This window comes from Coturnix japonica, chromosome 5, assembly GCF_001577835.2.
Source record: "Coturnix japonica isolate 7356 chromosome 5, Coturnix japonica 2.1, whole genome shotgun sequence".
NCBI classification, from domain to species: Eukaryota; Metazoa; Chordata; class Aves; order Galliformes; family Phasianidae; genus Coturnix; species Coturnix japonica.
In genome coordinates, this window is record NC_029520.1 from 25,233,027 (window position 1) to 25,375,734 (window position 142,708).

Genomic DNA, 142,708 nt, shown 5'->3' on the forward strand with positions numbered 1-142,708 from the left:
GAACTCTGCTCTGAAGAGGGGTGAGAGGAGAGAGCCATGTTTCACCTCTCCCAGCTGGGGCAGAACATACTGCAGCTAACAGTTTTCAGGGAATGACCTGAGATTAAGCAAGCCCTTCTGATGCTTGCAAGAGAAACCTGTTTCTTCTTCTTAGAGGATATCAATAGCAGTGTTTGTCAGAAAGGAGACATAGAAAAATATGGAGAAAAAAAATGAAAGATGGATATTTCCAATGAACGGGAAAGGAGATCTGTTCTGCATCTCAGAAACTCACAGCTGCTTTCTAAGGATCTGAGCTTTCAGAAAAGAGCCTTGTGACACTCTGCAGGACCAGTATTCCCTATGGGAGCTATATGAAGGAGCAACGAAGCATTTCTAATATTGATAGTGCTTGCTTAGGGTCTCCATAACAGGCAAGCCATGGGGAGCAGGAGCAAAAGGCTGAATCATGAAGACAGTGGTGACCGCAAAGAGGAGGAGCTCAGCCCCAAGGACTGCCCTCCTGCTCCTTGGTTCCTGAGGCAGGTGGCCCACTCTGGTGTGGTAGCACTCCAGCACGTGGGTCCTCTGTGGGTTCCTGTGTCTGAGGTGCATAATTGCATCCAGCCAAGAGCCCGTGGCAGGGATGTAGATTTAATGTCTTTTATTCCCTGTTTTCAGAAAATAAACACATTTACTCACTGCAAGTTTTCACTGCTGACAGAAAGAGGAGCTTGTTGATACACAAGCAACATTGCTTTAATATATTGACAGCATTAAAGCAGTACAACTCCCTCAGGATGGACACAGCTGCTTGATCTGAGGTGTTTATAGCACTGCAGTGCCAGGGGAATGAGCTATAACCACATGGCAGTCTCTGTACCACCCTCCCCCCCCCCAACAGCATCAAATCACATTCTGGTTAGATAAGCAAACAAAAAGTCTACCAAAAAATCCACCCCTAATCAAAATAATAATTAGCAGCATGTAAACAAGACCTAAGCATGGTTTCAGCAGAGGCAATAAGGACCCTGGACTCCTTCTGTGTCCCCTTTGTGTCATTTCCTCAGGGCAGCAAGGCCAACGCACACACAGAGGGAGAGTTTCTATTCCTCTACTACGCACTGTAACTGGGCATTGAGATTACATCTCTCTGGCATCATTCCCCATCACCTTTGGATGCTATCATCACCACAGTTCACCAGCAAACATAGGAAGAAGGACAGAGAAGCAAGCTGGAGCAGAACAGTGGGATTCTGTACTAAAGATCAACATGGGTTGCTCCTGTAACTCTGAAGATGCATTCACATCCTTTTGCTAAAACCATTCATCTCAGATCTGCCAAGTTTGGCTACGTTTCTCAGTGACAGGAGACTTGCTATAAAGCACACCTCTCCCCAGCAGTGGGATTTTTGGGAGCTGTGTTTGTTTTTCAAAGAACTCATTTGGCTCAGTGGTCTTTTTTCTTTATTTTATTTTAATGTTTTGGAGCATCTGTCTGGAGGAACAAAGCTTGGTGTTAAAACACAGGGTGACGAGTGAAGGGGAAGAGTGCATGCCAAGGTCACATCTGCAGCAGCAGCGGCAGCAGCTGCACAACAGCAATATTAAACCTCCCTCTGGTGTAGGATACACACACAGACACTTAAAGGCAAGAAAAATCCACATTAATTAGAGCAGCTCCCAGAGGAGATCTGCACGGCTGGCCTGGCTGTGGGTGACTGAAGGGCACACAGTGAGGATGGGAACAGGGTGCCCATCTGCAGCAGTGACATTCTCAGTTTTATCACCCCTAATTTTGGCAGACGGTTTGCAACTGGGGAGCCACTCAGCTCATTGCTTGGGAGGAAGCCTTGTGACCTGTGCCAATAAGCAGTGAGCACCAGGACTAAAGGTGGCTATTTCAAGTGAGTGAAATGAAGATTATTTGCTTCTGTTGCTGTTTTTAAAGCACAGTAGGAGCTTTCCCACATCAGCTCTCCCATCTCTCTACTGGTACTCACTGTGCCTCCCAGCTTCTCTGTCCAAAGTGACTGCAGCACTCACATGCTGCTGGGGGCAAGGGTACCTTCAGCTACTCATTGCGAGCTGGAAACCTTAAAAGAAGCAGAGCAGAACTGGAATGCAAGAAGATGATGGAGCTAGAGCTCATTCACAATGCAGAGAGCAAAACTGCTCAGGTGTTTATGAGGGTCTAATGCTCAGCACCATCTAGTGGTCATCACTTGTGGCTGTCACACACACAACGCCACAAACGGGGCCTGTTAGATTTATGGCTCTTTTCTTCCCCATAACTAATTTGTCAAGAGATGTGCAGCCCAGTCTGACGTTTTCCAGGGCTCTGTATGGATTGCTCAAGTTCTAATCTCATTGCTTGGGCTGACTTTCCTCCTCGCTAGGAGAAGATGTTTTTCTTAAGGGAAAATATCTGTAAAATAGAGGTAGTCTCTCAAGATATCAGCAGAGTGATTTGAGATAGGCAGCTGAACAACATCCAGTATTGCTGCCATTTATCACAGAGGAGCCGGAGGGGGAAAAAGAGAGTGTAATGCTGTAAAACATATGGAAAACATTATCCAAATAGCACAAATACAACATAAAGCCACACGCACAAACAGAGCTCAGATTTGGGCTCCCCATAGCCCTTTCTAGACAAGTCAGGATAATGGGTTTTTATTCACAATGCATTTAAAGGAGATCCCACTCTCATTTTCTCAGCCTGCTGTCAGCAGAGTCCCTCTGCTTTTATTTACAGCTGAACATCCTGGATGGAACCGGAGAACAGAGGAAAAAAGGAGAGAAACTAACAGATGTCCACTGATGCAAAGTACCGTTCAGCATTTCCCAAAGGGGGATCCATCAGAAAGGACATACTGTTAATCAGTATGAAACACATACATGTCAGATCTCCAAGAGCACACCACAATGCAGAACAGCTTCTTAGAGAATTGCTTCCTGGGGAGGGAACCTGCACATGCAGCTCTTCCCTTAAGCCTACAGGTCCTCCTCAGCCTCTCTCATATGTCCTCCTCAGCCTTTCTCTCATACTTGCCCCATTGGTGTTGAGATGCATAAATATCTTCTCTCTTTTGCTCCCAAATCACCACACAAAGGAAGGAGGAGATCCAGGAGCAGCAGTGGAACCAGACCCGCTGGTTCAGACCAGAGGTGCCATTACACCAGCACACTGCTGAGGGCAGTGGTGGCTCCTTATCCTCCACTTGTGCAAAGTCCCAGTCCCCACATTTAGGCCCAGGACCTGAGCAACAAGGTACCTTCTCAAGGGTTACCATATTGCCTTTAAATGGGAGGAAAAAAAACAACTGTAAAATCTGTAAAATGAAATAAAACCTGTTATAGAGAGTGCAGAGTTCAGATCCTCTCCAGGGAGTCAGAGCAATAGAAATGCAAGAGGAAGACAGCTTCCATCCCCAGCATTAATGAGTAACAAACAGAGGAAACTCAAGGAGCCCACAGGGATATGCTGCCTTATCCCTGTCAGTCACAGAGGGTGACAGCTGAGACCTTTAAAAGCTGTCACAGGGAATCAATGCCCTCCAAATGCCAAGCCTGTCAGCAGCATAATTAACACGTCGTGTACGGTCTGCCTGCAAGTGCAGCACTTACTGCAACTCCAGCTCCAGCCTGTGGAAAACTCTGCTTGCCTGGCACCTCCTGCCCCATGGAATTATGTCGAAGTCACTGCACAGCCAAGAAAAGGCAAACTGTGGTGTTTGGGAAGGCAGGAATAAGTTTGCATCCTGTATAAGAAGGCAATCCAACACACCAAAGGTGCTGTTGCTTCTGCAGCTCCAGAGGAGCACCTCTGGAAACAGAAACCAGTGACGAGCTCATAAAAGTGCTGAGTAAGCCATAAGTGCCAGAGCAGCAAGAAAAACCTCATGGTTTCCTAGCAGTATTATAAACATTGAAGTTCTGTCATTATCCCATGGACTGGCAAAATCTCTGGGATAAGCCCATTGAATTGTAAAAACAAAAGGAAGAAGGCAAGTCTGGTAAAAGAGCAGATTTATACCAAATGTAACAATCAGCAATCAAGACGCATACAGAGTTTTAAGCTGTAGACTGCCTTTGTCTGATCATCGTACATTCCATGGTCCAATCAACTGTACAAGGAGGAAACAGATGTTTGTGTATTCTGATTCTCCCAGTAGGTCCCCTGCTAGTTCATAAACCAACAAAGCCCAGCAAGTGCCCGTGGTAACCATACGCAAAACCTACTGAATAGTAAAAGCAAACATTCTATTAAAAGGCAGAAAATTTTAAAGCACAATCATCTACAAAAATAATCTATTTCTACACAATAAATATACCATTTCTCTCTTCTTTCAAGTTGATTTAAAATCACTCAAGGATATCTTACAAACAGCAATGAGGAATTTTAGTTTATATTGTGCGGGAAAGCTTTCCTTGCAAACTCCTATTTCTGAATTAATTTGAAAAGGAAAAGGTCTTCTGAGATACTGCATTACTCAACATCAAGGGACCTCTAGTCCAATTCCTATCTCAAAATAATTTTCTTTACTCAGTAAACAGAAATGACAACAGCCCTGGCCACAGGTCTTAGGTCCCTGTAAGGAATGACAGCTTTATCAGCTGTTCATGCATCAGAACCAAGGGAGAAAAATGAAACGGCTAAGAAGTGAGATGGACATTTGGTACTCCTGACTGCTGAAAGGGGTTTTCTGAGCCACACAATGAGCTCTCGCTGCCTGAAGTCAGCAGAGAGAGGAAATAGCATTACCTGAGCACATGCTCAAAATGCTTTGAAGAAATACAGTTCTACCCAGGCTGCCACTGTAGACAAAAGGGTCTCGCTGAGATTACCATCAGCTATGCGAATGAGCACAGAGATAGGACACATCTGGACAGATCTATTTTTGTTAAGACCTGCCAAGGGCAAAGGAAAGGCATAAAATTTCCCTTATAATGAGAATGGTCTGATTTGTAGTTCTGCATTAAGAATTATTTATCGTGAATCTTTGACTCCTTTCACCTGCTGCAGCTCCTCCCGGATAGCATAAACACACCATTTCTGCACGGCTCCTCTTTATCTCAAGCAGGCTCTGCTACAGGGCTGGTTTTCACTCTGAAATTTCTTGAACTGTCTGATAGTGGAGACTTTCCACCCTAAACACAGCAAGTCCAGGATACCGTCCAAAAGTTATTAAGAAATATATAACATAGAGTGAAATATGGCAAGGGTCACATTGAAACTTCTTTACAGAGGTTTACAGAAGATGAGCACAGTCTCATTCAGAAATACAGTTCACCTCATGCAGTCAAAATCATCAAAACTGACTTTAAAGAAAGGGGTATTTATTTTTATAGTCGTATTTTAACTAAGGTCTAACCCCACAGATATGCAAGGAAGTCAAGACAGTAACACATTTTTAATAACAACAGTAATAGTTAGCACGCACTGCCTTAAGGCTTCAAAGAATTTTACAAAACCTTGACTAATGAATCCTCACAACACCCTTGTGAGATAGGTAAGTACTATTAGTCTCATTTTAGAGACAGGGAAACAGGTATGGAGAGTACGATCTGATCATCACCACAAATCAAATCCAAGAAGAAAACACCTGATTTTCTAGTTTCCTGCCACACATGATCTGACTTCTTAAAAAACAAAAAAAAAGCTGGTCTTTAAATAAAGTTTGTTTCTTATTCCTTTTAAGACACTTGGTTGAGTTTCACTCTAATGTGAAATGTTACCTGCCAAGAGCTACTCACAATAAACAAGCAGAATTAGGGAAAAAACATTGCTTTCTTTTTCTTAAACAGACTCTGTGCTGCTGGAAATTGTTTTAAAAAGTCTCGACATAGATGCTTCCACGCTGCCAGAATCCAACAGTATCACTTCTTCTCAGGCAACAGGAAACTCACTGAGGCCTGTTGCAGTGCTGCAAAAACTTTGCAGAATCTGAAACAAACAAAAAGTAAGATTTCTTTGCTACTTCCAAACAAGGAAACTCTCTCTAGCGGGGCATCTTCTCCAGGAAGAACTCATGTGGGCACAACTGCACTGAAAGCAAAGAAAGATTTATTATCAGGAGATGCTGGTGGTGCAGCCAAGGTGCACATCTATCTCTTGAAAACCTGGAAATGTTCATACATCGTGTTCTATGTTAAAAGAGATGGTCTGGAGGTACCAGACATCCCAAGGATAGAAAATAACTCCCAATAATCAAGTGGAGCAGAAAAATTCCTTTAGCATATCACTCCTGCACTGAACTATCCAGTGACAGTCTAGGATTAAAAATTCCAAACCAACTGATAAAATTCAAGTCAGCGGATTAACTCTTGGTAAAATGTCAACTCTGGCAGACCCACTGCTGCCTGCACACAAAGCCAGGCTCCGATGTTAGTGGAGAAACAGAAATAAAAGTAGTCTTTCCACGTTCAGTTACATACGTCCATTAGTCACTATCTTAAGTCCAGGAAGTTAGTTTCACGACAGCTCGATCTGAAGATCCTCCCCATACTTTCGGATCAGCTTTGTGTGGTTGTGGTCCACCGACCACTGCTCTGGGAGGTGTTTGGGCTGCATGCTGTCCAAGAAATGCTGCCGCCAGCGTCTCTCCAACTGCATAAGGGAGCGCAGGCCTCCTCTAGCACAACACTGTACCACCTTCAGTCCATGTGGCACGTAGCTCTCATTGCAGATCCTGCCAGGACAAAAGCAGAGTTTATTTTCACACAAGCCCACTGTCAGACTCCAGACTCATCTAAAAGGAACAGCAAGATGCTGAAGATGCCTTAAGCTGCAGGGTTTAATTACAGCCACATGGTAAGCTAACAAGGAGGGGACCCAGGAGGGAGAATTAAACTTTGCTTCAGTGCCAGACTGCTTTCTGGAACACAGCTACAGTGGGAAGCCAGGTTCTTTGAAATGAGAAAGTGTTATTCTTTTATAGCAATACTAAATAAAGCTCTCAAGGCCCATCACATGCTTCTCAGGAGACAGACTGCAAATTTCCAAAGCAAGAACAATATGCTGCTCCAGAGCCTCAATCCTGCCCATTGGACTCCCTGCCTGGATATGTACTGAGATGTAACATTGGCACATTCCAAACAACAGTGAGCTTAACAAGGAGAAAATATCTTCATGCAGTGAGACCAGATACTGGTTAAAAGATATTTGGGAAGGCTGAGAGAAAGAAGAGGAGGGGTGACTGAAAGACAAATCATACCAGAAGTCTCCCACTTTGACATGCCCTTCAAAATGAGCAGAAAATAGTGGAAGGTATGAGGGGTGAGCAAGAACAAATGGAGATCTCTGGAAAATAAATGGAAAGAGGGAAAAAAAGTCCAAGGGCTGCAGCCTACATACCACTGCCAGGGTGGGGGCAAAGACAGTAAAACAAGAACACAGGAAGAAATCCAGGGTTTATCTGTCTACTTAGAGACTCACAGTACAGCACAGACAGTTGTCTTCTTTCACTCCTTGATTTCCAGTTAAGTTTATCAGAGTACTATAAATCCAGACTCTGCAGGTTTACACAAGCAATAAAGTTGCCTTTTCAGAGGATTATTTTTCCTGTGCAGAAGACTCCCTAGTCTCAAATTCAGAAATCCCTTAATTTGACATTATTGTATGGAAGATACTTCATATGTCAAGAAGACCTGTAATGGGTGTCGTCATTTTTTTCATTTAAGGGCTTAGAAGGAAAATGTCAGCATGTATGAACCTCAGCTCTGCAAATACTGCTGGATTTTGATTTACTTTGCTTCATTCATATTTACCCAAGGCTCTTTGTGTAGACTTCCTTTCCCTGAATTCACATGCTAACATGAATTACTAAAATGTTACGTCTACAGCTGGGTTTGTTATACCTGGTTTCCAGACCAGCTGCTTCCTGCAGCATCTCTGGGGTCACAGCTTCCACGTTAAAGAAGTCCTTGATGCCTTGCAGGAGTTCTGCCTTTCGAGGGTCTGGCAGGCTGTCTGCATTCAGCAGAGCTCGGGCCCCGGAGCGCACCTGTCGGCGCAGAGGGTCCTCCAGCAGACGGACTCCTTCCTCAGAGCCAATGGGAGCACCAAACTCCTCAGCCAGCTGCTGCTTGAGATGGTTGTCATAGTAATTGGAGACGGCATGGCAGGAGGTGCAGAGCAGGAGCACGTCATGGGAGTTGTGGTCCTTCATCTGAATGGGGAAGTGCCTTCGGTACTCATGAGGAACAATGTTCTTCCTGGAGAAGAAGCAGATGGTTCAACTAAATTTGTCTGGAGCTGCTACTGTCCAGTTCCTCCTCTAGCCCACAAAAGTACAACTAACAATACTGTAGTTGTACTAAAGTACAACTAATACTATAGGTCCAGGAAAACAAAGAACACAAGGGTCAAGACCCTCAATGCACTAAGAGGATCTGCAGCTCTTTCCTTGTATTTCTCTCAGCAAGTTCTCTGTGCATTTCCATTTTTCCTTGTTGTGACCTCAGACTTCAGGTCACCTAAACCTTTCAAAAATATAAGGACCAAGTACTAGAAGAAAGAGTATATTTATTTTCAGAAGACGAGCCATGGGAACAGCATGTGTTTGCATACCGCTGCCTCCTGTAATTAAAACTGCAAGACATACATGTTCTCTCCACAGGCCAGCTCCTTCCTCAGTAAGAAGAGGGAAGGTTGGCCTATGCAGTGCCAAACCTACCCAGATGCAATTGATCACAGAGCATTCAAACAGCAATAGACCATCCAGGATTTGAACAAGCACAGTGTTTCATGCAACTAACTTCTGGATGCCAAACTAGATGCAGACTTCAGTCCTGTTTTATGTGTTTTTCTCTTATCCCACTGAACAACTCACCGGATATAGGACTCCCGTTTGCCACATACAACACACAGGTTTTCTTTAACCATCAGATAATAATCAACTTCAGACTCAGGACGTCCTGAAGGCTCAAACCGTAGCTTCACAACAAATGGGTCTGTGCTAACTAGATCTGAAAGAGTAAAGGCAAAGAGAATATTCAAGACAAATTTGTATTCCAGTCTACGATAAAGATGTTAGAACAAAGGAGACATTCAGAAAAGCATTTCCAGTAAAAAGGGCACCAAAAATTCAGGCCCTGTGAATGAACACAGTATAAAAGTGCTGTATTTCTAACACCAACTAGAAAAATTGCATGCTCACCTCCAATCCCCTTGTCCAGATACCACTGAGCTTTCTTGCGATCACAAGTGCACAAGGGCTGTCCATCTGGTGCATGCAGGAAGCAATTGTCATACAGTGGAGATTTTCTGTAAACAAGGACAGCATTGCAGAAACTATAATAGCACAACAGATAAAATGATATGCAATCTAGCTAAAGGATTTCTGCTCATGTCCATGAGGGTGGGTGGAAAAAAAAACACACAAAAAACAATAGTGTTATGGGAGGAATCTTTCCACTGCACATCAACAGTTCAGCTCAAACAACATTGTAAATGAGAGTATATTCAAACTAAACTTACTTACAGAAGGGAAGAAAAGAAGATGACTTTTGAAATCAAAACCAATCTTACTACAGAACCAGTGTGCTGGAGATACTATAAAGAAAGAGTCTACACGTCTCTCAGCAAACCAAGCGTGGCTAAAAACAATAAATAAATAAACAAGCAAACACAGTGAGATCTCATTCTAGCTTGGAATGCAATTTTGTTTAAATTTTAATCCTCCCGTGAGATGCAATCTTCCTGTTTTCTCCAACACGGGTTCTAAGTTTAAAAAAATCTGAAGGGACTTACTGTATACAACAAAATATTTTGTTAATGACTGATAATAAAATCAGTATTATCGACTACATTACAACATCTCCATTGCCAGTCCAATAAACTTGAAAAGGAGAAAACAAATACTGTAACAAATGTTTTTTCTTCCCAAATACAGGCAGTTGCAAAAGATTTCAGTTCCTACATCCAAGTGATTCATTTTCTTAGAGTGCATCTAAACAACACCAAAAATGCTGGCTCTCCATGTCTCCTACTGCACTAAGAGACCTCAAAGAGAGCTCTCCTACCTGTTTCATTTAAAAGAACCAAACTTGCAATAGCAAAAGACCATAGGAATTTAGGATTTGCCCTACAAAACAGCCTGCTGGTTGGAGATCCTAAATACAGCAACAGCTGCCTCTGCAATGACAGAGTAGAACCGTCCTCTCCTCCCTCCACAACCCACACAGAAGTGCAGCGCTTTGACACTGTTACAGATGGTCCTTCCTGCACTGCCTGGCACCTTGCACCTTCTTTCAGGTCTGCTCAGTCTCTTGACACCTCTGAACTGAAGCAGCTCATGAGGCAGACCCTGTTCACAAGATCTGCTCTACCCAGTTTTACACCTTTACCCTGAAGGAGGCAAGGCACAGCTGTTGGGCAGTCAATACCACCTGAGCAGCCAGCTCCCTCCTGCTGAGACTTCGTTACTGAGTTAATGTCTTAATATTACAAGGAAAGGTAAAAACCAAAGGTATCCTCTCGATCTTTTCACAACCTACTACAGACCTGAGTGCTCCTGCCAACTTTCAGTAGAGGAAAGCTGGGAAAATAGAAATAGGATCTGGTTCTTGTGAATGCTGAGACCTGTTTCCCTCCCTAGCTTGGATTATCCACTTTATTTAACAAGTAGAGCAGGAAGTCCCAATCAGTTTTCAGCTGTGATTCAAGGAATAAAATTTACTTAGATACTTACCTTGCAGAATATCCCACACCCAGAGGCTTTCGCTTCTGCCTCCGAGGATCTCTCATTTGCTGACTGCCAGAAGAATGGACATTCACCAAAGATTTCCGATTCTTTCCTTTCTGAGGAGAACGTGCCTCTCCACTCTTGTCCTCTCCTGTGCTGCCACTTTTTCTCCCTTTAAATGGGATATCCACCAAGCCTTGGCATTTACTCAATACTTTTTCCCAAACAGAAACAGAATTTTCACCTTTGGACGTAGCAGGGAGACAGGCAAATCCCAGCAAATGGAGGAATAGAGCCACTGACACCTGGGCATCCCTAGCAGCATAGAGAACCTGCAGAAAAGCATAGACATTGACATACTGGCAAATGGCAAACACTCTCAAGCACCACCAGCCTTTAATACTAGATCCAGCAAAGCCAGGAGCTGGATTTATTTCCCTTCAAAACTCACACAAGGCTCTGGCAGTTGATTGATGCTTTCATACCACTGCATACACTACATTTTAGGGTCAGTCAAACCTGAAATGCTCACAGGTGCTCTCACACACTACCGACTAACATTCACCATGATTATTTGTCTTGTCACTCCCTCTACTGGTCACTAATTTTGTACACATCCACAGCAAGACTGAAGAACACGAGCAATTAGGGAAACCACAATAGATGATGAACACGGGTTTGGTTTTCAGCATGTCTCTAATATTGCACTGACTGCTATGTATTGGAGGGGAAAAAAAAGTGAGGATTTGGGTGCACAAATACTCCTAGGGATCTTGCCTCAGAGATCTTCAAGAATTAAAGAAAGCAAAAGTCAAGAATCCACTGAGAATTATAGAAATTCACCTTCACAGAAAAGGAGGGAAACTCCGGCACAGAGTTCATAACTGACTTCACATCACAGATACACAGAAGCTATTGAGGCAGAACTCAAAGAAGGCACAGATCTCCATATTACAGTGCCTCTCCCCTCAAAAAAAAGGTTCCTTTTCCTCCCAAAATACTAAGTTAAAGTGGAAGACACACCTGATCTTGTGTCAGTTCTTCTGCCTCCCAGTTGCTGCAACGCGTATGAGGAGACTTGTCAAGTGGGCAGTTCAGGACTTTTTCAGCTAAAGACTTAAGGCTAAGGCAGTTGTGAAGTAGATCCTTCCTTCAGTTTTAACAAAGAAAGTGAAACAAACATATTAAAAACAAAACTAAACACTCACACAAATTCGGATGGCCTCATACAGCCTGATTCTGTCAGAACACAGTGCACTTGATGCACAGCTCCCACTCAAGCAGCACATAGCAGCTGCCTGTCAGCTTTACAGGCCCTCTCCCTCCCCCTCCACTAAAATGCCCATCTTAGATCTGGCAATCATCTAGTGTCTGCAATATGCAAAACAGGCAAGGCTGGGAGCTGATAACATTTAGGGCTGAAATATTCTGCTCTGAACTACCTGCTTACCAAAGAGAGAGATCTATCGTTGAGTGGTGAATTGTCTGCCCCAGGCTGTTAAGCAAACAGTCAGGCCTGGAGACATTTTATGAGCAGTAGGAGAACCAGGAATGGCTCAAGAGGAATCCTGGCCTCTAGGGACAAGAAGCCCATCCTCCTCAATAGAAAGGCACCACCAGGTCAGCAAAACCATGCCCCACATCACTAACACCACACATATACCAAACATAAAGAACATTCAAAGTAAAGCATTTTATTTTAGGAGAGACGAGGAATGAAACCACAACTGTAACCCATAAATGGAAGCATTGTCACTATAAAAGAATATTAAAACTAATTTTTGTCACTTTTCAAGAAATCCTGTCATTCAGCAGTTCCACTGATGTGCCACTAGCATATTTACCCCATACCAGTGAGCAGTATACTCAACATCTGTATACATGCTGATCACTCTACCTGCATTATATCACCATTCTTGGCCTTCATACAGGCTTAAGCATTATACTCAGAAAAGCCTTTACAAGTGTTACAGGAGAAGACTGACATGCTTAACACTCATGAAGGTCTCCTTTCCTTTCAGTCCACAGAATATGGGCATGATGTGTTCTTGGGATGCTGCTGTCAACGCTCATGCTCTCCATGAGAGCATCCACCCCAAGAACTCCAGACCTACCTACCTGGCATCATCCAACACATAGAAACTACCTTTTAAACATTTAAACAATACAAACGATGCACTCGACACATCTGCCTCTGTCTTCAGATACTCACCGCTGCCTCATGGCTAAGTATCGGAGATCCACGCTCCCTTTGACTGGAAGACTATAATCCTGAAGTAACTTGCAAGCGTCTTCCCAGCATCCTACTCCCACTTTCAACACAGCATCATCTGCCATGATGTCCAGCAGGGTCTTTGGGACAGGCTGTCCATTGGCAACAAGCCTGGGCAGCCGAATGAGAACACAAAGGCCACTGGAAGAAGCAATCTGTAGGAGGGATACGGGATTAGCTTTTCCTTCCACAGACACCTGAAAGAAAGATAAAAATCACAGGCTGAGTTTCAGCATTACTGGCAATATTGCAGCCGGAACAAATTACAGAAGAAGACACCAAAACCAGGAAATACTTGTCAGAATATGTAGTCAAGAGTTGTTATATGTGTCTAATTGGATTTTTGCCCTGAGCATTACGTGATCTGTCCTGCAGCTACTTCTTGCCACACTCACAGAAATTTCCCTCCTGTAATCCTTACCCCCCATAGCAGAGCTGGCAGAAGAGAGCACACACATTCCTTAATCCTAGTCAGCACAAAGCCACCCACTATGTAAGTGCTTATGGCAAATACATTGTTTAACTGCACTTATACTAATGAACGTGGTGTGAATAAACTTCCAGACAGAAACATGGCAAAGTCGAGCTTCATAAATGACTCCAAGTCTGCACTGAGAGTTCACATAAGCAAACACACAAGTGGAATCAGAGCCTTGCTCCCTGGGACAGCCAGTGAGCTCTAGCTACTGTCAGCAGATAAGAAAGATACCCTCTTCTGCTTTATTTAATGAATACTTTCCTCAGTACATAGCTGGACTTCAGACAGCATAAACCCAAGTCACTTTTATAAAATGAAAACATTGTCCAGAACACAGAGTGCTTTCGAGCTATCGCCCCACGTTTAGAACCACATCTACAATGTCACAGTAAACAGATACAAGTAGCGAATTACAACCTACCATCAGCAGACTTAGATGCGCGAACAGTCACCGTTAGCGGGTACTCCGCTGGTGCCATCAGGAGTCCCGATGGCCCAGTTGTATCCATGTGAGCCCTTCCCCGGAGGATTCCCTGTGGCAATTTGCAATAGAAGGGAGATGCGCTCGGCTCACTCACCCACTCGCAGTCCATCCCAAGCACCGGCCACTTCTCCAGCTCCTTCTTCAGCAAAGGCTCCACCCGTTCCCACTCCTGCCGCTCCGACACGATCGCTATATCGGCGACGAGGCTCCTCTCCACGCAGGAAAGGCCGGGGGATGCGAACAGGGGCAGCTCTTCCCTGCCCGCCGCCTCGCTCTCTTTCCCATCCCGCCGCTCCCCCGCCGCCCCGTCCCGCAGTGTCCCGCTGGGCGCTGTGCCCCTCCGGCGCTGGGCGGCCTTCCACAGAACCAGCCCGCCCGCGGCGATGCCCAGCAGGGCCGCCAGAGCCACGGGCACTGCCGCCTGCCTGGGCATTTCGTAACGCTGCGCTTCAGCCTCTCCAAGCGGCGCGGTGGGGTTTTATCATGGCCTGCAAACGGAAACAGCAGAGGGGGGGAGTTAGACACGACGCAGCCACGCGCGTTCCGAGCTCCGAGACAACCATGTCGGCAGCGGCACGGAGCGAGCTCGGGGCACGGAGCGCATCCCGGCAGCCGCCGCTCAGCTCGGCCGGGCCGCAGCCGCCGCTGTCCCGGGTAACCCCGCAGCGCCCCGCTGCAATGCGCTCCGTTCGGCCGCTCGGGGCTCCTCCGTGGACGCGTACCGCTCCCCTTCGCTCCCGGCCGGGGGCCGCCGCCCTTCCCCAGGCTCCCCGCCGGGCCGACCACTACCTGCGCCTCCTTGGAACGGCCGCCGGCTGCAGGAACCCCTGGCGGGGCGGCCGCGGCGCGCACCGGGACGCTTAAAGAGGCGGACGCTTCCTCTTCCCCGGAGCTGCGGGCGGCCCGCGGGCGCCGCCATGTTGTACGGCAGTCGGCAGCGGGGTGGGGGCGGCCTCCGGACACGGGATGCTGCCGCCGCTCCGGGACTGCGGGCGTAGCACGTGGGGGGTGGCGGCACCCGGCGGGGAGAAGGGAGTAACAAAGCAGGACGGGAAATGGAAACGGGAGAGCCGCCTGCTTAGCGGCCAGTGAGAGACAGGCGGAGAGCTGGGGAAACAAAAGGGGAAATCACGGGGAGGGGATAAGGGTTAGGAGAGGGTGCGCTGCTGTCAGAGCTCCGGAGAAGCCCCAGTCTCGTGGGAGCTCACGGGCGCCGGAGCAGCTCGTTCCTTCGCAGCTCCCCTCGTTTCCAAGTGTCTGTGCTGACGGACTCCCAGCTATTTGCATCTGCTATAGATGAAATATAGAAGTACTGCTTACAGAGGCTCTGTCTCTGTGGCAGTTAGATGGGAACATTCTCCTGTCTTCTCTCCTCTCCCCCCTCTCTTCATTCTCCTGCTTTCCCCAGAGCACATAGTGCTTTGTTTTACAGGGCCATCACCACCTAGCACAGACCCGGAGCACCACTCGGATGTTACCATGATTCCTGTTCAACCTGACTGACCACTTCCTGCTCCCTTGCTCCAGCACCAGCATTCCTTAATGACAGCAGCACAGGTTCAGGGAACTCAGCTGGAGCTGTATAGTCCAGAGGAAAAAAGCAAACATCTGGATTTACAACACACTTACTTCAGAGACCGTGTAATCAAGAGCAAGGGATGGGAAGAAGGCCCAGAACCCCTCCGTGACTGCACTGCAGAGCCCAGCTGCCCTGTTAGGGGGTGACAGGGTATCTGTAATAAGTCGATCAGAGACTCAAGAACTTAAAAATCTGAACAAATCTGCAACGTTTATTACAAATGTGCTGTTACAGATAAACTGACATCCACCTAGAAATCTGAAATAGACCAGGATTTCCTTTTACAAAGTGTTTGTTTTAGTTTCTAAGGTAATAGGAATTCTGTGTAAAATCATAAAGGAGGGGGAAATAAAATGCCCTAGCATTTATCACACAGTGAAAGTCTTGCAGAGATACGTAATACCCAAGCATAGCTTTTGAACAATAATGGGACTGTGTCCTTGGCTGCATCTGAAACCTGTATTCTTCATGGTATCACTGACATCAGCAGAGCCCTGTAAGCCACAAGTCTCTTTAACAGCTTGTCTTACTACCTACATACTTGATGAATTCAAGTATAAATGTTAAAGTAAAAATAAATGAAAGTAACTGATGCATCAGTGTGATCTGGAAGGGAAAAAGAATAAAAGAAAAAGAAGTCCCCAAAGCCTGATGGGGACATTGCAGAAGAAAAGAAGGTAACCAAGCGAGACCAACTAATGGTATAACCTTACTTATGGGAAATCAGCTGCAGCTGGTAACTGAAGCTTTTACATGGTAAACAGCTGGATTTACTTTTCCCTCTCTTTCTCTCTGGTACCTTATCTGAGATCTTTACAGAGACAGCAGTTAGAAGATTCATTTTTAGCCTGATTTCCTAAGGAAGACTGCTGGTTCTTCTGCCTATGGATCCCCTTTCTTCCTCCCTTTCCTTGCCAAAAAAGCATGTCTCAGCCATTGCCCAATTCCATCTAGATTTGTACAAAGAGATAGAACTTTTAATGATGACTGCTGTGAAATGCAAAGCGGAGTCAATTAGAGCATAATACAATTGCCACTGATAAAATGGCAAGAATGCTCAGACGCTGCTTAATATACATCAGAGAATCCACACAGCAGTGCCACATCAGGACAAGTCCATAGGAAACCAGGCTTCGCTTGTTCTGCTGCTCACAGGAAAAAAACTAATATATATATGTATTTTTATAATCCCATTAGCTCATCCTTTAACAGAGAGAAGAGTACAGTAAATGACTCAGTGTTCAAAGGAAAATCAATGATAGTGGAATATCAAAGGAAAGAGGCTCCAGTCAAGACTTAAATTGCTGTTAGCAGACAATGAGCAGAGAGCTGCGTGTAGTCCCCACTAGCTCATTAATAACACTCCATTTGGGGCCCCATCCCAAGCTACATAAGAAAGGCAAACTCACATTTCAACTCCTAATGTCATTTATCTTCATCGTGTGGATGCTTGTAACCCCATGACTACATATTCAAATAAGTAATTCTGAGCGGGGTCTGTTTTAATAAGGCTGATATCAGGGAAGTAGTAGGACCACTTCTTTTGTCAGAAGTCAGAGTGAGATCAGTTTAAAATCAACCATCAAACCACATCCTAAAGGCTCAGTTGCACAATGGAACGAGGTGGATGGAAGGTTTAGCCCCTGGTTGAAAAAACAATTCTGCTTCCCTCTTCTGCCTGTAACCTTCCTTTTGCTGCCTCGCTTCTACAAACATGGGTGCCAGTTTGGTTCAAGGAATTTAGTGGACAGAAAGTTAATAGCGAAAAAATAGAGTTTTCTTGTGGTTTAACTCCTTGGACTGCTCACCATAGAGCCAGATCTCAGTGAAACTACATCCTAAGCCAATAGATGAATCAGCTGCAACTCAGTCAGTGCAGGAATCTGCCAGAGTTTGCATGTTTTGTTAAAGAATCTGATCTGCTCTCAGAGGTGCGAGCTGCCAGATTGATCCCATGAGGATGAGTTATATTAACATGAATCATCATCAACATATTTCTTCATTAATTGCCAACTCTTTCACTGCATATGTAGGAATTGAGAGGAATTTCACAATTCTGTTTCTTGAAGAGCTGATCAACTTACCTCAGTGGCTGAGTTCCAGAAGATAAAGTAAGTTGGCCCCAGCTCATGGTTGCTGAGAAAGTGACATCCCCTAGATCTCCTCAATCTTTGCTCCCTGCTACGCGCTCCTGACTGGCTTGTGCTGATTTTGGCACTCAACAGGAAACTCAACGGGAGCCAAACGAACTCTGCAAAGTGGCAGACAAACAGGTCCAATGAGTAGCAGCACCAGTACAAAGAAAGTGACAGAAGACACAGCCAAGTAAAAGTAAATCCTTACAGAAGCTACAAGTCATTAAGTAGGTTTGGCTACATGTTAAAGCTACATCTTAAGCTTAAGACCTCTCACCACCCAAAATAAATAAATAAATAAATAAATAAATAAATGAAACCAAGGCTGTTCTCAATAAGTGAAAGCCTTTACCCTGCCCCATCTCCCTCTCTGCCACATTTGTAGACTGACTGCACAGACATTGAGCTACCTGTAACTTCTCCGTTTCCACTATGGATTAACCAAAGCCATTCAGAAGCTCAGTAGAACACAGAAAATGTATTTGAACCTCACCGTCTTTGACCTGACACAATGAAGCATGCTTCACTTTAAATCTTGTTCTACCTATTTAGCCTTCCTTCCAAGTGTTCTTAGACAGATTCTCCTCATGCTGCGTCACAGAGCTTTATCCTTGGTCTTCTGCTTTTATCCTCCCACGTTTTTTTCAGAGTTATCTCATCTGAAATACAAGTACCAACTCTTTGCAGATGATTTACAGCTCTTCTCCTTTCCCCAAAGCTATCTATCCAAACTCAAATAATAGCCATTCTCTCTTTGTGGATGACTAGCAGGAAGCTATAGCTCAGCAAAGCTAGAACCTGGTTCTTTCTCTTCCTTGGATGTCCTCTTCTTTGTGTATATCTGTGGATAACGCCACCAGTCTAACATCCATTTCAAGCTTCTGTGCCAACTTTAAGCTCTGGCTGAGACCTCTGTAGATCCTAGCATCCAGGCTATGCCTACATTTAGACTTGTGCTACAAGGCACCTGTAAAACAAGGTCCTTTGATCCATCCACACAACTAAGTCTTTTGTTTAGGTCTTTTTCTTCCATAACTGAATTGCTCCAAACACCTTTCCCTCCAGCATTAACCAGCACAGCTCATAACACAACAGCCTTTAACAGCTGTAAATGCCATGATTTGACAATACAGTAAAGCTGACTATAGTCCTCCCGTTAATGATCAAATACACCACGGCCATCAAATGGAAACCACTAATGCAATTTTAACTCATTCTGCCAATTTAAATTTCATCAGTAGAAATGTTGATGGGATAATTTTGTACCAGAAGACATTCAAACAACATCAGGTATTGTCAGCCCCTGCAGAGGCAAAGGAAAAACTGTAGAATGGGCACAAACTGATGTGAGAACAATGTGACAGCATGGCCATACCTGGTCTGGACTATTTTAGCAGTGCTGGGAGATCTGGCTGTACACAGGCCTAGAATTAGCAACCTTAAAACCACAGCCTAAGATTATTTATGTAGATAATTACTCTGACCACATCACTTCTCTGTTGGAAGCATTCTGGTAGTTCCTTGTTCTGTATTGCATCAAGCATTATTTACTCATCTACATTTCCAAGAGCCTCTACAGAAAGTCACTCCCTGTTCATTATCTCCCATTTCCTTTTCAGTTGGCTCCTCCTTTGTATTGTCCCCTAGTTAAAGTTACAACCAAAACATTTTTATGCTTTATTTCATGCTGCTTTTGAGGCACGGAGGAGACTACACACATCCTACAAAATTCAGCTGTTTATGCAGTGAGTACAAACAAACCCTGAACTCTCCTGCCAAATCTGCACTGGCCTAACCTGGGCTAGTTTGACCCATGGTATTCAAATGGTCCCAGTACTTTTCCCTACAAGAAAACATGTCCCACAAAATAGTAATCTGTGGAAGTTGAGTTGGTTTTACTAAGTACCATCCACACCTCTGTAACATCCCAAGCTGCAGAAGTTTTCTCAGTGAGCTAGAAAAAGGCACTTCATTGATGGCACTCCAGCATGATTCAGATCCATTGTGCATGTGTTCTTATGAGATTACAGCATTCAGGCACTAACACAGCAACACGGTATTTTCAGAGAAAAATACTGCCACAGTATTTTAAGTTATTTTAAGTGTTACATATTTTCAAAATTAATTCAGAGAAGGGAATCAGAACGCAGTGCAAAAGAAACACTTAAAAGCACTGCTTTAATCTGTGTGGGTCTTGAAACAATATTGCATGTAGCAAAAAAGGCAGGCAGGCTGCTATTGGTTTTCTTGCAGATTCTGGCAACATGATAACTTCTTTCTGATTGCTTAAAGATGTGATTGAAAAGCCTCAGTGAAATCTTTCCTGAAAATCCTGGATTTTTAGGAAGTAATTTAATTTATTTACATCTGACCATGCGAGTACACAGCCTTCCTAGAGACTACGTTCAGTACATGAAGGAAAACCTCTGGAGATCTGACTATGCCATATCAAATGAAAAGTTCTTACATCTGCTTATTTCAGTATAGAAACAAATAGCCAATACTTCAGGAAAGAAGAGAAAATAAACCACATGTGACAGAAGTGACAGCCACATTACGTAATGTATTTCTGGAAGGCTCTTGGATCATACAGTGATGCAAGCTGCATGGGAAGCACAGAGGAGAGAATGGAATAGAAACTGCTGCGGTCAGTTCAGAGTCTATAGGAAGAAAAATACATTATCACTAAACTGTGCTGGGAATTTAGAAATAAACAACAGTTTCTGGTGTAATTGTAACGCTGTCGAATTTCATAGCATGCAAGCAAAAGAGCAGCTAAGTAGGATTTATACCAGTACAATTCACCTGAGCCTGCAGCTAGAGTAATAAACACAAATCATGACAGACAGGGCCCTCGCCTCCTTGCACCAAGGCTTGCTACACACCTTACCCTGCAATAGCTGCCTCTCCACAGCTGGAACCAAGCAGCTCAGTTGCAGGAAAGATTAAGCATTCTTGGTTTCTACTTCCATATTTACACTGCTAACCATCACCCCGAAAGAAATCATTTAACAGACAGTGTCAAGATATTCCCCTTATACAATTACTGTATCTTTCATTAACCTTCAAGTTCTGATCTTTAGACCCACGGATATCACATGTGGATAAGTTGAAATATAAGGGGTGTTCAGCGATTTTGAAAATTCCATTAGAAGCCAGAAGTTTGTTACTATGTTAAAAGCAAGGCAATAGTGATGCCAACCACACAGCATGGCTTACAGGTGTGGCTTTTATCTGTAGTCCTAACAACGGAGAATCCTAAGCACTCGACTTTCTCTAGTGAAATTGCTTAAGCTCCTGCTGAGAAGCTGCCCCTGAACGTGGCACCAAGTGCTGCTGCCATACCAGTTTGTGTCAGGAAGGGGCTTGGTTTGTTTGTTTTCAAGTTTGGGGACCCCCGGATCTCAGTGGGCACAGTGCCGTGCAGGGCAGGCCATGACTGCCAGGCCATTTCCTCATCTCCCCAAACCACAGTTTCTCTGGGTGCTACTTCTCAGACACCTGTGGGAACATCCAGACCTGACAGCTTCATGCTGCAGCTGTGAGACTGCATACCTCATGTGCGTGGGACTGCAGCCACTTGCCAGGTGATGCTCCCGTTGCCCTCACACAGCATCAGATGTTAAACATGGAGTACACCGTGCTGTGAAGGAGGAGAATTAACATGTTTTTTCCTCACAAAAACACAGGTGAGGGTGCCATGAACCCATGAAGTGCAGCACAGCTCAGTTCCATCTGTTTAACTGGCTGTCTTTTAGGGTTCTGCTGCTGCTAATTAGAATGAGATTCACCCACGTTTCCCCTGGAGCGGAGTCCTGAGAGCACAAGGGGCACCACCATTTGGTCGGTGGTGAGGGTGGGCAGGGCAAGCAGCACACCTCACATTGCCACACAGAAACTTAAAATCAACAAGTTCCTGCAGACACACCGCAGGAAATCCCACAGAAGCTGTTCAACGTTAGGGGAGAGGATAAATCCCAGCTCCAGGAGCACGCACAGAGGCACGCTCCCCTCACACCCTTCCATCTCCTACTCGGTCGTGCCTCGGTTTCCCCCCGAGGCCGGCAGCTCCTCGCAGCCTCCGGCCGGGCCGGCTTCTAGAAGGAACGCGCTGGGGAGTGAGACTTAAAACGAGGAGAGGGGAGGGGAGGGGAGCGCCGCGATGAGCGACCCGGCACCGCGTCCGCCTGCGGAGGCACCTGCCCGTTGTCGCCGCAGAGCGGCCGCGGGGCCGGGGAGCTGCGAGTTTCTCGGCGCCCCCCGCGCCGCTACGGAGTTAAAAACGGCGGCGCGACGTTAGAGCCGGGCCGGCGGCGGGGAGGCGCGGGCTGCAGCTGAGGATCAGCTGCTGAGGGGAGTGGGGAGGAGCCAGCGGGATCAGGAAGCGGCGGAGTGTCTAACACCTCTCTGCCATGGCTGGCTAAAGAAAAATCATCATAACCATAACAAGGGGGGAAGCGGGGGAGGGGAGGCGGCGGCGGCGGCGGGGGAAGGGGCGGCGGGGAAGGAGCGGCGGGGAGCGGCGCGGCGGCAGCATGAAGAGGCGCGGCCGGGGGGGCAGCATGCGCTCCGTGGTGGGGTTCCTGTCCCAGCGGGGCTTGGAGGGGGACCCCCTGCTCACCCACGACTTCCAGCGGCGACGCCTGCGGGGCTGCAGGAACCTCTACAAGAAGGACCTCCTGGGCCACTTCGGCTGTGTCAATGCCATTGAATTCTCCAACAATGGAGGCCAGTGGCTGGTCTCAGGTAAAGCGGGCGCTTCCCGGCCCTCGCCCCCCTTCCCACCGCCCCCTCCCTCGCTTAAGCATCCTCCTCCCCGGCCGCTCCCCTCGGCCCGGGGGGAGCCGCGGTGCCCGCAGCCGTGCCCGGAGTCGGCCCGCAACGGTGCTCCCCATGTGGGGACCTAAAATGGTTGACAGGTTTTAAATTCTGCTGTTATCGCTGGGGAGGGGGGTGAGGAGGGCAGCCCTGGACAAAGTTTTTATGCGAGTGTTTCCAGGACGCTGGTGGGGGGTAGGCTGAGGGGTGCCCTTTTATTTGCTGGATCCTTTGGGTTTACCCCCATTTATACATTTTTATATATATACATATATATATATATATGTATGTGTATATATATATTTGGGGAGAGGGCACGAAAGTATGAGGGGAACCGAGCGACGTTGGTCAGTGCCTGCCAGGAGTGGAGCCAGCAATGGTGGCCAGGGGGTGCAGCGGGGTTTGGGGACTGACACCCTGAACCCCGAACCCTCCCCATCTTTTGGGGAAGGAGAGGAGCATCTGTTTTGTTCTTCCTGCCCCTTTCCTCCCGTTCGGGCTGCTGGGGCCAAGGGGATTATTTCGTGGTGATGCTTTCTTTTTGGGGAGGGGGTTAGGGCTCCGCTGCCGCCCGCGGGGCTGGGGGAGGCGGGATGCTGTCAGGTGAGGGCGGCGAGGGGCTCGGCATCAGCTGCGGCATGGAGGAGGGAAGGCTCTGGGGCTTCGCACCCCGTTCCCCGCCGGGGAGGGGCTGCGGGGCTCGGCAGCCGCCCGCCCGCCTCCCCCAACCCTGGCAGCGCACGGCGCAGGTGCTCCTTCCTCCTTCTCCGCCTTCGGGCCCGTGGGGGTGACGGCGGAAAGCGGGCAACTTCAGGCCGGGGCCTGGCCGGGCGCTGCAGGCCGCGCTCTCCTCGGGCGGCTCGCAGTGACAGGCCGGGGAATCGAGGGCCTATTCCGGCCTCGAGGGGCGACGGTGCTCCCCTGGGGAACTCGGCATCGACCGACACGGAGCCCCTCGGGGCTGCCGACCCGGCTGAGGCCGCTGCCGGCGTGGTGTCCGTTGCAGGCCGCGGTGGAGCCCGTCGCCCTCGGGGGAAGGGGGCGGAGGAAGACCCCCTTCCCTCCCCCCCGTGCCCGGGGCCTGCCCGCCCTCCCGCGGCCTAAACCCGCTGCTCGCTGCCGTGCGGGAGGACGGGCTCGGGGAGTCTCCCGGCTCCTGGGCACGAGGCCTCGGCAGCTTTGTTGGGAGCGGTCTCTTCTGGGTGACGGCCTCGGGGAGCAGCCCAGGCGTCTCGGTGTTGCTCAGAGTCCCGTGGGTGGGCTGTGAGCAGCGGCAGGGCTGGGCGAGTGGGTCAGGGCACGGCTGAGGGCTGTGCGCTGCCTCATCTGTGTCTGCTGGGCAGGGCGGCATCTGGCACACAAAGGTGGCAGGGATAGCTCCGGGAGGAACATCGGGATTAGTGAAAAGTTAGCGTGGCTGTTATCAGCACAGATGAAATAAAAACAGCAAAGCGTACCCCTGTGGAGTCAATCTGATGTACTAAGACCTTCCTCAGTTTAACTTTTTTTAACTGTAAAAACTTTGAAGTGCAAGTCCAGTGACTTCAAGAATAAGCATTACTCAGGGAGTCTTGTATCCCTGTGCATTCACAACTTTTAAAGCGTGCATCCATTTGTCATGTGAATGTATGTATGCACGCTTTTGCACTGGGGGAGTACTGATTCATCTAAAACTCTCAGATGTGCTAGATCTGGAATACTGGTTTGTACCGGTCCTTTTCCAGCAGCAGGAGAGCTATGCATTTTTGTTCTAAAGCACTATGGAGAGCACACGTCTTGTTCCTTTCTATTTTACATGATAAGTGATAGAAAGGCCATCCGAGTTTTCAGTTCTTGTTGAAGAAAGCCTCAGGAGGCACTTCAAGTCTTGTCGTGTATCAGTGATGTGCTTAGCTATGTTGACATCTATCCTTTAGGTAGAAGCAAACAGTTGAGGGCTGGAAGGGGCTTCAAGAATTAGTTTTGTCCAACTGCCTGAGTCAGAGTAATTGCAGCAAGAAAATGGAGGTGGTTTTCCCATCAGGTGGATAAGTAAAGAAGCAGTGATAAAAGGAAGACTTTCAAACCATGCCTACTTCTCAATTTCTCAACTTCTTTTACTGTTCATATTTGTAGACATTTCCCTCAGCATATAGGAGATGGTACCCTTCTAAATTTGTAAGATGATTAAGTAGTAAAAAAATAAAAGGGGAGAGGAGGAGAGGATGCTTAAGTTACTTGTGTTAGCAGTGCGTGTATTTGGGGTAATTAAGAGCAGACTACCTTAAACCTTACCTTACGCTGGTGTGCTGAGAAAATGAAAGGTTCTAATTACAGTAACTGCTTCTGACAAAGTTTTGCCTTATTTGTGACCGCAAGATCTAGAATGTTTTATGTGACATAGCAAAAACAGGCAGGTGCTTTGTTCACCATTAAAGGAAAAAAAAAGTTAAAAGGCAAAAGATTTATGAATGCTCTTAAATGTTGTGCTGTTATAAGTACAGGCTTTGTTTATATTGCACTCAAAACACTACTTTTTTGGGTCACACTTAATTGTGAAATGCTGAGAAATGGCAAAAAACAATGAGAAGGGGTGCTCAGAAGGAAGATAAAGAAGGGGTATAAACTGCCTGTAATCTGATGATTTTGTGGATGTGTTGCTTCAAAAGACTTCCAAATGCAGATAAAGCCTTAGAATAGATGGCATGTGGGTCTGTCCTCCCCCAAAATAGTCAGCGTGCTGAGGTAAGGATGAGATATTAGATACTTCCATCTGCGTTTGTAGCAGCTAAGAGAGTTAACAGGGATATTGAAGTGTGTGAAAAGGAAGAGTGCAAGCAGTCTTTTCCACTCATCAGTTTTAAGTAATATGTATATCCTCAACATATCTGTCTCAGCTAATTGACTTGTTAACAGCTTAAACCTCATTGGAGCTGTTTTAATAAAGCACAGTGTGTTAATACTGGCTCTACTGATTGCATTTAAATACTAGCCTGCATCCAAGTTAATGCTGTTCTCATCTGTATTGTCTGGAATGCTTTTCTTGAGTATGTGTCCCACTTTTCTTTTCTTTTTGGACATATCTCCCAGAAGCAAGGCTGCAAGGCTAATGATTACTGTTTCAGTAAACATTTCAAGCTGCTTAAACAGGGTTTACATTACAGATAGTTTTCCTGTTAGGATTTTGAAGTGAACTTCAGCGCGGACAAGCTTCAGCAAGCCTTTTGGAATCACGTTTAGAAGTTCTTGGTATCCTCACCTCATTAAATCTTGTATTAGTGATTTCACATTTAATAGTAACTAATTTTGTTCCTGACTGTGGTTTTGAATAGCACTGTATTTGATGTTCTGGTTAAGAAATTCCTGTGTTCTGGATGCATTTGGCTGTTTTGAACACTATTAAAAAAAAAAAGTTTAGGTCAGCAAATACGATGGGATCTTCTGGCCTGTAGGCTTTTGCTCTGCCTGCATGGAACTTACCAGTCTCGCATTAGAGAGGGAGGGAAACACTAATGTTCTAGGGCAGGAGTGCTGTAAGAAGGGAGAGGCAGAAGGAAATGAATTGAAGAGAAATGAAAAGAGGAAGTGGATACTAAAGAGACAATGTAACAAGTAGAGAAGACCTACCTGTAGAATGGCACAAGAGAAGAGGAAAGCTCTACCTAAAAGAAATGTGTAGCTGGGGCTGGAATTGTTAAAACCAGCTGTTGGATGGAGTTGAAAGATTTAACTGGACACAGTGTCTCATTGCAACTTTTTATATACTACATGGTGGGTTTTTTTTGCTAACAGTTTGAGAAACACATGACTGTCAGTGCATGGAAATTAAATTCACTATGCAACGATAAGCAGCTGACTTCTTCCCTCAGATATGCCAAGCATCTCCTTCTGCAATTTAACTTTAAAAAATAATCTTTATTTAGTCAGTTTAATAAGCTTGCTTTCCCTCATCCTCAAGTTTGGTGGATGAGGCTTTCTATTTGTTTATCTGTCATTTTTCATGTGTGCTATCTCCTAGAAACATAAGTATCTTTATCAGAACCTCCTTCCCCTCCCCCCTCACCCAAAGTGTGCTTTCAAGATAACCCCTTGGAAATGCTGTAATCTGAGGCTCATTTAATCCATGCATATGTTCTTTTTCTCCTTCTCTCCACGTTTTTTTTGGTTTTTTTTTTCCTCTGGCCAGATAATGAAGTTAATAGCTTCTCCATGATCGTAACTCTGTAGGGTTGTAAGCAAGTGCTGGTAGTTCATCTGTCGTTTGGTTGCCAGGTAAATCCAAAAGAACACAAGCCTAGCACAGCAGACTAATAACTAATGCTAGATACAATCAAGCAAGTGAAGTGATGGTTCTGCGCTGTTTGGCCCTGGTGAGGTCTGAGTGCTCCATTTTGGGCACTAAATTTTGGGAAGGATGTTGTCTAATTTGAGAATATTCATAGGAGAGCAAGGAGGTTATGAATAGTGATCAGAAGTATAAAAAAATGGAAGCTTGGAAGCAGGGATTTTGTTCAGTCTGCAGAAAGAAAAGCTGGCTGGAGAGGCAAGACTTAAAACATAAAAGTGCTTTAATTGTTGTGGAATAAAGTTGTAGGCTTCTCTCTCTCCACTGGGAATAGGACAAAAACTCTGTCATGAGTTATGGCAAGGAAGAATTTAGGGTGTGGTTTGATCTTAATGTGCTGTAACTCATGTCTACATCCAACAGGGGTGGCCTTTTATTCCCTCTTCCCTTCATCCTGTAGTTCATTCACTTTTCTTCTCCTCTCCCTTGTTTGCAGTGTGGCACTTGTATGGCTTAAAGTCATAAACGAGTGCGACTGAAGTATCTGGATAGGAGGAGGAATAGAGAGAGGTTGTTTTGTCTGAGGGTTGGCTTTCCATCAGATCAACCTGAAGGTGGTATTCACTTGCTGGCTGCGTCACTGCTGTTTTTGAGGGAGGGAAAACAGTATGGCACACATGGCAAGGGGAGTGGGATTATGTGTCATGTCAAACTGCACCCTTGGGCTAGCTATTAGGATAATCTGCCTTATGGCAAGGATAACAAAGCACTGAAATAGGCTGCCTAAGGAGGGAGGTGAAGTCTACCTCAGCGGAGTTGGTTGTGTTTGTTTTTTTTTTGGTATTTTGTTTTTTTTAAGAGTAAACTATGCACGCAACTACTGGGAGTAATTCAGACAATCTGCTATTTTGCCTGTGATCAACTTCTTGAAAGGCTTTCTATGCTTTCTGTAACTCTTGCAGCTTCTTGAGCAGATACAAGCAAGAAACATAATCTTATGTTCCTATTCAGATCTGTTGCCCACTTGCCATGTAGGTTCTTCAGTGACAGGGCCTGAAGAGGCATACAAGAGAAAGAGCTGTAATGGTCTTAAGCTTTGTCTGCAACTGATAAGGTTATAAAACCCTAGTGGTATGACTTTTTTAAATACTTGTCTCTGCATGTGACAGTTCAAGTGTGTTTCATGCACTACGCAGGTCCTGTTAAGGTTAGATTGGCTTTCAGCAAGAGTATGTGCTGGCTTCCTTCAACCTTTTGGGGAGAATTGTACTAAATCAATTCAGGTGGACCACTGTGGTCTCTCTTCCAAAGTCTGGTCTGAAACTGTGGTAACTTTTCCAGTTAATTGTGTGTGTATTTACAGATTGTCTGCTCTGAAGGTAACCAGTTCAGGGAATGTTTTAGGGAAGAACTAGCCCAAAAGTGGGACAAAATTGGAATGCTTTGATTTTTGGATCTGTGAAGTTAGTCTAATGTTTGTTCTTAAATATATGCCATGATAACTCAGTATCAATTTGGTTATTTAAGTAGACATATCCTACCTATGTTGCATCTATGCTACTTAGAAACAAGTAATAGCCACCAGTGGTGTGTTTTTTTGAGTGCCGTTCTTACTTTTATTCTCCCAAACTCTGGGTGTATGCAGTAAGCACAAACCATTCTGAAGTGGGCACACAGTGAAGGGGCTCTTAATTATTCCCTGAGGTCCTCTTTGGGTTGACAGGAGTCAGATAATTTGTCCAGGTTGAACACAATGTTTACTTACTTAGAAGTCTATTTCAGGATATCTGTCCCAAGATTTGAAACGAAAGCTTTATTTTTAGCCATGTTGTGCATCTTCTGTCCCACCTGTGTCTCATCAAGGCAGAAAACACGAAACAAAGTATTCCAGTGATTTGGGGTAGGAGAAGAAATGTGTATTTGTGTATTCATGTATTCTTGTTATTTATTTATTTTTAAAGTAATAATTGAAATACTCTTCTTTACATTGAGAATAATGTGGAAAAAATTAAGAAGGCATGGATAAGTGGGACTTAATTTCTGGAAAATCCCCAAGAAGAGCCTGGTGCTAAGGTGCTTTCCAGGCATACCATATATCTCAGTTTTTTTGGGCTGTGTAGTAAACCTGTTGCTACTGATATATGCTCACTGTCATGTAGTTACTCACGGCTAATCTCATTTGGAGTGTGTTGCAGAGTTGTCACAATTGTGCACAGTGGTTCCAGTGCTTTCGGAAAGCACTGAGTGGCTTGTGCTTTGCATGTTGCCCAACTGGTATGTGTGCGCAAGTCCACTGTGAATTGAAATTATCTTAATTAATCTCCATTCACTGATCAGCTGTACAGAGCAAATGCTATAAGCATGAAGTTTCCTGTAATTCTCAGGCTTGTAACTTATGTTCCATAATGTGTGTGCACTTTGTGTCAAATGAATGATAGTTCCTTTCTACAGAGCCATCTCCTTCCATGTCTTAACATTTTCTTTGCTGTCTCCTCGCATACCTGTCCTTGTGTGCCTCCTTCCTTCCCCTTCTCATTTTCTAACAGATTGTTGTTTCTGGTGGAACTGGCCTGCAATCAGAAGTACTTCTGGAATAGCTGAACTGGAGGCAGAAGGCAATGAGCTTTCAACACTGTTAACATTAGCATTTTATTAAGCTTTTCTGTTGTACTGAGTATGAGGGACTAAAACTGAGTCATGAAACAAGTGTGTGCAAGATGATGTGTGAGTGGAGAAGGGGCAGTGTTGCATGAGTGTGAAGGGCTTTCAAGCTCCTAAGCTGTGGAACATGTACCACTAGAAGGGCCAGCATAATTCTCAGACCTCTGTAGTAGTGAGGCCCTCTGCCTGGTGGAACTCTAGGTGTTTGGGAGCAGAGATTCGTTAGGGAGAGCTGCTTCTTATCTGGAGCTGTAGGCAACAAGCACTGAAGAATAGGAACTTTTAGTTTTTTAAAGTTATGATAGCATTGATCAAGGCCAAAGAGTTTTCTGCACAGGCTGCGATTTCTCCCTCCTTTTGTTCTGTGTGTTTGTTGCAAACTATAGCAATGGTTGTTCTTATTGGTGACCTTCATTGTTTTTGTTTATATCTGGACTAGGTAAGTAGCAAAAGGGAATAAGAATTTGCTGCTGAAGTGGGGGTTCCTAAGTTGCTGTGCTACCGGGTAGGAGGATGTGTAGACTTAAAGCAGCGGTTTAGCAAATTGCCTTGCTATGGTGACAATAAAACTGTTATTATGTTTTGCTGTTAAACATCTTTTGCAAAAGTCTTGAAAGACAATAGATGCAGTCTGATAGAAGCAGTAGCCTTAGATGTTGCTTATGTTATTTGTCAGATGGTGTTAACATTAAGACTTGGATGCTGGCAGCTTCAGAAAGTGACCACTGTCAATATGACAATCACTCCTTTATTTTAGTGTGACTGAAGTGGCCATGTATTTCTCCAGTCATCTGTTCTGTCTTCTTATTAGCTCATCTGCAATCACTGGAGTTATAAGTACACACTTTCTTTCCCATTTCTAGGCAGAAAAGAATCTAAATTCATATCAATTTAGATTAGCATAAATTATGAGTTTTTCTGGAGCCGTCACATTTGACTCTTGTTCTCATTAGTTATAAAATTCATTACAAATCTTTTTATGATGTATAACTTGTTTGCATTCTGAAGTACCAACTCAGGGGGGAAGAACACACAATATTAATTTCATGGAGCATGGATAAATGTAACATGCAGCTGTACTGTCTATCAAAGTGATTGTCATAAAATCTCTTGGGAGACTTAAAGGCTGAGAGACTGTTAACTTAAGGGATATTTGATATAACTCAGTTCTGTGGAAAAAGATCCTAATAGAATCAAAGGGTGTGAAACTTTTAAAGAAATCTGACTAACAGTAGTGATGAGTTCTGTTTATGCATTTACTTCTTTGTTCTAAAACAGAACAATTTTGGTTTCCTTTTGTCTCAGTTTTTTCCTTCAGGTTGAGAACTCAGAAGGCACTGCAGCTATGCTTTTAATTGTGAACAAAGCAGTAAAATGTTTCAAGAGAAATAAGCAAGTTTCTAGTGGTGCTTTTAACTTGCGATGCCTTTCTTTCGTTTGTTATTAGAAGGAAGATAAGAATATTTTGATTCGAAGCTTAAGTATCTGTATTTGAATTTTATGAGGCATCCAAAATTGATGTCTAGCACTATCAAATAAATAAAATCTTCAAGTTTTTACTCCCTAATAAGCTGTTCCTTGATGCAATTAAAGCACAAACATTATCTAATACCTCTTTTGTTTCTATTTACCAGATAGAGAAGGAGGCACTGTAATGTATTTCTGTGTGAAGTTCTGAACTGAGAACTTGTTTTTCACAGTCAGGGTGGTGAGGCACTGGCACAGGTTGCCCAACAAGGTGCTGGGTGCCCTGTCCCTAGAGACATTCAGTGCCAGGCTGGACCAGGCTCTGAGCACCCTGATCTAGCTGTGGGTATCCATATTCATTGCAGGGGAGTTGGACTGGACGAACTTTAAAAGTTCCTTCCAACTCTAAGGATTCTATTATTTAACTGCAACTATGCAAACTATTAGAAAAAACAGGAAGATGTGAAGCAAGAGAGATTTGGACTTCTTTGTCTGTCCTCTTTTTCATGAGTTCACCTCAGAAGTGTTGGTCTTAACCATTACAGATCTGGAAGTATGACATAACTTGATATGCTTAAGATTCCTGAATGCTTTAATGAGATCTTTTTATGGCCTTATGTCAGTTCCATAACTATCTTATGTGATGGGAACTTCTTAAAAACTGATAGTGGAGATACAGTTGTTGGTTAGAGAGGGGGGAAAAAAAAGCCTGTTTCACAAATCACTTAAGCAATGCTGACAATAAGAAGTTGGTGTGGAAGCATTCTGCCAACATGCATATGTTAATTTGGCATGTAACTTATCTACAGCTTGCTGCAGAATTTTACATGCCAGTAAAATACTGAGTCTGCAGGTTGCTATGGCTTGTCAGTATATATTGGTAGAATAGCAACTTTTTATTCCAAACTTCCTGCTGATTTTTCTGCTATCATTAATATTATTAGAATACCTGACTGCATAGTGTCTTTATATAAATGCTTATGTATTCAAACCATTACAAAGCATGACAAATTTTTTAATGCTAATTAGGGTTTCTTCTATGAGTAAGCTAACTGTAGAATTAAATCACTTGTCTGTCATCAATTCACACGTGACTTCAGCAGTAATGTGTTTTCTACCTCTCCTTAGGAGGTGATGACCGCCGGGTCTTACTTTGGCATATGGAAGAAGCCATCCACTCAAGAGTCAAACCAGTTCAGCTGAAAGGGGAGCATCACTCCAATATCTTCTGCCTAGCTTTCAACAGTGGCAATACAAAAGTGTTCTCTGGAGGTAAGAAGGAGCACCCTGATTTCACCAGAGTCTGTGTTGTGGTTGTCTTAGAGTAGAAGTCAAAAGTGAGATACTTGCCCCATAGGAAAGGTCTTTTCCATAATCCCCTAGAATTCTGGAAGATGGCATTAAGCATCAGGTTTAAGTTCTTTGGGATCAGGGAAGTCTTTAGCTAGCACAGTATTCTCAACGTTATCATGTTTCTCTTTTTTTTCCCCCAAATCCTGTTGTAAGGATGTTGTGTCACAAACTCATGAGAATCTTGGGTCTTGTCTTATACCTACTTGTGCTGCAGGTTGTGAAACATCATTTTTCTCACTCCTTAACTGTGCTTAGAGCAGGTCCTTCCTCCTGTATGACACTCCAGCTTGATACTTGACTGGTAGCAGCAGAGGTTTTTTTCTTAATAACGTACCCTCAGCTGGCTGTTGCCATCTGTCGGTGGGTCACTTTTACTCAGATCTCATTTCAGTCCCTACTGGGTAAGTGTCTGCCCTTGAGATTTGCTGGAGTGTTAGAGCCTAAGTGACCTTGATATTATTCATCATTTTTGAATGCAAGTCCACGTTTAGCAGGAAGTTGAATTAAATCTTTGAGGAAGTGGATGTATACTTATTCTAGGGCATTAGTCCCTAGAATTTAGGTTTATTTAATCCTCGTTGCTTGGGTGTGTTGTTTGTTTTTTGTTTTTTTTTTTTTTGTTGTTGTTTTTTAAATGTTTGGGTAGAAGAGTTGAAATGACAGGAAGAGAGGTGTTTAAATACTTACTGTCAAAGTGCAGTCAGCATCTTTTTCTACTGTACTTCACTTCTCTGACATGATTATCTGAAGGAATAGAGTTTTTTATCTTCTATCAGTGTCTGTTAAAGGTACAGTTAGACAGTTTCAGATATTATCAGACCAGAGCATTTCACTGCCTCTTTGTTACCAAGATTTTTGAATTGCATATCAGTGCCTTAAATTGGTTTTAAGGATGTGTAAATGGTGGGAACTTTGCATCCTTTTATGATGTGTTAAAACCATAGCGCCCCTTAGAGGGAAAAGGAAAGAGTGAGGGGAAGAGGACATAACTAAGCTTAAGATAGTGTTACATTTCAGGGATGAAATGATTCAGATATATTGAAAGTTGAGGTAGAGAGGACCCCAGTAAAGTTGAATGCTGACATCTGTCTTCTGATTTTTGAGACTGCTGTTTATTGTGAGAAACAGCAGTCAGCGCCATCCTCAAATGTTTGTTTGAGGCCTGCAGTTATTCCAATGATATATTGCTAGAGGCTGTTTTACTTTAGTTTGAATTTAGATAAACAATCTTATGTGAATATTCAAGAGATTAACTGACAGATGAACTGTGATAGATCTTGCTGGAGCAACTGTGACGATACTTTCCCATTTCTAACTCTGTCCACTGGTCCAAGCTGTCAGATGCCATTACCATTGTGGTTAACACCTGTAGTTATAGATTTGTATAACTGATTACGGTATATTGTTCCTAAGATGCCAAATTAGATGAGCTGTGACAGCTAAGGCACAGACAAACTGGCTGTTCTTGTCTCTTTCTGCTTCTCCACATACACATGCTCTACCTCTGCCAGAAATTATTTCCATTGGAGGAGTTGGGAACTCTTTTAACTGTTCCATCAAGATTCACAGAGCTCATCTGCCAGGGCTGCGATTCTGACTTTTGGATCCTCTGTAAAGAGTTTCTTTGCATGGCCTACATGTACCATCTGTTATCTCTCTGTCAGTAAAATGGGGCAAACTCTATTTATTCACTCAAAAATGTTGATTTTTAAAAAGCCTGAAAGAAGTACAGATCCCAAAATCTGTTGATTCTTCCCTCTTCCATAAGTTACTGAAGTTGGAGCTGTATTCCAACTTCCAGGATTTGAATACTACTGGAAAAAAAAACCCTCTTGTCAATGAAGGAAAAAATATTTTCTACTTCAGTATAAATTGAATTCCATCCAAGGAATTTCAAACATCCTTCCTTTGAAGGAGAGGCTGTGTAGTAGGCACCATGTTAAACTGCTTCAAAAATGGAAGGCTGGAACTGGGTGTAGTTTCATGTAATCTGAGGAGAAAAGGATACCAAGGAAATTCCTGTCTCTTCTTGATCTATGAACACTGGGAGCAGAGAAACATGAGTAGTGGAAGATCTCCTCTTTTTAAACTACTTGGAATTTTATTTTAATTTTATTTTAATCCTAAGTATGTGCAAAATTGAAATTACAGGGAAATGAATTCTTCTCTACAGGCCTATTATGACAGCTTAGGACACCTTAACTGTGCTCCTCTATATGTAGTCTGCACTATTTCATCCTGATAAATACGATTGAAAGGAATGGCAGATATTTTCTGTTGTTTCAATCACTTTAACTACTGTTATCAAAAGCAGAGATAATATATGGCACAGTCATATATAAAATTACAAGGAAACTTCTTAGTGGGAGGAACTAGCCTATGTTTTTTATTGATAAAAACCTTGACATTAGTGTAGTTTTACTGGGTATAAACTTTGCCTATAACATATAATGGACAGTTTCCATTGCAGTTAATGGTTTAAGGACACTTACCTATAAGTGACTTGGTTTTTGTGCCATAGAAAAGATGAGCTACTGCATTAATCCATGGCTGATACAATTTAACCAGGGCCTGTACAGAGAGCAAGTAGGTATAGAAAAGTCTGATGCCTCATTAGTCAGATAGAAGAAATACCAGAAAGTTTCTACTGGGATGAATGAATTGAAAGGTTTATTTGATGAATGGAAATTGTGTCATATGAACACTTAAACTGTAATAGATAAGGCCTTGCTCCTGAACTTCTGGCTTTAATGTACACTGGAAAAGCTTCATAACTTGGTATTGCAACTACGAAGATATTCTGAGCATAAAAACCTGACTGTTTTTTGTTGTTGTTTGTTTGGTTTTGTTTTTATGCTTCTGAACAAAATGTGTCTTTCCTTAAATATTTTTAAACAGGTGGTGCCAAATTAGGTAAAGTAATATTCAATGCAGAAACTGGGGGAGAAAAAAGTATTTTGCTGTCCCTTGAAAAGCACAACAGAAGCCAGTGGAATTACTTTGTAGCTGTGATCTTATTCTGCATGCATGTGATTAGTTTCCATTGTATTCAGTGGATGCAGTCAAAGAAAAACGACATGATTGTCTGCATACTTGGCTTGGTTTTTGTTAATACAAAAGAAATTACAATTCACGCTGTCACATTTGTGCCTTCTCAAAGGTTGCCAAACTGAAGGCTGGCAGCATGAGCTGGCAGCAGTTGACATGTGAGCCCAATGCATTTTGTTTATGGCACCTTTTTGCACCCTCCATTACTTTCTTAAGAAGCATTCTCCAAGCAGTGAGAAATGTGCATTCAGATGTGAGAGCTAAAGGTGTTCTGCTGCTTTGTAGTCTATTCTTCTCTTTACTGCAGATGTCCTACTCAAGCTCAAACTGAATGAAGGATAATCAGTAGCCCACTTCAATGGAAGTATTTGTTAAGCAGTAGAAAATGGAATGTGCCTGTGCACTTGATTGGGACTGGAAATGTCACATGGAGCTTCTCATGAAATGGAGCACAGGGCTGACCACTTGGCAGCAGCAGTTTTTTCACTGCTTTGGTTTTGATTTCAAAATAGAAAAAATAAATTAAAATTCCCATTTTTAAAGCAAAACATTTTTCTCACCCTGATGTTTTTTAACCACTGAAATGTGATGTTAACTATTTGTATTTCTCTTTATAGGCAATGATGAGCAAGTTATACTGCACGATGTTGAAAGGTAAACACGGTTCTTGCTTTTACTGCTTCATAAGGTTCATGCTGGAGGAATTTATTTGGTTGTTGTTTTAATTTAATGGTCTCAGGGAAGAGCATAGTTTTGATTTGATCCTGAAACATGCTTTTTATTTAGATAAATTCATATCTAGAATAAAGTATTCCTATTAATTTAAGTGCTTGGTTTCTGCATCATTATGACCTTGGGAAGGAGAATGATTTTTAAATACATATGCCCTCCTATGGGCACCATAGCAGGTTTTATGTAGATTCAGAGCCAGATTATTCTGGCACATATACAAATATTCTGCCACACAGTGTTTTGGTTTTTTTTGGTGCTGAGTTTTTTGTTTCTTTTGTCCTTCCCCTTCCTCCCTCCCAAAACAAAACAAAATCCAGAAAAACAGTTGGAAATTAAGCCTAGCCTTGACTAATACAGGCTCATTTTGAAGTAGAAAATCTGTATGTTAAAACTTTTATCAGTACTCATAATTTCTGTAGATTTAAGGATGACCATTGAAATATATGAACTCCTGAAAATCAACTATAAAGAAAAAGAATAGGAAGAGAGAAGCGGAAGAGCAGAGAAATATGGAACTTTAAACTTTTTAAACTTTCTGAAATCCTGGTTAATGTAATCTGGATGTATTTCTTGTTAGGTTGGTCCAATTTCTTTGTACGTCTGCTTTCCTTCATATATAGCATCTACTTCTCTTGTAAATATTGGGTGAAAGTTGGACAAAAGTAAATTTGCCTTGCTCTTCTAATGCTCTCTAATAATGCTGTTTTGTCTACTTGTCTGTAGGCGGCTGTGTTTGTTTTAATTAAATCTAGAAATGTCAAAATTTTAGGCGCTGATGTTTGTTGTGACTTTTCAAGCTTCTACAGGAACTACATTAGTGACAATTTTCCATATATAAAATACTTGTTCTGCTCTTGCTCAGATGTTAAAACAAGTCTTTTTTACTTTATTTTTAATGTATTTTTAATGTGCTTTTGTTATCAATTTGTTGTCATTATTTTATTTGTTCTTTTTTTCCTGTAACTGTGCTAAGTCTAGTTCTGTCCTTATACAGAATTCTTCCTGTTTGCACGATCTTCTGAATAGAAGGGACCTTTATTAGTCTGTTGCTAATTCTAATTGAATTTTCCAGAACGCTACTCTGTAGTCTTGCTTTATAACAGTGTATATCCTTAATTCATCAACTGCTTTTTCATTCTTTTAAATGGCTGTTACTGTTTCTCTGGGCTTTTTGTTAATTGCCCATGAAATGAAATTAGATCTTTCACCAAGAAGAGCAATTTACCATATTGGCAAAACGCTGATTTATTATTATTTTTTTTTAATTATTATTTAAAAAAAATTTTTTTTTGTATGGCATCATTTTGGTGGAGTATCCAACAGATGTAGAGATTCTATGCAAAGTCTATTCCCTAAAGAATATTCCCCCGTGCCACGGCTGAAACTTAGACTCTTGGGTGACTTGTTTTTTGTATTTGCTTCTGCTTTTTCTATATGAGATAAAAACATGGGTCTGATTTATCTTGGAGAGCCAAGTAAACCCATCTGAAGGGCCAGCTGGAAAGTTGCTCTTTTGTGAACTTAGGCTGAGCTTTTTGGTGATACAGAAGTCTGCATTAATGAATCTACTTCTGTATTATTTTTCTCACCAATCTAAGTACTATAACTTGGTCCACAGGTCCTCAGACCTCTTTCCCTCACGAGAATAATTGTTGCACGACCTCTTAGTCACTCTGCATAGCTTTTTTGGTTTTTGTTTGGCTTACTCCGATTAAATACAAAGACCTTTATATATAAAGATAAATGTACCTTATCACTATTACTGCATAGAAAAAAGTGTGTCTTTCTTTCAGCACCGAGACCCTGGATGTGTTTGCCCATGAAGATGCAGTGTATGGCCTTTCAGTGAGCCCAGTTAATGATAACATCTTTGCCAGTTCATCAGATGATGGCCGTGTTCTTATCTGGGATATCCGGGAGTCTTCTCATGGAGGTGAGATATTTGGAAAAAAGGATCATTGGTGTGGAAGGTATTTGGGAGATATGGGCAAGGCAGGGAAAGAAAAAGCTATTTTTATCTGGATTAGCGAAGCAGGGAATGTTAGAGAAGGGTGAAAATAATGCATAATTCTTGTGACCAGTTTTAGGCAAGCTGGTTGTTTTTTTTTTTACTGTCCAGTGTTACTGTCCTAAAGGACTTCATAAAGTAGCTGCATATAGCAAAGTGTAGCATAGAGCTTGGCATGGAATACGTTTTAACTTGAGTTAATGAAGCAGTGTTTCTTCAGTAAAAAACATCTTGTGAAACTAGAAACCAATTAGGAATGTGGGTCAGGTGTTTGTTTTAGAACAATGTTTTTGTATATAGCCTGGGATAAAATGTTTTGGAAGTTTAGGAAGCCATTATTTTCAAATGAAAAACTTTCTAAAGCTAATAATAGATTTCCCCATTACACCAGTAATTGTTTTTTGTGAGTTTTCTGGTTCTCTTGTGATGTGTTGGCAAAAAGTGACAGAGTAAGATCAGTTTATCTGGGGAAAAAAATTAATTGCATTTATATGGAAACTTAGAACCCTTATATGACATAACAACTACGAAGCTTCATTTTTACTTCAACCTTAATTTTCTAAAACAAAACTGAGTACTGTTGGTTTATATTGCAAACCTGCAGCTTCTCAAAGCTCTTAACAATCTGGATGTTAGTGGTTTGCTGGGGTTTTTTTTTGTCTGTTTTAGTTTTTCTCCTGAAGAATCTCAATTTAGGTCTGTATTTACATAATTCTGGAAAGGAATCCTTCAGTAATTGATTACTTCAGGGTATGAATATGTCAGTAGATTAAGTTATATATGTACCCCTTCCTAAAGAACACAAAGCTGATAATTTAAAACAGCAGTCTGCAGGCCCTTCCATCATAGCTAACATGGCATTTTTTCTGTAAGATGACTAAATGCAATTGCCTTAGTTTGTAGATTCTGTTAGTCCTGCAGGAAAGTTGTTTGTGGCAATTTGTATAGATTTCTTACTGAGTCAGACTTGCTCTTTAGCTGAACTAGCTTTTGTTTGTTTGTTTTTCCAGAGCTAGTGAGTTTGCTAACATATAGAGATTGTAATTCTTCTCCTTTTTGCCTAGGAAGTGAGAGCTGAAACAATATGCTTTCTAGTCTCATATCAGTCTTGTAGCCCTTTTGACATGACTAGCTCTATAATGACCAAGCACAAGCAGAACTAGGTCTTCCTTGATAAGCCTCACTGGAATACTCACAATAGATTGCTTATTGATGCTCTCCCTATGCTAGATATATTGCCTTTGTATGAATAAAAATTAAACGCATTGCATCTAATTTTCTGAGTCTTACTGTGCATTCTGATTCTGTTGTGCAGTTGCGATACCCTTTTATCTCTGTCCCACCTGATAATTCTGTTAATAATTCCTGAAAAACAGCATGCACACTCAAGTATAGGGCATTTAATAAGGGTGTCCACAATGTTTCTTCTCTGGATCGTTCTCTGAAACTTATTAGTAAATTTCCGCTTGCTCAGAAATCCTTCACTATTGCAATGAAGAGTTGTAAGCATCAACCAGTTGCTTACCCACCACAGAACTCCTTTTGCCAGTCCCAACTACCTCTAGCTAAACTTACTGTTTACCACATGAGAAATGTAGTCCTGATTAGAACTGCCATATTTTCCCAAAGTAAAAGGTCACTTACTTTTTCAAAAGAAGAGCTTAATTAGTCTGATGTGGCTGTTCTAACTTTGAGAAATTCAGGTCTCTCATATCATCCTTATTTTTCTCTTTTCATAATATCCAAGTGATTCAAACAGGCACTTAATGTGGCTTCCAAATTAGAAATAGCAAAATGTTACTTATTGCATTCTCCTGAGCTCTGCTCTATAAAATATGTTAGAAGAGCTGCCTATTGTTGACAGTTGGTGGAAGTGGACACTGCTTGAATTCATCTGTATAAAACTTCAGTATTATAAGCTAATGCCTTAACTCATCTAACTTTTTGAAATTGTATGGGACAATGTGAGTAAAGAAAATGATATGCCTTTGGAGGTGCTCATAGGGGCTAAAGGTGCCTGCCCACAGTGACCTAAATAAGGGCAGTTACAGTCTCCTAAGCACATGAGCAACATGGTGATTGCATCAAACAGTGAAATGGCAAAGACTGGCATAGCCTTGTTTCTTAGTTGAGTGAAGGAATGGCAGCATGCCACAGAACAAGTACACAACAGAGCCTTAAGTTATGCCTAAAGCTATAAAGCTAGCAGAAGGATACAGAGAAGAATGACAGTCAAGGCTTTTTCCCCACTCTCTGTAGAGGCAGCATTTGGATGGAATGAATATGGTAGAGTAACAAGCCAAGCACATTCTTGTTACCCTAATCAAGCTGAGAGGAAGAGTCTGGATAAGTGTCTTTTTAACTCTATATGTGAACAGCAATCCCAACTATTAATGTTTTTATGTTAGAGGAGCTCTCTCTCTTCTTGCATACTAATACAATTGCTGAATAGCACTTTGAAGAGGCCTTTCCCCAGGAATGGCAACTTGCTTTTAGAGAGTAGTTCCATACAATTTAGCTCACTTTTTGTGGTATTATTCTCCAATGTAAGCAATTGCTACTATATTTATAGTTTTGGTGATCATCAATGGCTGCAGAGGCTTCCAGACATACAGAGTCTTTGCTAGGAAACTTTCAGAAGATCCCCATGTGATCCTTCTTAGGTGGCCACATGGTCATGAACCTTAAAAAGACTCAAAAGCTTTATCTTTGTATGTGGCTGTTTTTTAACTCAATTTCATAAGCAAAATGGTGCTTTGAAATCTAGTACAGGCCTTTCCATATTTGTACAGAGTTAATGTACATGTGGGTGGATTTTAAAACCTCAGTTTTTATATTGCTTTGGATTTGTCAGCTTTAGAAATTGTTTGAACATGTCTCTGTGTCTTCAGATCCTGTTATGCTGTTTCCATGTTGAGCTGCCAAACTCATTGCATCAAACAGTTGTCTGCTTTGTTTGTTCTTATGTCTGAAATCACGACTTTTTCAACAGAGCCCTTCTGCTTGGCACACTATCCATCAGCCTTTCACAGCGTGATGTTTAATCCAGTAGAACCCAGATTACTGGCTACTGCCAACTCGAAGGAAGGTGTGGGGCTCTGGGATATTCGTAGGCCTCAGAGGTAAGTTTTGGCTGTCGTGCTTTTAGGCCATGTCATCTTTTTCTCTTAAGAAGTGGTGCCACTGTTTTTTAAGTTGGAGCATATGACAGTAAGAAAAAGATGCAGAATGTGTTTAATAGCAGTGTTAGTAATGCTGAATTAAATTATTATACTGTCTGCTATGGATTCCAAGTTGGTCTGGATCTTCAGCGTTAAGTGATGTTTTGGAAAACTACCTGGCCTTATCATTGCAGGATTAACTCAGGCTGTTGTCAAGTTCTTGTCGTTATGTATAGCATTGGCTTGCTAGGAATAGGAGCAACCATGTTGGGGCACTACATGGCTTACAGTTTGTTTGTTTGTTTGTTTTTCTACCCAGCAATATTTACAGTGGCTAGAACTAGAGACTGTGGATAAGTCAGCTTTTTGCACAGCCTCTAGGATGTTTATGTGACTTCCTAAACACCTAGAGACAGTAGTTTATATTTCTTCAGGTTTAGCATGTGTACAAAAGACTTGTTAACCTCTGATAAATCTGAATTCTAGTCTTTTCTTTGAATGATGAAGGGGGTAGTGGAAGTTTACCTGAAGTTATAACCTCAGGCTGAAGGCTTTGAGTAAACTAAATGGGTGGCAGTTTATGGGCATATGTCTGATGGACAAGAACTACTTTCTTCTGGGTCTTAATCTGATCAAAGTAAGTCCTTCCAATTAAAAATCTAAGTATTGGTAGTGAAACATACCTTGTAAGAGCTGTGCCGAAGTTCCTAGGTGGGTAGGTCATGCTGCTTTTTCCATGTTTAGGGGAATGTTTGCAACACCTCACTTTACAGGTGGACATACGTGACATATAGCATGCAGCTGATCCTTAAGCACTGAATTGACAGCATTTGTACTTGCTAAGTACGTGTAATCTCTTGTGTCTAATAGACTTGATGCTTTCAGCCTAGTTCCTTCAATAGGGCTGGGAAAATGCAAAAAGAATAGCAAGTGGCAACCTGCCTGTCCTTCATTTAGTGATATTTGGAGCCTCGGACTGAGCAAGCTGTAACTTAAAGCAAGTGGAAACAGCTGCCATCTTCTGGGATGGGCATCAGCTTTTCTCCTTTGAGTGACCACAGAGATGCTCAGAACAGAAAGGGTATCTTCGGTGGTAAAAAAGAAAATGGCCTATGGTGCTCTGCTGTCATTGCAATTTGATTCCAAGAAACTCTCAGGAAGGAGAAATGTTTGGAGTGGTCTGTCCATGTTATGCTGGTTTGCTGCCAAAGCCAAGTCCTCAGATTCAGCTAAATTGAACTATCTGCAGATACAGTTTTTTAATCATGGAACTTTGATTTGTAACATATTTGGAGCCAATTCACTTCGTCTTATAAGGAAACAATTTTATAATGTATAGATCACTTAAGGCATAATCCTTATTCCAACATAATGACAAATGGAAGAATGGAAGCCAAAATTCAGATTTTTGTTGGCAGCTCTTAATTTATTACCATCTCTTCTAGAAAAAAATACACTGTGAACTTAATTATATTTAGAAATAAATAAAATGCTATCAAGAATGAAGTAACACACATGGCGCTGTAAGTACTTGAGATAAACTTTACATAGAACTGAAGTTGCTATGTGAGTCAATTTTCGTCTATTTTCTCTATATGTGGTAATACTAAAAGATGCAAAGTGGAATTTCAGGTAAGTTAAGTTCCAAAAGCCTTTTGATGGATAAGAAATTTTATAGGGATAAGGGGCTACCCTTAAGGAACAACCCTGAAGTTCTCCACAACCTCAGAATAAACAGGAAGCTGCTTGTGTAAGTGCATGCCAGAATACTAGCACAGCAAGAAGGGTTACTACATCAGCTCCTTTTCTTGCTGTCAAGAGTCTCCTAATGGTAGAAATTCTCTACTTTTCTTTGTTGCTGCTTTATAAAAGTATCTAAGAAAATGTAATGCTGTGTGATGTGTGGGAAGGAAGAGAGGAATACAAACTGCTGATGTGTGATGTAGAAGTACTAACTTGCTGGGGTTGTTGTGGAGTAATACGTAATTATAGTTATAAGATTGCTAGATAGATCTTTGCCTTCCCATGCCTGTCTTTTTTTCTGATTTCCATTTCTGTGCATGAAGGGTATTTGTAAGAACTATTTTATGCTCTAAGCAGTTAAGGGAACTTCTCTTGTTGCTGTTGTTGATATGGTGTGAATTTTTCAGACCTGTCATTCCACCTGTGGTTATAGCAGAAAAGACTTGGTCAGATAAACTTAACATGTTTTGGCATAATGTGTAGTAGTGGGGTTATGGTCTGAGGCTGAAGATAGAAAGAGGAAGTAGTGTGTGTGCTTGTAGAGACTTGCTGTGCATTGCCAAAATGGTAATTTCCAGTGGGTTATGCATTCCAGAGGGTACAGCATTCCGCTACAGGAAAAGTGAAACCACTGTAAGTAGTTAATAATTTTGTGCTAGTAAAGCAGCCTGTGTAAACTGATGATGCAGTTCTGGTTTCCCAAAACTATTGTTCCATTTTCTGTCAAATATCAATTTAACTCTGCTTCCATCTGATATGTTCAATGAAAACCATCTCTACCTGGTTTTCTTCCTAACTGGAAGCTGTTCTGGGGAATCCTGCTGTTTCTACCCTGCGAGATCCAGAAAGGATCTGAGTACCTTGCAATACTCTTCACCTAACATGTGCTACAGCTGACAGCAGCAGTGCAGTAATACTATTTGCAGATACAGGTGGGGTTTGATAATCCCATGGTATTCAGCTGCCTTTGCTCATTTGAATAGGATCAGGCTTAATATGGAGCTCCTGTTTTTAGTCAGCAGAGGTCCTCAAGTGAGGTTTAGTCTAACTTTGTTTGATATGCACTGTCAAAAAAAAAAAAAAAGAAAAGTGTTTTGCTGTTATCTTTATAACTTAACGTGGTTGTTGGCTCCAGCATGATTTTGAGTTGACTGATTCTTCAAATACTGTTTTTCCTTTTTTTTTTATATAGTGTGCTAGTATTGCTGTTTATTCACATGCACGTTAAACTGCAACCAGCTGTATTGTTTCATCTTTTAAAATCAAGCTGAGCTTGAAGATGTTAATTAGTGAAGCTGTTGTAAGGCACTCGAACCACTAGATGGCGTCTAGAAGCTGTGCAATAAAGCCACTTCTGTGTATCATAAAAAAACACATCGTGGATGTAGTGTTACAGAATTGCTGAGGTCAACTCAGCAAATCAGTTTACATATATATTTCAAGCAGTAATGTTACTCAATATATTTCTTTGTTACTCCCGTGTCCTTCTCCTCCCCCCCCCCCCCTTCACACACACACACACAGCTCCATGAGCTTTTGTCTTTGCTTTTCTGGAGTCAAAGCTGTGTGGGTTTTTTGGATCCCTTCTCTGGCAGGGCCCAGTGATTAGAAGAGGTGATGGGAAAGAGTGTTCTTTCTTTTGTGATGACAGGAATTTGTGGTGGTTTAGGGTTTTTCTTTGACCATTTTGCATTTTGACCCTGCATATAAAGGAAGCCTGTGATGCTACTGACAAATTGTAATCCCAATGCATGTGCACTGCCAGAGCTCCTGTGGATGGAGTCCTCCTCTCCCTATCACTGAATCTCCAGCTATCTGTTTAAATTATTTTAGTGCAGCAGTGACAGCTTGTTGCAGTTTTGAGACCTCTGCCAGTCCTGTTCTGAGCAGAGCACTATAGTAATGAGTGGAGGAAAAATGTGTGTTTCTTGGCAACCATTTTTCCTTGTCAAGCTTAACTGTTAATTTCTTTCCCTTCTCAGTTGAAACATTTTTTTTTTTTAATTTTTTTATTTTTAACAAATTTTGGTTCATTTTGTACCACCTAAAGTAACTAATATAGCTAGATCAGAACATCAGTTTTAAATTCTCTTTAGGCACTTACCAGTATAGATTAACCATATCACCTCCAATAGTTAAATAGTTATTTATCCTTTCTCACAGTTCAGGAAATAGAACTCACCTGTATTTGTAGAATCCTGGTCTAATTTGCTTCTGAGCTGCTCAACTGATGCAGTTACTGCTGCAGCTCAACGGATTTTTGTGTCTCAGCCTGGAATTTGAAGGTCTCCTGACCAGTTCCAATTTAGTGCCTTTGCCCCCAAATGACACAGAAAGTAAACTTAGATTTCCCCCCATCCCTCCCTCCATTTGTTTTCTGTTGTTCCTTTAAGATTTTACTGTGTTATAGAAAGTGAATTTATCACTCAAGTTTGTGAAGAATCATTCTTTTATGGAACTCTTTGGAATGTGTTGAAGGAACTGTTGAATGGTAATGGAGGGGGAGGGGTATTTTAGCGGGATGCTTTTTGGATTTGTTTTCCTCATTGCAACTGGTTGCCACAGATTTTAGGTAAAAATCAGATGATACATTCCCCTTTCTAGGGTGGGGGGGCAGTGAAGGAAAAAGGGAGGACTTTTGAATAAACCTTCATGACTTGTGCAAAGAGAAATGGTTACAATTATTAAAGCTATCTACAAGTGATATCTCTGCTGAGCAGATGACTTTCCTGCACTTGCACTCTTCGTGATTGCCACTTTGAGCCAGTAGAGCTCTGACTACCATTTAATGTCCCCGGATGATTTGTTGATCAAATTGAGTTCTGGAGTACTGATGTTCAATTTTATTTATTTATTTTTTTAAGAGTAATTGGTGGTAGTTCAGCTTTAAATTCTTTGCTGTTGTTCTCAGACAGTTTCTCACACAATCTATACTCAGTTCTGCAAGGTGCTATTTCTGGCCAGCGTGAGTAATAGTCTGTACAATTCAGAGACCAGAAAGAGAGAATAATTATGAGATGATTTCAATGGTTTGCTTGTGATATTAGACAGTTGATTTTTTTTTTTGTATTGTTTTCTTTTTTGTTTTATTTTGTATTATTATCTTGTTTTTAATCTTTTTTCTTTTCTTGCAAAACGATATCACTACGAGATCTCATGTATTACTTGAATTCTCTATGTGTTACTATAATTTAAGTGAAATGAGAATAGGGCAGTTTTGTGCCCGCTGACTCAGATCTGCAGTGAGGGCAAGGGTAGGCTGGTGAGAATGTTTGCGAACAGGTCTGTAATAAGACTAAAACACTAAGGAGAGCTGTAGGAGGATGGGAAAGACTTAAACAAACAGGTTGTTGTTGTCATATCCTAATGAATGCTTAATTGCTATAATAGCCTTAAGCCCTGAAAGGATAAAAGTAATACAGCTGAGGGAGGGAGCACACTTTATGCCTGTACTGTCATCATATTGAAAATAATGAAATTCTGCAGGTTGTGGGGGATTGTTTGTTTGCTTTTATGAATGAAGGTAGAATAAAGGAAAACAATACTTTCTGGAGAATTGCTTAAGACCACTGTTGAAGCAATGTCAATGTTCAGCTGCTCAGCTATATAATAAGGGCTGAACCACGCAAGCATCTGCTGTTAAAAGGTCTGGCTGCTCTGAATATGTGAATGTGTTGATGTCTGACGTTCGTAAAGTTCCAGATTCCGAAGTCGATTATCAGATAGGAATCTCCCTTATTTAAATAATAATAATTATTGCCCTCTTGGCTTGAAGGGAAATATGAAGCTTCGTTTCACTTTAGAGTTTGCCAAGCACAAAAGTTTATTAATATTGGATGTTCTTTTTTTTTTTTCATATATACATATTAATTTACATGTTCCTGAGCATAACAGTAAGGATTAGAATGAATGACGTGTTCTTGAACATACAGGATCTTCACCTTCAATTCTCTACTCTTCTAGTCTTAGTGGATGCATATAATTTTACTCGTGTAAACTCCTTGGAGATAAGCTCCTCCTTTGTCCACCATGTGGTCAGTCTGCTGTACATGACCATCAGATAGGTCGGGCATGATCTGCACCTGGTGAACCTGTGCCGGTTGCCTTGGATTGGGCTCTTCCTAAGTGTTTGCCCCAGATTAAGTAAGAATTGTGTGGATTTCTATACATGCACAGAATTTCTTTCTTCCAAATAGAAGCCTAAACCTTTCTGCATTTTTCCAACACTCAGTCTGCTAAGATTTATGATTCTTTGTTTTTTTGTTTTTTTAAGTTCTTCAATGTAGTGGTTACAGAAATGCTGACAAACACAGTTGTATGCAATCATATGTATTAGTTACAAGCATTCAGCACATTTTTTTCCTTTTAAGGTCATTCTTTCATTAAGTTTGCTTTACACACTGTTGTTTATGATAACAACGCTTTCTCTCTTCCTTCTTTCTTCCTCTAAAATGACTTTTATTTCCCATGAAATGATTAAGCAATTCTTATTTTATTTTTTTAAGATGTGATAGGGGAGAGGAGGAGAGGGAAACTCTTGTTTCAGGTCTTTCAGGTCAGTCTTCCTGCAGAGGAGATGTTTAAGCACTGCAGATTCTGACTGCGGTGAGACTGCGCTGCTTCCCTTGCCCCACAAAGCTGCCAGTAGAAATGGATTTATTCATACTATTAGTGCTACTCTTGGATTGAAAGCCTTCCACTGTTTGGCTGAGCTGGTGTTTAGTTAACACTTGAGTGCTGCCTGCATGCAGCATAATCCAGCTGTGGAAATGGGCAGTTGTATGCAACATGGTCGTTCTCTCCCTCCTCAGCTTCCCTCCAGCACCAACACATTTGGATTGTAATGTTCCATCTGTGGACTAAACATTTCTTTTAATCACACAAGATGACTTTTTAAAAATTCATAAGTGTGTTTATTTCTTTCCATGTTGCTTCCTGAGCTGGTAGGCAAACATTGACATTCCACAGCTACCTGGGCAAGGCAAATTTGAAAGCAGTCTAATGCCAGGAGAGGCCTGGGAGTGGTGCATGAAGGTAATACCTGTGGCACGGAGTGTGTGCTGCCCATCTTGCTTAGACATGTCCTTTTAGGATTGCCCTCAGACTTCTTAGCAGCTGTCTCGGTCTGAGTCTTTAGGATGAGTGTATTGCTTTTAGTCTGACATATCAGATATGCTTTTTGCAACTGCAAGAAGGTGTTAATTTCTTTGTTGGAACATGAAATAAAGAGCAGGCAGAAGTGGTGGTTCTAACATGAACAATGTATACAAGCATGACTACAGTGGCCCACCTAGTTCTGACTTGAAAAAAAAATCCTGAAGTAACACCAACTAAAGGTATGAAGCAGCATCGTGGTGCCATCTGAAAAGTGCAGGTAGTCATTTTACCACTGAACATGCTAAAGTGCAGCTTTTTCCTCCTCTCCCTACTGATGCCCCCACAAAGAGCTGCCTTGGTTCTGGTTTTGATTTACTGCAGATTGTAGAGAATCTTGGCTGAGGCATCCTATTGAGTATTAATAAGTATTAGTAACAGTTTTAATACTGTAAAAATAACATAACTTTCTCCAGCTTCTTTGTTGGAGATTTTTTCTTTCTTTGTCATGCAGTTCTGACAGAGACAAAATATGCAAGAAGATGTCTTGGGATTTTTTTTTTAATTTATTTTTTTCTGAAGGTGATATGATTGTTCTGTAATCAACAAAATTTATAGTGGAAGATCATTAGGACTTCCATTCTAGATACTTAACGTGTGCCACCTGGAGTAAAATACAAAGTCAGAGAGATTTCATGCATCTTTTGACCTGAATTTGTGAGCTGGGCTCCTAGCTCTTCCACCAGAAGGACCCATGAGTTATTTTCTCCATCATGCTTCTAACCACATCGCTCAGACATTCTCTCTTAAAATTAGAGATTGAGCTCAGCATGTCACTCTTGTATGTCAGTGGTCAATGCCTATTTTAGCATTTCTTTATCAGCCATACTTTGAAATCTTTTTTTAATCTGTGTTTTTTACTTATTTTTTTCCTTGAGACATACTGTGGTCAAGGACAGCGCAAATGATTTCCTTTGCAAATGTGTTTGAATTGTGTGAAGCAGGCAAAGCTATCGGCTTTTTGAGGGGTCTTAACTATGTAGCTTCGTAATACTAGACTTCTCATGTTTGTACATGATCCTAAGTTCTAAAGTTCTGTTCTTTCTTACTTCATTTAATCTCAAAAGTATCATGTTCTTTTAGAGCTTTGTTTCACAGAAGTTACTGAAACAGGATACAAAATTCTACTTCAAGAAGTGTTTTATTTGATAGCTTTGGCTGCTGTAGGAGCCTAATAAAAACATCTATATGCAGAATGGAAGCTAGTTTAATATTACACTACTATTACTATAAAATGTAATCTCAAAATATTTCAGACCAGAAATAATAATAGTAACCATGGCAACTTTGCTTAGAGGTTTGGAAGGGTGGGGTATGTGGTAGTTTTGCTCATCTACGTGAGCTGTGATTAGGGCTGAGGAAGAGAACTGGTGATGAGGGAAAGGGCTTGGGTTTGGTCTTAAGATGGACATCAGTGCTGCACCAGCTCTGGCTAATGCTCACAGGCTATTTCTGCCCCAGTGGGCACAGGTGTGCTTAACTCAGATCTGAATGGGGCACACTTTCCCTGGTGTGACTGCCATGTGTAATAGGCCTACTTACTCTCATCTCTAGTTGTTCTGCCTTTGTAAGATTTCTGCCCTGTAGTGATATCAGCTTTTGTGTGGTCAGCAGGAAAGGGGAAATGAGTGGGATTGGAACTTAACTCTGTTAACTATGGTTGCTTTCTAGTTAAATCAGTTCCTTGGTGTGGTTTGTTCCACGCCAAGGAGGTGAAGGGTGTCATCTGCTCTATCAACAGTAGGCTGGTTTATACTTATGTGAAGTGGTGGTGAAGCTGCAAGTGAAGATAGGTGAGCTAATTGATGGGATGGGATAACTTGCTGTTACCAAGTAAGGGCTGTCTTTCCCTGCTAATGGACAACTATTTTTACCTCTTTTCATACCCACCTACTCAGGTACTCGTTAGGCTCTTTGTTGAGCTGGCACAAACCAGCTGTCCAACAGGAAAACTATGTACCTGTTTTTCCCATGTTGCTGAGTTGACTTGGCTCATGGAATTGTCCAGTGGCACAGATAAGTCATAGGAGCAAGTGACTGTGGTTAAGGCCTAAGAGGAAGGGAGTGAAATGAGCCCAAATCTATGTTCATGTCATGGTTTTGTGAAGCTAAACAATATGTCTCACAGCACAAGACAGTAAAATATGTTAAGAATTTTTGTTGCCTGGCTTTTGAAACTCTCTTATTGGCTTTGAAAAAGTGATTTCTAGTTCTTTCATCACACTGGCTTTGACTGTTGAGTTCACAAAGCGTGTATACTGGAGCAGTGTGTTTCTAGTGCCCTTATTAGGTGCAGTCCAGCCTCCTGTTTTGTTTAACTATGGCTTATTATGAACAATAGCTTTTTTTTAAACTTTGCAGTATCTCATGTAATGATGCATGCTTCAACCTGTGTGGAATGTGCCTTCTCATACAAGCAGAGTGACTCATTTTTCACAGATGTTGAGGCAGAGGGCTACATCAGAAAGCATTGTGTATTAAAACTAGTGAATGACCTTCCTTCTAGAATCTGCAGCTGATGTTCTGGCATGCCTTGTCTAATCCAGAAGGTGTGTAAAAGTTGCAGCTCCTAATATACAAGATTTGGTGGAGATTGCTCAGAACCTGTTAACAAAAAAATCCATGTTTGCGTACTTCTTAAGGAAGTTTCAGTGATCTATGAATGAAAAACAAACAAACAAACCCACAAACTGACAAGGAAACTATCTTCCTTCTTTGTCTTCTTCTCCATGCACATAATAATTTTGAGTACAAGGATTAAGTATGTCTTTGAGAAGAGAGTCTATACAATTTCAGACATGCTATGATTATTGTTAAGTTCCTGGATGAGACAAATTCCATATTCTGTTATATTTTTAAGAGAGATATTAGAAAATTATGACCCTTAGTTTTAGTCTTGTGTACGTCAGTAAGAACTGATACAGATAGTCCAGCTCTGGTCACATAGCCTTATATGGAATAAGGAAACCAGCTATTTCAACCATGTGAGATTTTTAGGTAATAGTGTCATGTGTTAGCATAATTGGCCTGCCTATTTATACATGAAGCAAGGCTGAGATTAGCTAAGTGTCTTATTTTAGCATTTTTTGTAATAATTTATTAGTAATGTGGCTTTTTTCAGCTGAAACTGATTTTATAGTTCAAACATCCTCTGATGCTCCGTAGAGATGTAAATAGAAGCGGAAGTGAGATAATAGAGAATCTGCATTTGGAGAAAATACCATCTAGTTCCCAAGTGGAGGAGAAAGGAAAAATTGACTTGGCTGGGTTAGGGCACTGTCTGAACACAAAGAGGGGCAGATGTCCTAGAAGTAAAAGAATGGCTGTTTAAGGCCTGTGGTTACTATGTGAGACTTTGCTCCCATGCAGTAAATGTATTGAGTACTATTCATGTAATTCAGCTTTATTCTTTTGGAAACTTTATGTCTTAGCATTTTGAAAGTTTGTCATTCAGGCTTTGAATTAAATTTGTTCAGGAACTGACCTCTTTTGTAGCAGAAAATACACGAGATGAGAGTTTGTGGGGCCTGTCAGAGAAAGTAAGAGAATTCTGTCTATAAGCAGCTGAGTTCATATGTGCAGCACATCTCACTCGTTTCTTCTGCTTTTTTTCCCCAGTTCATTGCTGCGCTACGGTGGAAACCTCTCTCTTCAGAGTGCCATGAGTGTCCGCTTCAACAGCAATGGAACTCAATTGCTGGCACTGCGTCGGCGGCTGCCCCCTGTCCTCTATGACATCCACTGTCGACTGCCTGTCTTCCAGTTTGATAACCAGGGCTACTTTAACTCATGTACCATGAAGAGCTGCTGCTTTGCAGGTGATCGTGATCAGGTAATAAGCAATGTTTTCTGGAGTCTACAGAGCTTATGGGAGTGTATGAAAACACCTTCATAGGGTTTGCTTGGTGGCTTTTGTTTGTTCGCTTTAAGTTGATAAAATAGGAGACGGAACATATATAGGGCTACTTCAGAACTGCTTTGCAACATAGACTCTGAATGAAGAAAAATATATATTAAAGCATGTGATAAATTTTACCTCTTGATTGGTGGAAGGTTGCATTCACAAGAGAAATACTTCCTGAGGCTTTTTAGGTCCATTGAATATGATTTTAGAACCATGACTGGACAATACAATACGCATATTCTGCAAGTGGTGATGATGAGGGGTTATGAAGGAATAGTTTGTTCCTCTACTGAGGCAGGATTCTGTCTTTACTAGTAGGTCATTCATAAAGTGACTAACAGCAGTTTACATATTTCTAGAGCTGAACATTGCCCTTGAACAGCTGTATTTAATAACTGCCAACAGTGTTTGGGGACAAAAGATTTATTTTCAAAACACAATTCTGCAAAAATAAGATCTGAGGATTTCTTTGCTGTCATCAATGAAAGTCTTGTAGTCAGAATTCAGTAATCAGTTCTATTGCTGCTGCAGGAGGCAGAGTTGAGCTTATTTTTTTCACATAACAAGTAGAAAAAGCACATTTGCGTCACTGAGCTTAACATTGTGACAAATGGGTATGGGAAGCCTTTGTGTTGCATTCTGTTTCTGAGTTTTACATGGATTTTGGCAGGAGAATCATGATTCAATACTGAAGTCATCTAGAATAAATAGAGATATTTGCTGTAAAGAATGATAAACACGTATATTGTTGAAGGGGGGGGGAGGAAGAGTTGATTTGGGTTCCATTGGTTTAGTAAACCTAAAGATGGCACAGTTTTCTTTTCTAGAAATCAGAGTTAAGCCTGTGTACACTCTGACAAATAATTCAGCTACCTGTTCATTACTGAAGGTCTAGAAAGAAGCCTTAGTGTCTGTTTCCTTTAAGCGGTTTTCTTATGGGTACAGGGTTATTTATTTTAATGGGGAAGATATGGCTGTTTTGTATCAGACTGGTGCTGTGCTTGGGAAGCATGCATTTTTGAAAACCTTGATGTTCTTTTGGTTGGATGGACCTTTAGTTTAGATAAGTGGCAGTACACAATGGTACTAATGAGTTGGAAATCAGAGCAAAAAGAGCTCCATTCCCTTACAAGTGCTATAAGAAGCTAATAGGAAAGAAGAGATTTAATATGGAATGTTCGAGAGGTGTGATCTGATATTTAGATACAGACTTGTACCTATCATCCAGTGGGAGCAAAAGAAAGATAATGAATCTGCAGGAAATACCAACATGTGGGCCAGCTGTGTATGTCTAAACCTGTCCAGTAATACTCATTCAGCTGGTTGTGTTTATCAGCACCATAGAGGGTCCTTAGATATTACTTAGAAATTAACTTAGATATCTACTTAGGTATTAATAGTTCATACATTGTCTCTAGTAATTTGAAAATGCAACTCTCCATTGTTCAGGAACTATCGTGTGTTCTCTAAAATGTTATTTCATCTGATCAAGTTGCATTTTGACTCTATTTTAACCTTAATGAGAAAAGGCATATCCTTAATTCACCATTGCTTGATAGTTGTCACAAGTAGTCAGCAGTTTGAATCAAGCTCTCCTGGCTTGTCACTCAAAAGGGCAGCCTGCATCTAACAGATTTGCAATGATTTGCATACCACCTGCATAGCACCCATGATGCAAGTAGAATTGAAACCTCTTAACAATGAATGAAATAACATTAATACTTTAAGGAACAAAAGCCGTAAAGATTCACCTGTTAATCCCAATGATTTACTTTATTTTATTATTATTTAATTCTAAAGCAACACAATCTGAAGTGCTTTAGATGGTTTTGAGTTTTACATGTATGGGGCAAGAGGTACAGCCCAAGCAAGGTAACAAAGATCTCTGAAGATGAAGAGAGGATGAACAGCTTTGCTTCTTTTTGTGTCCTTGCATGCTGTTGATTTCATCCAAAAGCATTGTTGCCCATGTCAAGTTGATTTGAAAACCAGTGAGTAATATATGCAAATGTTTTTCCTAGAAATGCCCCCGTCTTGTTTATTCCTACTACCAAAACATGAAAGGTGGTGTTTAGTTGGTGCTTTGTTTGCACCCATTTATAATTGCCTTCATTTGCTTCTCTCTGAACCCCAGCTTTTGTCTACGCTAGGAGTGCAGTGACCTCATTCACATGCCACTAATTTTTCTTCTTTTTGTAGGAGTTCAGATAAATGTGTTCAAAATTGTATGTTGTTGCTGTATCCAGGAGCTCACTTGAGTCATACAACTGTGAAAGGAAGGAAGGATAAGACAGGCTAGATGGATCATATATGACAAGCAGAGCATAATTTGACCATCATTTTGGTACAGGCATCCAGGCCCAGGTTCTTAAGCCATTTCTTATTTGTCTAAATCCCACTAATTATACCCTCAAGTTGTGTCAATAGGACTGATGGGGAACTTCTGTTCTACATATCATCATCAGAATTCAGGAAATGTTACTTAAATAGTAAGGATTTTTAGTTGATGGACAAGTATGGAAAGTGTCTTCCTGGGTCTGAGGATGCAGGAAATATTATGAAGCTTCAGGTACTCATATGTGCATTTAAGAGTAGGAGCTTTGTAATGATGAAGGAAAAAAAAAAAAACCCTCAGAAAACCCCTCCAAACAAGAATAGACTAGGAGCTTTTCTTAATAACTTCTGTTTGTGTCACAGTGATAAGTGCTATCATCTCATTGTGGTGTGTTTTTTGTTGTTGTTGTTTTGTTTCTTACCTGTGCAACTAATGTGGGACTCTGTAACAGCTGTAGCTGTAAAACTGCCTGCCTCAAAAAAGGTGGAGAGAAATAACTTATGCCCTGTGAATCAAACACAGTCTTAACTCTGGCATGCCCTCAGACATTACATCACCACTCAGCCTTTTCTTTTGACATTACGTTGGTATAGGAGAGTTTCAGGAATGCACCACTCACGGCACTGCAGGCTGCTCCAAACCCTATAAAGTTACTGCCTTCATTATGTTCAAGTCTGTGTACTAAATAGCCCTAGGTTGGGACAACAGAGTTTTGACACAGCAGAATTATTACATGAACATAACCCTTCCAAGAGTGGAATTGGCTGCATAGGTGCCAGAGGTCTTACCTAACTGTACATTGCTTTTATAAAGAAATAGAACTTTTCTTTTGCATTCCTATATCATCTCATGTAAGGACCATTTATCTTTGGAACTAATACTTACCAATGTCTAGCTTGAAAAAGGTAAATCCCTTTTTCTAAGAAGTGCATTTTGTTTCCTTTGCGTAGAAGACTTCATAGTGAAGAGTAGCTTACTGCAGTCGTTACTGCTTAATATGTATGCAAAGCAGTCAATGTGCAAATATTTTGCTATCCTTGGATAAAAAGAAAATTAGTGTATTTGTCTGAAGTTGGCTTCTTTGAAGAATTAGTGATGAGGTGATATTTTGTTTTTACTTTATCTGATTGGTAGGTTAAATCACAGGTATACGCATAAAGTAATGTACATAAAAAAATACATACACAAGTAATGCATCTGGCTATGGATTTAGTTAATTATTCCCCATTGTTTTGGGTGATTGATGTTTGGGAGGCTTTTCAGAGTCTGGGCCTTGGCAGAAGGGGCTGGGAGTTTCCTCTAGCCCTTCTGGTTCTGAGCACCTCTTCCTCTGTTCCCTGGGGCATCCTCCCAGCCCTACTTCTCCTTCTCTTCTGAGTTCCTAAAAGCCCTTGGTGGATGTAGCTGGACCTCTGGAGAGTGAGGCATGAACTCAAAGGGAACCATTCTGAAACTGAATTTTAGAGCCCTAACTAGGAAAAACTGAGGTCTGCAGGCATAGGTCCATCACAGGAGACATGCAGCTTAGTAGTATAGCTCCCAGGAACGGGGAGAGGAAAGGGAAGGAAGAGTGAACAGAATGCGTGTTTAAGTACGATGAGCAATAGGGACTACACTGACGTTTCTCACTGAGCTATGAAACAAGGCCACTTGGCCTTTTCTAGGTATTGAAAAAGTGACTGTGAATTCTGGATCATCCTGGTGAGTAGAATATTTAAAAATTCCTTTAAAAAAGGAATATAGCAGATGGCTGAGAAGAGTGAAACAGAGCAACTGGGGGACGTGCAGTTTCAGCCACCTATAAGAGGAGCCCCCTTCATATGTTTAGATAACACTTTCTTTGGAATGTAATAAGAATATTTCCCTTACCCTAAAAATCTGCAGTAAAAGTTTTGAAGGATGTTGCTTTTGTTCATTAGTAAAATCACTGTTATGGCCTTTCTGCATAGCAAAAATGTAGCTGTAACAATGTTGGTGGATTGTTCCCAGTGATGCTTCTGTAAGTGTTTAGAGCTGCCTCTGACAGAGTTGGCTGCTCCTGAAACTGAGGATTAGAGAGTGGAAATACAACATTTTGGCTTTGAACTTTGTGTACTAGAAGCAATTTGTATTTCTCCACTCTCCTGTGTCATGGCTTTTCTTTTTTTCAGTCTCAGGAGTGCTTTGCACTGAGGAACAAAGCTACTGTTGTAAAATGCTTTTGGATGTACCTGCCTGATTCTCAGGCCAAGATGGAAATCTCTTAAGCTCTTGTTTGTGCCAGTTTGAACCCTCTTGAACAACAGTACCCAGAAATGAAGGTTTCAAGCTGCTCCTCTGGCTTTTGCACAAAAGCGTATGGAGAATATGGCTGTACTCAAAGCAGATGTGTTCCAGAACTAATTGTAAGGTGAATCTTTTGTAGTGTCAGACACTGCACAAAGGATAGGATTCAGGTCCCAGGATTTAACACAAGGAAGAATATAAAAGAAACATATGATTCAGAAGATCATTCATCTACTAAAAGGGATAAGCTATCTGAAACATACTTCAGCAGTAATTTTCCCCAGTTATCTCCCTCTACTTTTAGACCTTGTCATTGAGACAGCAGCAAGAGATGAACCACCTGCACAGGTAGAGCTGTTATTTGCATCACACCACTCCCTCACCCTACCCCCTGATTACCTCTCTTGAGGGAAGGAATTTCTTAGCAGAGGACAGTGAGAATTTCTGAAACAAGAAGAGGCAGTTGCTCTTCTGGGCTGCATTGTGAGGGGACACACCAAGTAGTGTGGCATTAAAAGGGGATGTCCTGTGTGGTTCTTAGGTTCTGCTGGCCCCTGCCTAAACCCTGTGCAAGCTGACTAAAATAAAGCCCAGGGAAGCCCAACTCACACAGGCTGCTACTGTGTTATGAGAGCCACAAGGGTTGTATGTGGGAGTGTACCTATTGAGGAGGGCAGCAGATAATCATCAGAGCAGGTCTTCTAGCTGTACTCATAGGAACTCCATACTGTAAGATTCATCAGCATAAAGGAACAGCCTGACACAAAGATGAAGGCATGAAAAGAGACAGAAATATTTGGTCAACTGGCTTTTGTTTACTTCTTGCTTGCTTGAGGAAAGGAAAAATGTGGTATGTCTGCTTTGTGGGAAGTCTTTTTTTATACCTCCGGAATTGCCCACATCACACAGATTGCATTATCTTGCTGGTGTGTGTGTGTGTGTGCACACATCTTTTTGCTTTTTAAATAGAAAAAAAAAATGTTTTTCCTTCATAGAATCATTTAGTTTGGAGAAAACATTCAAGATCTTTAAGTCTGACCATCAGTCGTGTATGTGTCCTTAACTTGTTGGGTTTTTTTCCTGATCTGTGGGCACAACAACAGAAAGATGATATAAAAATAAATCTATGGGCTTTTGACTTGCAGAAAAATGCAGACTTAGCATTCAAATTGTGAACTAAATATCAATAGTTATAAGGCAGATTTAGTCTTGTTGAGATGCCTGTACCTGCTCTAGGCACCTTACTTACAAATGAAACTCTTCTGCCAAAGAAGCAGCTGTACTTGGGGGAAAAAAGAATCTTTGTCAAACATTTTTCATCAAAGTGTGCAATTTTATTTTGTGTTGAGATGTGTAATACATACACACACAGTTACGAGTTGGCCCTTTTATTTTTTTAATGTGTAGTTTGCTTCCTAATCTCCTTTGAAATAGTTTCAGGAGAAGTAGATCATAGTGATTTCATAGGCAGTTTGTTAATTTAAGGATCAGTTTGTAACCTATCCTAGGGAACCTGATTTAGTAGGAGTTAAGACTAGATGATCCCCTGAGGTCCCTTCAACTGTCTACGATTCTGTGGGTCTCCATTTGGGCTTCCTCATGCTCAGTGGAGATGTCATTATGGTAATGTCTTTTGCTCAGTGCCTGCATACAAGGCATCACCTGTGTGGCTGTCTAAAATAAATTCGTAATTCTGGGGCCCTCAGGACTTCTATCAGAATTGAAACTGGCCCCCAGTCTTTAAGGTTCTGTACTTCTTCCTTAGCATGTGAACTTTGATGTACTTAAAGGAAATAAGGAAAATCTCTCTAAATGCCTGAGGAAAAAAAAAAAAGTCTAATCTGCTATTTCATGTTGAAAATTTTCTTGGCCCTGTTGAGAAAGGGGCAGACATGCTCAGGTGAATTGACTCTTTCCGAGCTGACTTGTTGGTAAAATAGGAAGCAGTAATATGGAATTTCTGTCTCTCAGACTTCTTGCTGTCTTTAGGAGGAGGGACCCTAAGTTGGACATCTGTAGACACACAAGTTTTTTCAGCTTGGCATTTCCTGTTGGTTACTTAAAAATGTCATTGTCTTCTATGTCCTGTTACCTATGGCCACATTTATCCATGTGTAATAAAATGGAGATTACATGTTTTTCTGTTGTGCATTTTAAGGCAAGTTATTTTAAGTTCTTATTCTCTACTACCTGAGTAAGCCCAACCCAAAGAACCACTCATATTTTTGGAAATACGATCCACATCTGCTGGCCCATTGATAGGCCCAAAAGTTTAAAAATATCACTGATCTCACTCATAAACAACAGGGAATTTTATGGAAACAGGAAACATGGCTGTTGCAAATTATGGAATAAGGCTAGATATAATTTTATTGAAATACTCCATATTCAGTAGTACCTGAGTAAATGTTGCCTGTGAGATTTTGAGAGCTTTCAGAACAGCAGTAGTAAGAATAAATCCCCAGAGTGCTAGTATTGCAAAATGCAATGCTAATGCTGCTGTTAAGAGACTATAGCTGCAACAGATTAGATCTCTGCTTATTCGTATCAACTGTTCTAATCTCCTTGGGGAAAGAGAAAACGAGACGTATTGCAGTGGAATGAGTGGGAAGCACTAGTCCAGCGTGATTCTGCCAGATTCCTGATGGCGGTTCATTTTAAGCAGTTCATGCATACATGAAGCTCGGACTGAATTTGTTCTTTTTCTAGCAGCAGACTCTAACCACGCCTGAGAATTTTCTTCCTTCTAAGGCAAACTTCTGAATCAGCAGCTTGTAGTCATCTGGAAGCCTTTTCCTGTCATTGTTACTAACAGCTAGACGTGGAAGCTGATTCTTCTTCTTATAATAATAACAATAAAAAATAATTATTATCAACTGCTTTTCTCTCTAATCTTGTGTTCATGTGAATATGCTGAATGTTGTCTTTTGAAGTCCTAGTTAGATACAGCAGCAAAAATGCAGACAATGAAACAGGTGGTTTTAATATTGGTCTCTCCCCTCAGACATCTGAGCATCTGTGCTCCCAGCTCTGTGTCTGGTCTGATGCAGAATTCAGCACAACACCAGTTTTCTGGGTTACCTTCTGCTTAGAGTTTGTCTTTTGAGGGGAGAGTGGGAGAAGGGGAGTGCATTTACTGTGCATTTATTCATCTTTCTGAGTGCATATATTTCTTGCCTCTGTGATTTGATTATTTGGGCTTCTCTTCTTGAAGCAAGTCAGCGGAAGGTACTCTCCTGGAAATTACTCTTTGTACATCCCCTCAGGACCAGAAATCCTTGGACAGAATTAAAGGGGAGTCTAAGCATATGCAGCATGATGTTCTTTCATCTGCTGTACTCCAAAGCCCTTTTCTTTCCTTTCTCTTCCTTCCTTTTAAAAGGTCGACTGCCTTCCCTCAGGATTTCAGCCTTATTAACAAAGGCTTGGTGTACTTAACAGCAATTATTTCTTTGAATTCTTTGGTAGTATCAACTGACTTTAATTTCTCAACCTTTATCCTACAACTTTCAACTTGTGTGGGAAAACTGTTAACTTAGCAGTATACTAATGCTGTATATGTGAAATAAAGATTTACAGAGATGATCATGTAAATGTTAGCCCAACTGTGCCTTCCAGAAGCCTTGGGTTTCTGCTGTCTTGTGCAATACTACTCATGTACTCATGATGCCTGCTCTTGAAGCTTAAGCTGGCTATAGCTATAAAGTCATACTTCTGTCTGGCTCTTTGTCTCAAGCTGGGAAGCTACGTTATGCTTCTAGGAGTTCAGCTCTATGTTGTGAGAACATCAAGAGAACATACATCCCAGTGGTATCATTAACATGGTAGAAGAATGGAAAACCACACTTAGTGCTTCACTGATGGTAGTGGAAGATCACAAATTGTGGCCATGTTGCAGAACGTGATGTTTCTGAGGATTACTAGTCCAGCTAGTATATATGATTTATAGTTTTAAAACAGTCTGTAGTTTAAAACATTAATGTTGTATAGAACACTATATCAGTTAATTCTTTTGGTACTTACTCAGGGCTCTCTTAATTCCAGCATTAGACACAGTGACTTCTTCAGAAGCTGAGCTTTCTTCTTTGATTAGACATCAATCGTAACACTGATGCTGTATTCATTCATCCTCATTGCCTCTTAATGCACTTCAAAATACTTTAGCTGTATTTATATTGGGTTGTTGCAAACATTATTAAGCTACAAGGGCATGACTAACTGAAGTGGTGCTTTAAACAGAGATAGTTCATATCTACCTAGAGTTGGCTGCTTGAATGTGGTCCTGGGCAGCCAGATCTAAGTGAGCCTGCTCAAGCAGGGGCATTGGAAAGGATGACCTTTGGAGGTCCCTACCAGTCTCAGCCATTATTTTAAATAACTTGCCTATATATATATATATATATATATATTTAATTAAATTCTCCAAATTGTATGCGCCAGGATTTATGCGAGTCCTTGTGCTGAACTACAGCTTATGACTCTGTCTGTGTGGCAGAGGTTGTCTTCCTGTTTTCATGATGTTGTGATGTACTGAAAAATTCCAGGTAGGCATTTTCCTGACCCTGCCTCTGCAACCAAACCAAGAGAAAAACACAAAAAACACTCTCAAGGTTTTTATTTGTTAGTGTTAGAGGTTGTTGGTTTTGTTTTTTGGGTTTTTTTTTTTTGTTTGTTTTTTCATTGAATAAATTGCATCAAAAAAGAACTCAGGAAGCAACTTTTCCTAAGTTGTATATCAGGGCAGGCATTTTCAAAGTCAGATCATGTTGATCAGGGAGTTGTCTGGTTAAATTTTGTATTTGAAAGGATGGAGATTCCCCTGCATTGCTGGGGCATTTGTCACACTCCTGAACATGTTGTTCCTTAGTGCTCAGCTGGAACTTTACTTGCTGTGACTTGTAACTGTTGCTTCCTAAGCAATCACTGCACGCCCTTGAGGACAGTCATCCCTGACTGCTCTGTGTTCCTTTGGGCACTTGGAAGATCGTTGGGGTATGTCCCTTTGCTTTCACCTCTGGCTAAATAAGGCCAGTTCCTTTAGCTTTTCCTCACAGATTGTGTGTCTTCACAGTCTCAATGGCCCTTCTCTACTCCATCCAATTTATTAGTGTTGCTCTTGTGTCCTCATGGGTCCCCCTGATCCAATACTCAGATGTGGCTTCTCAAGGGACAGGTAAAGAGAATAATCACCTGCTTTGACCTCTTGATTCTATTCAAGATAATATAGTCAAATTGCCATTAGTCCCCATTGCTGGGAGACTACGCTCATCTTTTATTTTCTTTCTTCTAAAGAAACAGAGAATATCCTCAATCAGGAGTTTTCAGTGGGCAGTGAGTAGTATGCCAGATATCCTAGAAAACTACCCATTGAGTTTACAGGTCATACTGTGTTTCCATCTGCAAATCAAAGGATGCTCTGTCACTTCTGGGCCTGTCATTTTTAGACTCGTTTGATTTATTGCATAAAATGGTAAATTGTTCTCATATTAAGGAGTTAGAACTTTTTTAAAAATATGAATTATGGTTGTAAGTTCAAGATACTGAGCATTTTACAGGTTCTCATCTTAATGTTTTGTAGGCAAGCCAGTCATTGCTTAAACAGCAATGCTTTGGTAATAAATGCCAATGGTTGGCAACACTTTTCATAACTTCTAGCAAGACTTTTTTGCTGTTCTTTGAAGCATTCATTTTCTGTGTACCAAAATGTATGAGAGCTGCTTTCTTTCTGGTTGCTGGGAGGTTGCCTGTGAGAGCCTTAATTTGTGTAGATCTGGCACCGCAGCTCAGCCTGCTGTGGTCTAACGTTTACAAGCAGTCAAATGAAAGGGGAAGCATGTATTCCTGGCACTGTCAGGTCGTTTTGGCAGAGGTTAGCTGCCTAAGTGCTTGAACATGTTGACTTGCAGAAATTGCTTTTTTGGCATGGAAAGGAAGGGTCTATGAGTGATGCAGAACTAGTGCACACAAGTTTTAAATGGGACTCGTGTTTGATCAGTGCTTCTTACCTACCAGAAAAATGAGCAGAATTGCATTCATAAATGCTTACTCACATCCTAAGTCTTTAAAAATAAAAGAGAGAAGAATGGTTGGATTGTGGTAGTTGGAGACCAGAGAAGGAACTTCAGTAGCTGGTGATTGCTTTTTTTTTTTTTTTTTTTGTGGTTGGAAGCATCCAAACTCTGCAGGAATGTAATTAGCATTGCAAACAGAATATATGCAAATTTATATTAGCTTTCTCCATGTTGGTATATGTTTTTTGTTTATTTGTTTCTCAGTCCTATGTTATTCCAGGACTTGTCTTCTCACTGCTTGGTGATACTTTGCCTGATGAGTTTATGTATCCCTGGAGAATGAAAGACAGAAACCAATTATATTTGAGCCAAACAAAACAAAATTTCTTTCTTATCAAAGGTTAGAAAAAAGATGGTCTTGCTCTATTTGTTTCTTCCTTTCCTCTATTCAAATAATTACAATAAAATTTAAAAAACATCTTTTTGACTACATTGATTAAGCAGAAGTTCCAAGTCCATTGAGGATGTTAGATTGACTCTCTCTGTATGAGTATAAATAGAATTGATATCTGCCTGTGGTTCTGTTATGTGTCATCTCATCTCTAATTTGGGATTTACAGTTCACTGGAAAAGAGATATTTGAAGACATGGCACAGCTTATGGCCTCTTCTTTGAACTGAAGGGCGTAAGCTTTTTTTCCACATGAGATGTCAACTGTTAATCCAGTGCATGTTTGCAGTATGTTATGTAGGGTTATTACAGATTAAATGTTGCCTAAATGTTTAATCTGTCCATCTCTTCAGAGGAACTGTAATCAGGAAAAAAACCAAAATCAGTGTGATTCACATGTTTTGTTTTGGTCTGCTTGAGACTTGGTAAGAGTGCTCAACTTTTGTTTTGTTCAGTGTTCAAGGATACCATCATCACTGACTGACCTTTGATGGTCTGCAGTAGACTGCCTTGAGCCATGCACGTTGTGCTTATGTGTAGCGGATGTGCTGGTTCTCTCCTTAGGTACACGCTTGAAGAAGTTTTTCTTTGCAGTTTAAGAGCTGAGGGGAAAAAAGAACAAACGACTTAACATTAAAAAAAAAAAATTAAAACTTTTTTTTAAAGACAAGTGTTGCAAGCTACAAGATCCAAGTTTGATATAGTTCTGTATGCATCAAAGCCAGTCGTTGTCTATAACCTTATGTAGCAAAGAAGCCATATTCTCTGGACACTGGGTGTTGGATTTATGAAGAGTACTTTTGAACTTCTGTCCATTTACAATGATGAAGTGTTTTTCTGTTGTACCTTACCCCTACCTAAGGATAAGTTGACCAGTGCAGTGCAAAGAATAAGAAAATCATCTTGTTTTTTTTCTTTTTATGTTTTGAGAAGCCAGATCAAGAATAACTTAATTCATGTGTTACCTTGTGGTAAACTGTTTTTTATTTTTATTCTTAACAGTACATTCTTTCGGGCTCTGATGACTTCAATTTGTATATGTGGAGGATTCCTCCAGATCCAGAAGCAGGTAAGTTTTTATTATTGTTATTTCATACTAGTGAAGCTTGCAGCATAAAATGTTTATGGATTTCCAGACTGATACTTACACTTCCAGTACATTGACCTGTTTTGTACAGTGCACCTGTCTTCTCTTGTACCTTTCCTCCCACCCCAAAATCCTCGCACTGAATTCTAGTACAAAGCAGTTATTCTCTTGGACTTTCTGAGCGGAGGAGTGCTGTTGCTGGTAGAAATTATTGCTTTGGGCTATTTTTGACCATTCTGAAGGTGGGGCAGACATGCTAAGAAAGTAACTGTAGCAAAGTCTGTGTAAAAGAATTGGAGAGATGATGTTGAGTAAAGAAAAGCAACAGCCTGGGATGTAACAGTAGCATTTGATTTCATATCATCCAGTAATATGTAGAGTTTGCCTATACAACGTCATCCATTATTACCTCTGGGCCCTACAATGTCAGCATCTCTAAAATGTCAGAGTGGTGTTGCATTCTCATTAAATTTCTAAGCAAATCTACTGCTTCTATTTTGAATGACTTTCACAATTTAAATTGTACATCTTAGTGGTATTAAGGACAACCAAGTGTTATTTCATGATTTTGAGGTACTCTAACAATAGTGAGAGCAAATTGCAATCTGCCTTGGAGATGAAGTGAAAAGATCTTGTTTCATTTTGAAATGCCATTCATCACCACTATTTAATCGAGCTGAGAGGATGATTTGCTGCTTAAAGGTTTGGTTACCAGTAGAGTTTTGAGTAAAATGTTGTTTGAATCTTGGACTGGTTATCTGGTGAACATTTGGTGTTGCAGTCCAGAAGTTCTGAAGATGGTCCTGTTAAAAATGCCTGTTTCTTGGCCTAGTGTTTTTTATTATAAGTTTTGTAGAAACATCCTTCTGCTCAGCTTTTAATTTGTATGATTCTCTTTTTCTTTTGTTATACTTTTATTAATTATGGAATTACCTTCTCTTTAAAACAAAAATTACATACATTTAAATACTATTTATCAGTAAATTTTCATGTGAGCACTGTAGAATGACATTTTTTGCATTTATTAAATTAAGGCGTTTGTGTTTGTCTGGCTGTAATGCTCCTGATTATTTTCTTTTCCAGAGAACTGCAGATGACAAACTTTTTATCTGGGATCTTTGCGCAGAGCAGTAGCTAGAATTACTTCAAAACAATGTCATGTGTGTTTCAGTCAGCTTTTTTTGTTTCTGATTCTTGAAACTTGAGGAAGGGTGTCAGTAAACTTGCAACATTTCAGTTACAAAATTAATTACTTCATGTCAATTGCCTTCAGTACTTGCCTAATGGAACTGAAAGATCTTGTAGTAGGAACCCGCGTGTCTTAGAGAACTGCTCGATTTACATGAGATTTATTGGAAGATTTCAAAAGGTTCATGAGCTTTGATAGACACAGAAATTCTGTTTTCGTGGCAAATAACACATTACCCATCCCAATCACTCACAATAGTGCTGTTGAAGCTCTTCTTCACTCAGAAGTGCTGTTGAAGCTCTTCTTCACTTGAAGGGTTGTGCCTGTTTTGATTGTGATGAAATGTCCTCTTTAAAATCTGATCCTGTGGTTCACAGTAGTTGATTTATAGTTTGCTCTGCTTCCTTCTTGGAACAGGAGTCTTGCTATCAGGTGTGGAGACCCTAGAAACCTCCGGCTTCAGAGGAACACTCCTTATTCTTATTATTAGCTTAAATTAAGAACATACTTGGGTCTGCAGTATTAAGGGATAGAATGTGGTTTTTCATTTAAATATTTCACAAACTAGACAGGATGATATAATGTCCTGTTGGTAACTTTTTTAAATAAAAGTAGTGCCCCAAGTGATGTCTGTCTTTACAGTTGAATTAAGACACTGTTGCTATAAATATTTATGGTACAACTCCATTAAACTATATCATTTATCAGTAAAAAACAAAAACAAAACAAACAAAAAAACCCCCATATTTTCAAGCATAAATCTTTTTAGATACTTTTTCCTTAAGGACAACTCTGAAACAGATTCCTTTGGTTATGCTCAGGTGTAGTTACTACTTGCTATCTAAAGGTTAGCAATATTACTAGAGAGAGATAAGGAATGGAAAGAAACACACCAGTCAAACAACTGCAAGTTTATTTCATGATGGAGGAATCCAGATACCTGCTTTGTAAATTTGCCTGGAAAATTGAACAAATTCTACCTTTTTTTTTTTTTTCCCCCTAATTTTTAATTTTTATTTTTTATTTTTTTGCAAATATTTCCAAATCAGAGTTGCCATACCTGTAGGCTGCTTTGAGTTGTTCTCCTCAGATGGAGATTCCTCCAGTGGTTTTGTTCAGACTAGTTTTTTAAGACAGGATTTATGTAAAAACTGGGGAGGAGTAAAAAAATATTCCCTAAGCTGCTTAGGAGGCTCTTCTGTTGAAGAGTCTTGTCGACTGTCTCTACAAGTTTAGGTTGTTTTAAACAGGCCAGGATTTCCAGTGCCTAAAGAGGAGTTGCTTTTAAATCACCTTTTGTCCTTATTTAAAAACAGAGTACTTTGTTAGTTATTCCACTTCCTTCTCCATCCACTGTTGCTTCAGAAGTAATTGCCAGTTATTTGGTAAGTCTGTTAGCCAACTTCCTCTTTAAAGCAATTATTCCATTTTCTTCAGAGGCAAAGATTCTAGCAAAATATATACATTGGCCTGGTAGAAGAAAAGCAGTCCTGAGTTTCCATGACATTTATCTGACTTAAAGGAAAGTTAGAAGTGAGAAGTGACCTGTTCAGCAAGCCTGTTAAACAGCACAAACACTTCAGGCAGTATTAGAACGCACTCCCATAAACATGGTCTCTTGGTAAAGAATCTCTGTTCAAGACAGAACCTGGTGTATCTTGTGGAGTAATGGAGGGTTTGGTAGGGCTTTATATTCCTCACTCGCTACTCTGAGTCATTTTTGTAATTCAGAGCTTTTCTCTCTTGCTTTTGTAATACTCCTCTAAGATGCTGTGTGAGGTGTGTGATATTTAGTTGTGACTGGAAAAAGGCAGTCTGCAGTCCTTCAGTTTACATTGTCAGGCTCTTATCAGACTTTACAAAAACTTTACTAAATCAGAGCTACAAACTGATTCAAGACCTCTTTTTAATTCTGTCTTTGACTGCAACTGCTAGCAAGAAAGGGCCTGATATTGTGGTACAGTTACTAAACTAATTGCATGAACTTTCAGCAAAACTGATGCAATTTTTCTTCCCTTTTTCTTGGCCACTGTAAACGCAGACTGCTCTTAAGATTGAAGAGTTCAGCAACAGATCTTTTAATAAAAACAGTTGAACACGGCTGTCTCGTTGGAGACAGCTTGTGGTTTCAGCTTCCTGAGTTGCAGGCTGACAGATGAAGATGAATAATAAGTGATTAGTTACTTCATAATGTCTTGTTATTCTTGAGATTTTATGTATGTGCTCACTTAGGGTCAGTTTTCTGACCTCACTCACAGGGGAGAATACCCTGGAAACTTGTGTTGGTTTTTTTTCATCTTTAATTTCAATAAAAATGTGTTTATTTGTGAGCAGTGGTCTTGGGATCATTTTGCTTTTAGGACTGTAGTTCGTTTCTTCCTTCAGGTCAGTGCTGATGGTAGTGTGCTATGGGACATTTATGCAGTGATTGCAGCAAGTCTGTGGTGGGGCAGAACCACAGTAGTCATCTCTCTTAGATAAGGAAAAAAGGGATCAGAGTGGGAAGGTTGTGCTGAGGTTCATTTTTATAATAAATTTGTCTTTTGCTTTCACACTGTTGCTTGTCTCTGCCAGCAACAACAGTAGGACAGCTGGTATAGATAAGGTATGGATACTGCAGGTATTGAGCAACAACAAAAGTAGGGACAAAACAGATGTCCAAAATAGCATCTACTGCTACAGCTTTGCACCTGTTCTTTAAATGTTTAAATCTGATTTTTAAATTTATTTTTTGCTTTTGGAAGGTGAGGTGCAGTAGGGATTGCCTGGAAAGGCAGGCTGCCTAAGGCAGCAGCTGACACCAACCCACCACTCCATGTGCTTTCACTGGTCATTTCACCTATCCTGAGTGGTGGTGGGGAGGTGGTGAAGGTGACAGGCTGCAGCTGGTGTTGGATCTGCTTTCTTTTGGAGAGATGCAGCCTTTTGCTTTCTACAGGAACAGCAGGAGTGCTAAGGCAGACTTCCCTGGTGCCTCCCCCAAACCATCCCTTACCTTGCTGAAACAGATTCTCAGCTAGCCCTTGTTCTCACCCTGTCTTTGGTGTGACCAAAGCCAATTCTGTCTCTGCTGAGAAACCTCAAGTTTGTTCTGGTTGCTACTACAGCTGGAATCAGGATCCTGGTTCTGCTAGAGGGGATGTTGCAGGAACCCGTGCTTTCAGGACAGCAGTGTTTGTGTTTAAGCTTCACTACAGACAGGTCTGAGGAGCAAAGCCATCTGGCATGACTGTACAAAACAAAATGGGGGTGTGCAAGTGGCCAGGGACTTTTTAAGGGCTATAAGCATAATCATCTGCCCCGATGGCAGAGGTCTTGTATGCTAGGAATATTCGTTTGTTTGCTTGGCTGGTGCAAGGACGTGAAGCAATGTCGAAGTTCCTCAGCATGCAACAGTAATGTTGCTCTCTCCCATGAGCACATCGTGACCTCATAGGATTCAAATGTGGGGTTGCGGCCTATGGTCTAAATGTGTCCTGTATTGTTATTAATGAAAACCAAATTATTTTTAAGTTAGATTTTTATTGTAGTGCCAAGTACTACAGTCAGATGGCATGCTGTGGCACACTGGCAGCAGCTGTAGATATCTGTTTTTTCTCAGGAGCTTTCAGCGCTTTGAGTAATTCACAAGGCGTGTATGATGTTATGCATTACTCTATGGAGCATCTTTCTACCTTATATGAACAACCAGCAGGGCTGCTTTTGCAGTGTCCTAGATAGAAAGGGCTTCTTTTTAATGAGGTCATTTAATTCCTCTGTTACAGTGAAGATTGTTCCTCATCCCAGAAAATTCTCCAGTGCTTTGAATTGTTAAAAATCTTTGTAGCATAGCAGCTTCCATCACTTTAAAGACTGTTCCACATTCTTAGAGGATTTGTGCACTAGGGTGCTCTTTGTAATATTCACTTCTCTCTTTTTCTTACTCTCCAAGCAGTTTCTTCAATTGTTTATTTGGTTTAAATACTGCTGTGCATTGTGAATCTTAGGCATGGGGAGTCAGATTGCTGCCCACATAGCTTGCTCTCACTCTTGTTTCACTAGTGTGTGCTTGTTGTTTGTTTTTAATTTGTTGCTGCGTACCATCAAGCGTGTTTCTTAAATTGAGAGCATCAGCTCATTTTCATAAATATGCAAAGCTGCATAATTATTAGGGTTTCATTAGCATAAAATTTAAAACACAAATAATAAAGCAAGTCAATATGTAATCCCTTTGATAACTTAGAACACACCCACTGCTTTCAAGGCATTGTACTATTGTTTCCGTCTATACTGTAGCATGTAGATGTGCCTTGGCATTACCACCATCTTGTCTAACGTGTCTTGGGAAGTATTGTCAGACCAGCTCCTGTATTTCCATCCCTGCTCCCAGTGGTTAGGAAGTTAACCAGCCTGATTCACATGATGGTTTGAAAGCAATTGAGATGTTGCTTTGTAGCATGGATAGACAGGAGCATCTGAACTAATACTCTCAGGAGTGTGGTTTGCATTGTAGATGGTTCTGTGGGAAGCTGGGAGTTGTATTTGATGATCCTTATGGGTCTTTTCCAGCTCTGAGTATGCCGTGATATTTGAAGGTGGCATCAGGAATTTGAGTGGCCAACCTCAAGTTAACATTCAGATGCATTTTATTTTCCTTTTATTTATTTATTTACTTCTGCCAGCTGACATAAGCAGGCCAAGGTTGTGAGATGGCTAGAAGATGAATGGCTGCAGCTCAGTCTCTGCTGAGCCTGGACTATTTGAGAGACCAGGGGCATTCCAGACTAGTTTGAACATGACTTTGTCTGCCTCAGAGATACTCATGTAATAGGCTATCAGCTCCTCTGAGCTACTATAATATGGAGGGTCCGCTGAGAGGATAGAGAAGGCAGCTTTGCATTAGGGATATCACTGAGGTTTGTAGGAGTTGGTAGACTAAAATTACATCAGGCAAAGGAATTCTCCAAAATGAGGTGCTGGGGCAGTCTCTTACATTCAACACAAAGATTAATGGGGCCTTGCTGGAGTCAGTGCTTTTTATTTTAAATAATGGAAACCTTTCATGCTACTGGAAAAGGCAGACTGCTAAGCTTTGTGATTCCACTAATCACAAAGCTCATGGGGACTTTTCCTGTAATTGGCAGTTAGTTGTTTTAAGGGGCTTTGTGGAGAAGTTCAATCAAGTTCACTCTAAAAGGAGTGAGGTATGTTCTAGGACTGTGCTTCATCTGATTTTACTATTAACAGCTTGAAAGGAATCATCTTTGATTTAGGGAACTTCATTATTAAAAGCAGAAAGCTTTGGAGTTCAGTCACACTGATTGAATGTGGAAAAAGGCCCAGGGAGAGCTGTGTTCTAGATGCGGCATGTTGTGTACTCTTCATCCAGTGCTCCTGATGAATTTATAAACATTTGAAGTTTCAGAGGACAACATTAAATAACTGCTAATACTGTCCTACTAGGTAAATAATCATGGGTCAGTTCACAGTGCTTGATGGTTTCACAAGAGGCCAATGACTAACTTAGAAATGCAGCCCAAGTTAAGGATGCCCTGAATTTGTATTTCATTTCTGTTATGGTTCTTTCTTTGCTCACTGTCCCTCTAACTTCTGAATTTTCTGTAAGTGCCTCATTGAGTGTATTTGTTGTTTCCTGCTGAATTCAGGCAGCTTAGAGTCCATGGTTGATTAAAACTTATTTTCAGCATTACTTACAGGTTTGGAAACATTTCCTGAGCAAATTGTCTCTTTGGTCCCAAGACCCTCTTTCCTGGAACGTTTGTCTGCTAGGTCAAGATAAACACATTGAGAACTGGACTTGATGTAACCATGTACAGTTGGCTTGATAGATGCAATTGGATTGACAACTATGATTTGTCTGGAAAGAATGCTGTGGGAGTAGGGCAACTTGCCATCAGCCACAAATGTGGTCATGAACGTCTGTTGGGATGAGTGGAATGAAAGGTTGTGAGGAATCTGAAAGAAAGGAAAAAAAAAATTAAAAGAGCCCAAGATAACATTTGATGAACTATTGCAGGTAGCTCAGTCTCAGGGCAATTCTGGTGAATGCATCTTGATGTTAACCAGAATCATCTTGCTTTCCAGCTACTTGAATTTTAAATCAGCCTTTATTTTGTAGACAGAGTTGATGCATCAAGTTTTATTTGTTTTGTTTTTGACTTGATCATCATCTCTCTTCATCTCTCTTTCCTTTTCAGGTATGTTATCTTTCTGTCTTGAAGTGTGATAATACTGCAGTTTGATCTGCAGAAAATGATCTGAGTAAATAGATCTTTACAGCTTTTGGAAAGTTTTCTGTTTGCAGACAAGTTTAGGATTATTAGGTGTTGGGTGACTCCTTATTTCTGAATCCTTATCCCAGTTCATACACATCAGTTTGATATTTTGAGTTTCCACTCATTATGAGTGGAAGGCGTGGGTACCTCTAAGACGAAAGGAGGAGATGGATGTAAGCTCCAGTTCTTTGTCATTTGTGTAACCTAAGAAATAGAAAAGTCTAGCTGTGATGTGGTAATTCAGGCTATTAGTCCTAAAATTGATTGTCCTAAACTCTTATCCACTGGACTAGGGTCAATTATGACTGCAATGAATTGCTAATATAAAAAAATACAGCTATTAAAAAATCAACTTCTTTATTTGTCTCTGCTTCACATTCACAAGTTGAGTAGTGTCGTGCCTTAGGCAGTATGGTTTCACTGGTGATTTCATAATGTATGTATGTTGTTCTTATTCACACACTTGTCATGTTGGGTCAAAAACCTTTATTGTTTGTTTAGATGGTTGAACTAAAGCTAACTTCCAAGTCCTAATTTACAGGAAGGATGCCTTTCATCAAACTTGCAGCTTTTCATAGGGGCATTACTCATAAAATTGGAATTCTACAGCCAGCACAGGCCTTAAGTATTGCAGAAAGCTGAAGCACGTTGTCAAATATAATGGCTTTGTATGATTATAAATGAAAGCAATATGGACATGTAATTATTAATTTCAGTTGTTTTTGTATTTCCCCTAGGTGGCATTGGCAGGGTTGTCAATGGTGCCTTTATGGTATTGAAAGGTCATCGGTCAATTGTAAACCAAGTCCGGTTTAATCCTCACACTTATATGATCTGTTCTTCTGGTGTTGAAAAGATTATAAAGGTAAGATTAGTTGTCAGTAAACATGTTCTTGTAGTAATTCAGGAAGAAGTGTTGTGTTTTGCTCAAATCCTTCAGATAATTCTTTTCCCCACCCCCTCTGTCTTCTCATTATGTTCATTTCTAAGGTGGTATGTCTCATTTGCCTGGTTAAGATAATGCATATGTCTTACTGAATTTTTCAACTTGAAACCACTCTTCTGTTTTGAAGGTTTTAGAGGTAAGAGATCAGGATTTCTTGAGTTTGTACCTCAAAAAAGAACTTCTTTTTCCCAGCTTCATTCTTTGTTACTGAAGTACCACACAAAGTTTGGTCACAGCCATAATGTGTGATCTTTTAAGGCTTCTGGTACTGTGTGTGGAAAATTTAATACAGTCTCTCTGAGTGGTATAGTTGAGCCTTAGCATAGCCTGAACTTAGTCCAGCTCCTGCTTCAGGGACACCTGTAATTTTTGTGCACACCTCTGCATTAGATCACTTAACAATAAAGTTCTGTGGCTTCCAGACACTGTATATGTTCTCTGAATGATATAACACCTTACAGTATTTCTAGAAAGCTTGTCTTGTTATATGAAATGTAAAGAGATGGCAAAGTCTGTTAGGCTCTGGATTTTTCTTTTTTCCTTGAAGAGAGACAGCCAATAGTGTGAGAGCAAGGCAGATTTTTTTTTTTATTTTTTTGTTTTTGACAGTAGAGGTTGAAGGCGGAGAGGCAGGGGATTATGATGCAGTAATGTACTTTGCATTCTGCTGCTCTAGAGATTATGCTATAGAAATTATATAAATGATTTGTCTGTCAGTGATAGGAAAGAAACCAGGATGCTTAATTTTTAAATAGGATTATAACCAGTGCTGCTTTATACATTTGTTGAGTGTTTTCATAAAGGTCTTTCCTGCATATGTCTATAAATGAGGTGGTTTACATCTCAATAATAACAAATTCTTTAGTCAGCTACAAGTTGATGGAATGAACTTGTCCTGAGAAGGAATATTTTAATGATCTGCAACATACAGACCAGAACTGGCCCTAATTCCTTAGGACTGTGGCCCACTGACTGCTATACCACTTGTTTTACAGCCTTTGGTATCTGATCCTAGTTCATCTTCTCTGTCTTCTACTGGCACTTTAGTCTGCTTTTCTATGTTTTCTTTCATCTGTCTCTCAGACAGATTTGTATGCAAATATCTTGATCATAAATCTATCAAATATGGGCTCTGAATAAAAGTGCACTGAATAAGTGTAGCAGCTCACTGACCTTTCCATTTCCAAGCAGCTGATCTGCCACTGTTTAAAAGCAGTTTGGCCAGAGGAATTTATTTGCTTTGGGAACTTGATTCGTGCAGCCTGAAGCCTTTCTTTTGGATTTTTAGATCTGCTGACCCTTCACCCTGTGGATCCTTCCTGCATGAGTGTGCTTAGACTATTGGATTAGCATTGGTATAAACATCCCCTGTGCTGTTTTTGTGTACTTCTGCCAGGGTTTTGTTTTTGCTGTTTTTGTTGGTGTTTTTTTTTTTTGCTTTGTTTTGTTGCTTTTATGTTTATTTATTTATTTATTTTGTCTTGTGATTAAAAGGCCAGTTTGACTGAGAATCCTGTCACAGGTTTTGTAACTCTTTGAAAGACATCTCTGCTTGAATGCCTCCTTAAAAGGGAATGCCTGTTCTGTCACAGTGTGAGCAGTGAAACTTGTGTGGTAACCTTGAGCAACTCAACTCCTTGGACAATGTAAGCTAGAGAAAAGTCAAGGGAAAGGTGTATGAAGTTTGACAGAGCCAGAACTTCTTACCCTTTGTTGTATTTTGTGCCCTCTTTGATGATCAGATGACTTTACTGCTTACAGCATTGTCTTAGTAAACAGCATTTTGCATGTGGCTGGGTGCTGCTGGCTTCTTCATTTCAGTTCCTTCTACAAATAGATTATTGGATGGTATCAGCCACTAGCAATAGGGAAAATCTAGATGACCTAATTAGGTGTTTCTGCTCTGGCAGGGGCTTTGGACTAGGTGATCTTTTGAGGTCCTTTCCAATCCCTGACATTCTGTGATTCTGTGGAAGAAAAACGGGAAAAATGGCACCAGCAGTTCTGAGAGGCTGCTGGGTCTGCCTGGCACAGTAATGCAGGAGCAGCCTGAGGAGGAGGACCTTGAGGGAGCAGAGGAAAAAGTGACTGCAAAATATGGATGGATTGAGGAGTGAGGGAGAAAGGAGAACACTTAAGAGGGGAAAATAAATGAGTAAAGGTGGTGGTGACTGGCAGGAAGGTGAAGGAAGTGACTAATTGAACACCTGAGAAAGGCAACTGGATGAGCAGTGGAAGAGGTTTACTGCAACCAGAGCTATTTACTGCATTGAAAGCAGCTGAGCACACAAGTCCTTCCTGTGTATGGCTGTCTTTCCCCCGCACAGATGCTTCAAGTGCTTGCCTCTAGAAGTGGAGAAGACAAGAGGAAGAACCATACATAGAAACTGCAGCTAATATGTCTTTGTTTAATTAACTCCTTCAGAAGTGTCTGTCCTTCAGTTGTCTTCTAAAAATCTCTAATTAAATTATAAGAGAACTTCATAGTGATTCTCTGATTTTTCCATTCCCTCTGTTTTAGAAACTGTGATGAATTAGATGAATTGTGGATGCAAGTGGTTGGTTTGTCTGAGCCCTAAATTTTTAGACTAGCTGGCCTAATTTTAGTACTTGTAGAAGTGAAGAACTGATAGCACCAGCATCAAGGCATGATACAGACAAGCCATTCAATAATGCCGTGTGCTTCTGCCAACACACTTGCTATTTTAATGCTGATTGCAAATGAGATACAAATTCATCTCAAGCCTAGCCTCACTGAAATTGATAGTATTCACAAGAATGATTTTGACCTTTTTGGTAATGCTTTTTGCTTTATTTTAATCTTGTTTTAAGGCACCTGCAGGAATATAATTAACTCAGTAGCTTAAGATTTGATTTCTGCTAGTAATGAGAATACAGTGGTTCATCTGGAGTGTGTATATGTTCAAATGAGACTTCAGAAACCTAAAATGAGATTCAGTAACTCGTTAATAAAGAAGAATTAAGCCTTGACTCCAGATGTGTGTTGGACACATCAACCCAGCTGAATTGTTCATTGTCCTCCATTTCAGAGACCTGGACTTCAGAAACACAGTATGAGAAAGCACAGCTGTGTACTAATATTAACACCTTGCCACAAGCATTTATTACTATGGCTAAGCAACACAAAATAGGAAGAAAATACCTCTTTTTTTCCTCAGCTTAGTGTAAAACATTGGGATGTGCTGGCAGGAAAATGAATTTCATTACAGGAGGAATAAATGAGACGTTCCCTGTAATATGTGGGGCTTAGAGATGGGCCACAGGGAACTATGAAGTTAGAAGACAGTTCCAGAAAAGATAAAATGGATAAAGCTATAAGGATTTTTAGCAATAAATACTGTTTTGTGTTGGAAACAGAATACTTTGTAACAGTAGTTTTGAGGACAACTGTTACAGGACCCATTTGTTTAACGACCATCAGTATGTCAGAGATAGCAAAGTCTATTTGCCCTTGTTGCTATGGTGACAGATGAATGTCACTGTAGCTAACTGCCTTTGCCTAATCAGATAATCTAATATAGCTGGGTTTAATTATTCTCATGCTAACAACGTAACTACTTCTTTTGAAATTTGGGGTTTCACCACCACAGAATTAAAGAAGTTAAAAGATGCTTTCTGAAGCATCTCTGTCAGAGTAGAAAACTAGTTTCATACTCTGTTTCTGTTACTGTTCCTATTTTTGTCTCTGTACTTGGGGCATTGGTGACTAATGTTCATCTCCTTAATCCTCTGACAAGGGAAGAACTTCTTGATAAGATAGTTGTTTCAGTGGGATGATCTGCCAACTGATTTTCTCTCGCTTCCTCACATTCTTCTCTGATGTGGCATCAGTCAGGGGATAAGAAAAAGGTGTTCCACTTACAAAGAAGCCCATCTCAGGTACCTCAGAGAGAGCTCTGAACAAGTTGCTACCAATTTAAATGCTTCCCAGTTTTGCTGAGGCAAGATGTTTAGCCTGAAGTCTTTCTGGGACTCTGGAAAGTCCTTGTGATCACTCACTGCAAAATGTTTAATAAGTAGGGAGCTGGATCTCCAGTGGCATCTGATCCTGTATGAACGTTCATGGGGACAAATCCTGAATTCCATGACTGCCTGAGTTTGGGAGAATTCTAAAATACAGATTACCCTTGCCTCTTAAATTTGGCTGCACAGAATAATTGGCTACAAGATTATTTTGTTTATTTTGTATTAAAGGTATAAGGTCTTGCTGTTCACTATTGAAAAAATGTGGTTACAGAATTGCTGGCAGCCTTGTGGCATCTTTTAGAGTGCTTGTCATGCTGATATGTATTACAAATGTTAACTGTGCATCTTTAAAATGAGGGCAATTATCCCATTTACAGAAGCAAAATACTGTTTTTGTTAGTGTTTTTTTCTTCTCGAAACAAAAGTTGTCTGATTTCTATTGGGAAAAGATATGGACTTTTTTGCCAAGCTCTATTCCAGAAGACCAAGGGGCTTTCTTCTCTTCACAACTGTTCTCTAAAGGGAGTAGTTCAAGCCAACCTTCTACCTCCATGTATTCAGCACCCTGCCTGTTTATCAGGTGTGACTGACTGTGGAGCTGGATGAAGTGTTGCTCTACATCACTGGCACAAGCAACTCTAGTTTCCTGGGAAACAAGTGCCTTCATTAGTGCTAAGACTATATTGTAGGCAACAGACTATTCTTACAGTTAGTGAGTAAGCATCACCTATCACATAAAAATAGAGTCCTGCAATTTGGGAGAAATTATTACATGCTAAAGTATTGAAATGGTAGATGCAGTGAGGTTTCTGGATGGGTGTATTAGATGCAGGAAAAACAAATTTGCAAAGGAAAAAAACACCTCTGGAATACTTGCCAGCAGGGGTTTAAAGGGTAAACATTAGTAATAATAATAGAAATTCAGCAACTTCGTTCGTAGTGTTTGCTGTACTCCCCTATTTCAAGTGCTTCAGTAGTTTATGAATTCAGAGCCATGTGTTTTGCTTTTTATTTTCTGTTACAGATCTGGAGTCCGTATAAGCAGCCTGATTGCACGGGGGATCTAGATGGTAGAATTGAGGATGATTCACGTTGCCTCTACACTCATGAAGAGTACATCAGTCTTGTGTTGAACAGTGGCAGTGGTTTGTCGCATGACTATGCCAACCAGTCAGTCCAGGAGGACCCACGGATGATGGCCTTTTTTGACTCCTTGGTACGCCGTGAGATTGAGGGCTGGAGTTCTGACTCGGACAGTGACCTCAGTGAGAGCACCATCCTGCAGCTCCACGCGGGAGTAAGCGAACGCTCCGCTTACAGTGAGTCGGAGTCCTCCGCCTCTTTGCATCACTCCCCATCACATGTGGCTGAAGAGTCTGCAGAAACTGCCTACAACTTAAGGGCATTAAGATCAGCTGAATCCCCCTCGGGCAGAGAAGACATGGCTTCCCGTCAGCAAAGGCTCTCAGCACTGAGAAAGTATCAGGATAAACGTCTGCTGGCCCTCTCCAATGAGTCTGACTCTGATGACAATACCTGTGAGGCAGAATTGGACACAGACCTCTTCCCAAGGCCACGATCCCCAAGTCCTGAGGAGAACGAATCTAGCAGTTCCAGCAGCAGCAGCAGTACAGAAGAGGAAGAGGAACTGAATGAACGACGTACGTCTATGAGACAACGCAATGCGCTGAGACGCCGACAGAAGGTGCAAAAGGAGGAAAGGACTAGTACTAACACAGAGAATGTGACCCCCTACATAGGTGAGGATATATATGATTACCCCCAGATCAAAGTAGATGATCTTTCTTCTTCTCCAGCTTCTTCGCCGGAAAGGAATTCAGCCAACAAAGAAGTTCTCAAAGAAAGGAACTCTCCTTGTTCGGACAGTGAATCAGTGGAGAGAAAGATTTATAAAGCCTACAAATGGCTGCATTACTCTTACATATCGTATTCAGCTAATAAAGATGGCGAATCCTCCAGAGGAGATGCGGTGAATGATGAAGGGAAACCAGGAACTAGTGGAAGGCACAGTACAGCACACTCGCTAAGTAAGGAAGATGCTAGGAACTTGAGTTCAGCAGTTTCTCAAGGTTCCCCAGTTCTTTCTACTGAAAGCCACAACAAAGAAACTTTAAAAGAATGCGGTTTGATAGAAAATTCTAGTAATGGTCAAAGTCATGAATGTGACAATCAGCGGCGGATGGAGGGTCAAGAAAATGCATCTGAAGACACTACCAGTGGAGGTGCGGAGCGTTCTTTTGAGACTAAAAAGCTCAATGGAAAAGCTAACTGCAAAGGGCTAAATAGTTGTACTGAAGAAGCTTGCATTCAGACTGCAGGACTTGTGGAACAGAAAAATAGTCAGAACTGTCAACCAGCATCAAGCCATCACTCACTGGTCCCTCCGTTCTCCGCTGTTGCCATCTGCAGCTTGTCAGGTCACTGCTCCAGAAACCAGACTGATGACAGTGAGGAGAGGAGCCTCGACGCTTCCTGCGTTAACCACAATAACGGCCACTTGCATCTTCGCCCTTCATGCTTCAGCAATGGACAGAGTTTTGGAGAACAGGAGGCTGTGATTCAAGGACTACAGGTGCACTCAAATGCTGATAATGGCAACCTTGAACAAATGGGTGTGACCTTGCACAAAGACTGCTGCCTGTCTGAAATGGACTCCAACAGCTACAATGTGAGCACAAGAGAGGATACTGCTGACTTGCATCCTGCAGGCAGTGAGAGCGCTCAGTCTCGTGGAGGACTGAAAAGACACAGAGCGGAGCTGGAAGATGCAGATTCAGAGAAATCATCCTTAGAAAAGAAGTTAAAAACATGATAAATGCAAATGTCTGTCGTAGTGTGCACTCTATCAAAAAAAAAAAAAAAAAAAAAGGGAAAAAGGAAAGTATTAAAGGCACATAGAGCTTGGATCTGAAATATTGCGTTTGATTCTCCATTCCATTCTTCAGTGGGTCTGTTTTAGATTGCCAGTGGTTCATGCTGTATAAAAATCCAACTTACTCTTTAATGAGACTGAGTCTAGTGTACCCATACAAGGTTCTGTTTAAAGTAAATCCTTATTAAGACGGTTGACTGAATTATTCTTGTGTGAACATGTGTCTTTTGTTCAACCAGCCAACCACGAGGACTGCTTTAAGTTTTAATTGTTCTTCTAAGAAGGAATTTTTCCATTCTGACACTTATTACACATTATGGTCTGAAGAATGATCGAGTTAGATCACATTGGTGGTAGCTTGGGGTGTGTTTCTTGTTGAGGAAAACGAGGAATAAAGCTTTCTGACCTCTTTATTCTACTTCAGAAGCTGAAGAAATGCAGCCCTTAGGGTGGATGTTTTCACAGCTTACTAATACCTTGAGAGATGATACTTCATAAAGCCCTCACGTCTGATACAGTTCAGTGACATTTTTTCTTATGCTAACAGATAAGCTATAGGAAATGAGCTTCTTTCCAAAATCAACTTTAGACTGTTCCCATGGTGACATTCAATTTTGTGGGCTTTGTTAAAGAAAATAACAGAATAGCACAGTGTTATCACTACTGAAATGCGATTGTTTGGCAAGAGGGTATTATGCTGCAGGCCTCGCTCTAACCAAGGGCTATCAAAAACCAGGCTCTGAGGCATGCCTTTCTGTGTGCTTAATGCACAGCAAGTCATTGTTATTCAGAATACAGCTCTGAATGCTGGGATGTACCTTGACTGCGCCCATGCCTCATTTCTGGGGGCAGCGGGCTGAAGAGGCAGGAGTGGAAGGATGGAGATTGCAACACCAGTTAATTGCAGCACACAGTACAGTCTGAAAACTGCTGTTAGAGCTTTCTCAGCTTGAAGGTGGAGGTCAGGGCAGGTTTGCTGCCAGTGCTTAAAATGGCAGGTGGGGAGATGGGCTCCACCACAATGTGAAGTGCATGCAGGAGGCCTCTGGCAGGGTGACCCTGTATGAGTATACCAGAGAGCAGCGCCAGTGGCTGCCCTGGGAGCTGCATCCATCACTGTCCTGTGCCTGTCTGTAATGGAGCATCCAGTGACACCTCCTGACCCTGGCAGGCCTCAGTCAGTGGAGCTGTGCTTGTGTGCTTGCTTTCCTGGCAACAAGGTAAGAAGATTCAGTGTGCAAAGGGAAAAGAAATGACATATGAAGGACATGAAGGTTATGCCTTGTAGTGCTGTCAGGACAAAACATGCTGCTGTTGACCCTAGTAGTTGTTACAGGCTCTCAAGTCCCATACTGACATAAGACTGGCGTATCTTAAGGAACAGGTTTTTTCTTTAGATAGGACTCTAGCAGTACAAGACCATCAAGCAGTGGTATCAGAATAATTTGTTCCTATAGGCATCTGCCTGGTACGTGAGGAAGGGGAGCAAGGTGCCCTGTTAAAACATGATGGAAGTAATGGAGAACTTCAGAAGAGTTGCTAGGAGGTAAAGTGATGAGAGGGAGGGTGAGCGTAGCCAAAATCGTGTTGCAGTTACTGTGTATAATGGTCTGGTTTTCCTATGCCTGATCAGCTTTGCAAGGTGAGAACTTAAAATAAGCATGTGGTGTAGTATTTGAGAAGCGTGTAAGGAGGCTGGAAGGGATGTTTCCAATCAACGTTGCAAGTGACAATAAGAGAGTTGATACATTGCTCCCCTATTGACAAAATTGTTCTGTACTGGTTATATTTTAGATGACTGCAATCAGCTGTAGGAGTGTTTTACTTGGTTATATAAACACCTTATTGTGAACGCTGTCTTCTAGCTAAAATCTTGTTTGCTTTTTTTTTTTTTTTTAAGTAAGCTCTTTACATTGGAAGGATTTTCTCAGCTCGTACAGTCGCTTTTCCTGCCCTCCTCTGAAGAATGCACAGGTTGCTGCTGAGAGCATCCCTGCTCTTCTTGACACAGCCATGGCTCTTTTCTCATCATTTCCTAATCACCTGCCTTGTGGGCTCACTTTGCAGTTCTGTTTGCTTCCAGAAGCAGAACAGAAGCTCCTTGCTTTGGTGTTTATGCTCCCCTACGAGCTTAGGGCGTAATAGGTTTGCTGTGGTTCCCTGAGGCAGCCTCCCATGTTGTCTGCATGCCTGTTGTTTCTGTAGAGCAGGAGCAGGAAGGTAGGTCACAATCTTAACCTTTTGTTCACAGGAAGTTTCACTGCATGCGAGATTTGTAGTTTCCAAATCAACGCATTCACCTTCTTGCAGAAATAATGTTATCAGTACTGGGCAGCTATGCTGTCTAGAAAAGACAAGAAAATCAAGAAAAAAAAAAGGGGGGTGGGTGGGGAAGCATGTCTGCTACAGGCGGACAAGGGAAGAGCTGCTCTGCTCTTCAGAAACTGCTTTGCTTCTTCACTGACCTATGTGCAGAGCACTGTGCCTGAGAAAGGGGGAGAGCAGGGTTTGACCACGGGTGCATCAATGACGGTGCTCTAGCACCAGCTGCCCTCGGAAAGGACACCTTATTGCAGAATCCAATGTTCTCCTAAGATGAGTGTGTATGGCCTTTGTGATGGTGCCCTTTGCAGCCTGATGGTGCCGCAGACTGTAGGCACAGCATTTGTGTGGTCAGATATTAGTAGCGCTGCTTGTTTCCAGGCAGACCACACCTGCAACTATGTTACTACGAGCTGCTGGTCTGCAGGCCTCGATGATACAAACCATGGCTGCTTACAGCAGTGTTAGCAGCTGAAATCGCTGCTTTCCAGGCATTCTGGTGATTTGAATCCTAGTCATTTCAAAACTGTAAACCTTCTATTCTTTGGGAAAGTCTTGCGTGTGTCCTGCTTCCAGAACAAGGGCTATAAGGGCCAAGTTCTGCTTCTTTGGAAAGAAAATTAGCTTTGAGTGAAGCCTGGCCTGTGTTGTGGAGAAGCCTTGGCTTAAGTTCAGTATTTAAGTTTAGATCCTAATGAGATGAATTCTGAACTCTTTAAAAACATACAGGTGGGAAAGAAAATGTGTCCCACTGAGGCAACCTTGGGGTGGAGAGAAAGGCAGGTGATCCAGCCTGGAATGGAAGGATCCCTGTGCTTTAAGCTGTCCACAAGTCCCCCCCAAAGCTCTCAACATTACTGGGGTTTGATGCCTGGATCTGCTGTGCTATTTAGTGCCCACGGTGATGGAGAACAGCAGCAGCCCTGTATTTCTTTTTGATTCAGTGCAAGAACTGGCGGGCTGACTCAGTGTGCCCTCTGGGGCAGATCTCCCATTTTCCATAAAGAAGCTTTTTTTTTTAGCTTCTACATGCTTCCGATGATGTGGAAGTCTTATTTTTAAGCTGGGAAAGTCTGCAGCAATGTTTTGAATTCCTAAGTCTGTTCCTGGCTAGGATAATCTATCTGAGGAGCAGCGGGAGCAGTTAAAGCCTTAGATGGAGACATTTGTTTATGTACACATACTTTTTAAGGCAAAACTGTGGCAGTTTGTCACCCAGTGGATGGGCTCCTCAGCTTTCATCTACCATATGTTTTGCTAGCCAGGGAGCACTTCCTCCTAAGGATATGGATGCAAAAGATGTAGGCTGTGTGGCTCAGGATCAGGGACAGCAAATGTGAGAATAAAACACAAATTTATGATGGGCAAGCAGTGAAAAGCTCACAGCAATGCATGTAATTTAGAAATGAGGAAATACGGGAAAGTAATGAGGGAAGCTGAGGCCTGGAGCAGGCGGTGTGCAGTGGAGGCCCCACTGAGGCACAGGGAGCTGCTCCCATGGGGGAAACTGGGGAGTCCAGGAGCTCCAGGACTGGGAGGCACCACAAAAGCAAGGGAACCTACTTCTAGGTCCACCAGCTGCTCACTGCTCAGTGGAAGGACCGGTACGGGACAAGAGCTAAAGCAAAGAGGAGAAAATACTGCTGTGGCTAACTAACAGGTGAGCTGATAGTGTAGAAAGCAGGCTGCGTTGAGCTAGACACGTTACAAGGCTTCAGTTTCAAGCAATAGATGTGGAAGCACTGGGATAGTGATACAAGTGCCTCACCTGTGGGAAATCAGCACAGCACAAGCTTCAGCTGTCCATAGAGAAGGCACAAGTGTGTATTTGACTGAGCCAGCTTGTTTTCCTTTCACTGTGCATGACATGGTCTGTGTGCTGTGAGTAAAGCAGAGCCATGCCAGTGCAGGCCCTGTGTGTGGAGGGGCATGGCTGCAATGCATTCCTCCCCATAACTCATGTGCTGAACAGCCCCGATTCCCACTGAAATTAGTGGTGCCATGAACAGTGCCTGCAAAGACGAGTCTGCAGTAGCCCAAGGTACAGGAGAGGCAGAGAGAGGAACTCCTGAAAAAGCCCAACCATTTCTCATGTAACAGGGCTGTGTGTAACTCCTGGAAGCTGCACTGAACCCGAGTGTCCCAGATCTGAGGCACTGCAGCTGGTGAGTCCCGTGGCCTGCAAGTAGATGGATGTGAAAGCTATGGTTCCCCTGTGTACAGAGACAAAAGCCCCACTTGTTAGTCAGTTGTTAATTGGCGTTTTCAGACCTATTAACTCACACAGCAGCTGATAGATAGCTCACAGGGGTTCTCTGAGATGACAGACTGAGAAGGGATTCGTTCTGTAAATGTGATCTACTTCCATGGTAGTACCCCTACTCTGTGAGACACCCCAGGCTCCTTCACTACACAGCTGTGGTGGTATCTGCTAAGTTACCACCAGGTTTGTTGTTACTCTCAGAAAAGCAGCTTGAAGATTTTGGTACCTGAACACCTTCAGCAAACCCAACAGGGCCGAGCCCAGTTCTCCCAAAGGGGGACCTGGTTGCCAGGGAGTTCATTGCTGCATGAACAGAGGAAGAGGCTGAATTAGTGTTGGTGAGAGAGCTATGGATGTTCCCAGAGATGTTTTATGACATGAACACAAAGCGCTGACTCTGGGGCTCAGCCTTTTCTCCTCAGCTCGGTAATGTTTCCCAGTGGAGCTCTTTGTAATGAATAATGCCTCCGTTGTTTTTCTTTTCTTAAATAAATTGAATTATTTTTTCCATGCAGGAAATGAAATGAAATTATAGGTATCACTCATCCATCCTTTTAGAACTCCTGTAATACTAACGCTGCCATGTCCTGTTGGTGAAGGCAGCAGCTTGCTTGGCCCTGGACATTAAGTGGAAGAAAATGGAAGTACCTGATCAAATTACCCTGGTTCCCAAAGAAACCAGTTTTAGATTATGATCGTTCCCTTGTCTTCATCAGACCATGTTGTTCCTGGATGTGGAACGTCATGCTGATGGAGCTCTGCTGGACTGAGCGATAGGGCTGGTACAGGCTGTGGGGGTGGCACAGGGGCAGCAGGCTGCGGTGCCTGGCGAAGGTACTTGGTAATGTTGTATGGAGCTTGGATTCTTATACAGGGCTTGACACACATCAACACACACCTGAATTATGCATGATGTAGCGTATCTGTGTGACCGTGGTGTTAGCCACCAGCCCTGCCAGATGGCAAACTGCGGCTGCCATGTGGGCTGCCTGCGGTCTGACACCACTGCAGCCTCCCTCTCCCATGTCATAGGGCCTGGCTGCTGGGCAGTCCCAGTCCCAGTGCAGAATCTGGCCCTGTCTCATCAGGGCAAAGCTCAGGCTGCAGGACAATTGGCTCCTGTCCCTTTCTCAACCAGGAGCTGACCTGGCCTGATCCCAGCTCTGTTTGTTTTCTTCTTGTTCTTCCTTCAGTTATATGCACAACCGTGGCATATACTCCCACTGTGCACCCACATCAGCACTGGGCCAAGTGCTGTCTGCAGCCCTGCGTGTCCAGTGCTCTCCTTGCGTTTGGTTGAAGGGTGGCAAAAATCCTCTTATCTGCCTGTCCCAGTGCAATGGCAGCTCCTGTGGCCCCACAGCAGAGTCCCCGTGGTGCCCATCCTGCTGCAGGCACCCTACCAGCTGCTTCCCGAGCCTCCTGCTGTGAAAGGAGAACCAGGACACCACGGTGGTGTTGTGACCTGTGCCTGAAATCACTTTCCCTATCTGACACCGCTTCTGAATAGGATTTGGCGGGTCAGTGCTGGCTGGTGTGCGCGGGGTGGGAGCATTTTAAAATGGATGTTGAAAACTCTTTTGTGGAGAGTTTCCAGCCTGCTTATTGCTCCAGGTGGGAGAAGCCTGGAAGAAAGCCACATGCATGCAACAGTCTAGACATGTTTGATTTCTTTTTGGAATTAAAGAACAGAAGTCCCATAATACTCTTTTTTTTTTCCCCCAGCATTTGTACAAGTAGCCAATATAAACAATTCTCTCACTGCCCTGAAATTCGGAGTTGCTCGCAGGATGAAGCAGTGACCTGCTGAACCTCTGGGAAGAGTAACATTAGCCTCCGTCTGGTCCGCAGCCTCCTGGCTGTGCTGTGACGCCTGCTGCCTGGCTGCCCCCAGGGCCGGCGCTGACGTGTCCCCGGGTTGCTGTGGGGTTGCTGCTCCCTTAAAAGGAGAGAGCGGCACGGTGAGATCGATGAATGCAAGTACTGCCCTACACTTAATCCAGCTGCTCCTCAGGTGCAAGTTTCCCAGCTCTGCTTCCATCCCCCTGAAGGCGGTGGTCCCTGTCATCTCTGAGGACTAATCCTGGTGTCTGCAGCTGCCGTCAGGTCCCAGAAGGCCGACCAGAATATGTTTTCCTTTGTGCCCTGAGATGCTGCTCAGCATGGATTTCCAGGTGTCTGCAGACACACACTGATGGCTACAAAGCTACAGGATGGTTTGGAGGCAGCGGCTGCTGCTTCAGCAGAGATTGCCTCTGAGCTCCTCTGCACCGACTGGTTTTCATGCAGGAGCGATGGAGTTTCTTGTCCATTTTGTTTCTTTCATGCAATTAAATGTTAGGATGAGTGCTGGGGAGGCTCTCAAGTGAGAGCAGGGGCTGCTGGCTCCTCCTGTATGGGTAGTGCTGCTCCTGTGGGCTTCCTTAACCTCCCTTCTCACCTTGTCATTGCCTGGGCTACTGCTGAAGCCACCTCTCCACCTTGTTTTATGCAACTGCATCTTTTTTTTCTAGGTTTTGCATCTGTTCAGCTAAGGTTCTGCTGCACACCCAGCCGTGGTTAGAACTGCATCAAGAGCACTCAACAAAGAACACTGCACGTGTATCCCACTTGGCTTCAGGTGCAGTAGAGGAGCTGACAGCTGCTCAGGTTGGGCTCCTTACTGTGGAAGGTGTCCATAACTTCGCTATAGTGTCAGGAATGAGTGCAGGGGACATGAGGAACAACTAAGCAGTGTGAAAAGGTTGTTGCCTTTCAGCTAAGCTCTTGTCCTTGCCTCTTTAGGACTTCCAGATAAGGAACGTGCCTTTGGACCTGGTCAAGAAGCAGCCAAGCTGATAACAAATTTGAAGTCTTTCAAACCCTCTGTGTTCATTCTGGTCTAATCCCTCTGTAGTTAATTTTGCTTCTGAAATCCCATTGCAGCCTCTGTCACAGGCTCTGTTCTTTCTCACATCCCTCCTGAGGTGTGTGCAGCCCCAGTGAGTCACCATGCACAACCACTGTGCCTACCGCAGGTGCGGGCCATAGGCTGCCTCAGACTCAGAAAGGCAGCTTGGGGCATCCTGGCCCGAAGGTGCAACCCCGATGTGAGCAGCTTCTGCTGCTGTCATGGCTGAAAATTCCTCAGTATCTCTCACTGAGCTTCATTTCCTGCCTCTCTCTGGCAAAGCTCCCTGTTTCCATAGTGATGATTTATTCCTTTAAATAGTCCTCATTCAAGAACAATATCATGGGTCCTCCTCTGTTGTTGGTTTAATTAAAAATAACCTATTTGCCTTCTGGTGTTGGCCTTGGCTGAGGCTGCTGGAGCTGTACATCAGCCTTCAGACTCTGCCACCCACCCTCACTACCAGCTGAGGTCATCTCCGTGCTGCAGGCACTGAGGGTTGTCCATGAGCCATCCTGCCTCACCCTGCCTCGCAGCCCCATGCTTTGAGCCCTGCCCACATCTGATGTGCTGTGCTGTGCTGGAAGGGATGCTGTTATGGGTCCCCTTCCCACAGGGCTGGCTGGGAGTGGGGCGTAGGGTGAGGGCACAACGCATAGGCATGGCTCTCTGAGAGAGGCAAAGCCTTGAAGCTTTCCTCATTGCCTTTCACCTTCCAACTCCTGCTCAGGAGGCCTCTCAGCACCAGTAAGTGTTGATAGGAACAACGTCAATGTGATGTGATCCATGTGAGATGCAAGTGCCAAATACTCCTCATTTTGATCTCGCTGGTGACACAACCCAAAGGAGAACATGGCCCCAATGAGGCTGTGCCCTTGGGCTCTCTCTGCAGTGAGCAGGGAGCCTTGTGAGAAACAGGGAGCCTTGTGAGAGCAGCGTGGCTGATGAAATCGTCAGTGGAGCATCACTCATCGGGGCAGCCCGGATGTTCAGCTAGGCTGCCAAAAAGGGAGCCTTTCCCATCCTCCCCAGTGCTTTGCTTTCATAACTTCTTTCTTTCTTTCTTTCTTTTTTTTTTTTCTTTTCCTGTGAGTGAAGCAAAGATTCCTGATCCCAAACCTCAATGTTTCTCAGTGTTTCTCAGGACCCTTCTTGCTCTGCAGAAAGAGGAAGGTAAAGCATCTGGTTTCTTTGCTTCATTTTAAATGGCAGTGCTTATTTTGTTAATATGTTTACATTCCAGATTTCCTCACATGCTGTAAAAAATGAACTCTTTGGGGATTTTCTAGATAGAAATACATTAGTTTGGTTGTTTCTTAGGCAGCAGTAACAAATGTGTACTCAGAGCCTGGAGTTCAGACCTCAGAGGGGGATAACAGAGTTTGAGAAAAGCTTTCTGATTTGCCACAGGAATGTTGTGAGCAGGAGGCACCGAGTTAGGCTGGGAAAGGGACAAAAAATCACCTATAAAAAGCCAAAAGGTTTACAATAAAGCCTTTTAGCTCTTTGATCAAGCATCCCAGGCTTGCCCGGTCCCCAGCAAGCTCAGGATGGTGAGTACCAGGTAACATTTCCTTCTGCCACTCTGAGACCTTTTAAAGCAATTGCAGCACCTTTCCAGTGAGTTTTCCTTATAAGGCGGAAAGGCTCCATGTTGTGCTCCTGGAGGACTGGAATGCAGGGATGGGGAGGATTGCCTCACATGAGCCTCTTATCTGAGAGATTTGTGATAAGACTGAAGAAGTTCGTGTGACACGAGAAGAATTTCCCTCTTATGCTGAGGAAGCCGGAGATGTACGAGAGGTGCAACATGCAGGGTGAATTACGAGAAGGAAATGATGTAAGAAGGCCAGACTGTTTGGAAGTCTGCCTGCTTGCTTGAGTGTGTCCTATTTTGTTCTTTGAAGGGTTTTGTTGACATCAATATGACTTTGGCTTTATAAACGCTTGACTGGAAATGTGATTCTGCTGGCTATAGGGTAAAGTGACAAAATCCAAGGTCTCCACAGACCTTCACATTGTGCCACCCCTGTTTTTGACCTTTTGCTGGTGTTGAGTTGGGGGAGAACAAGGGAGGACTTTGACAAAGGCCTTTCAATCTATCAGTTATTTGTAATTTCCCTCAGGCAACTTTTCCTGACAGCAGCAGCCTCTGCTCCTCTTGCCATGTGGGAGAACACACCGTGACACTGAAACAGCTCATTTGCCTCTTACCAGACACCCACTGTTTGCCCAGCAGTGAACTGCTCCTTCCTGTAGTGCCTTTCTCCTGGTCTTAGGACTCAGCCAAAATGCTGCTTACCCTGCTCAGCACTGCCCAATGCAAAGCCAGATGCCACATCTCCCATCAGACTGCAGTGAGAGCAATTCCAAGACAGGGGCTGTGAGGGAAGGACCGCAAACCCATCCAGCCTGAGGGCAACACGGAGCCAGAGATGCTCTCTGGCCAGGAGGTCACCAAGGCAAAACCGGGTACCTTGGGAAGAGGTTATCTGTGCTATTCCTGTTGGCTTATAATGAGCCTGTGCTATGGCAGATGTTGCCTTTCAGACAAGATTTATGTATTATTTTAATAGAAAGTCTTTGTCCTTTGAGAGGAGCTCAGAACATGTTTTTAAAGAATAGCCCTGGGTTGTTATCAGAGACAAGGGCCACTAGAAGTAGCATAATGGGGATCAGAGCGACTTGTTTATTTCCAGAACAATGGCCATTGTTTGGGTAGCTGGGGGCATTCTGGGCCCTTACCAGTTCCTGGGTTTTTTTTTTAACAAACCAGGAGGAAGAAAAACAGAACCTGACTCCCAAACTGGGCAGAGCTGCAGTGGCTTTTGTATGGCGAGTGTGACTGAAATGTGGTAAGAACATAATCCAGTCTCAAGAAAGCAGGGAGGGTGAATAAGAAAGTGTTAGTGGAATTGAGTTTTTTGGCCTGAGCTACCTGATGGAGATTGGCCTGGCTCTGAGCAGACGGCCAGACCAGATGTCCTGAGGGGTCCCTTCCGACCTAAATTACCCTGCGATACTGAAGAATAACAGGTCTGTTGGCCTGCAGGAAAATCGCTCCCGAACTTATAAACACTAAGAACCAGATTCACGCTCCGGCTGCTTTCTTACATTATAAGCCCAGCACTTGATGTGGCTTTTTGGTTTTATTTTCCAGCAGCCCACGTGGCAGCCAAGGGCTCCCGGCAGCCCTCCCGGCCCTGCTGCTCAGCCAGTTCCTCCCACCCCACAGCTTTGCGTCTGCATGTCCTCTCTGACGGCAACACCCTCAGCAGGAGCTCTTTCCAGGCCTCCCTGTTGGTGCTGGAAGGGAAGGGAGTAAAAAGCAAGAACGCTGCTTCTGCTCTTCCACAGGAAGTGAAATGTGGGAACTGGCCCTGTTCCTTCTTTGGGGCACCTTCCCAGGTGCTGTCTGAAAGGAGAGACACACTGAGAACAAGTTGGTCTACAAGTCATCTTCTGCCTACTAAAAGGGATGGGACAGATGAGAGAGCATCATAGTACAATACGAAGGCTTGAGTTGAAGAGGACCACAAAGACCATTCAGTTCCAACCCCCTGCCATGGGCAGGGCTGCCACCCACCAGCTCAGGCTGCCCAGGACCCCCATCCAACCTGATCTTCAGCACCTCCAGGGATGGGGCATCCACAGCCTCTCTGGGCAGCAGTGCCGGCACCCCACTGCCCTGAAGGGTGCTAGCACACCCAGCCTGCAGCCACCCTCAGGGGAGTACATTTGAAACACCATCAGTGCTGGCCATGGAGGGCTGGGGGGTATCCAGACTGCTTGTGGGGGTAGAGCATGGAGATCCTCCACGTTCCACAGATCCTCCTTTGTGGGGACAAGTTTGCTGCACAGAGATCCGTACTTCAGCTGAGCCAGGCTGGAGAAGGGTGGCAGGAATTTTCCAGCTGCTCACACTCATCTCTAATTTTCTCCCACCAACGCTCTGGCAGAGCTGAGTTCTATTGATGTTTTAGAAGCTCCTGGAGCTAGTTTCTTCTCCCAGGGCGCTCTAGATGTACACAACCTGCTGTGAATACGCTCCCTTGAAACCTGCTGGATCGGCTGCATTTCGTACGTAGGAATGCCCATATAAAGTTACAGCTAAGCAGGTAGAAGAGAGGAAGCTGCCGTAAACTCAAGGTGTGCCCTCTCCTGTAGCTTTATTTGGGAATCAGGAAGATGCCAGCCTCAGCCCTGTTCTGTAATGGTAGCTTTGCTATTAGTTACACACAATCTGGACGGGGCCCAGGTCTTCTCTCTCCCTCTCTCTTCTCTTAATTGCTCTTTCCATAATTACCACTATTGTTGTGTGGTGTTGGCTGTTGGTCCTTCTTTTTTTTTTCTTTTTTTTTTTTTTTTTCCCTTGTGAAAGTTTTCCTTGCTTGAGTGCAAAAACTGAGATGCAAATGAGTCACTCCCAGAGAGTGCCTCTGGGCTGGGCTGCGACTGTGCTGAGATGGGGTTGTGCTGCAAAATAAGGAGGCTTAGGGGGCTCCTTCCAGACCAGCTGCCACCAGAAAAGATGCTGTGCCACCACCATAGTGCTTTCTCTCCCCATCTGAAAGGCCTGGGCAAACAAGGAAAATGGCCCCGGAGAGGAAACTCAGCAATTGCACAGTGCTGACAAATGTCCAGAGTAAACAAACCACAAACGCGTGGAGAAAACAGGGAGCCCTGAGCCTTCCACTTTGTTTTTCACTTGTGGGGATCTCAGGTGTCACGTACAGAGACCAGACGTCTGCAGACAACATTTTATTTTTAGCTAAAGCAAGGTACCTTGTGGCTAATTTGCTGTTTTAAGTAAACAGCACTGGAGAGGGGTGAGGTTATTTATGTGTTCAGTGAGAGCCAAGCAGCCTGTTCCAGCATCCCCACGGCCCCAACCTCAACTTTGGACAGAGGGGACATAGATGCCATCAAACCAGGAGCTGCACTGAGCTCTGCTAACTAGCAACAGATGTCATTTGAGGATGTCACAAAGTGATATTCCTGCAGCCTTCATCATGTATCTCCCCTTTCCTCTCACTCGAGTCAAGCAATGGCACTAAGCCAAACTGAGAACTAGGGGTGTCTTTCCAAATCCAAAATGGAACCTCGATTCAAGAGATAGATAAATATTTATCATTATTAATTGTGTACTCATATTTATCTTTATTTTTTTACAGGTATGTGGAACAGAGTATGTGCACAGAGCCATCATGGAAATTGCTTCAAGACTCTTTCCGCAAAGGGTGCCCCAGAGGGTGGCTGTTAGGTCAGAACTGAACCAGAAATCCCCAGAAAAGCCATTTGGCACCATGTTTATATTTCTGTAGTGCTGGGGCTGAATTTGGCGCTGGCTTGGCAGTGGTTTGCAAATGAATAATTTGCGTGTAAGTTCCCTGAGGTACTCAGTCAAATGTTTGCTCTTTCTGTTTCCATTATTCTTCGGAGGTACTCCAGGTCCTTCAGGTACTTTGGGTATGGAAGAAAAAGAGACAGCACTTTGGTACACTGTACACAGCCTGTGCAGTGACTGCTGCAAGAGGAAAACCCTTGATGTCTTCAGCCCCAGCCCCTGCTCACTGCCATCGGCCATGAGAACCTTTCTGCTGAGACTTTCTGAAACCCTTCTTCCAAATACCTTCGGGCTCAGTTATCACGGGAATTACTGCAGTAAAAATGCCATCTGAGATGAGGTCATTGGGAAAAGAAAAAAGAAAAAAATAAAACAACAAGAAAAGAACTAGGGATGAGAAATGAGGAGACAGAAGCCAGACTCCAAACAGCAGAGATGGCCCCTGAGCCCCTTCCCCTGGCTGCTGGGCCACGGCTGTAGAGTTCCAGTGAGGCTGCAGGCTGTTGCAGCCCAGACCCTGTGTTGGCTGCAGGGCTTGAGCAGCCTCTTCCCCTAAGCCTGCAAGCATCCCTGGCTGTGTTTCTCATGATCCTCTTCACTTGTTGTGGTTCAAAGTTAGTTTCACAGTAGGCTTGGGGGCAAAGCACGAGCAGGGAAGTATTGTTTGGTGAGAAACATCAGAGGCAAAGCACTACAGGGAACACCAAGCTGGCACTGCTGGCCTGGAGCCTTGTCACAGGTGAGATCACAGGTGTGCATCATGTCAGAAGATGGCAAGGAAGGGGAAATCCTACCAGAGAAGAGAGTAAAGGAAGCTGAGGGGAGCAGCTGATCTTGTTTGCTGCTGGCTGTGCTCTGTGCTGCTGGTGCTGCTCACTGGCATTTTCTCACTTGCCACATGTCATCTCCAAACTCCATTTTACAGCGTTGGATGCGGTGTGCCACAAGTACCATCTTTCTGCAGTGTACCTGCTGCTAATGTGAGGGTGTGAAGTTTGCTGCTGCCTCCTGAATGGGAAGTTTTCTGATGAAGGAGGTGACTTTGCACTGTGTGGTTCGATGTGAGGTAGCTGCATGTTGTTGCTCCTGCTCTACCAAGAAAAACCAATAGAGAGAGAGAACTGGTGAGGAGGAAAGCATAATGAACGCAGGATGACTTCCCGTGGACTCCAAAAATCAGCAGCTCAGCTGTTTAACCCTAATCTCCTAAGACAGCCCCTGGACACTAAGTGATGATACAAGAGCCATGTGTCCTGAAGACTGGTGCTAACAGGTAAGAATAAGTACTTCCATTCTTAAGAGCACTTATGTCCTATTGACAGTGAGGGCGAGGCCTCTTCAGCCCTATAGATCTGCATTTTCTCAGCTCTTTACACCACTGCAGCCTCATACCTGAACACTGACTGTGGATGTATCTTGCTGCCAGCAGTCAGATATCACTGTGACCTGCCTCACTACTGAAATGAGTGGTTCATGCTAAAAGCATGAGAGCTGGAGAGGCCACGAGTCACATTTGAAAGTGAAAACTAGGAGGGGAAGCATTTCGTTCCAGCACTTGGAACTGTGATGGTGAATTTTGCTGTTGGCCATAACATGGGAGGACTGCATCTTTCTTTGCTAGGAAGTGGATTTAAAGCAGTCATTGTCTGTATAAATATATGATGGTATTTTTTGACCTGTGACTGAGGTGAGCCTCTCTCAGCTGACTCCAGCTCTGTTGCCATGTGTCCTGCACATGCACATCCTTATGGGACAGTCTAAGTCAGGTTCCATGTGTCTGCTTTTACGTGTTACATCCCTGCCTTTTCCCAGCAGCTGTATTTACTTTTCCAACATCACTAGTCACTTAACAACCACCTCAGATTGCATTGCAGTGTTACGTTACCCTCTATAGTTTTCTGCACTTGCTGAGCCTGCCGAGAAGGGGAGACGATGAGGAGAGGTTCTGCTGCAAGAAACGCCGCAGTTCCCTTCGCATTTTATGGCATTGCCGCCGTGCATTAGACCCTCCATCCTGTACCAGCAGAGCCCGGTACAAGCTCACCCGGCTGCACCGCCGGACGCCGCCCGGCACGAGCCGCTCTGCCTCCTTCCCTCGCGCCGCCGCGGGGGAGGCCGACGGGGCGGGGCGGAGCATCCTCGGTCCGCCAATACTAACGGCCTCGGGTCGTGATGGACGGGAAGGGAGAGCAATGAGCGGGGCGCCGTCGCCGGGAGACGAGCAATGAGAGGCGGGCGGGGGCGGGAGAGCGGCTCGGCTCGTCCCCGCGGCCGAAGCTGAGGGGAGGGAGCGGGCGCCGCCGCCGCCTGCTCGGGGTGAGCGGCCGCGGGCCGGGCACAGCGGGCAGCGCCGGGACGGGACGGGGAGAGCGTGTGTGCGTGCGGATAGACGGGCAGAGCGACGGACAGACAGGGTGCCGCCATGGATCATCACTACGACCCGCAGCAGACCAACGACTACATGCAGCCGGAGGAGGACTGGGACCGCGATCTGCTCCTCGACCCGGCGTGGGAGAAGCAGCAGCGGAAGGTGCGCGGCGTGCGGGCCCCTTAGCGCGGCCATGCGGGCAGGTGCCCATGCGGGCCGTTACCGTTACCGTACCGTGCCGTGCCGTGCCCCCTGCCCATCGCCCTCCTCGGGCAGGTCGGGGCCGCAGGTGCGCCCTGGGGGGGCGGCCCTGGGCCGGGAGGGGGGGCGGCGGCGGGGGGACCGCTCCCGGGCGGCTCCGGCGGCAGGAGGGAGCCTGGCCGCCCGTTTGAATGGTGTGGGGTAGGGCAGGGCTTGAGCGGAGCTCATGTCCAAAAATGGTAACATTCGGCCCTTTTTTTTTTTAAACTTGCGGGCGGTGGCGGGGAGGGAGCTCGGCGAGTTGCAGCCTCGCTCCTTTCCTCGGTATTTTATCCTCCCCCCTCCTCTAAGCCCGCAGCATCCCGCTTTACACCGCTCGGGAATCCCGAGCCCCGAGACGCTTCCGTTGCGGCCGCTCCGTCGGGCGGCGGTCCGGTAGCACCGTACGCGGAGCGAAGAGCGGCCGCGGCGGGGGCACCTGGGACGGGCGTGCTCCCCGCTCCTCTCCCGGCCGCCCGGCATCCAGGTGTGCGCCCCGAGAGCAGCACCGCCCTGCTGGGGGCAGGGAGCGCCGGGAAGCGCGTGAGATCCTAAGGTGTACGGTGTGCTCCTGGGAGGAGCCGGGAGCGAGCGGGGAGAAGGGACCAACGCTGAGAAGGCTCTTCTTCTCCGGCACCTCTCCTTCCCGTTGTACAGTACGCTCCTCGGCTTTCAGGCTCTCTTGTCCATAGCCACCAAAACTGCTGCTAGGAAGGCTTCCCCCAGGAGCCCGATGAGTTAATTGGAGGGGAGAGCCATAGAGCTACTGTCAGTGGTTTCCTCGCTTAGGGAGACAGCAAAAGAATAAAACATACAAACAAGGGCGTTTAATGGAGAAAGAGCTCATGGTGCGTGGAGCTTACGTTTCAACGAAGAAGAAAGAGAGGAATGCAGTCTCTGTTGGGTGCAAGCACTCAGTGGCTCGTCTGCCAACCCGGTTCTGCCCCTTTTAGGAGGGAAGTTGTTTCCTTTCCAAGAAAGCTGCCTGGCCACAGCCTGTATCTGTAGTCCTCCCCATGACCTGTATCTCCAGCTGTCCCCATGTCTGGCCTATACAGCTTGGAGCAGCTCATGGGGCCCAGGTTGGGATGGGTGGTGTTGATCGTTGCCTGCAAGGGAAAATAGGTGTAATACGGTAGGGCTTTCCCCCTTTGTGAGGTGGTGAGAGTATTTTATGCAGAGAGGGACACTGAGGTGATTGTTGGAAGCAGGTGTCTAACCTTTGGTCCTGAAACACAAGTGGTACGTGCCTCAAAGGCCGTGTTTCCTTTTAATTCCCTCCTTCCAGGAGATGTTCAGTCCTCTTGATGCTATCACAAGAGGGGGACAGAGAGCCACTGTATTAACTTGGGTTACTTGTACAGAGGGGAAAAGCCAGGGGAGACTTTGAAGGTATTCACGTGTGTACTCTGAAATAATCCAAGCCAGTTTCTTTTGATGGTCATCCGCTGCCACTGAACACAGTGGGCAGAGCATCCTTCTCTGGCTTGTTGGACACTGTTTCTTTCACAATGTGGTCACTGGGATGTTTCTCCCTTTGAAGCTGTTCTGTGGTGGATGCAGATCTGTAACCTCGCGGCCCATCCCTCCAGTGCCTGTGGGTAGGAAGGTGGGGTCTGGCTGGACTGCCCTTCTCTCTAAGGAGCCACTGATGGGGCTGTTGAAGGTCCTGCTCCTTTCCTCAGCAAGAAACCAGAAGCCCTGCCGGGGCCTTGGCGTTTGCCTCTTTCTGAGGATGGGGAGCTAACAGTATCCACTGGGCACAGTGCAGTTTAGCAATGGTTCTTGCCAGCAAAATTAAATTGCTGCAGTAATTATGGTTAAATGTTTGTTTCTGTGCTCGTGATGGATGGCTTACCAAAGGGAACTGTAGAGATCTGTGCCTCCCAAGTGTTCCTATTGGCTCTCTGTGGCTCAGTCTTGGGCTGTTCTAGTAGGCTGATGTGTCGTATATTCTTCCCCATCCAAGGAACAGCTAGAGAAATTCTAAAAGCCGGTCTGTCTGAAATAAAAGAGCAGTGAGTTTCAAGAAGAGGAAGACTGCTTTGGAAGAGTACTGAGATACTGTTTTGTGAGCTTAACTCTGCTGATTATGAATCTTAAATGTAGATGGGATTTTTCTGCCCACGTAAATAGGTGTCTGGACAATAAGTTCTTAGAAATTGCTGTGCCTGTTTCAGCACTGCCATCAGTCGAGGGCCTGTACTGATGGGAGAATGCTGATGTTTCACTGCCTGCACACAGAAGAACCAGGACTTCCTTATAAGTGAGGCTCTGTTTCCAGTCTTGAAAACAGTAGACCCCAAAGCTTTTGTACTGGTACAGGGAAGAGACATGAGGAAATCTGTCTGTGGGGATTCAAGTTCTCACAAATTACTGTAATATTATGATTTCACCAGTGCCTACCAGTGAGGCACTCTGAAACTTTGGTGCTTAGGAACTGACTCAGAGGAGAGGTATTATCTCCAAAGCAGTGGCACTTCTGGTCAGCCAGAGAGCAGATGTCTGTGGGAAGCAGCTGAGCTTCGCTGCCTGTCTCAGTCCAGCCAGTCACGTCCCAGGTTGGTGAGGCCCTGCAGGCTCAGGATTGCTGCTGCTGTGCAGCCCTGCCTGTCTTGTGCAGCTGGGATCAATTGAGGTTGGGAAGCAGACGGGCTGGGGATGTTGCTCAGAGAAGAATTGAATCCGTTTCCCTGTCGCTCAGCCTCATAGGCTCAGTGGAGCACATGGCAGGCCTCAGAAGCAGGAAGAACTGCTGATACGTGTTTTAGTAATGTGCTCAACAGGAGCATTATGCTGCAAGGAGGATGAGTTTCTGAGCTCTCAGTAGCTTAGCTGCCTGCACTGAGGGATGGGTACAGCAGCCTTGGCTGTCTGGGGTAGTGCTTGAAGTAAGGAGGGACAGCACAGAGGTGATGCTGGAGCTGCTGGGACACACTGTCTGGAGTTTTGCAGTGTCAAGGGTATTCCTGGTTCTGCTGTGTGCTCATTTTGTGGACTTGACTGCTCAGGGTACACCCTGTGTAGGGTTCTTTTAAAGTCTGACCTGAAATGACATGCCCAGATCGCAGAGCTGAGGGGCAAAAATCCCCTTTAAATGCTGAATTGCTTTTTGATTTGACAGCTGCTGACTTGGCAGTGTGAGTAGGAAGCAGTGTTTGTTTGCAGCATATAGAAGACAGCCATATACGACTTCAGTGCTGTAAGGAATGGTGGGAATGCTTTTTTCTAAAACACCAGTGAAATAAAAGTGCCTTGTCTCTCCTTCCTACTCTGCCTCTGCAGGTTGGCGCTTCTGTGTCAACGTATCAGTAAATGATACTGTTGCTTGAGAGAGCTGAAACATTCAGGTTCACACTGCTACTGTGAAGCAATGATAGCAGCATTGGGGAGCACCTCCTCTGCCCTCAAGGAGTGCTAAGTAGAGTTAGTTTTTCATGCAATTGCTGGAATTCCTCAAAGCAAACGACTATTTCCCAAACGTCTCTGAGTGAAATACACCCGAAGATGCAGGAGTATAGAAAGCTATGGCTGTCGTGGCCCTGCTGCGCCTGCATCCAGCAGGTCTTGCTGCTCTTGTTATGATTTGAATTTTGCTGTGCTAATCGCCTCAGTGTCTGGTTGTTAGGCATAGAAAATGCTCGTTAAACGTAGCCCAGGTCCCTGGTGGAAACACCCCACCTCTAGGCCTGCTCATAACAGGCTCGTACCAAGTGATACGAGTGTGACTAATAGCTGACAAAATGTAGATGTTGCAGTCACTGCTTTGTTTCCCCTTGGTTGGAGTGTCCTCCCTTCCTGATGGCCTTCTTGGGGAAGGATGCCTGGGTTTCTGCACAGCTGTGGGCCCACGTGGAGGTGTGATACCACACGTTGTCTGCTTCTTGCTAATGCCCCTCTCAGTCCCACCACAGTTTCAGCAGTGAAATAAATGCATATTGTTGATGAATATGCTACTCTGGTCCCTGATCTCCCTCTGCATGACTCTGATCATAATAGATGGGTCGTGGCAAGGAGTGGGCCTCTGGTCTCTGTGGTGTGGGTGTGCTGTAGGAGAGCAGGCCCTGATGCACGTAGGGATTCTCCATGCCGTGTTTAGCACAGACTGATACCAGTGCAGAAGCAGAATGGCAAAATGTTTAAGACTGCTCTCTCAGCTGTTGTTTTACAGTTATACAGGCAGGCAATATAGGTCACCAGTTATCTGTTATCTTTTAGATCAAGCTTTTGCTGTTTAACATAGGTACCTTGTTGCCAAATACTTGCTGTTAAAATGTTAAGCTCAGAAGTTGCTATAGGGGGTCTCTGGAAATATCTGGCTCTGCAGATCAGCTGCTTTGCCCTGAGTGTGGGAGCTGCTTCCTGCTCTCTGTGACCAGGTTTCATCAGGAAGTGAGATCTGTGGGTTTTTGACAGGAACGTTATTATTCATCATAGCCTCCTGATGCATGAGGGGTGCAGTGACTTACCAGCTATTCAGCATCTTGATAAGGAAAAAACTGAGGAGCAAACAGGCATGGGTTAAAAAGAAAACTGCATGTTCTTTGATCCCAAAGAGCTGCAGGTGTGAAGAGATGCTCACCAAACTGGATTGAACTGCTTGTACTCCTTATCCTCTAGGGAAGGGTGAAATACCTCAAAGGCATCCAGCTACCATCCCACTGATGTAAAATGTGTCTGTCTGAGGAGCTTCTTGCTGACCACTTCAGACTATGGGTTTAAATTCTTGTGTGTGTGATTTGGAGATGAGGCTATTGGTGCAGAGGCCTGCAGTGCTGATGTTGTCTTCCTTCTTGACCACTTGTGGTGCTACCTGGTGTAGCTTGGGGCATCTGCTTTGCTAACCTGCCACAGAGACTGTCAGGATCTGCAGTTTTCTAGACTGTCTGGAACTTCAGTTTTCTTGGTTGTCTAGTGAGAACTTGTCCCTTTAGAAGGAAATGGGTGCTTCTGTGTGGGGTGGCTGTGAAAATCAAGCATAGTTATAAGATGTGCATCAGCAAATCTGCTCAGTAAGCATTTGGCTTTCATGAGTACTTACATCGTATTCTTAGAAGCCCCTGGTGAATGCGGCCTGCTCTTAGCAGTACTGAAGTGGCCACCACCAATTGTAATGAGCCCCAGTTGCTCCAGCTGTAGTCACTTTGCTCTTTGCATGTGAGATGCAATTTCACAGCCCACCACATCCCATGTATTTCAAACTGGAGGAGCAGCAGCATTTAGTCAGCTTTCCCAGCCAGGTTTAAGCCTCTGTGCTTTTCTCTGCAGCCTCCTTGGGACCTGCTTAAGACTTTGGACTGGAGTTCTTAAGGCTGGTATGAATAGAGGTGACAGAGAAGGTGAAACTTAGCATGAGGTGCAAAGGAGAACGACTGAAAGTGCTTCCAGCTGCCTGTGCATTATCACTGCTGTCTCTGACACCTCAGCCCTTCCCTGGGGCACAGTTCTGCTAGTAGGGGATGGCTGTGGTCCTGCTGATGGTAAGGCACAGAAAGCATTTGCTGTGGAAAAGAGACTGAAACTTTATGTAGTGAAACCCTGGGGAGCTGCTGAAGTACAGCAAATAGAGTGGAGTGGACTTATAATGTGTTTAACCCAGGGCTTGATGGATGTTCTGCTGTGATTTCTAGTGGCATTTAGTACAGTCCAAGCAGTGGTGTCAGAGAGAGAGGATGTGAAACAGAGTGTAACAGAGCTTACTCTACCATTTTATATAAAAAACTGATTTCTTGCCACGTGTGGCTCTTTGAAATGCAATGACTGCCATAAGGAACACGCTTAGCATGACTGTTACAAATAGTGTACTGCAATGTGAAGGCCTCCCTCTCTCAAAACTGTATCTGATCTCTGTAAAGGGGGGAAGCATGGACATAGTGTGCTTGGCAGCTGCTTGGTGGAAAAATTGTGATCTTAACAAGAAATTCCTCTAAGAAAAGATGACTCTGAGCCCAAGATTTGCTCTGTTTCTGAGATATCAGGGCTGAAGAACATTACACAGAACTTGGATCTGTTGGGGTGAACTGGTGCAGAATATGAAATAGGTTTGTCAGCAGCAGGACCTCTAGTCCACACATCATACCACGCAGTCTGTGTTACCTGCGTCTGCAGGACTGTCCACTGCTGCATTTTGACCTCTCCTGTACTGCACGTCAGTCTTGCCTGGTTCTGAACAGTCACCCAGATCCTTGAGGCACAACTGAGGAATTTGTGGGCCAACCCCAAAAAAATGCTAAAGTGAGTAAACTCAGTAGCATTGGTATGATCAGTATATGAGCTAGCTTCCTGTTCTCCACTGTCATCTTCCCTGCTGTCATTCCTCAATGCATCAGAACAAGAACTTGGCCAATAGGATGTTTGTGGTATGGCCTGGTGCCAGTTCAACCTCTTAGCACCCTATCAGACAGTAAAGCAGAACCATTTTGTTCCTTTTTTGGTTCCTGTCATTGTGTCCTTCCTGCTCAGCTGGTGATGTGTGTATCCTACTGGTAAGGCCTATGTTGGGAAGGCCTATGTTGGGCAGCCCTTGTGCCAGTGTTGCAGCTGATCTGGTATTTTCACCTGCAGTCGTTCTCTCTTCTGTATGTGTTGCTGTTATGGAAGCATTACAGCACGATCAAAGCTGTGCAGAGACTTCCTTTGCTGTCAGTACACGAAACAGCTTCCAATGACAGGACTGGGTTATGCATGATTAAACAGTAAGGATTTTGGTCTCATTCAGATGGCTCATTGTTCTATCTATATGGACAGAAAGCCTCCTGGAAGCATGTTCATCCCTGTGGTGTGGCCTTTCCATGGCATTGGATTTGAAATTGTGTTGTGAATGGGATGCGCTGGCAGATGAAAAGGCCATGCCTTGGCTATGAACACTTGCTATGGTGGACACCATTGACATGAGTCTCCCTATGTCTCCTCTTTGGAACACTGGAACAATTTCAAGTAAGCCTTTGAATGCTTAAAATCCAGCACTTCTGGGCAGTCTTATGGGAGCACAATAATGTGGGTAGTTTGTAGGCAGATAATGCTGCAGGGGAAACTTTAACAACTTGTTCCTCATCCTCCTGGATGGCCCACATGGTCTGTGGGAAGGCAGGATGAATTGTACAAGCCAGCTGCTGCTTTAGCACTTGGTTTGACTGTACAGCCGTCTCATAGCTGTGAGGTGCTGTTGGATGAGGAGGGACTTAAGACATTGAAAGAAGTTCACCTAAAAATGTAACCTATGCTGTCATAGCTGATGGTGGGCAGTTGTTGAGCAGAAAGGCCTGGCTCTGAGTCTCTGCTGTCCCTCAGGGCAGCACAGACAGGCTCTGCTTGCACATCCCATGCTTGGCCCTCATTTTATGTGGACTCTTGCAAAATCTTTCATCTCTGTGCCAAGCAGCATGCTGTGGATGGGCTGTGTGCTCCACTCCTTTCATGAACCGAATGCTGGATTGCTGCTGTGCTGGAGAGTTTTCACACAGAAAATTCATGCTTCCTTTTACAACTCTGAGGACAACTCTCCCTCCCATCCTACAGAGGTGCTGATCCATGGCCAGTTGGCAGCTGACGAAGGACTCTGGTTTTCCATGGCCTTTGCTTCAGGGAGTCAGGGCACTTGTGGCTGCTCCCTGCAGCGTGTGCTGCTGAGCAGTAACTTGCCGCTGCTGTAAATGGAAGTTGTGCTGTTACATCCTTGCTCCGGGAGCTCGCCTGTAAAGGCCTCCAAGAGATGAGACAGAGAGATCCATGTATGGTGTCTGCACCCAGCAGAGCACTTTCCTTCATCATGGAAAGTGATGTGCCTGCCCAGGCCTGAGCTCCCTGGCTGGATTCCTGCATTCTGCAGTGGCATTTTCTTCTGCTGCACAGCGTGCTTACCTGCCATCCCCTCTGGGTATTTAACATAGCCCTCAATAAATCTGCTTGTTACATGTCCCCAAAAAACTTGAAAAAAGATTAAAGAAAAAAAAAAAACAAACACACCCACCAAAAAACTGGGTCCATAAAAAAGCAAATAAGTGTATTTCTCAACTGAACAATGTAAAAGAAAAGGCACTTTGTTTATAGCTGCTTAGACCGTGTCTGTGCCAGGTTTTATCACAACGGAAAATACTTAATTTCCGTAGGAAAATTTTGATTGCAGCCAAAAGCAATTGCAGCTCTCTAAGTGTGTTCATGCTTCCAGGTGAGTTTCCTACGTGTTTTATCTGGTTCAGGAGATGAGGAGATCTCTGAGGAGGGAAGGGAGCGTGGCAGCCCTGCTGCAGGAGTGTGTTGGGCATAAAGGTGCAGGAACATGCTTGACTGAGCCCTCACCTTCTTTCTGGCTCTGCCTGTGGTGTTGTTGTGTAAAGAAAAAGAGCATCTGTGCAGGAAGCATCACTCCTGGTTGTGCATGGCCTTATACAACCTCACAGGCAGCAGTGTGCCTGTTCACTGTGTGCCCTGACAGTGCTGCTCACATGTGGCTGCTCTGCATGGAGTGGGCTGGGTGCAGGCAGCTCAGGGGTATGTTCATCAGCACGCACCAGCTTGCCACCAAATGGCCAGTGCATGGAAACCTGCTGTTTCCTTGGGCTTTGTTGAGCCACTGGGGAATGCTGGCCGGGGATGAGGCTATTTCCAGCTGTGGGGAGCCAAGTGTGAACTCACCCTGGGCAGTATGCCCAGCTCTGCTGTTTGTTCTTGCCAGAAATCCTCACCCTCTGGCCAGCAACACCAAACCAAGTTTCTGCCAGCACTCAGCCAAAGATCTCTGCAGGGGGGAGGAGGAGACCAAGCAGTAGGCAGGAAGCTCTTGGGGAGGGTGGGCAGTACTGGAGGTGGCTGTGGGTGGCACAAGGGCCTGCTCTGCCAGGGCTGGGTTGAGAGGGGAGAACAGTGTTGAAGACAGAATGGGTCAGCTCTCATTGGGCAAGTCCTGCACATGCCTTGTATGAACTTTTAGTAACTGAAGAAATGAAGGAATTCATGTGGTCCTTCCAGTGCTGGCAAAAATCACTAGGGAAAGGAGATTTCTAGCTGCTGTTTCCGATGAATGCTTCTGGCTCCTGATACTGTAGATATTTGCATCCGGCTGCTTGGTTGGAGCTATTGGGCCTCTGCTGAATTGTATCTAAAATGCTTGTAGTCACAGTGCTGCATGCTGAAACAAACTATCACAGGCACAGTACTGTCTCAGCAAAGCAGCGTGCGTATGCCTGTCTGCAGCCTGGATTCTGGGCCTGCTCACTTGGAGGCACTGGAGCTGGTAGAGGCAGCGAATGAGCAGGTGACTGTCTGTTCCTGTGAGCACACCTCCTGCAACACTAATCATTTTAGTGCACCAGCCTATTATTCAGTGACACGTTACACCATGCCTTGCTGTTGGAGCCTGTTGCAAATGGCCTGACCCAGCCAGCTCCTAAATCCTTGCATGTGTGGACTGCTGAAATCTGACAGAGGCTTTCGGCCCAGACCCTGAGCAATATTTCCCTCCTCCTCCTATAATGTCTTGTTTCTTTAAAGCTGTTAACTGGCCATAATCCAATCATTACTAATGTAATTAGTGAACTGCTTACAGTAAGTAAAACACTTGAAGCCTAATACCCTCTGCAGCTTGCAGAGCTTGGAACAACTTTTGCCTGCTGTTCTGTAAGAGGCAATGACCACTGAAGGTCTGGGAAGGGGTGGGGGGTGCCGGAATGAACCTGGTGCTATGGGGTTTCTCACAGCTGGTGGGAGCTCAGGACCCTGTGCAGGTGAGCCAGTAAATCCTCGAGGTTGCTTTGGCAGAAGCTGGGAATGCTTTGAGGCTTCTTGACCTACTGGGTCCTCACTCAGCACCAACTGCTTGGCTCCTTGATCTGTCCAAAGCAGCACAGGGAGGCACAAGGCTCACTTCTGTCATGTGAGAGGAATCTGGGCTTTGCACGGTGACTGCAGCTGGCACGTGGTGATCTGCTGCCCCTCTGTCAGCCAGGAGCCTCCTCATCACAAGTCCTGCCAAAGAGCGTGAGGCTGCTGGCAGAAGTGAAGGTGTAATAAGCAGTACTTAATGCTAGGCATTTTTTACCATGTAATAAACTAACCTTGCAACAGGCTCAATGCCTCCTCCAAGGCAAAGTAAAATACCTACTTACCGTGCTGCCAGCCATCAGCCTGCAGGCTCACTGGGCTCAACAGCTGAATAGGGGATTCAGTTGTAGTATTCCATGTGAGATAAGGTCAGAACAATGAAGAGTCTGTTCAGTGTGAAGGCAGTGTTAAAAAAAAAAAAAAAAAAAAAAAAAAAAAAAAAAAGAAACAAAAAAAATCATGTTGCAGTTTCCATTTTTGCTCTTCAACCTTGCTGCTTTTCTGGGCTTTGTTCCTGCCTGGTGCTGGGGAGTTGAGGTGCAACAAGATCTCAGTCTGCATCCTGGCTCCCAGCAGGTGAAAAGAGCTGAGAAGAAACCTTTGTGAGTTCATGCTGTGTGCCATGGATTTAGCTTGGGAGGGTGGCATAGGTAACATTGGAATTAGAGTTTTCTTCCTGAGTTTTAGATGGCAAATACAGAGGTGTTCTCACCCCTCTAGATCTTGTGCATGCTGTCAGCACTGAAGGTTGATGTCTGTGTACCTGCCGTACTGCCCCAGGAGTCTGCTGTTGTCATTGCATTGTGGAATACTGATCTCATGCTTATTGCCATGCGCTCAGGAAGGTGAGGAGCCCAGAGACCTGTGGGATGGACCTCAGGGTTTTGTCTCTGGTTGCTGGCCTGAGCAGCAGTCTGCCTCCTTGTACTCCTGCCTCTGTGTCTGCGTCTTCCTCCCATCAATTGCTGGGCTTGCTGGTAGCTTGTAAGGTGTCTGAGAAAAGGGCTGTTTCTTTGCCCCCTTGTACCTTGCACTGCAGATCTCTAATCACTGAGCATGGCTTCCAGACACTGCAAGGCCATGAGCACTGACGAGATAAGAATAGATTTTTAATGTTTTCCTAAAGCCATTTATACTAGTAATGGCAAATGAAAGTTGCTTCTCTGTTTGTGATACTTGCTTACAACAACTCTATTCACTCAAACGAAAAAATATACTCAACTCCTTCTGTTCTAGCACCACACACTTGATTTTCTGTCTGGTTTAGGTGCTTCCTTGAACTCTATTGACATGCCTTGCTCGAGCACTTCTCACTTCTCTACAGGGGGAGATCTAGTAATAGACCACTTGAGAGTTGCACTTCTGTGTTGGTCATCTTTGGCTCCAGGTGTCTGCTGCTTTTGGTGTGTCACTCCAAAACTGCAAGCAGAGATGTGCCTCTCTCCATACCCTTCCAACTCAGCTTGGTTGTGCAGTAGTATGCTGTAGCAAGCTGCTGGTGTGGCATAGCCACAAAGCATACATTGAATGCACAGAAGCATACTGTTTTTTTATTAAATTTTGCGTTGAGTTTAAAGCCTCAGGTGGTATTTCGTTGTATCTCTTTTTCTTCCTATCTTCCTCAGTCCCAAATACTCCCTCCTCCTCTGCTCCCTCCCTTTCATTGCCCCACCTTAATTAACAGGAACTGGGAAGGGAAAGCTGTTTTTCTACCTTACTCTCACATTTTACTGAGAGACACTTTATGCTTTAGGTTGAAGATTGTTGTTCTGCTTAGGTAGGTTGCTGACTTTCCTGGTCTGATACATTAACAAAATTATATGGTATTGGGAGGCACTTTTGAAGCTGTTTCTGTTAATAAGTTTTTTATAGTTAGCTTCATCTCCTTCATGTAGAGAGTAATTTAGTGGTTTGATTTTTCTTCAGAGCTTAATTTGAAGTCTCTGGTTGGCAGTGAGCTCTGGCAGCCCCACACCAGATGAGCCTTGCTCTGGTTCTGAGCAGAGCAGCTGCAGGCAGGCCTGAAGTAGGGGAGTACATGCCATGGGCACATCCAGTGTGTGGGAGTGTGGATTCTGTCTGTGTGTCCTATCCAATGAAACAGCTCTCTGGGAATGAGCAGGCACTGGGTGCAGCACATGCTAAGAGCTGTCCTTTGGACAGGAGTGCCCGGGCTGTCTAGACACTAGAGCAAAGCACGAGGCACTGACAAAGCATAGTTCTGCTTGTGTTCCACTCTGACCTTCCCATCTGATAGACTGGGAAGTCACATTCTCCTATGACTTCTTCTCATGTGAACCCTTAACAAGATTTTCTAAGGGTGCTTATTTGTCATGAAACTGGAGTGCTGCCCTTCCAATAGGAGCAGTAACTGCAGTCTGTGAAGTGTACTTTAGATAGTTTATCAGGAGGTGAGGTAAGGTATCTTCAGGCTGACATCCCTAATGATTCCAAAGACATGACAAAATCTTAACAGTTTGCACCTCATTTACTTCTCCACATGCAAATGTTGAGTGCTCTTGAAACTTGCTTGGGGCAGGACTCACTCCAGGTTCGGTTTCACAATTTTCAGTCCAGCCTGAGTGTTCTTACCTGTGTCAGCTGTTATCATCTGGATGCAAATTGCTGAAGCCAACCAGGAAACCAGTTCCTCAGCCACGCGGTATCTGGAGCTGGAGCAAATACAGAAGCTTCTGAATAGCTCTTATTATGTTGGAAGGCAAAGCAGCACATTCTCACTCTTTAAGCCCTGCCCAAATTCCTGGAATTTTTGCAGCTCCAGGTGATAGTTCTAGTCTGCATGTGAAAAGAGTAAACTGTCCACCAGCTCTCCCAAGGCAGGAATGCTGAATAAAGTCACCTGTGGCCATGCCATCCTTACTTATTTCCACAGCAAAATCAGTTATCGGTGGATCTGTGTTCTGACCATCGCATTACCTGGTTCCCCAAGCATTGGCCCTGGACTGGGGTTTGGCATCTGTATCACTCTCAGGTTCAGTGCAGTGTTCCTCTTTCTGAAAATCAGTACTCATCAGTACGCCAGATGCTCATGCGGTGGATGTGGGGCACTGGGCAGTGGCCAGTGCCTGCTGTAGTGTGTGACAATTACTTGATTGCTCAGTAAAGAAAGGGCTGTGACAAGTGTGCTCTTGCACTTCAAGCCCACCCCCCTGGCTGTTGGGTGTGCTGGGATGGGATTATTTCTTCCTGGCCTACAGACAAGATCAGCTTGAACCTCCTGCTGTGAAGCTACACATAAACCAGAGTTGTTCTTTGACATAGTTGTGGCTGCTGCCCAGTCATGTGCTTGGGTAGAATGGGACAGACACCATGCAAAACTGGCTTCCAGGGGACTGGCTATGGTGGAAATCGCATTCATCCTTCGCAGCCTTCCGTTGCATGAGCGTGGCTTTCCAAAGGAGCAGCAAGTGCTGAGCTGAAGACAAAAGACCAGCCAGCCTGTGGAAATGAGGTTTCGCTGTTCCCACTGCAACTTTGTGCTGAAGTGCAGATGCCAGCGGGAAGAGGGTTAAGCTCTCCTATCACATGGCGAGGTTGTGTTTACTGCATACTTCTCATAATCAGGGCTGGCATCCAAATCCGGAAGAAGATTAGCACTTAACCAGAGACCCTGAAACAATGTGTTTCATGCTGGTATTCCTGTGAAGCTGCGCATTCTGCCATGAGCCCCCACGCAGAGACCAGTTCCTCCAGCAGCCTTCAGAGGAAGCTATGGGGGAAGCAGAAAATTGATGCTTTTAGGGACAAAGTTTGGACTGGGCTGTGTTCATTTTTGGTGCAAGCTTGAAGCCAGTGAGCCTTTGCCAGGAATGAACTTAGTCCATGATAACCTGATCTCTTTCAAAAGATGTTCTGGGGATTTCTGGCAGGGACCTCGGTCTTCTGGGATGAATGTCTGAGGTTGTTCAGGCATGACAGCGATGGGTTTGAGCAATGGGACGGTGCCTCATGGCCGCAGGGTTTGTATAGATGTCACTTATACATTTGGCCAGGAGGTGAGTTCTAGGTTCCCACTGCATCGAGTCCTGGGTGTGACTGCCAGCTGAGGGAACTGCTTCTTACACTGAAATTGTTGTATTTTTAATGTTTATGGCAGTCTTAAATGAACTTTTCTCCTGCTCCTAACTGGATTAATGCAGGAGAAACAGAAAGCCACTAGGACTTGTAGAAACAATACCCAAATCTTCTAATTATCAGACTAATGGTAGGTATCTTATGGTACTAGTAAGATAGCTGTTTATAGTCACTATTGCCTGATGTGTGGGATGATGCTCAGCTGTGGGATGAGTTTTTACTTTTTCTGAAACAAGCTTCAGAAATAAGCAACGTGCCTTGGCTCTTTGTTCCAGGGTGTCATTTGGCTTCCATGTGGTAACTAACACTGTTATCTCTCATCTGAATGCCACCTTCCCGCATGCACTTCGCCTCGTTCAGATGATTCCTTAGTGAAGAAAGCAGATGACAAACATCATGACAGTGATGACTTATAGATTACACAGAAACTGTGTCTGCTGCCACTTGGCTCATCTATTCCTTGTCAAGAGCTTTCTTTTCTCTAACGTAATATGACGCAGGATCTGCTACTTTTGTTATTCCTACTGTATGTGTCCATGCATATATTGCAGTACTAATAACTTACGTGTTACGTAGGTAAAGAATAAAATCCTGAGTGTCGCGGATCTGAAAAGAAGCTAAGGTGTGCCGTAACAAGACTAAAGAGCCATGAATTTTACAGTGTATCCACAACCACCATGTATCAGCTGTGATAGTAAGCTGAATTGCAAATGTTTTGCCTAGCAACTGTTGCAAAGGAAAATCATCAGACAACAGCGGAGTCAGGAATGGGTATGGAAGACACTCCTCTTGAGCGATGAGCTGTACTCTGACGTGTTACTCTGACTAAATGATTTGGTATTTTCTTATGAACAAGAATATGGACACTTATGAGTGTATGTATCAAAGCATATGCAATCTTAATCCCCTAGTTATACAAAGGCTCTTGTGGCTTTGGGGGTTGTAGATACCTCCAGGCAGCTTCACAGCACAAGGCTGCGGGGTCAGAGAGCTTTGCCTTTTATTAACTTCTGTGGCCCCTCACTGGGGAGCAGTGATGAATTTGGGTGCTAGGTGCAACCATCCATATGTCTCCTTCCACACATCTCCCGCCTGCACTGTGATCTTAACATGGGACTGTTGTACGAGCAGCAGTTAGATATCAGGATACTAATACTGCGAGGGTAGGAGCATTTGCATTAGGCGTTACTTATTCATAGGGGAAATGATTAAAGGCAAAAGAAGCCTGCCTTGAATTGACATGCAGGAGATGCATTTCAGACTGCATAGAGATTCTTTCTGCTGGGTTGTTGGTGGGAGAATAATTGGCGCATGTTTCATAGATTCTTTTTGTTGAAGAGAAAATAGATGGAACACTAAAAGATCTGTAAGAAAGAGTTGCAGTATAGCTTTGTAGTATTGGCCCAGACTGCTTGCCTGGCCCTGGGGTTAAGGTTTTGCTTTTTCTGGCAGCCCAGTGTTACAGCAAGGCGTCAGGTGCTTTTGTTGCCCTTCTAGGCCTGGGATCAGATGGGACCAGGGCACTGCTTCCTAAGTGCTTGCCCCAAGGGAAGCACTTGGGGCTCAGTGTTTTGTGGGAGTGACACCACAAGTCAAGTGGAAGTTCTCTAAGGTGAGAGCTCACAGGTTTGATCTCAAAGGGCCTAATGAGAGACCAGGTTTTAGTAATGTATTATCTCTACTGAAGTTTTCTTCCCACCTGTGTTGAATATTTCTCCAATGCCTGTCCTTTGCAGCAGAGGGACACCAAAGAGGTCATCCCTCAGCATGTTGGATTGTGATAGTCCTATTATCATTGGTACCACTAGCTCTATTTTGGAGTTTTGTCATTCAGGCTGCTCTATATATTTGTTTGTTTTTGTCATTCTTTAGCAGGAATCCTCATTGCTGCAAGCCACAGTAGCTCACAAAAAAAAAGTGGAGTCCCTGCTGTCTCACCTACCCTCAGCTGACATGCCTTATGGGCTTTTTCATTGTAGCTTTGTCTCTGCTCACCAGGCAGGGGACTTGGCAGGTGCTGGGGCTGTGACAAGCTCCAGCAACCTCTCTGCTAATAAAGAAATCAGCTGACCCACGTCAGGAAGCATGGGGAAGAGTTTAGAGACTGGGAGACTCTGGAAACTGAGTTCGATGAACTGGCATCCTCTGTAGGTCTTGGTGTTTTTCTGAGTGGGTGCTTCTGAGAGCTTGCTCAGGAACAGAGACAGCAACTGAGAGAGCAGCTATGGGGAAAGCAACCTCATGGTGCTTGTTTGTCTGTGATGAACCTGTGGGGTCTCAAAGTGATGTTCCAGGGATTTTTTTGGAAAACAAAATTTAATAAATCCCCTGTAGCTTAAACTAAGGCACTGTTGAAGGACTTAAAAGGGTTTGGGATGATAAAACCACAAATAGAACCCTGGTCTTGTGGGAACTCCTTTCCTAGCGCTGCTTGTAGAGAGCATCTCCTTTGCTTTAATGAGTTCAATTTCAGTCTACTGCCAGCATGCCTTTCCAAAATCACCACAGATGAAAGCTAAAACTGCCTGGAATTCTCTTACATCTCTGGCTTGAATAAAGCCCATACTACTTACTGAAGAAGCAGAGATGTTTGAAGAATTGCCATAGGAACTGAAACGTCCATCTCAGTGACTACGTGGGATCAGAGTTTCTCTCCTTCCTGGGGAGGAAGATCCCATGCTGCTGTGACAGACTGCTGTGGCAGCTTGGGGTTTCTTGATGGGTGTCTCTTATTTTGACTTGCAGATCATCTGTGCATCTGTGAGGCACCTGTGAGTGCTTCATGCATGACAGAAAACAAGATTAGCCCGTGTCCTGGGAACTTTCTAGGTGCAATTAGTGGTTGCAGATACTTAAGTGCAAGCCAAAAGCGGTGGGCATCGCTGTGCTTTGTTCTGCCTGATGGACTAGATCACAGGTTGTTTCCTGTGGTTGGGAGCCACAGCTGAGAGTTTCAAGAGCAGTATTTATAAGCTGGGGACTTTATAGCTAAATAACATGCTGTTCAGATGAGATCAGTGCTTACTAGAAAGAAAAAAGCTAAGGAAGGATATGGGTTGAAGATATGATTACAGGCTTACTCAGTTTAGGCAAATAGTGTGTTGTGATGGTTTGGTGTTTTTCACTCTCTGTTTTATCAGGGCTGCTTTTTGAAGCAGTGCAGTTCCGTTAGCCACCCAAAATGTCTGTATCTTTGTGAGAGTAGATCAAAATGTTATACATAAGCTCTGGTGAAAAAGCAGCCCATCCTTTGAATGGTTTCATTTCTGTGCGTGGCAGAAAGGCATCTCCCCACACAGCCCTCTACGCTGTCCATGGCTGTTCTCCCCAGCAGTTAATGTGCAACCACTATGTCCACAGAAAGCCTAGATTTAAACAATTATTTCTGTACCTTGACAATGTCATTTTCAAGAGCAGCAAGGGAGGGGCAGGAAAAGGGTGATTTACTTTGTATTGCCTTAAAAAGGCAAACAAACCAACTGTAAGCCACATAGTATAGATCTGACCTTCACCTAAGTCAAACTCTACATAAAATCTGCCATGGATGTGTGGAACAACGTTCCATCATTCTGTTCTTTCCTACTGAACTGTAAAGCAGAAGTAAATTGAACATCTCGGATGATTTAAGGAGTTTGCTTACAAAAATGCTTTGTTCTCACTCCCTTGTTGTGCAGACTCAGGACCCTGCTGTGATCCATGTGCAGGCGAGCACGGAGCAGAGCGCTATTACTCCCAGTGTCTGTAATTATTTCTCATGCCATTCCTTCTTCACCTTTCCCAGCAGCCTCACATTTAGAATATTGCTTTGCCTCAAGGAGGTGAACTGGCGAGGGCTCTTCACAGTTTTGTCCCTGTTCTTTTTGAGTTAATTCAGGATCCAGTTAGACAGTTGAATAGTATCATATTTAATAAATCTTTGGAAGTTTATCACCAGTGTCTTGTTTGTCATCATTACTCACCTGTACTACTAAAGCTAGTTCTTCACAGCGAGGCTCCATAAACAGGAGTGTGTTTTCACACTTGCTGATTGTTCTGTTTTTTTTTCTAATAATTAAGTGATGCTTGGCATGAAATGTAGGTAATACCCTGTTCTGCAAAGGAGGCCTTTTCATGACTTCATTTTCTCTCTCTTATTTAGCTAGTTTATAATCCAGGAGAGAACATCCCCCTTACCGTATATGTGACTGTTTACTTTTGAAGTGTCGAGGATGATATGACTCAACAAAGTCAGGGAAAACAAGCAACAAAGAGAGGTGCTGTCTGTATGCTGGCTGCCGGGGGAGTGGCAGGATGAGGAAGGCAAAGAGCTTTGCTCCTTATTAGGCATTGGAGAGAGCTCACCACAGAGCCGAGCAGGAAGCCAGCTTCATTGGTTCCGTTGCTTGCTGAACAGTTTGTTATCAAAAATAAATAGGTTTGTGTTTGACTTCGGGGTGAGGTGTTTTCAAGAAGAGATGAAACAAAGTAGAAATTTAATGCAACTGTACATAAAAAAGTGTGTGCCAGCATTACCGCATCTTCCAAGAATGGCAAGCTCCATTAAATTGCCAGTAGTTTGCTTATGAATTGCCAAGGGCAGCTGATGCTCAATAGTGCTAGGAAGTGAAGGCAACTTCCTGAAATGTAACCAAAGCAGCTGTGGGCTTTGATAGGAGCAGAGAAGGGGAGCAGCATGTATGATGTATGAATCCAGTGTCATTTTAATGGTTATCCATGACCAATGACAGATAAGCACTTAAAGCATTTACAAAGAAGGTGGTGTTGATGGGTGTCCATGCCTGATGTAGCCAGTTCAGCTGTTCTATTGGAAATTATGTCAGTGATGCTGCAAGGTCCTGTGGTTTCCAGAGGTAACTTGCAGGGATCATCAAGCTCAAGGACCTGAAAGACCTTAAGAAGCCTCACTGGCATGTGGATTTCCATTACTCTTCTTGGAAGGAAGGCAAGGCCTATGATGGGGTGGATGCTGGTTCCGGTCACTGCTGGCCATTTCCTCTGGGATGGCTGCTGGGTTGCTCCTGGCATTGCAACTAGGTTCTTGGTGGGACATCGTGCATGTTGGTCAGGCCGAGTGCAGTTTTCACAAGCTAAATGCAGTTCTTTGTCATGTTGGAGGTGGGAATTTATGCTTCTGTGTTGACTCTACCAGGTCACTTGTCAGAAGACAAAGAGCTGGAGTAGGGTATACTTGAAGGACAGGGAAACTTTCCTAGTGCTCACACCTGTTGTGAACAAAGACTGAACCTGGAGGTGGAGCAGCTGAGGCTCAGGCACATGCTTCTTGCTGCACCTCTCAGTGGGATGTCAGTGTTCAGCCACCTGGCAGGGTGCAGATGTTTTGGTTTTGTTTTTTTTTTTTGGAGCCTACCTTCTAGTTAAAGCATAAAAAACCTTTTGGAAAGCATCATTACCCAGTGTGCCATTACATGGCTGCTTGTGTGCTTCTGCTAGGCTGAGTTCTGTGCTTCTGCTAGACTGTGTGAGGCAGCGTTGGTCCTTTACAGAGCCTGGCTGAGGAGGTGGCTTTGTATCTGTCCCCTTGTGTTTGCATTTGGAGCAATGAGCCAAGCTTTTGCACCATGACTTCACCAGCAGGACCTCCTTTGTGCCAAGGAAATGGCAGAGGGGCCGGGAGGGCTCTGCACAGGGGCTGCAAAGTCTGGTCTCAACCTCTGAGGCTCTGTGAGGACATGTCCTTCCTGGGGTGGTCACAGCATGGAGCTTCTTCGCTAAGCCCAGAAGAGTGGGACGGAGGTGAAGAGCAGCGTGCAGGCCCTTTAAGAAGGAGTTGGCAAAAGAAGAGCTCAGTATTTAAATTTAGTGCAGACGAAGAGGGAAAAAAATTCCCTGCAGCATCTGGTTTATATTAGTACTCTCTGCTTCAGTGGAGGATGTGTTTACAGTGAAGCTCTTGTGTGCATAGTGGGACAGGGCAGGGGGGGTTGCCTGTGATGGCTGTTTTCAGGGGACCCTGAGCCCCTGCCATGCCTTGCAGCTCCCCTGCCTCCTTCCGGGCTCCTGAACCAGCCCTGTGCTGCTGTTGGTGCCTGGGTGCGTGTGGGGTGTTTAAGAACAGCTGTCTACCAGGGATCTGCAACAGCATTCACTGTGCTGGCTGCTTCCCATTTTGCTCAGCCCAGGAATGGAGGCAAATAGTCCCTTGGTTATGAGCGCATGCAGACGTGTGAGCGGTGGCTGCCTACAGAGGCTGTAAAGCTGCTGATGTGTCTGCATGCTGGCTGCTGCTGATGTGCTTTGATGAGGGTTGGTCACTTCTGCCTTGGGCTGAAAGCCCCGTTCAGCATGGGAGGTGGGGAGACTTTTAGGATGATTGGGTTTTAGCCGTGGTGAAATTTCTCTTCTCTGTGCTTTCTTTATTGAAGTGTGGTTTGTGGTCTCTCTCTCTCTCTCAAGAGAACCACGCTCAGACAGGAAACCCAAATGTAGCAGTGTTAGTTGGTGTGCAACGTGTAGGGAGGGAGGAGAGGTCTGTACTGGTCTGTGCAACCTGTGTGGATGTTTCCTGCTCTCTCCACCCATAGCCTGCATATCTCACAGAGTGTTGCCTGGGGGCTGGCAGCCCCTCTGGTGGTGTGTTCTGAGCAGGTATGGTTGTCACAGTCAGCAGTGAGCACCTGGGCTCCGCTTAGCACTGAAGTTAAAAATTGTAATACCTTGTTGAAAAAAGCATTGTGAGAGTTCATCATATTTGAGGGTGAAATAAATGCATATTTTTAGACCTAGAGCCATTGAAAAAGTAATATCTAGGCCACAGTGATCATTTCAGTGTCTGGTATTTGAAACTTTAGGGAATAGATGCCATATGCATCTAGGCAGAAGGAAGAGGAATGGAAAATTTTGGATTTATGTTGCATGTACAATGTAGATTTTGGTATGGATGTTCTCTCCAGCTGCTGCTGGACCAAAGCCTGTTGCCACCACCGCAAGACCGGGATTAAAGCTCATAGCAGAAATAAGCTATTCCCCCAGCTATTTTTGCAATTTCCCTCATCCAAGAAAAAACAAAAGTGGTCTCCACCTCCCCTTTTCCCTCCTCCTATTTCAGGACAAGTCAGCAGCCGCTTCCCTTTTGCATTTTTCATAATCTTTTCTCTTGATTATTTACCTTTGCTGCTGTTTAATCCTTGTATAACTCCAATCAAATCAATGCTCCTCAACCACCAGTCATCTATTATAGCTAAAAGCATCTCTCTGCACGTGAGTCAGAAGTTAAGCTCTGCCCCTCTGCCATCCTATCCCAGCTACTACTGCCTTTCATTTCTTCCTTGATGGAAGAAGCATCTAAGCAAGAGTTCCTGTGTAGTGAAAGAAAGTGGGAGCACAATGTGCCAGAGCTAACTGCTGCCAAAGCAGCAAGCTCAGGAGAAGGTATTCCTCTTACCTGCACCCTTGCTGAAAACAGGCCTTTTTCTGTACAGCAGGAAAAAATGTGTCTGATTTGATCTAGCCAATAGCTCAAATTATCAGAGCTGTGCTGAAATTGGGTGGTGGCGCTATTTAGTTGGAACATAGTAAGGAATGTAGTTAGAGATGAAGTGGAGCTACTGAAAGGAAGAAACAATCCTGTTGATTTCAAGGTGATACAGAAGTGCTTCACTAAGTTCACTTTAACTTGTGGTTCTGAGAAGGGTTTTACTGAATGCATTGGGTTTCTCATCTTCTCATCCATCTCTCTTTCCCGAGTACTATTTGCCTTAATACATAGCACCTTGAGAGATTCAGCGTGGCTAATAGGAATCGTCTTAACATTCTTCTAGCCTAGGCTGATTAAAAATAGTTAAGATTTGATCTCTGAGGCTCATTCATTTTTCTTGCTGAAAATACATGATTTTCCTTGGAGGAACTTTCTCCTCTTGCAGTGTTCTGCCCTCCTGAAAACTCCTTAGAGTAAGAAAATGTGATTTATGGCTTTTTTCATCCTTTAACCTGGAGTACAGAACTTTATAAACTGCTAGTAATTCATACCCACTGCGATGCCTCCTTCTCTGGCCTGATGAAGAATGCACCTTTTGTACCCATGGCCTTTCCTATAAATGGCAAGGCTCTGGGTATGTGTGGCGCACAGGGAAGAAAAATGTGCTCTGGCATTCAGCATCCAGTTTACATCATCTGTCTGCTCTTATGGTGAGCTCCTTGCCCTCATCTCTTAGTAGAGAGCAAATGCAGGAATGTGAATGTGTTGTGGTTAGGGCGTAAATCAATCCCCATCCCCTGCCACTAGCACTGCTGCTGCTCTGGCCTGCAGGGCAGCAGGGCTGGTGCTGGGGCCCAGCTTGCTGAGTTAATACCCAGCAGAGTACAGAGGCACCACTATGGCATTTGGGCTTGCACATTCCATGGGGCAACTGAGGATCAGGGTCTGATGTTTGCAAAAGATCCTGGGCTGAGGACACCCCAAGTCCTCACAAGTTTATAGGATCTCTGTTTGCTGGAGTAGTCCTTGTTCCCTCCCCCCTCCCTTTGTTCCCTGGAGAATGCTGTTTGAGGCCTCTGGCATTTTGAGGTGGAAAAGGAGAAGTGGCAAATGGTTACTGAGGGGCTGAAATGGCAGGTAGCTTTGTTTGGTTTCCAGTTCTTCCTGCAGTGTATTTTCCCCTGTGTTTCCATAGGTTTTCCTGTCATCAGGACAGTGAAAATCACATTGTTAGGTTTAAAAGATAGATCTAATTTTTCCTGTAAGTGAAGTGTTGTGCCTGTCAGCATTTAAATAACTGCTGGCTCCTTTGGGCTGGGCTGGAGTCCCCACGTTTGTTGTTCTGCCCTTGCCCTGCAGAGCAGGGCCTGGTTCAACCCCTGCTGTCAGTGGAAACATTCTCCTAGGTAGCCCTTGGGCCAGATGCTGGAGGTTTGCTTTGCACTTCCCAGATCTCACCTAGGACAGTTAAGAGAGTTCATCCCCTTAAAGCCAGGTCATCTCCTGCTTTGCTCCCCAGTCTGGAGTCGTGGTGGCTGTAGGGAAGGCAAAGGAGCACAAGACTGAGCACTGAGCATCCTGAGAGGAGCGGAGAACAAATGCTGTGCTGGCCTCAGCCAGGTATTGTGCTGGGGAAGCCAGCCCTGCCTCCATCTCTTAATACAGTTGCTGCTGTCTCAGGATGTCTGAAACACTGAACCACAGCAGTCTGGAACAAAGCTCCTGCTGTAATTATTCCCCTATCATGGTTTTTAATCTTCTGCTTCCTTTTTTTCATGCTCCTGCTTTAAACTCTCCATCCTGGTCTGAGCACACATGCTGAGAAGACCTGGCCTGACCTCCCCTGCCTCTTTGCTCCACTGCAGCTCTGAGCCCGGTTCTTGTCCCTGCTGTGTATTCTGGTACAGCTCCTGCTTCACACAGTGCAACCTGACTTCCCCCAGTGCTCTTTGTGGTCTCCTGGCTCAGGTACCCAGACACCTCTATAGCAGTTTGTATGGTGATGTCCATGTGTACCTGCAGGGGTTCAATCTGAAAGCACAGCATGGCGCAGCCAGGGTATGTGTGCAGGGTGAGGAAGATCTCAGTGCCTGCAGTGTGTACAGGGGTAAGGTGGTAGAAACTTGTGCTGTCACGCAGGAGCCCTAGGGCCCATGAAGAGTGAACTAAGTAGACCACTCCTTGCCCTGTGATACTCACTGAGGAGCAGCTTGCTACTCAGTGCTAGTGTAGACAGTTTAAATCCTGTTTTATCCATGCTCTTAGATGACACATTCATGCCTCGACAGGGAATGTGTCTTAAGGTCCCAGAAAAGACCATCTTCATAATCTTACCACCCACAGTAGCTTTAGTGCTTTTGGTATCCAATTAAGAATAAGTCACAGTGCAATTCAAATTTGAATATGACCATTACCTTAATAAATACCTCTCCTCAGAAAGTAGAGTATGCAGATGCTCATATATTTAGACTTGTCTTGTTCTTGGCTGTTTGTGACTTAAATACATGGCACAAACAAACACTCTAGAACCTACTGCTGTGCAAACACATGCAACTCCCACTTAGGAACTGAAGCCTATGGGGAGATGTGCTTGAGGTTGGTTCCCAGTAGTTTAGTGAGGTTTGGATCATCCTCACAGTGCTTGTGTGTGTGCATCTGGAGGCCTGTGGGTTAAGTGAGCCCAGTAAGGACTCGTTCCTTGTGCATGAGAAGGTGTGGGAATCAGCACCTTTCTTGATTCCTAGAAGCAACAGCTGTAAGAAGTGCCAGTTGCTGCCTCTTTGTGGGTGCAAATGAAAGAGCTCATCTACCTAGGGGTACACAGAGGAGCTGTTCTTCCTGTTCACAGTCTCTTGGTGTTAAAATTGCCCGTTGTTCTGTTCCTTAGGGGTGGAAAGTGGGGATTCCAGCTCAGAATCCTCAGAGCTCAGTTTTACATTTTTCTTTTTAAAAGACATTTAAAGCTCAGCGAGATAGAGATGAGACTTTTTTTTTTTTTTTTTTTTTTTTTGGTAGTATCTTTATGTAAATATCCAAAATTTAATCTACACCCAGATCAGTTAAAACCTTTCATCCAATAATAGCTGTGACATTCCCTTCTCTGGCCTGACATTTCATTTCCCTCCAGAACGGCTGATGGATCTCCATTAAAACTCCCACATGGGCTTGCAGTTATAGTATGTCTAAATAGCTGCAGCATCCTTATCCCAACATCGATGAAGCAATCCAGTCACACTCACACTCATCCACAAAGATGCAGCAGATAATTTTCATAACCTATTACTTATAGTCATGTTCTTCACTTCATATCTCTCCTGTAGCTCCTCTTTCTTCACCTCAATAAACTTGAGGTGCCTGTCTTTGCTTTCTAGGCCCTTTGTTGCCTCTCGCATTCTCAGTTGTCTGTGCTGGGGTCTCTCACATCTGTCAGCCTGGTACCAGTTACTGTCTGCTGTAGCCTGCTCATTACGCCTTCTAGCAAATATGTTATTGGTCTTGTTTTCCTTGCCTCCCACTAGGGAGGAACCTGCTACAAACAGCCACACAGTTTTGCAGTTTTGTTGTCTCCCTTCCAGGTAGGCTGCCAGCACCAATGTCATGGACCAAATGAGAGCAAATTGCAGTGTGGCAGGAGGTTGTAGCTTTCGAGCAAGGTAGAAGCATCAAAACATAACCACTGAGGGGAACCCAGTCCCAGGGTCTTGCATAGGAACCTGCTGTTCAGATGCAGTTACGTGGCTTGTGATTATAGATGCATGAATTATTTGTGGCTCTTTTCACAGAAGGATGGTTGGGAATGCTGTAATTTAGCTCACTGTCTTCTTTGGATTAAATCTCTTTTGCCATGATCCTGGCAAAGAGCTTGACGAGCAGTAAGTTGTGGGCATGCTGAGCCCTCTGTCAAGCACCCCAGCTGACATCCTGTGCTGAGTTGTGCTGCATCCTCTCTTGTGTCTAAGTCTTCTACAGAAAGTGCTCTGGAGCACAGAACAGCTTATCACTATGAGTCTTTGTATCCTGGAGCACAGGAAGGCGTCTGCCCATGGTAGTATGGGTACCTCAGAGTCGTCTCACTGGAAATGATGTGTGTTTCTTTAGCCAAGATGCTCACCACCACCAGTTAGAAAATCAGATAGTTTCAAGTCTCTTCTTCCCTCCAGTGCAGCAGTCACCAACATTCTGCAGACCAAAACCCATCTGCTTGTGCTAATTTTGCAGCATCTGTACAGAGCAGTGGGCAAATACATTAAGTTGTTTCAATTATCCCACCTGTTTACTTAGCTCCATATTTAGAAAGTCTGGATAGATGAAGCTGTAAATTCCTCTTCCTGCCTTCCCCTTTCATCAGCAAAGTAAACAGCCAAAGAAGAGCCTTGGAAAAGGGAACACCTGGGAGCCCTCCCACCAAGCAACTGCTTTGGGTAGCAGTGGGTCGGCTGGCAGTGAGGGGCTCTCCCACTGTCTGAGCACAAGGCCTTCCTAAAGCCCCAAGTCAGAAATTGCTATAAGCCAGTGTACACAAGGGCTGCCCCAGATTGAGATGCCTCTTCATGCTGACAGCATGTTTCCCCATGCCGGAGGTGTGAAGCAAGCCCTGTCAGCTCTTTTCTTTTGGTTGACAGTGCATTTTTCAGCCAGATCAGCTCCCTGCACTTCTGGCTTTTTGGGCTTCCTAGAAGCTAAGTAGAACCCTTTTCCCCCAGCCTGTCCCTGGCATAGCCTGAGTGACACCCCACACTGAAATCAATATAGGGCCAGAGTGAAGTACCTGAGAAACTTTGTGTGGTGAGATTTATAGTGTAGGCCTGCCATCGGGGTGTAAAACTGCTTGTGCATGTGTTTATCCTACTGTTCTGGCCCAGCTCCGTGCCGGGTGGCTGCAGTTCAGCCTCCCAAGGCTGAACAACCTTGTTTGCAGTGGTTTGCTGCCATTTTCCAGTCCATAAATAGTTGCATCCCAGTACTCAGTAAAATGATTTCTTTCAGTATATCCTCCAAATGCTATAAAGGATTTGGGAAGCTCAGCATATAAAGTGCAGAGACCAGCCCTGTTTAATTTTTGTTCTGAAATAACTTAAAGCAAGTTGACATTTATGAGCTGATTTCTTAGGAGACAGAAGAACATAATGAAGAGACTCGCTAGTCTGAGAATCATTTTAAACTGTAGAAGACCGTACTTCTGGCTAGTTGATCTTGCTGTGCTGGTTTTTGCATGGTTTTTGCATGTCTGAAGAATTCTTGTAACTTCCTAGGTATTCGTGTTCCCTGGTAACTCTGGGATAAAGAGTGTTTGTGCTTTACTGCTCCGAAATGCCAGCTGAGTCATTGATTTAATGTCCAGGAGCTTTCAAATGGCAGAAACAAATGCCTGAAATGGTGCGGCTCCTTAGCAGTAGTGGAGTTAAAGGCTCTGGAGGAACAAATGTAGAGAAGAACAAATATTTACCCTGTGATGGAAGGGAAGTGCACTGGATTGAGATCTCTGCCCTCATCACTTTAGCCTGTTCTTAGCTAATAAAAGGATCGCTCTGACTCCAGGGCAGTTAATACCGTGCCAGAGGAAAACCAGCATGGAAGGTGCTCTGTTTGCGTTTTGTTAGTTTTTTTCCTCCTTTCTTCCATGGGAGGGAAGAAAGGCTCTGAGCTCTGCATTTGCCTGAGCATAAATGAAAAACTCCCACGCTATTTCCTTAAGCTTCTTGTAAGTGATTTGCTGATTCACTGCCATTGTCCAAAAGGATGGATTGAGTGTCAGGAGGGTTTTGTTTGCCCTGCGCTCCTGTTCCTAGGTATTCTGGACAAGGAGGGATTTGGTGGTGAGCATTATGTTCCCCGTGGAATCTAGCCTGGCTCACGTGGATGCAGTCAGGACCAGGCTCTTCCTGCCCTAATTTTATTCTCATCCCAAGCTGCAAAGCTGGGTTTTAGGAAACTGCTTAAGCAGTGTGAGCTTTGAAGCAGTGACTGAGCTCTGTCCTTCCAAGTTCAGGGACTACTCCCTGGAGTTGGGAGATGCAAGCAATTCCTCAGGCAGTCACCGAATGGTTCTTCAGGTGCTAGTAATGTGATGTACAATGTAATGACACCTCCCCTTTTCAGTACATAGTACTTCTGGAGCAGTGTGAGCTGCATTTCATCTTTCAGCCACACTTGGAACTCAACAGCTGCAATTAGACCAGAACAGGACATTATCCCTGATGCATGTGGTACTAAACTCCTTTTGTGGACGTGGTGAAATAAGGCTGAGTTTCTGTAAGGATTTTTTTCTGAATACTCTTTTTTTCTTTCTTTCTTTCTTTTTTTTTTTTTTTTTTTTCCTAAGAAAATGTTCTAACCCCGTTGGAAAGTAAAGTTCTCAGTTGTGCAGCATTAGTCTCATTTACCATCTGATCTGTAATTCTGTAGGTCAGCTTCTGGCAGTGGAACCCTTCAGCACAAACCAAGCTATTTAAATCACCTGAATAATGGACTCAAAGGTCATGCTGAAAGGATTTATCAAATGCCACTCTTCTTTCAGGAGTGGCATTAAATGCAGAGCAATGTGAAGAGAAGCCAAGACTATGTTTGAGGTTGGAAGTTGAAATTGGATAGTATGGCCTAAAAAGATTCAGATTTGAACAAGAAGCCCTTTGGGAGCTCCCCAGAGTTGTAGAGAGGTTTGTGTAGACCATCTCCAATCTCTAGAGCTTCTCTGCTGGAAGATCACAGGCAGTGGTTTTGGTGTACATAAAGCTGTGGGGAGACCACCAGCGGTTCTTTAGGTGTGAAAGAGTGGCTGAGAGAGAGAAACAACAGAAGCACCACAAGGAAGAAACTGAGTGAGGCTCTGGGGTTAGTTTTAGTGATGGATTGGTGCTGAGCCGAGGGGAACTTAGGCTGGGAAGTTGGGATTTGTTTCCTGGCCCCTCAATCCAAACACTTCTCATTAATGAGCTCTCTCACCAGCCTGGACGAGGAGAAGAAGATAGAGGTTGGGGTACTGGGGGTTAGGATCTTCTTCCTTGATATGGTGTGTTCAGCTCACAGGCTACCAGGGTGGAAGGAAGCCCATTGTGGAGCAGCTGGAACTGCTTAGTAATAATTCCAGGGCTTAAAGAAACCTTGTGTGCAGCAGTTTTCTGCCTGCTCTTAAAAAACTGTTAGTCGTTATTGGGTGAGTGCCTCAACCCTTGTTCCAGACAATTTCGTTCAAATAAAATCCCTTGCAGCATGTAGAATGCATTGCAAGGACAAGCAGCTTTGTCTGAGTAGCACTGTCCTGTATGGTGCCATGTTGGGCGGGCCCTGCAGTGACACAGCAGATTGGGCAGCAAACACCGCTGTGGCTGTGCCTGCAGAAGCCCAGGTGTGCTCATCTGGATGTGGGCAATCAGAGGGTAAAGCACTTGCAGCTGGTTGAATTGACTTTGTTTTCCAGCTGTTCATGGTGTATTGTGTGAGTATCCTGCTTTCCTTTCTAGTTGTCCAAAAGGGAATCTTCCTGTCATTTCCCTGGCAACGCTAGCGGAAAGCCCGGACCTGTACTCGCAGCTTACAGCCTGTTCAAGACCTTGCTTTGCAGGTACACGTGCAGTAGTGTAGAAGCACTCTCCTTGGCCACCGTGTGCCAGGAGCACCATCCCCTCCTCTGCAGGAGCCAGAGCTTTGTGGGCACGTTGCAACAGTAGTACTGGTTTGAAATTCTTGACTAGATCTCACCCCCCAGTTAAAGCACAAGGAAAGAGGATCTCATGGTGGCTGAGCTCTGCCTCCCTTGGAGGATGGTCCTGGCTTGCCAGTGAAGCAATGTTCCAGCAAATTCTTTCTTTGGTTGCTTAAGCCAAACCTCATTGCTGTCAGAGGGGAGGCAAGAAGCACTCACTGCTTAAGATCAATTATAGCTTTTTTGGGGCTGCCGTTAAAATTCAACAGGCCCTTGGCTGTGTTGGGAAGTTTATACTCATCCATGGTCTGCGTGGAAGAGGGATTTAGCACGGAGAGAAGTGAAGAGCATCTGGAAAGGTCAGATAAAGCTGGAATGTCACTGTCACAGCCACACAGAGATAAAGCTGCCCATTTATTTTTTTTTTTTACTGTCAGCTATGTGGTTGTAGTGGCTTTGACATTTACATTGCTAAAATTGCTTTGAGGATGAAGTGCCTTATGGCTGTTTTCTTGCAGCAAAGAGCTCACTAGAGCTACTTTCAGCTCTGAACTTAAAATACTGACTTGCTGTCTTGCTTCCCCAAGTTGCAGGAACATTGTATGAAACACTCAGGTACCAGAAAGGTACAAATCATAGCTATAGCTGGGAGCAAGGGAAGGCAGAGAGCAGCAATGGCAAGTGTATGCACACATACTTCTTCCTTGGGCATTCCTCCATTGTGAGCACTGAGCAAGAAACAGACCTTCAAGGGATCTGCTGTGACCAATCTATGGAAAGATCCAGGGGCCAAGAAACACAGCTCTGTCTGCACCTCTGCTAAGGTTGCCATAGAAAATGTATGGTGTGAGATTCATGTGAAGAGAATTTACATGGCAGCATCTTCTCATGCTGTTACTTGGTAAAAGTAGTTTTCCACTTACGTGAAATTTTCTTACATCCCAAGGTTAACGGAGTATTTGTTTTCTCTTCCTCGGGACAGAGAACCAGAGGTAAGAGTGAAGATAATTCCAAGCTTCTGCACATGTAGACAATGAGGAAAAATGTCTGCTGCTTAGAGCAGTGATGTGACTATAGGCTCCAGAGGTGATGCCTGTGCTTGGCACTGCAGTTCTGCCCTCACTCGTGGGGATAGGCAGCACAGGGGCTCAGCAGCACAACCAATTGCTGCCGCTGTGACTAAGGGTGTGGGGAGGAGGGGATCTGGTGCTAGGAGGTGGATGGGGCGAGTGGGTGGTTTCAGTAAGTTTCCCAGAATAACAAAAAGGATCCTGTGCAGCTGCATGAAGCCAAGTCAGTATAAATGACTCCAACCAAGACTGCCAGGATTGCAAGTCTCAGCGGACAGCAGAAATTCCAGCTCTTTCTTCTCCTACTCCCAACCTCTCCCAACTTTTCTAGCGTATTTCTTCAGCCTTCTTTCAGCTGTCTGTCACATTTCCCTCCAATTTACTACTTGGAAATAAGATATTTTATTCCTCAGCAGTGTGTGCAACAGATGCAATGTAAAGCAGCTTTCCGCTTACTGTTTTGACAGATGTTGTTGCGGGTTGGTTTGCAAGGAGTACTCTCTGTGAATCCCATAGCTATAAACTCCCATTCTTATTAAAAGCATTAATAATCTGCCTTGCTTGTAAAATGGCTTAATGCATCCACATAGAGCTGCTGTTTCCATATATTGTTGTACTGTTTGTGGTATTGTGGAGTTTACATCTGACCTGAAGGTACCACATGAACTGGTGGAGGTAGCTCCAGCATTATAGTTAGGGGGCTGGCTCTCACTTGAACTTTTCCACCAAGGTTCAGGGACTCTTACACCAATAAAGGTCATCTTAGTTGCATCATACAAGAAATATAAGTGCAGTCTGGTGGCCTGTGAACTAGATCTTTGACTTCCTCCTTGATTCAACAAGGATTTGTACTGTAAGCTAGGACCAGTCACTATCTGTTGGTATCTTCCTCTTTCTGCTTTCACAAATGAGGGGGAGAAGTATGGGCATCCGTGACTTTCCCGACATAAGTTGCTCTTGTATTTTGATACTGTAGTTGGTAGGGCGTTTGAAAACATCTATGCTCTCGTTTGCCCCTCTGGGGGAGTAAGGGAGCCTGGTTGTAAATATGAGGCAAGTAAATGAGCCTCTTCTCACATAAGACAGCGCAGGTAGTAGAATGAAGAAAGTAGTGCCGAAAGGATGTACTTCAGGATGCAGAGTCTGTTCACAAGTAAAGCCACTCTTGTTCTGATAACAGAGAACAACAACAAACCACGCTTCTGTTTCTCAGGGGAATAACAATAAAAAGCAATAAAACGTACTTAATAGCTTACTCTTTTTTGAAACTTCCAAATCTGGAAGGAAACCAGACCATCTTGAAAATGGAGATCCCAGACTTTCACAATACATGTTACCCATCCAAAGAGCAGTTGCCATGAAAATATTTGCAGCTGCACTGTTTTCCTGCTCTGTCCCAGAGCCCCAGCGGAGAGCAAGGCCAGAGCACAACAATGTAAAGCCCAGCAGCTGTTAAGCCATGCTTCTTCCTAGGAAAGATTCTGCTCGACACTGTTTGCAGTGGTGTAAGCATGAATGCAAGTAGGTTAACACAGGAAGCCCAGCCTCTAGAAAAATTAGAAAAGACTTGATGGTCTTTGCCATTTTGGATGGTCTTTTGAATTCCAGCACACGGTGTAAGCAGTGGTGAAGCATTCCTGAATTTCTGGCATGCAGTTCTTCAGAGTCAGCAGGGTCCTTCCTGCTTCAGTTGTGCAACAGCCTAAGATGGCATGAGTGCTGTGGTCTACTCTACCCTCCATTTTTACCCAATTTCCTCTTGCAAAGTCTTGCCAGACTCTGTTCCATACACTAGCTCAGCAGGAGACTTGGCATACTGGGGAAAGCAAGCAGTTCTTCACTGGGTCAGTGAGTTGAGTTGGCACTGGGAGCATGTCTTAAGAGAGAGAGGGAAGACTCCTTTTCTGCGGTAGGACTGAGCTTTTGGAGCTGCTTAAGTTTTGAGTTACCTCACCCTCCTATTTAAAGAGTGATTGAAGGGTTATTCCTCTGTACAAAGGAAAAGGTTTGCTTGGTGTCCTGTTAAAACACTGTGAAGCTCATTCATTAGTGCTCAGACAAACTTCTCTGCCTATAAAGAACCAGTTGGTGCCTTTTACTCTTCAAACCATTCTTTTGTTTCAAACTCCTGCATCTCCAATTTGGGCTCTTTCATTCCTCTGGTTGAGGCTTTGTCACACTGAGAGTGTTTTATATTTGACCGTCCAATGATAGCACTAGCTTTTCTCTTTCAGAGTTGCTTTTGATCTTTGAAGATAACTTCTATTCTCATGTCACTTACAAATTTAAACCCAGGCTTGGATCTCATAACTGACGAGCTGGTCTTGTCCCTGGGCAGTGTCCATGTGCCCATTGCTCAGAACAAATGCTGACAGAGCACACCCACAGAAAATGTGTGTTGTCATCACTTGTGGCAAAGTTCATTTCTCTTGTATGACAGATCCTCTTATTTTGACCACTTGAGGTCAGAAGGCGTTTCCCAAAAGGGTGTTATCTGGCCTGAAAGCCACTGACTGTGTTGTAATTTGGACTTCAGTTCCTGCTCCACTTCAAATACATTACTGCAGTGGTCCCGCATCGTATCACTGATTACGGAGTGGCTATGATCCCTCTGCCAGAGGCAATCAAGCAGTGGGAGTCTGGGACTCTAGGCAGTAGCATAGGTAATGCTCACTGTTAGCCTTTGAAGGACCTGTGCTTCTGTTGAGATGGGTGGTAGTGTTGTTGTTCAGGAAGGATTTGCTTCTCTACATAAGCAGTTGTTGCAGATGCAGGGGGCATGTGGAACAGGCAGGCAGGAAAGAGGCTCTGCTCAGCAGTGAGTTGTGGGAACAGCAGCAGCAGGAGTGATGCTATTGGGATGTGGTTTGTGTATTTGAGTTCTCTGCCCCTCTGTGCCCCTCTGGGGCTGCAGCCTTTGGTATTGGAATAGACTGGAAACAGTAGGCAGAAAAAAAAAAAGAAAAAAAGAATCATTGTTTTTAATGCACCAACCTAGAGACAAAGAGATTTGGAATACTGTTTTCCTTTTTCCTTCATATTATGTTAACATGTGTCACCCAACACCACTGGAGTCCCTAATAATGTGAACCTTCAGCATACCTTAAAAGTTTCAAGGTGATGTAAACCAACCACAAAGTTTAGTGGCCCTTCCAGAAGATCAAGCACCCTGAAGCCATGAAGTGACCACATCTGTCAGACTTCTTTTGCTACAAGAGCACCCCGCAACTCCTTTGGGTATTTAGATACTAACATTTGTGCTCTGCAAGATGGAAAAAGATGATAATCTAACTGGTGTTTCATTCTGTATCGCAGTACCCCTAGCAGCACTTCTTTGGTACTGAACTGCTGTTTGGCCTCTGGGAAGATTACTGACTGCTCTTTTTTTTTTTCTTCTTTCTTGTGTTTTAGACATTTACAGCATGGTGTAATTCTCACCTCCGCAAGGCTGGGACACAGATTGAGAACATAGAGGAAGATTTCAGGGATGGTCTTAAACTCATGTTACTTCTGGAAGTCATTTCAGGTGAGAGAGGTTGTGTGTGGTGCTCTCAAGTGTCCTTAGCATCTCTGTTCTGAAATCTGTCTTCCCCTTTTCTTGTAGAACAGGGACGGCGAGGGCTGTAATGCTGTAGATTTTGCTGGAACAAGAACAGCTGCTTTCTGATTCAGAACAAATTTCACTCTAACGAATATCTTGTCTCCAGCAGTGACCATGAATGCGCTTTTGGAATGCGTTCCAAGCCTCATGGCCTGTGCAGGCTGCCCATTGCATTCCTGCTCCTGCCTCTCGGCTTTCCTCCATTTGCCAGGAATGCACAGCCTCTTGTGAAGGCTCAAGCAACATCTCTCACTCCTTGGCAGAGCTGATGAAGCAGCTCTGGAAAGAGTGTGGGAATGCTGCACTGGCAAATCATACAAAGCCACATGACAGTGGGAATAGGATGGAAGTTATTGAAAAAGGAAAGTCAGGCCAGTAAATCTTCTGTGTCATTCAGTTTCAGCTGTGACTGAAGTTTTTCCATTCTACTTTCAATCTGAGCTCAGTGCTTAGGCCTTCAGGAAAAAAAGAAAAAAAACCCAACCAACCAAACCTAATGCAAAACAAAATCCCAGAAAACTATCTGGAATAAAAACAGTGACCAAATTAGGTCAGATTTGTTTTAATTCCCTATCACAGATGTCCTACTATTTGACAGATATCTCCCTGAACAAGGATTATTTTGTATAAGCAATAATTCCTGTTGATGTACTGATGAAATAAATGCCTTAAAGTACCGTGGGAGGTGTCACGAGGGATAAGAGTGTGAAACTGGGGCTGTGTGCTCACAGACTTTCACCCAATGGCTTTCAGTCAATAAGAGCAACCCTATGAGTTGCACCCCTGAGCTTCTTGGTGTGTTTTGCAGTAAAATTGTTGTGAGAGAGGCACTCAGGCTTCCTTCCCTCTGCTGCCCCTGTTTTCCTAACCTTCTCCATCTCCTGCAAAGATGCTGTGTGTGTGTGTGTGTACTCTTGAGAATGTATGGATATAATACCTTCGAGTTTTTGCCTGTGCTAGTAGTTTGGAGGGATCAAAGTTCACAGCATTGCTCCTGCAGTGTCTGTGAGAAGCTAGCAGGCAGAGCCCTATTTTTCTGTGCTTATTTTTTTGCATACTGTTGCTTTCCAGAGGAGGGGCTGCAGCCAGGAAGCTGGGGCAGATGGGCCCTAATGGCTTCGGTTCTGATTGCTGTGAGCAGGAAAGGGGAACATGAATGGAAGATGGTGTATGAGTACAGCAGACTGGCTGCTAGCACAGTAGCTCTCATGCCTCACACTCTTAATATCCTCTCCTCATCTCCCACCCCTCCAGTGCTGTTGTCCTGGTGGGAGCCCGCTCGGAAGTGTGACCAGCAGACAAAGGTGTGTGGAGCTGCTGTGGGCCTTGGGCTACAGAGCATCCTTCCTACTCTCCTCCTGGAGCCTCTTTGCAGCAGCTGGCCCCACCAGTAGCTCCTCTGACCTTTAAATTGGGAAGCAGCAGCAGCACCTGGGGTGCTGCCTGAGGGGAATGAATCCTCTCCTCATGCTTTCCCTGCTGGCAGGGTTTTGCCTGGATGCTCCTGCCATGGCTCCTGCGGATGGCCTGCCAAATGAGAGAGGCTCCGGATGGCTCTAAGCCCTCTGGTTCAGCCGCTGGCTTTCCCTTCAGCTTTTGGCTCTCTACACACCTTCCTTTTCCCGTGTTTTGGGGAACTGTGGAGCTGCTGACAGGAATTTGGCAGGGGTGGGATTGCTGCGCTACTCCTTTCCTCTCAGCCAGCTTAGCCATAGGCAGAGCGATGGCCAGAGGTGCCTTCAGCCACAAGGGCATGGAGCCAGGCTGGCCAGGAGCCGCACAGAGCCAGATGCTACCTGCTCCTCAGCAGCGGGTCTGGAGGTACATGAAGGGGAGCAGTAGCACTGCAGATCCTGTCCTGTTGGCTCTGTGCTGGGAAGTAACAGGTGGGCCCCACAGAAGTTGCCTGGCATGATGCACTTTCATTTTTCACTGCATGTATTTCCTTCCCCTCACAAAGCCTCACATTTTAAAAATACCACGAGACTCGAAAGGGCTGAGCCTGTCTTTACTACTTTAAAATACAGTTATAAGGCCCTTTTGTTTTGTTTTTTTTTTTTCCACCAAACAGAAGGGAGCACTAACTGAAATCTTTCCTAAAAAAAATTGCTGTAAACAGCATCTATGCCAACACTTCCTTGTGTTATTTGGCTTTTAACAAACAGCCTTGGTCTAGTACATGAGAACTGGAGAATGGAAGTGAGCAGGCCATTTCCGTCATCTGAGCTAGGTGAGGTACTGAGAAATAAAGCAGTAATACAAACAGCTGAAAGCAGAACATATTTCTAGCAGGCTTCCACTTTTAAAAGTCTACTTCATTAATACTGCATGGCATGGAACCTTATGAAGCTTTGCTCTGAACATCTAAATTTGTAATAAAGTTCAGGACTGAAGGCAATAGCCATTGGGTCTGGGGACTTTCTAAGTTCACCAAAACTTATTCTAAGACAAAATCTGCTACTGTGTTGTTTCGGAGAGGGAGACTGCAGTTGTGCAAACATTACTGGCTTCTCTTGGATCCTGATGTGGTCAGAGGGGAGACTGTGCCCACCCCAGCCCCACATGGAGCGAGTTGGTACCATCCCTTTGTTGGCAATGCACATTATGCAGCCACAAGGTGAATGGGATCAGCTTGCTGTTCCAGCTGAAACCCAGCCTCCTTCATTTTTCTGCTTTGCAGTCACATCAGTTAAAGAAAATAGTTATTTTTTTTGCTGACTTGAACCATTTGTTGACGTTTGGCAGCATAAATCAGCTTAAGTCTTTTCTGAAACTACATTTGTAAAAACGACATTGTGAAGCTGTCACGAAAAGTGCTTCCACTTCAATTTACAATGACTGGCATTATCCAGATGGAAAAAGAAAGCAACGCACCATGACGTGTACTTGATGGTCCATTAAAGTGAAGAACATTTTTTTAATCCTAAGAAGTATCTAGTACTGTAAATACGTCTTTTCACTTAAATTATGCCATTATGAAAGTGAATCTAGTTTTATCCTTAAGCCTGACACCAGCCTACAGTGATAAAGGATTTTCTTTTCCAGGCTTTTTTGCTTGGGAGGGCATGGCTGTGGTGGTAATCTGTTTTTCTCCCTTGTAGTTTCCTCACTCCTTTGTTAGGAAACAAGCCATCCACTTTAATATGAAAAAAAAGAGCTCAAAAAATGCTTTTCTTTCTCACCCTTAAGCCTTCAATAAAGCTTTTGAGTCAGCTCACGATTTAAATATTCATGCTCAGAATATAGCAGGAGGCTCTTGGAACTGGATCTGAGTCATTACTTGCCTGAACTTGCCCATTTGATCTCTTTTTAATTATTCCATACCTTCTTTTTCAGAATGCAAAACCTCACATTTTGTTTGTGTTTGTTTGTTGTATTCTGGAGCCTTGATCTGAAACCTGAGCTGCTCTGTTTGATTTCTGGTTATGTGGGTCGCATGTAGGTGCCTCCTGATGTCCTGTCAATATTTCCAATAAAGAGTCCTCTGAGAAGCCCACTTGTATGGGCTTTAATTTGCTTATCCTGACTATTAGGTTAATGTGAGTAAAAGCAGGCCATGGGAACAGTTGCAGGCAACCAATCAAGAAGGGCACAACTTTGCTGAATGCAGCTCTTTTAAATAAAGATGGTCACAAAGTGCTTTTCCAGGTTTTCCAGCATAGTTCCAGTAAAGATCCGGTGTGTGCCCTGAGACTCACTCCCTTATTCCAGAGCTATGCTGCTTCCCTCTCTACCTCATTATAAGCATTTAAAATGCATACTGTTGTGTATGAAAGCATGACAAAGAGCTAGAAATACATTGAATGCATTTAGTGGAAAGGAATAGATGTGATGGTCCTTACAAAGCTGCTCACTGCGGAAGTGATGTTAAGTTCCTAGTAGGAGCAGCTGTGACCACTTGGTGCAAAGACTAGAGAGGTGTAAGGTCTGTATCCTGGCTGGGGAAAGAAGGTGTGGTATAAGTTCATTCTAGTATTTGACAGCAGGGAATTCCTAGGAAAAGAGATTTGCTTTGTAAATTGCATGTTGTAAACACTGGAGATACGCTGCTCGCTTGTCTTCATGAGAAGAAGAAAACTTCCTTTCCAGGCACCATTACCAGTCTTGAATGGTAAAGAGGTTAATTTTTCAATGCTGGGCTCAGTGTGGTTTTGAAAGATTTCTATAATTGACATCTCTGACACAAACTCACAGCAGAAGGGATTTAGTGTTGACAGGTCCTCATTTATGAAATAATCTGGCGTCTGCTTCTTCCTGGGGGTACTTAGCAGTAAGTGTCAAGAAAAGATACAGGGAATTCTAACCTGTGCCCTTCTGAGCAGTGGGAGCCACCAGGATGGGAAAACATCCATAAGAGAGGAAAGACTTCAGGGTTGTTTTCTAATATATATATGTTTTCTCTTTTCTTCCTAGGTGAACGTTTGGCTAAGCCTGAAAGAGGCAAAATGCGAGTGCACAAAATATCCAACGTGAACAAAGCTCTGGATTATATCGCCAGCAAAGGAGTGAAACTTGTGTCCATTGGTGCAGAAGGTAAAGAAACCAGCTGATTTGTGTGGGCCCAAGCTGTGCCCAGACAGCTCCATGCTCTACCATGTTCTTGTAAAAGAAACCATGGCCGTAGAAAGGGGACATATTGGATCTTTTGTAGGTCACAACAAGCTGCAAAACTTAATTACCTCCTGGCCTTTATTGGTCATTTCTCTTTCTTTTCTCCTGGATCCCATGACTCATGGAAAACAGTGGGCTTTCATCAGGGTGTTTCTTTCTCAATTGAAACAGAGCAGCTGCTTGTACTTAGCTTGTTGCAGAGTTGCTGGGACAGATCCCCTTTTGCTGTAGGGCGTCCCTTAGGTCAAAGCCAAGGGCAATCACCAAGACAGGTAAAGGATCCCAGAGACTTCAGCTGTCAGGGTGTCCAGGCTTCTTCCTGTGCATTCTAGAAATGTGAGTGCTATGGCTGGAAGCCTGTGTACTGTTGTGCAGAGATCATTGTGGGCAGCACTGGGGATGCCCTCAGAATAAACTTGCAGATTGATTGTGCAGCATGGAATTGTGCAACATTTTTGTCTTTCTAGCAAAGCTGACAGGTGTTTTGCAGATATATCACAAGATTCAGATAGGCTTGCAGGCTGGTAGAATAATTTGTTCTTTTATAAACCTTAGCAATTAGTAATCTTATCTGGACTGTTTTTATGACACTCGTTTTCCTTTGCTCTAGACCTTTGTCTGAGTCTGCCTTTAGACTCCTTTTGTCACTGTTGCTGTGGAGACACTCAGCTTCTGTGGTATTTCTAGGTTTGCCTTTGCAGTGACCATGGAAAATGAGGGTGTTTATTATCTCCATCTTACAGATGGAAAAGCATGGTTTCTCCTTGGAAACTCTTGTCAGCCAGGAAATGAGTCCATAGTACAGTTCTGAATGACCACTCATCTTCTGTCAGAGTTGTAGGACTGCAAGGCTGAGATCTGTCTGCTTATAGTCCAGGAGGTCAGCGCGATGTTGGTGTGTTGTCCTGAGATCTGGACTCTTAGGCACACTCTTGGGGTCATCTGTGGTCCACTAGTTCTCTATGAGATCAGGCAGAATACCTCTGCCCCTGGAGGTGTTTGTGTTTGCCTTACCCCATTTACCCCAGCTTAAAGTTATGATGTTACGAGGACTTCAGAATACTTTGTGGAGATGCTTTCTTACTGTGGTAATAACTTTGGTATAACTTGCATGTAGAACTTCCCTTCAGTTTTCTCTCCTTTTCCCACAGCAGCAACTTAGGGTGTTGCTTTCCCTGAGTGCTGTTTATGTAAGCCCAGAAGCATGGGTACAGTTATTTTGTGTCCTTACAAGATGTGTCCAGTGTCTTGATTCAGTATTCCATATCAGTATGTATTGTAACTAGAAGCTGGGCATGAAGATGTAGGTCTCCTGCCTTAAGAGAAGACAATTGTAATCTGGATCCTGGATAGACAGTTCCTTCTGGGAACCTAGAGCATGTGTAAAACCTAACTGCACTGCTCTGATGCATTTTTCTTTCTTTTCTGGTTCTGGTTTCCCTGGCAGTAGTTGGCCTTTTTCCTCTACTTCCCCTGGATTTTTCTCTTTTGATCTTTGCTCCTGAATCAGCTATGACTACCCTTCCAGCACTTACAGATCATTTACAAGTAAAAGGCTCTGTGACCAATGATATCCAGGGCCTCATTACTCAGTACTGACTCACAGCAGTTATCCTGTTAAGAAATAGTCTGTGACGTGCAGTTTTGTGATAGCCACCACGATTTAGTTTAGTCTAAACTGTGATTCCATCTGAACTGCCAAACCTTTCTGCATCGCTTTTGTCCTGCTGCCCACGCAACCGTGCAAATATGTGGTTATCCAAATAAGGGTTTCCTTATACCCCCCAAAAGGTCTGGCTTTTAATAGATCACCTTGGCTTTTGACAGCACTGAAGTTTGTACTGATGTTAAGTTTTGGTGTTTATACAGAGCACTTTGATGCAAGCTCAAGCTAGGCAAGTGTAATTCTAGGCAGGGCCCCAGCCCAGTACCTGCCTTTGCCCCTGAGCTAAGCCCAGCCCACTCTGGCTGTCAGCAGGAGGCATAAGCCTGCAGCGGGGCTTCAGCCCACTCCATCCAAGTGCTGCGTACCTGGTAAATTACATATCAGCTATGAAAATGGATTTTTGCTTTGAACAGTATAGCAGTATCTCCATCCTCTGGAGGAGTTACATGCTAAGGTATAATATTCAGGCTTTAAGAAGACATTGCACAGTAGCAGACTAGAAAGTAAGAGTCAGTGAGGCAGTCATAACACTGCACCAAGAAAATGAGCTGTAGAAGCCTCAGGCAGGCAGGACTGATCGAGGAAGTTTTCTCCCCCAAGGGAAAACTAGCAGCTTGTGGCAGCGTGGGGGTACTGGCTAGGCCACCACACTCTTCACCTTGAGGGCACTTGCTCCATCTCTGGTTGTCTATCTGCCAGACAGCAGTTTTGTGTGGAAGGTCTGCAGCCCAGCTGGAGTCCTCTGTATACACTAGATAAATGGCACTGGCCATCAACGTTATGTTTTTTCCCCACTTTATTTTTTTTTTATTTTTTTATTTTTTTAAGTTAAAACATAACCTCCAGAAAGAAAGAATTCCACTGGGAGACACTTGGGTCAACTTAGGCCTTGTGAAACCATGGTTAATCAGAATTTAAGCCAGAAAAAATGTTTCCTTGGTATTTCTCTTGCATTTTGACAGATGAAGATCCCTCTGTGCTGCCTAGAAGCCAAACTTTGCAACTTTGTCCTAGTGGACAAGAACCACAGTAGAAGAGGGTTTCTTACACACAGCATGTGTGTGGGACATGTTCCATGTCCACATCAAGTGGAAAGTGAACTAAGCAGGCAGAATAAGCATTGAGGCTTAAGAGCTGCTTTTTACAGCAGTTGTGGTGTACAACAGGTCTTTGTAAACCAGGATCAGGAATGGTCTATCCTGCTGCAGCTCTCAAATCTTTCTTCATCTGCTTTTAGATCTCTTTTTCATCTGATATCTCAAGATCTTTTGCTGTAATCAATTCCATACTAGGACCAAATGCTCCAGAGTTTTACCAGATTGAATAGTCTGTTGAATAGCAACTGTTTTATTTGCACCTCTAATCTGCATAGAAAGTTACTGATTTCTTATACAGACGTAGCTCAGTTCAACATAGAGATAACTGCTGATTCCTCTTCTCACCTGTGTAAGTCAAAGGAGAAATAAAGCATAAAGATTTCAACAGTTGCAGAAGTCACAGCTGAGCTAAACACTTCCTGAACCACAGGGCAGAGCAAGCATGCATCTAGCAGCAGAAAGGAAGGAAAAATAAGGTCTCTCCATGTCAGTGAGTGAAACATAGTTTTATATTTGCCCCCATCTCCTGCCCGCTCACAATTAGGGAGCTGAAATGCACACTTCCTTCATTAATGCCAGCAAGCTGTCCTAAATCTGGCCGGACCATCTCTAACAACATACCTTTAATTCCGAAATCCTAACACTTCCCTGCCTGTAGTTGCTCCTCTGCAACTCCTTTGTTCCATGGGGTAGCCAGGTGCTGTGCTCTCATGCATAATTCAGTTTTAGATGCAGTTGGGGTTAACAGTTTTAGTGGCATTGATTCTAACTGCTCAGGCCAGCAGTAGAAAAGTAAGCTTAGTCCTTTTAGTATTTTTCAAAATGAATTAATGACTTTGAAATGGCATTTTATAAGTCACATCTATGTAGCAAGCCAGTCTTGCTCCTAAGGAGTGAATGTTTGTCAGGCCCTTAATTGGCTGTCAAACAAATGGATGAGAATGCTGTAATTTTTGCATGTTTTGTTTGTGATCTCTGGAGCAATAGTAGGGGTTGAGTGGAAGCGTATTCACTGATGCAAGAAATTTTCTTCCAGTAGATGCAGATGCTTTGTCAGCTTTAGCTAACACCAATCCACCCCCAAATTGAATGTAGATTACATTAATAACATCTGTTTGCTGCTGCTGGTGGTGGTGGAGGAAACTCAGAGAATGTCTGCAAAGGTCCTGCTTAGGAAGAGTTCTTAGAAAGCAGTCAAGCAGAAGATTCTGTCTATTAGCTTTTTAATGGCATACTTGAACTACTCTCATGTTAGCTGAGTGTTGCTTACATCAGAGGGAACAAAGAGAATATCTTCAATTAGACTGTTCCAACTTCGTAGTGTTAAGTTTAACATTTTAACAGTTTCTGAGGAATTTCTTTCTCGTCATCACCAGGAGGCAGATGGCTCCCTGCAAACCTGTTTTTCACTTTTGCTTCTTGTATTCATTATAGTGGAAAGAGTCTGGCACCAGCCAAAGGGCACTGAATGAATTCTCAAGAAAAACAGGTTGTCATTGAGGAGTACAAGGATGGGAAACTGGATGAGTCAGGGCCAAAGAGCACATGGCTCCTTCTGAACAAGCTGGTTGTTTTTTGTAACCAGGTTGTGGGGAGAAGTTTTTTAGCTGTGGAAATGAGAAATGATTGCCTGCTTCTAACAAAGAATAACAATTACATGAACTCTATTTAAAAGAAGAAAAAAGAGAAAAGATAAAAAGGAAGAGAAGGACTTAGGATAATGTAGTAGGTTAAATCTGCAACCCAGGATGGATCACTCACATCTGTGTCTGCTTGGTAGGTGGCGCGTTTTCTATTTGTCAAGAAAAAAACCAAAGTGATCTGTAGAGATGGAGCGGTGGAAATACTTTGGGCTTCTTCCAGAGCAGCTTTGATTTGGTGCGGTGCCAAGGAAGAAACTGACATGGGAGAGAGGAGCAGACATCTTTCTTTTAAAATGAGTTTTGCAAAGAAGAGGACTGGAGGGGAAGGGCTACTTTCTGCCTTAATTACACCAGCTAACTTTATAGAAATGGAACACAACTAGAGCATAGTGCTGAGTTCTAATGCCACACCGGCAACTTAACACCATCTGGTTTTATGTAGTGTCTTGACCTTTATTTCCAATTAAAATGCATGGAACAGTAATATCAATTACCTGTTCCAGCTCACTGATTGATATATTAGTGCTCATAAACCATTTTCAGCATTGAAGTGTTGCCATCAGATTTTAATCTAGTCCACTAAAAGGAAAAGATAAATTTATTTTCAGATCTCAGATAGACTTGAGGGTTGTCCTGCCAATGGCTGTGGTCTTTCCAAGCATTACTTTTTATATGTTTGATTGTTTTTACATCTGCACACTTGAACTAAACAAGGTGAAAACATGGATGGACGCTTTCTTTTATATTTAAGCTGTGCTAACAATGGTATATTTAACAATAGTAAGGATTTTTTGTAATGCTGATTATGGTGCTTCATAGGAAGGATTGACAATGCAAAAAGTACAGAACTGAATATACTCACCATTGCTGATGTTTTCTTACATCAGTGTAGACCCCAAAATACCTGTAAAAAAAACAATTTTTTAGAAAACTTATTGACAAGTAAACATAATTTTTCATGCCAGAAATAACTGTGTTTCTCTCATACTGCAGTGAAAAGTTTGTTGGTCAGTTAATACTGAGCAAACCAATGCCCCAACCAAGCTGTAAGTGCAAGAACAAGTGGACAGAGAGGCGTGGCAGAGTAGAATAAGCTGGCATGTCTAGTTTTATATCCTTAAAACTTGTAAATCCCTACTGCAGATTTATATCAAAGCGCAGCAGAAATTAACCTTCCAGTTTGTACTGGAAATTGCACCACAGGGATCACAAAATCACAAGGCATCTTAACTAGAAAATTTCAAATATTGTTATTTTTATGACAGAATCCAGATGGGGGGCAGCCTATACCACACATTTCTGCTTGCCCCCGCACATGATGTGTTTCTACTTAATGGAAGCTGTGCACAGAGGTGTGTACAGTACTACAGAAATGGTCTCTGGCTGTGTTGTTAGGACTTGCTTTATTCTAGCTCAAACAGTGGGTTACTTCTAATCCTTTTCTTACTGAAAGCGCCTTTGCAACCAGCTAGTTGCTTGTGAAACATCCACCTGCTGTTCAGGAAACTACCAGAGAATGGCTAGGAGAAGGTAGATAAGTTATTTTCACCATCTGGAGAAAGCAAAGGCTGTAAAATTTATAACCTGAATCAATATCATCTGCACAGATTTTTTGAGGATCAGCTCTTGAGAGCCAGCTGCAGGTGCTTGCAGTTTGGACTGTTTGGTACTCATCTGCATGCAGTAGAAACCCCTTTCTGGGCGAGCATCCACCCAGCACCTCCTCTAGAACCTTTATCCTTTATCCCTTTAAACCTCACACGTGCAAGCAGTTGCTTTCTAAAGCCTCCAAGCTTGTTGACCCTGAATGATTTATATTGCAGAGTCCAGTGAACAATAAAACACAATCTGCTTGACATCTTAGTTCATAATATGCTCTGCTCAGCCTGATCAGCGTGAGTCTTTGCTTCCTCTTCAAGCATGATGCATTTATTTTGAGAAATGCTCTTTTGTGTCTTTTGGCAATTGCATGTCTGGAAGAGGTCCTACACAGGCAGTCTGGATCGTTTAGGTTTGTTTGAAATGAAAACTTGGTATTTCTTGGTTTTATTTTGTTCACACCACAAAACCAGCTCCTGTGGTGAAATATGCTGTTATAGATTGGTCCTTATTTCTGTGTCAGATGCTGTTTTTTAGTAGTAAATGCAGGAGAGCCAATGTAATTAGTGAGTACTACTGCACAAAGCTGTGCTGCACCATCAGAGTATCTGGGGAGGCAGAACAGATTTAGCTTAAATTCTGCTTTTCCCTTCTGCAAAGACAAAGGTTTCCCAGTGCTTCCATTTTACTGAGATTTGCATTTGTGACTTGATGCCTTCTGTTTCTTAATTTTCTTCCTCCCCCTTTGTTTTTTCCCCCAGAAATTGTGGATGGCAATGTTAAAATGACTCTGGGAATGATCTGGACCATCATCCTTCGTTTTGCCATTCAGGATATCTCAGTTGAAGGTAAATCTCAGTTCTTTCCAATGATAGTTAATCAACAAAATCCTGGGGTAGCCACGTGGCTTTGCCACTTAAAAAGCTCAGAATGTGCTTGTACATATGTCAATGGGAGATCCCAGGGAGCTGCCATTGTGGTCTCATTGGCATTTCTGACCAGGCTCAGATGTACCAAGAAGAGTTTTTCAGTTTCTCTTCTGGAAAGATAATGTAGGAGAAGCTCAAAAAGATGGCTAAACAGGAAAGTCAACTTTGATTATGGAATCTATTGTTATTCTTGCAGGCTGATACAAGGACTTGCACTGAAAATTGACTTTTTTTTTTTTTTTTTTTGCGAGTTTTACAAATCTAATCTCAAAAAACCATTTCTTTATTACAAAACCTCATTAAGAAAATAACAATAGCAAAACTATTCCAGTAGACTTTTCATCAAGGAATTTTCTGACAAATTAAGTTAAATAAAATGTGATTCAGCGCTGTCTCTCCTAAAGAGAAGTTGGTTATATCCAGCATATGCTTCAGCAACTCTTACTTTATGAGAAAATTGATTGATTGTTGTGCATCTTTTCTTTCTTTAGAGACATCTGCTAAAGAAGGACTTTTGTTATGGTGTCAGAGGAAGACAGCCCCCTACAAGAATGTAAACATCCAAAACTTCCATATCAGGTGAGAGCAGGCAAGAACTCAGCTTTACCATCCGTGTTATTTTCAGATGTCTTTTTGCTACGTTCAACAGTGTTACTGATGCAATTGCATTTCTTCGAGAGATCTGTATTACACAGTAACAAAGTAGTCCAGAGAGACACGTAGGAAATTAAAAGCAGAGGTTATAGGACGATCCAAGTATCAACGTCCCTATTCCTAATTCCAATTACAAGTGCTGCTTTTGTAAACTGTAGGGCATAAAGTCCTCTGAAAAGCATCATATATATAACTGGCTAAGCAAGACAGCTTTTACCTTAGAAGCCTTGAAGGAAGGCCTTTTTAAACCCTTATTTCATCAGAGAGCTGGTGTAAAGGAGTTGACAATGCAAAGGACAAGTCTTAATTGCAGCAGGTTATTATAAGGCTTGAAAGAAATCCTTTCCAGCACTTAGAGAGACTCTGCTAGATAGAAACTAAACCGTGATTAATCATCCTGGTGTCTCCCCTCATGCTCCTGCCCATCACTGTGTCTCTCCCTGGCTGACCCTGCTCATTTTGCTCTCTTCTGTCTCTCTCACAGTTGGAAAGACGGCCTTGGTTTCTGTGCTTTAATTCACAGACATCGTCCAGAGCTCATTGATTACGGGAAGCTACGAAAGGTACAGCTCAGTTTGTTTGTTGTACCAAATACTTGGCCTGTGTAAATAAAGAGGGAGAAGAATTAGCTTGATAAGCAGATAATTGGAGAACTTCAGCATAAGCTTGTGGTTGCAGGACTAGGAGGGAGGAAGGAGGGATGAATCAGAACATTCAGACTTCTTAGTGAAGCGTGAACTTAATGAGCTGCCAGCCTGACTTTCCTTGCTTTCAGACTGCCTTAAATGAACAGCACGTGCTCCAGTCGCAGCTGATTAGCAAAAAACAGCTAAATTCAGTCACATCGAATGGGAGTCCAATTCTGCACTAACGTCACAGGCTAGCAAGTCAGATTTCTAGGAAGAACTGGACTGAAACTGGTTATGTGGCAGCCAAGTGCAAAAGCTCAGTGAGGTGCCCTCACTGGATGCTTGTCCCATGCTTCCAACTTAGCACTGAGCCATCTGCAGTTCTGGATGTCTCTTGGCATGTAGATGCTAAGCACCAGAAAAGCACTTAACACTCAGTTTTATTTTACAAATGGCCACTGGAAACACAGCATCTATTTGCTCTAGAATTTGCCTCCTGTGTTTCTTGGAAAAAAGACTGTTCAGTGAATGATGAGAATATGCATTCAGCACTTTGTGTTGCCAGCAGTGTTCTGACCCAACCTAGCGACAGCAGAGCGAACTGGATTCATGTCCTTCTTGCATTCTCACTGTCTGCTTATGTCCTGCACACAAGCCTAGTGAAATGTCAGCAAGAGCATTACTGATGCTGATATGTAAGAAGTTTGGCCATCAGATCTCAGGCTGGCTGCTACAAAGTGCAGTCATGCTCAAAACTAGCAAGGGAAGTAAGCATAGAATCTCATCACTAGTAAATCTTGAATCACTGTGCAAATGGACAATATGTAAATGGTTTAATCAAATTAGCTGTATCCTTGAGGCAATGAATTATACAATGCCTGATCTGCATCTCAGTAACCTTTTAGATCTTTACTATCTTGCAGAGCATTCAATTATATTATTTGATTAATTTTAGTGTCTGGAGTCAGTATGTGATGAAGAAACAGTGCGGAAAGGCTCTATATATTTACATAAAGAGCACCAATAGAAAAGGGAATTATTAGAACTAACTAAATTTTCAGTGACTGATCTTTGGAAAATAAAAGCAGCTAAGCAACATGTCTGATAAACGCAACAGGGGAAAATGCCATGATGCTGCCTATTACCAACAAAGTCCTAAGCCAAGTCTGAGCAAAGCTAGAGAGGGAAAGAAAAGGAAAGGCTTTATCTATGGGCCTTTTAAGGTGAAAGAGAATGTAACTGTCCTAATTAAAGTCAATATTGATGGGAAGGGATTTGTCCTCCTTGGAGCGAGGTAAAGGGAACTGGCTGTGTTTGTGCTCCCCTTGCCTTTATCACATCCTTCATCAAGTTCCTTCTGCCATCCTGTAGTCTTCTGACTTGCTGTGTCATTTTTATGTTTGTTCTGCCTAGATTACATTA

General features: G+C 43.6%; 3 protein-coding genes across 7 annotated transcripts in view; 2 read left to right on the top strand and 1 right to left on the bottom strand.

The window, feature by feature from the left end:
* Positions 1-3,991: 3,991 nt before the first annotated feature.
* Positions 3,992-22,351, bottom strand: EXD2 (exonuclease 3'-5' domain containing 2). 4 transcript variants are annotated; one of them, XM_015864706.1, is made up of 12 exons: positions 22,237-22,351; positions 21,171-21,258; positions 18,109-18,274; positions 17,565-17,731; positions 13,996-14,389; positions 12,880-13,136; positions 11,691-11,817; positions 10,674-10,999; positions 9,141-9,247; positions 8,814-8,949; positions 7,840-8,196; positions 3,992-6,671 (listed from the first exon to the last, which is right to left on the bottom strand). In XM_015864706.1, exons 5-12 carry the CDS (start codon positions 14,332-14,334, stop codon positions 6,455-6,457), a joined length of 1,866 nt encoding a protein of 621 aa, XP_015720192.1. In that variant the 5' UTR covers positions 14,335-14,389; positions 17,565-17,731; positions 18,109-18,274; positions 21,171-21,258; positions 22,237-22,351; the 3' UTR covers positions 3,992-6,454. The 4 variants fall into 4 exon arrangements, with proteins under 4 accessions (XP_015720192.1, XP_015720195.1, XP_015720191.1 ...); XM_015864709.2 differs by lacking the exons at positions 17,565-17,731; positions 18,109-18,274; positions 21,171-21,258; positions 22,237-22,351 and adding an exon at positions 14,691-14,950 and having other exon boundaries at positions 12,880-13,094; XM_015864705.2 differs by lacking the exons at positions 17,565-17,731; positions 18,109-18,274; positions 21,171-21,258; positions 22,237-22,351 and adding an exon at positions 14,691-14,948.
* Positions 22,119-79,568, top strand: DCAF5 (DDB1 and CUL4 associated factor 5). Its single transcript, XM_015864703.1, has 9 exons — positions 22,119-22,361; positions 31,954-32,097; positions 35,844-35,880; positions 37,752-37,891; positions 40,959-41,088; positions 51,643-51,856; positions 63,992-64,058; positions 72,278-72,405; positions 77,498-79,568. Exons 1-9 carry the CDS (start codon positions 22,151-22,153, stop codon positions 79,304-79,306), a joined length of 2,880 nt encoding a protein of 959 aa, XP_015720189.1. The 5' UTR covers positions 22,119-22,150; the 3' UTR covers positions 79,307-79,568.
* Positions 79,569-94,452: 14,884 nt separating this feature from the next.
* Positions 94,453-142,708, top strand: part of LOC107314914 (alpha-actinin-1) — a 70,349-nt gene continuing 22,093 nt past the window's right edge. For both annotated transcript variants that reach the window (XM_015864736.1, XM_015864737.1), the window contains exons 1-6: positions 94,453-94,718; positions 128,269-128,383; positions 132,872-132,991; positions 139,836-139,922; positions 140,495-140,582; positions 141,142-141,220. In XM_015864736.1, coding sequence (XP_015720222.1) covers positions 94,611-94,718; positions 128,269-128,383; positions 132,872-132,991; positions 139,836-139,922; positions 140,495-140,582; positions 141,142-141,220 — 597 coding nt within the window. In that variant the 5' untranslated portion in view covers positions 94,453-94,610. The remainder of the gene's footprint in view (positions 94,719-128,268; positions 128,384-132,871; positions 132,992-139,835; positions 139,923-140,494; positions 140,583-141,141; positions 141,221-142,708) is intronic.

Excerpts from the sequence above, each read along its gene's own strand:
- EXD2 (XM_015864706.1), bottom strand. The coding sequence starts at position 14,334 with ATGCCCAGGCAGGCGGCAGTGCCCGTGGCTCTGGCGGCCCTGCTGGGC. Across the intron at positions 13,137-13,995 it reads TTGGGATGGACTGCGAGTGG|GTGTCTGTGGAAGGAAAAGC; the intron begins GTGAGTGAGCCG and ends TCTTTCTTTCAG. Across the intron at positions 11,818-12,879 it reads TACTTAGCCATGAGGCAGCG|GAAGGATCTACTTCACAACT; the intron begins GTGAGTATCTGA and ends TTAAAACTGAAG.
- DCAF5 (XM_015864703.1), top strand. The coding sequence starts at position 22,151 with ATGAAGAGGCGCGGCCGGGGGGGCAGCATGCGCTCCGTGGTGGGGTTC. Across the intron at positions 32,098-35,843 it reads TACAAAAGTGTTCTCTGGAG|GCAATGATGAGCAAGTTATA; the intron begins GTAAGAAGGAGC and ends TTCTCTTTATAG. Across the intron at positions 51,857-63,991 it reads TTGCAGGTGATCGTGATCAG|TACATTCTTTCGGGCTCTGA; the intron begins GTAATAAGCAAT and ends TATTCTTAACAG.